A 144,179-nucleotide genomic window follows, 5' to 3' on the forward strand; every position below is an offset into this window, starting at 1 on the left:
TTTCCCTAGGTGCCGGCAGGGCTAGGGTTCAAAAACTACAGCTAGTCACTTTGCCAAAAAAGGGTCATTTTTCACTGCAAAATTGAGGTGTGACCACGTTGCGTTTTGCGCCGTTTCCTGTCGCGGGCACTAGGCCGACCCGCACAAGTGAGGTACCATTTTTCTCGTAGGACTTTGGGGAACGCGGGGTGGGTGGAAATTTGTGGATCCACGCAGATTCCAGAACTTTCCATCCCAGAAATATGGGGAAAATGGGTTTTTTTTGTCATTTTTTTACGTTTGCAAGGGATTCTGGGTAACAAACCATGGTGGGAGGCAGTCAAGTCTCCCCATCCTGGATTCCCCTGGGTGTCTAGTTTTCAAAAATGTATAGGTTTGCTAGGTTTCTCTAGGTGCCGGCAGGGCTAGGGGTAAAAAACTACAGCTAGTCACTTTGCCAAAAAAGGGTCATTTTTCACTGCAAAATTGAGGTGTGACCACGTTGCGTTTTGCGCCGTTTCCTGTCGCGGGCACTAGGCCGACCTGCACAAGTGAGGTACTATTTTTCACGTAGGACTTTGGGGAACGCGGGGTGGGTGGAAATTTGTGGATCCACGCAGATTCCAGAACTTTCCACCACAGAAATGTGGGGAAAATGTGTTTTTTTTGTCATTTTTTTAAGTTTGCAAGGGATTCTGGGTAACAAACCATGGTGGGAGGCAGTCAAGTCTCCCCATCCTGGATTCCCCTGGGTGTCTAGTTTTCAAAAATGTATAGGTTTGCTAGGTTTCCCTAGGTGCCGGCAGGGCTAGGGTTCAAAAACTACAGCTAGTCACTTTGCCAAAAAAGGGTCATTTTTCACTGCAAAATTGAGGTGTGACCACGTTGCGTTTTGCGCCGTTTCCTGTCGCGGGCACTAGGCCGACCCGCACAAGTGAGGTACCATTTTTCTCGTAGGACTTTGGGGAACGCGGGGTGGGTGGAAATTTGTGGATCCACGCAGATTCCAGAACTTTCCATCCCAGAAATGTGGGGAAAATGTGTTTTTTTTGTCATTTTTTTACGTTTGCAAGGGATTCTGGGTAACAGACCATGGTGGGAGGCAGTCAAGTCACCCCATCCTGGATTCCCCTGGGTGTCTAGTTTTCAAAAATGTATAGGTTTGCTAGGTTTCCCTAGGTGCCGGCAGGGCTAGGGTTCAAAAACTACAGCTAGACTCTTCGCAAAAAAAGTGTACATTTTCAGTGTGAAAATGTGGTGCGTTCACCTTAGGTTTTGAGCCACTTCCTGTGGTGGGCACTATGCCTACCCACACAAGTGAGGTACAATTTTTATCGGGAGACTTAAGGTAGTTCAGATTTGTAAAGCAACTGTTATTACCTATTGATTTTTGATGCATTTCTCCCTTCCAAATGAAAGACATTGTGTAAAAAAAAAGTCATTTCGAAAAATGATCAATAATTGTCATGCAAGTATGAGTATTCCCAATTCGAAAATGTGCAAATATGCACTGTTTCTAAACTCTGTAATTTGTTCCCATTTCAGAAATACATAGGTGTCTTTCATACCGATTTTTCCATGTATTCATTTTCCCACAATAATTGCTATATACCCGGAACAAATAAAAAAACCATTACAAAATGCTGCTCAGTTTTTTACTCTGGGTTCGTTGGGCTCTTGGTGAACCTACAAGTCCTATATATCCCCACAACCAGGAAGGTCCACCGGATGTAACGGTACATTGCTTCCAAAGAGATGTCATAATTCGAAGAAGTTACAGGTGAAAACGTTGACTCAAAAGGCTGCTTTTTTCAACAAATTTTTAATTTTTCCTATATTTACCTGTTAGTTTCTATAAAGAAACCTTGATGGATCTACACAAATGACCCCTTGCTGAATTCAGAATTTTGTCTACTTTTCAAAAATGTATAGCTTTCCAGGATCCATTATTGCTTTTCTACCCATTTTTACTATTATCTGGAAGGAGGTTCAAAGCACAAAAAATAGCAAAAATAGGGTGTGTCCCAGAAAAATGTCAAAACAGTTTTGTTTAACCAGATTCTTCGGGAAGGATTGTCTCCTCCTACTTCATGGAATAGTGCTTCCATAACCCTAATATTGAAACCAGGAAAACCAGCTACCTGTTGCGGTTCATATAGACCGATTTCCATCCTGAACTCTGATTACAAAGTCTTTGCGTCAGTTCTGGCAAATAGACTGGGAGCAGTAGCAACGGGGATTTTGCATTCAGATCAGAAGGGTTTTGTGAGGGGCCGTCAGCTGTATGAGTTGACATATGATCTTATAGCAGCCATTGATATGGCAACTATGGAGTCTCTCCCATTGGCTGTACTTACATTGGACGCCACCAAGGCCTTCGATAGGGTGAACTGGGTGGTACCTGTCGAGGGTCTTGGGTAGGTTTAACATCGGGGAGAGATTTCAGCGAGCTGTGAGACTCCTATATCAGAATCCTTCAGCTTCTCTGTTAGTAAATGGAGAACTGTCAAATCCATTTAACATCACGCGTGGTACGCGTCAGGGCTGCCCTCTTTCCCCCCCTCCTATTTGATTTATATATTGAGCCTTTCGCTCAACGGCTGAGGGATGATCGTAACATCAAGCCCTTCACTTATGGGGGGTGGGGAAAGAAAGTAGCCCTATTTGCTGATGATATTCTCGTCTTCTCCTCAGAACTACGTAGGCTTTCCCCTCAGTAATTGCTTTGGCTCATGATTTTGGTAAAGTATCTGGTTACGAGATCAAGGCCTCTAAAACTGATATCATGGTCTGGAACGATCCTGAACCTGTGGCAGGGGCTCAGTTGAGCTCTATTTTGTGCTATCAAGGCCTTAATATTGTCAAGGATATAAATAAAATTGTACCATCAAAGTTCTCTAATGTTGCCAAAGAATGACGAAGACTTATGCAATCTTGGTCTTCGCTCCCCCTATCAATTTTGGGCAGAGTAAACTTAATAAAAATGTCTATTTTGCCAAAAATTTCTTTTTTGTTTAACACCATTCCCCTATTTTTTTTAACCTTCTCTGATAACTAAACTTCAGAGTGATATTAGTTCTTTCATATGGAATGACCACACACCCAGGATTGCCTGGAAAAAACTTAGGCGGCGTAGAGAGAAGGGGGGTTTGGCGGCGCCTGATTTGCAACTATATGCGTGGGCATTTCAATTCTCCCATGCTAGGATGCTGCTAAAAATGCCCACAAATTCTGGAATTGGATGCATGTTTGCAGCATTACTTAGAGGAGAAGGTGTGGCCCAGCAAGGTTTTTTGTTTAAATTTGGTGATCCGAAATTTTAAAAAAAAGTGAAACTGAAGGTGTTGCGAGATATGGCAAAAACATGGGTGAAACTTAGGTGCTCTATAAAGATTGGTTATTTTGCAAGTAGGTCACCATTGTGGAACTCACCGGGTAGCCCGGATTGGCTTTTTCATAGTCTTGAAATACCATTGAGAGAGGCAGGTTTTGAGGCTTGGGGGGACTTATTTGTGGAGGGTTGTTTGCTCCCATGGGAGGCTTTGCTATCTAAAATTGGGCCGGGCTTCTCTAGGTTTAAGTTCCTTCAGATTGCAAGTTGGGCACACTCACAGATCTCTGCTAGGGGCAGATTCGTGTTAGGAGGAGACAGTAATCTAGTGACGCACTTAGTGGATAAGCCACCAGCCAGAAAGGAGGTTTCACTATGGTATAAGCTACTACTGGAAGAAGTTGATGGCGAATTCCAACTGCCAGAGTTGTTGTGGGCTTCCTCCATTACTGACCAGAACATTGTGAATCTGTGGTTTACATCTTTTAAGATCATGTGGGATATAGTGAAACTTGCTTGGCTTCGTAGGAATCATCTTTTTACCCTACATAGGGCGTACTATTCGCCACAGAGACTTTCAAAATTTTCAAAAGACTCCTCAGTGGCATGTCCTAAATGTGGGCTGATAGCTGCCTCAGATATGCACATGTTCTTTGAGTGCCCCCTTCTGCTCCCTTATTGGAATGCGATAAGTCTCTCACTTTCAACTGCTTTCGGCTTTGAAGTCTCGATAAGTTCTCCTCTCGTAATATTTGGAGTTTCACCTGAGATTCGGGGTCCAGCGAAAAATCTTCTCTTCTACTGCATATTGCTGGCTAGAAGAGAAATTTGTAGAAAATGGAAGGACTCGTTACCACCTACCTTGCTGGACTGGCGCACTTCAGTTCTACAAACCTCTAAAGTTGATTTAACAAGAGCTGGTAATCCTGACAAGAGAAGTTTTTGGCTTCTGTTGAATTGGGCGTAATCGGTACATCGGTCTGTGGGGTAATTTATTTATTTATTTTATTATTATTTTTTTCCCCCATGGTCCAATGATTATGCTGTTTGGAAATTCCATGTGTTGGTATACCCATCAGGGCGCTCTCGACATCAGTAATGGGTATTTGACTGCAGCAATATCACTCTCTCTTTTCTTTTTTTTGGTTGTCTTAAGGGGGTGCTATTGGAGTACCGAGACAATACTGGGAGGTGATACCTTATAAACAGGTTTGCACCTCCACCAGTTCTTCTGTGACAGTATGTCTATTTGGTAACCAAGGGCGAAAAATGAGGACCAAAAAAAAAAAGACCACACCCAAACTCGGTATCATTGCTCCAAAGATATCTCCAATCACTATCCCTGCACTCACAGCTCTTTTTGCCCTAGAATGCTGTCCAGTTTCCAAAAGTTCCAAATCTTCAGCATGGTAGATTTTTGGAAAAATAATTCCCAAATAGTATGTACCGTAACAATTCGCAGGCAACCTAACATAAGCATTCCTTCCACACACATAATAAACAGTTGGAATCACTTGCACTGAGCCTTGCAAAACGTTCTTAGCAGAATCCTCCATAGTGAAGACATGATCACACGTACTCTGTCCTACAGAAACCTTCTCATAGTAGGTCTGATAACGTCTCACACACAACTTTCCTCTCTGTTCCTTATCCAATGCTATGGGACCATAACTCTCCTTAGATCTGTGTAATCTTTCTTCATCAGTCCAATCTACTGGACTGTCTCCTGTATCTCGTGTTTGTGTTAGTTTTCTATATCTATCTTCTACCTGATCTACAAATTTCTTCTCTATGTCTGACAATGAACAGGTCAAATTATGTCGGAGAGCATAAGCCGTATCTAGTTCCAAAGACGGTATGAAATACTTCCGGAGTCTGTCCTCTGACTTGTAATAATCATACTTATTCAAATGCTTGTAAGCTGGAACTTCAGGAAGTACTGCATCGTAATTGGAAAAGAAATACTCAAACTAACCTCTTTCATAAAAGATACTAAGCAACAAACTACAAGAAATTCCATACGTCAGTGGAAGATGATGATATCTGATACCCTCGTCCACTGAGGAAGGTAACTGCATGCACACATAACAGTCCTTTGCATCCATCGCATTCACATATTCTTATAGCAGCTTCGCATATACATTAAGCTTAAAATCACTTCTAGACAAATCTATGTGAAATCTATGACTCTCTTCGATTACTAAAGCTTTTTTAGCTCCTATAGTGACCTCCTTTTGGCTAGAAGTGGTAGCCGTAGGTGTTCCCTGTACCTTCTCTTCTTGCTCATGTGAAACGATATATGAGGCTACAACTATTACGATTATAGAAACTAACACTAACCCTATAAGTGTACCTATTACTAATTTAGATCTACGATGAGCATTTCCAGTATCCATGATTTGGCAAAGTTCTCAAAGTTCTAGGTTTCAGCAACAACAATTAAAAGTCTATTTCTCCCCCAGATGTTGTTTGCTAACCAGTTCGAACGATACTTCAAGAGCTGGAAATCCCCCTTGCGATTTTAGTCCCTTATTTACACAGTCCACAAAAAGACTTCCCTAGCCCTCTTTCGTTGTCTTGACGGGAAGCCTCTAAATTTCTTCTTCTTCCACTCGGGTCTAGGTTATCTTCTTCTTAGACTTTTATTTACAACAAAGTTCACCTTCAGTCCAAAATAAGATCAGCTCCCAGAATCTCTAAAACATGCTGCAAAAGTTCAAGATGAAGCAACACTAATTCCTGATGCGGTGGTGCATAACCAAAAGTTAGAAAAACCAGTGTCTCCAGAATTAGTTCACGGACTCCGCTTAGCAGTGGTGGATTCGGAATAGTGACAGTCAGTATTCCTTCGATCGCCACTCCCGGAACCAACAATAGCACATCCACTTTCAGATTCAGAAAATCGTTGACCAGCGTCAAAGACTTCAGCCTCCCCGAACTCAGCACTCCTGGCATCAGTCACAGCGAACGTCCACTCTGGTGAGGCGTATCTTTGACACAGCACTCTTGTTCTCCTGGATCTTCTCAGACCACCTCGAGCTTGCTCTTCGTCACTCTGTTCCGATTCAGATGTTTCAGAGACTGGGGCAAGATCTCTTCCAGGTGCCAACCTCAAGTTCAGCCGCCTCTGGCTCACGGGCCAAACCTCTTCTGCTTCAGCGGCACTTCTGCTCTCCCTCGGTTACCCTGTGCACTACTTCCTTCTTCGGCTGAATTGGACTCTACTCCACCCACAGCAATACTTTCTCCGTCCGAGTCAAATTTGGGGCTTTGATTGACACAACCCCTTTCAGCTCGATCCAGTGCACAACCAACTGCATCAGCAACCCTCACAGCTTGACTTGCCCTGTCAGATGGCCCTGTCACCTCAGCTGGATTTTCATATACGAGAGGGGCTGTTTCTTCCAAGGGTGCTGGAACTCTGCGGGTATGGGAGGCATGCGCCCAGTTCGGCAACCCTCCACACTTCACTGCCGTGTTCGTGTACAGTATTGCCTGGTACGGGCCACGCCAATGAACATCCAGGCAACTCTTCCTCACGTGTTTGCGAACAAGCACCCAATCTCCCGGGCACAGGTCATGGCACAGGTTACTTGAGGCTGAAACAGTTGCTGCTTGTACCTGCTGGGACACAGAATGGACTACGTCAGCCAGTCCCTTACAGTAGTCGAGGATTAAGTCATCAGTGATGCTAATTAGAGCAGTAGCAGGTATCGCTGGTAATCGCATTGCCCTCCCCATCAGGATCTTGTGAGGTGACAACCCCGTTCTCCTATCGGGAACACTACGAAGGCTCATGTGGATCAAGGGCAGTGCATCAGGCCATTTCAGAGATGTCGAAGTGCACACTTTTGCCATCTGTGCTTTCAAAGTTCCATTAACCTGACCCACAATCCCAGAAGCCTCTGGTCGGTAGCTGCAATGTAACCTCTGATCCACATTCAAGGCAGCACAGAGTAATTTCATGATCTCACTGTGGAAGTGCGTCCCTCTGTCCGACTCCAAAGAGGTTGGAAAACTGGACCTAGGGATAAGCTCTCTCAACAACAGCTTAGCTACAGTGAGTGTATCACACCTACGTGTTGGGTAAGCCTCCACCCACCTTGAAAAGACATACACCACAACTAAGATGTACCTCGGCCCATTACACTTCGACATTTCAATGAAATCCAACTGCATTCTATTGAAAGGCCCTCCTGACCTCCCAATGTGACTCAAAGTTACAGCAGTTTTCTTTCCTGCATTCATCTGTTGACACGTGACACACCTCTGACATATAGCTTCAGCAACCACACGAAACTTCGGATTATACCACGTTTGTCTAAACACTTGCACCATTGCATCTCTGCCAAGATGTACTGCACCATGTATCAACCTTGCCATTGGGCTCAACAGACTTTCCGGCAGCACAGCTCGACCCTCACTCGAAACCCACACATCAACATCTCCCTTTTCACATCCTGCCCTCATCCAACCATCTCGTTCCTGGTCGGTAACCTCATCCTGCAATCGTTTTAATTCCTCCCAAGTGTCTGCCATGGCTAACATCATGCTGAGCTCGGTTCTTTCTTGGCTTTCTCCAGTGTATCCTCCTGTAAATATGCATCCTTGTTCTGCACAAAAACGGGCAACCTCATCTGCATAGTTATTTCCCAGTGAAACAAAGTCATTCCCTCTACTGTGAGCAGAACATTTGACAACCGCAATTTCCTTGGGGCATTGTAATGCTTCCAACAATTGTCTCACATATTCCCCATTTCTAATGGGCGAACCTGAAGATGTCATGAATCCTCTCTGTGAACATAACTGTCCGAAGTCATGAACCACACCAAACCTGTACTGACTGTCAGTGTGGATTGTTATCCGAACCTGATCAGCAGCCAAACAGGCACGGGTCAAAGCAATGATTTCAGCTACCTGTGCGGAGTGTACTCCCTCTAAACAAGCAGCTTCAACTGATGGAGCAGGGTTTTTACTCCAAAATGGAATACCTGTTTCATTTTCGCATGTTATAATTAAAAGTATCAATGATTAATTATTAATGATTAAAAGGTCTCTCGAATGATGACTAATCAATCTTATTAACAAGAGAATTACACGTGGGAATGCTATTGCATGGCTAAATAACAAGTGAACTAAGTTGGTGAGCAAACTGACAGAAAACGATGTTGCTTATGTGATGTTATGGTGTTTGCGCTTATAATTAATATGCATTTAATAGCTTCTGATGTCGCAAATGGCTAGATAAATACACACACATAAGGGTATTAGCTGGGGAATAACACTGTTTAATCATTTCTATGCAGTAATTATGTTTTGTGTTTCTTTACTCTTAAGTTGACAATTGTGGCCTACTGAAAGATGGCCACCTCCTGCAGCCTGCAGTCGAGTAGATGACTTAATGGAAAATTTTGCAAGAAGGCTTCGCGTTGCCTGTGACCTTGCCCTCTTGTCGAACTAAAAGAGCCATGAACATGACGACAAATCTAGGCTGACAGCCAAAAACCCCTGGATGAGAAAATTGTAGCAACTGAATAAATCTGACTACATGAACTTTCGGTGGTCTCATAAGATGATACATTTATCTGGGAAATACATCCGTAAAAGTAACGGATAAAATTATGGACATTACATTTTCTATTCATCGTTGAAGACAGACAATATTGGGAACTTTTGCTCATGTTGCGAGATGACATTATTTCCGCCATTCATCCGTTCTGAATAAAGAAATGATACTTTTTAGAATGTAATTTACAGTATAAAAGAACATGGACTAGAGAGGTCTAGCGCCACTTCTTCCCGAGCTGATGATGCGAGGTCCCTATGCTGACGGAGAGGACGCTGACTCTACATGACAGCAGGAAACTCTAATTTTTCTCCAGAGGACCGATTTCTGACTTAGGATCTGACATTTAGACAGAATAGGTAAATATGAGAGAAATGAAATTGCATTTAATTGGCTTTTCTTGAAATATTAGATAAATGAACAATCTGTTTAAATTCCTGTCTCTGGTGATTATTTCTGGTCATGTTTATTTGATTTATTGTGTATTCTTTGAAATGTATTCCTCTAGATCCTCTGCAACTAGCAGGTCGCATTGACCTCAAAGTATAGGCAGATCAGATAGAGCACATGTGTAAGGTGGTTTCTCCTCTACAGGGCACGGATAGTGTGATTTAGGGTGAATGTTGGTGTAATGGCCCCCACCAGCGTGTGATGTGTGTATGCGTGTGTGACTGTGAAATCATTCTGTCCGTGGAAGTAGAGGGGATTTGGAAGCTCTGATCTGCACCAGTTTCTTGGTAGCAGATTGATGGTTTGCTATTGTCATGATCTAGTGGAATTGCGTGTATATAGGCTTGTTGATTATTGATTGATATTTGTACTAACACTATATGTTGAAGTCGTGTTGAGTTCTATGTATTGTGAACGGCTTCTGGGATGTAGGAAGTCGGTGACAGTTCCGTAGTAGAGCAGAGGGAGTGTTGCTCTCGGAAAAAGGCGGGATTGTTGGCCCTGTATGCAGACAGGGGAAAACGTGTGACAATTGAAGTTGCGCGTCACATTGTCTGGGTTCGACAAGGTAGCATCGCCGTGTGTTACCATTAGAAACGTTTTCTGTGTGAGAGAAGTGTATATGATAGCGAAGGTTATCTGTGAAACTCTGGTATTAAGTCCCAGGGATCCGTAAGGTTTGCCGTTAAAGCTTACCGCTGGAGAAGTAATAGGTATCCTCGGAGCTTGTTAGAAGGACAGGGCAGAGGTAAGCGCTGCTTTGTTAAAGTATGATATAATTCTGTTCGCTGTTCTAGGGAAAGACAGAAATCTGTGTGAATGTACTACATTTTCTAGTGTGTAAGTGCGTGAATGAGAAGGCATTCTGGTTAGTTGTGAAACTCTTAGGAGCATTCCGGAGGGAAACAGTTAATTGATGCTTGTTAGAAGGGTAAAGTAGAGGGATGTGCTACTTTATCAACGGAAGTAACGATTCTGTAGTAGGGCAGAGGTAAGTGCTGCTCTCGGGAAAGGCAGAATTCTCGTGGGAAAGGTCTTTTGCTGTTCTGTAGCTAGCGAAGCAGACAATGGAGATGTTTGTATGTTGTAACTAACAGACTCGTAGAAGTTGAAACAAAGTCTACCGAGTAGTCTTGTAAAGGAGGGGTAGACGAGAAGAACAGGAGACAGTAGCAGAAGCGACTGCAGCGGCTGCTGACGTCAGGAAGACCGCGCTGTGATTGGACAGTGGGTTAGAACAGAGGAAGCGCCGAGATTGGTGCGTTAGTGTGAGTCGCGCTGGGATTCGCGGACTGAGACAGTGACGTAGACGCTCCAGGATTGGTGCGTTAGTGTGAGTCGCGCTGGGATTCGCGGACTGAGTCAGTGACGTAGACGCTCCAGGATTGGTGCGTTGGTGTGAGTCGCACTGCAATTGGATAAAAGATCGTACAGCTGTAGTAAGAGTAAACAGCTAGTGGAAAATAAGAAAGATGTATTATCATGCTGAGGAAAAGAAGAAAAAGTCCTTGTTCAGTAAGGTTAAAACCTGGTTTGACAAGGATAAAGACATAATAACAAGGGAGGGAGAGTTACTTCCTCCGACCAGAACCCCTGCATCCTTTATGGTTGCAAAATATGGGTATCATACCTGTATTTGGTTAGACAACTGGGCGAAGTATACTAGAGAGGATGGGGTTCTGGCTTTCCCGGAACATGGCTCATTTAATTTGGCTGTGTTAAGAAATTTACGAGAGAAAATGATGAATCTAGAGCCTCGGCCTAGGCCGACGCAATTCGAGGCATTGGTGGAATGGGAAGATGAAGTATATGAACGAGAAAAGCAGAGGAGTGGAGGTAACTACCGATATATGTTCGGTAGAAAATATGATCGCGAAACCCATGATAACAGAATGAGAAGGTGGCGAGATGCCAGTATGACTGAGGGATTATATCCTGTAAGAACAGCAGAGGAATCAGGAGGGAGAAAATGTACAGAGAAAGCCCATAATGTAGAGATCAGAAGATATGGGGCAAATGAGTCTGACGATGATATCTTAGAGGACATGCTCTATAAAAGACCACCCCCGTATAGAAGAGAACCAGAGGTAGGAACAGCAGTTAGCCCAATGAGAAACACCCTGCGGATTATAAAGACGGAGGCTACAGCCCCTGAGCTGAAAAGCTGTTGTTCTCTGGCAGACAGAGAAAGAGAGAGAGAAAGAGAGAGAGAAAGAGAAAGAGAGATAGAGAGAGAAATAGAGAAAGAGAGAGAGAGAGAGATAGGAAAAGAGAGAGAGAAAGAGAGAGAGAAAGAGAGAAAGAGTTATAGAGAGAAAGAGAGTTAGAGAGAGAGAGAGAAAAAGAGATAGAGAGAGAGAATGAGCTTGAAAATGAAAAGACCAGAGAACTAGCAAGAACTACATCGGAACTAACAGAGAAAATCAGGGAGCTGACTAAGAATCCTGAAGCTGTTACAGTGCCTGTGACAATAGGCCCAGTTATGCCGATTTTTGACAAGCAAAGGACGGGTGAAAATGGTTTGACGGTGCCATATGTGGGCAATAGGTTGATTGTACATCCGGAACAGGCAGAAATGAGAGCGGGAGAAACACAATGGAGAACAGGAGAAAATCAGTGGAGACATACTGTATGTGGAGGGGAAATGAGTGTGCAGACTAACTCAAGTTTGAATTCTGGATGTATGGAAGGGAACAGAGGATCAATGCTGGAACCGCAGAGGGTGGCAGAACCAGGGGGTGCGGAAAAATCTGTGATAACTGCCGAAGATCTGAATGATTGGCTGAAAAACATTACAGAAAAAGGAGAAAGAGTCACAGGGGATGGATGTAGCTAGGCTACGTATGGAAATGGAGGAGTTGATAGTAGGAACCATACCTACAGAAACACTGAAGAATTATGAGGAAGGGGAGATTCTCTTTTTGTGTAAGAGCATCACATGGAGAGCAAAGAACATACATGACAGGTTGAAAGGAATAGCCAGTGAGGTGGGAATTGACATGGATAAGGTGAAAGCTTTACAGAAAACATACCAAGTGGATTTTTCAGACAAGGATATCGAGAATCTGAATAATGCAGGCCGAACAGGACAGATTAAGGAAATGATTGCCTTGCTAAGGAAATGGGGAGATGTAGAAAGATGGAAAGACAGGTGGTATCGAAAGCGAGAGGATGGAGTGGATAGAACCTACTCAGCATTTCCCCTAACAGAAAAAGAGAAGGCAGTGACAGCTTACCCCATGAGAGAGATTCCAGGAGGAGGGTACGTACATGTCCCATGGACCAGACCGGATATTTTATCATTTACGAATTATTTCCCTCGACTAAGGGAAAAGCCAGTGGAGTGGTACAGACAAGTCGACAGATTTGTAAAGCTGTCAAAAGTACTATGGATTGACCTGAATAGTCTGTTTGATATAATTGTACCAGCAGACTTGTGGGCTGAATGTAAAATAGTCATAGATTGGCCTACAAAGGAATACCCGAGAGATCCAAAAACAGGAGCTCCAGACCCGGAGGTCATGAAAAAGTATGAGCAGGTTATGGCCTTCTTGAAAAATAAAGTCCCCCTAAGGAGACAGACTGGGTTAAAATAGACCGAACACATCAGGAATCGAAAGAATCAGTTCATGCTTACTATGAAAGACTGATACTAGCCTTTAAGCAGTTCAGTGGGGATGAACACCTGGGTGACAAAGATCTGAGTCACTTTGTGTACAGATTTGTGTATGGTTTGCGGCCTGAAATCAGTGAAATGATATGGCAGCACACCGTGGATTGGCAGAGTAAGAAGATTGATGAGATTTTGAGACATGCAAAATACTTCAGTGATGAGATTGAGGCAAAGCAGAGAAAGCTGAAAGAAAAGGCAATGTGGGCACAAGTGAAGGTTGCAGAAAGACAGGAAGCTCAGCTGGTTGAACAGGCAAATAACCCAGGAAATAAACCTAGGTTTGGGCCAGGAAACGGAAAGGGGAATATAGAGGAAGCAAAGAAGAAGTTCCCCTGCCACAACTGTGGAAAATTGGGGCACTGGAAATCCGAGTGTAAGAATCCACCGTCCACTAATGAGGATAATTCATCATTGAATTCGCAGGTGCAGAACGAGGAGTGTGGTCAGCATCGGCAACAGCAGAAGGCTGATAAGCAGCAGAATCAGGTGCCAAAACCACCCTTGCCACAGAGAAAAGGATCCCAGAAGTACAGCCAAGAATCGGGGTTCTACGATGAAGAACAGGTAATCAGACCAAAACGCGCAAGTGCTGTATCTCAGTATTGGCTGAAAAATGAGGGAAGTGACTCTGAGGGAGACTTCTGACGGTGCCGAAGAGAGGAGGAGGAGTGCGTACTTGGCGCTACTCTGGAAATAGACCAGGCAGGACCTTTTGTAGACGGGAAAATTAATGGTGAAAGCATCACCTTCCTAGTTGATACTGGGGCTACGAGATCAACTGTCAGGTCAGCTGATATAAAGAATCTTCCTCTCTCGGACGAAGCGATCCAAGTAGTTGGTGTATCCAACACACAGATCAAAACACTACTTACTGAACCAGTAAAGGTTAGAATAGGGAAATTTTCAGACATGCACCGATTTGTGGTGTGTGACACCAGTCTAGTAAACCTGTTAGGCAGGGATCTACTGTGCAAAATGAATTGCACTATTTTCTGTACTCCAGATGGAATAACCTTTGAGACACCTGATGAGGATGTGCTATACAGAATGACCATGGATAACAGAGAATGTGAGGCTTTGGGGACATATGCGATATTTAATCCTGATGCATTACCCACAGAGTTGAAACAGACAGTGAAAGCAGCAGTTTGGGATTTTACCGGAGAAGATGTGGGCCTGATGAGAAATGTAGATCCAGTAAAGATTACTGTAAAAGAGGGAGTGGTTTACCCAAACATACCGCAATACAGATTGACACCTGAAATAATTGAAGGGATAACACCCTTAATTGAGAAAATGATTCAGCAAGGGGTGTTAAGAGAAATATTGAGCAGCCCATGTAATTCACCAATAATGGGACTGAAGAAACCTAATGGGAAGTTCAGAATAGTACAAGATTTGAGAAAGATTAACAAAATTGTTGTGCCATGTTGTCCAATTGTGCCAAATCCATCAGTGATTTTGTATCAGATTCCTCATGATGCAGAATGGTATACGGTAATTGATTTGTGTCATGCTTTCTTTTCAATCCCGTTGCATCATGACAGCCAGCCGATATTTTCATTTAGATTTGGAGAGCGGATTTCGGCATGGTGCCGAATCCCACAGGGGTATACAGAGAGCCCCTCAATATTTAATCAGTTGCTAAAGAAATCTCTGGAAAGTCTGACAATGCCTGAAAATTCAGTCTTGGTCCAATATATTGATGACCTGCTTGTGGCATCAAAAACACGTGAAGCTTGTGAAGTAGATACCATTGCATTGCTGAATCACCTGGCAGATGGAGGATTAAAGGTATCTCCAGCCAAATTGCAGTTCTGTAAGAAAGAAGTCCAGTATCTGGGACACAACATTGAGAAAGGCCTGAGAAAAGTGACTATTGACAGAATCAAAATCATTAGGGGAATGAGAGCCCCAATGACACAAAGAGAAGTGAGAATGTTCCTGGGAATGGTAGGTTACTGTCGTCAGTGGATAAGTAATTTTTCCCTGATTGCCAAACCATTGATTAAATTGACCAAAAGTGAGGTGAAAGACCCATTAGAACTAAACCCAGAAGAAATGGCTGCATTCAGAGAGCTGAAAGACAGACTGTGTGAAGCTCCCGCCCTAGGGATGCCTGATTATGAAAAGGAATTTGAATTGTACTGCAGTGAGAGAAATGGATGTGCACTTTCAGTGTTAATCCAGAAACATGGACGTCTGAGAAGGCCAATTGCCTATTTCTCAGCAACAATTGACCCAGTAGCTGTGGGTTTGCCAGGTTGCCTGAAAGCAGTAGCTGCTACCTGCAAAAGTTTGGAACAAAGTGAAGGAATCATAATGGGATACCCTGTACGGGTATTTGTACCTCATGATGTGGCAATCCTTTTAACAAGGAGCCGGACATAGTTCATGTCTCATAGTCGGCTGACTAAATATGAGAAAGTCATTCTTGGTGCAACCAATGTAAGTCTGGAGAGATGTGTGAATGTGAATCCAGCGACACTGTTACCTGATGCTGAATGTGTGGGAGTGAGAAATGATGTTGATCATGACTGCCTGGATTTACTTGATTACTGCACAAAACCAAGGCCAGACACAAGAGATCTGCCACTACCTGAAAGTGATCATGTGTTGTTTGTGGATGGGTCTTGTCTGAGAACAGATGAACGGGTGTTGAGTGCTGCATATGCTGTGTGCAAAGTCTCAGAAGTTGTGGAAGCATCACCCCTGAAAGGAGTTAAATCTGCTCAGGTGGCAGAACTAGTGGCACTGACAAAGGCATGCAAGATTGGGAGAAGTGTGAGAGTGACTGTAATGACTGACAGCCAGTATGGCTTTGGAGTTGTCCATGATTTCGGCCAACTATGGCTACAGAGAGGTTTCCTGACCTCAAGTGGAACTCCCATAAAGAATGCTGAAGTGGTGGGAAAACTGCTAGAGGCGATACAGCTGCCTAAAGAACTAGCAGTTGTGAAATGTGCTGCTCATGGTAATGGTGACGATTTTGTAACTGTTGGTAATAAGTTTGCTAATGACATTGCACAATATTGTGCAAGAAACAATCACTCAATTAACAGGAGTAAAGAACGGGAAATGTCTTTTTGTTCATTAATGTTTACTAATGAAGTGGGGACATGGGAGGAAGTAAAACAGCTGCAGGATGAGGCAGAGGATGATGAAATGAGAGATTGGGTAAAGGCAGGTTGTGCACCCAGAGAAAAGGATCATGTGTGGGTCTACAGGGATGGAAGACCAGTCATGCCAAACAGCATGCTATCAACAATGGCAAGGATGTATCATGGCCAGGGACACCTGGGGAGGGACGCTATGATAAGAGCCTTTAAACAAACCTGGTACAGTCCAAAATTCAGATTGATAGCAGAAAGTCTCTGTCAGAGATGTCTGATATGTCAGCAATTCAATCCTGGAAAGAAAACAGTGGTGAGCCTAGGAACAATAGGCAGAGAGGGAGGACCCTTCACAAGAATGCAAATAGATTTCATTGAAATGCCCCCAGTAAATAGGTTGAGATATGTCCTGGTGGTGGTCTGTTTGTTCTCAAGGTGGGTGGAGGCGTACCCGACAAGAAGAAATGATGGGATAACAGTGGCCAAATTACTGTTAAGAGAGTTCATCCCAAGGTACGGGTTCCCAGTAACCATTGAATCAGACAGAGGAGGACATTTTTATAATGAAATCATGAGTCTAATTTGTGAAGCATTAAGTGTACAGCAGAAGTTGCATTGTGCTTACAGACCAGAGGCTTCTGGAGTTGTTGAGCAGATGAATGGCACTATTAAAAACAGAATTGGCAAAATATGCTTAGCCACAGGAATGAAATGGCCTGATGTCTTGCCTCTAGTCCTGATGACCATTAGGTCTACTCCAGACAGAACCACAGGTTTGAGTCCACATGAAATTATCATGGGACGTGCTATGAGGCATGCATATGTACCAGTGAACAAGCTGATGACTATAACTGATGACATGATTTTGGATTACTGCAAAGGCCTGGCTGACGCAGTTCATTCTGTGTTTCACCAGGTTGGAGAAGACGCCACCACACTTGAAAAGAAACCAGCCCATGATCTGAGCCCAGGGGACTGGGTAAGGATAAAAGTCCACAGAAGAAGGAATTGCCTGGTTCCAAGGTGGGGAAGGCCAAGACAAGTCATCTTGACCACAATGACTGCTGTGAAGTGCGCTGGTGTAAAGAATTGGATACATGCAAGCCACACACTGAGAGTTCCAAATCCAAGAGATGGTACTGGAAAAGAATACTTTGAAGAATCAGACTCCAGTGATGATGCAGACAGTGAGGCAGTAAGAAGGAAGAAGAATCCTGAAAGTGGGGAAAGTGAGTCAAGAGAAGCTTTCATCTCACCTGAAGAGGTTTTGAAGAGAACAGTGCAAACTGCAGAAGCAAGCTCAGACTCAGAAGAATTGCCTGAGGTTCCAATTGACAGTAACCAACACAAAAAGAAAGAAAGAAAAGAACATTCCAACCGAAGAGACACCTGAGTCACAAGAAGGAATTGGACAAGTTCCACCTGAGATAAATATTGAAGAAAAAGGGACAGACAAAGACAGAGAGGGACAGCTTGCGGAAAAACCCCGAGGAGGTGTAGGGAACATCCACAACAAGCTAGGTGAAGGGACAAGTAGACAGCAAGAAGATTGCGCGTCGGAGACCCGAGGAGGGACAGAAGTAGGGAAATTTCAAGTGGTGGATACAGAGACTGTTGGAGAAAAGAAAGTTGTTGGAGAAAAGAAAGCTGTTAATGAACCAGTAGCAACTGAAACAGAGTCTGATGAAAGTGACAATGAGACACATGGAGGACGAGTTCTGAGAAAGAGAACTTGGCTTGGAGAAAGAAACAATAAAGAAGGGAAGCAAAAGAGAAATGCTAAAGGAGATCTTTGGCCGAACAAGATAAAGAGACTGAGGTACAGACTGACACGAGTTAACTCTTCAAGAGCTGAGCAGGTGAACGAAGTGTCAAGTCAAAACCCAACCAAAGAAGAAGAAACAAAGATACCTGAAAGAGAAAAAAGAATAAGAAAACCAAACCAGAGGTACAAGTCACCGGAATGGACGTATGTGGCACTGCCTGAAGAAGGAGAAGAGGCGGACAGCCAAGGAAGTCCAGAGGAGGCTTTACTGAAGGAGGTTGCTGAAGAAGAAGCTGTGGGAATCCTGAGAGTTATCTTGTCCGACATTGGAGAAGAGACGGATGTTCAGGACCTGATACAGTTTGATGATGATGAAGAGACAGTGAAAAGTGATGAAAATCCAAATTGAGTGAATCCAAGAAAAACACTTGGAGAAGAGAAGAAGAAGTAGTACTAAAATTAGTAGAGTTTTAATAATCTGGAGGGTACTTGCTGCCCTTTAAAAAAGTTTGATAAAGGAGTAGAAGAGGCTAAGTCAAAAGACACGGTCAAATTAACAAAATGGCTAACACTGAGAATAAAAGTAGCTGTACCTTTCTGAAAAGATGGTGCAAAATGTGCTGCTGCTGTACAGGTTTATTAATGCTGCTTTGGAGCATGCTTGCTCTACTGATTTCATTTAGAGTCACTATAGACACTTTAGAATGTCATACTGAGAACAAGACTAATATAGGGAAGAATCCGTTAAAAGTAGTTCCAACTAGAACTAGTAATGTACATATACATAAAGATAGGTCAATTAACGATTTTTCTAGCAATGTTTTTTTTAAATTGCTGTATGAGTACGTAAAGACAATGGAAGTAAGGGATTGCTACGTTTGCATGCAATTACCTGCCTCTGTTTCGGAAGGAGTGACTTATCATCATCTTCCGGCTACGTATGGAATTTCTTGTAGTGTGTTGATTAGTATTTTTTATCAATTAGGGAAATTAGATTACAATATGTCTAATGTAAATAATATTCTTGGGCAGTTGCCTATGAATAAAGAACTGAATCCTGCAAAGGATGCTAACACTTTAGGTGAGATTTTTCTAGAAACCAAAGAATTAACCTTAGACTATGTATTTAGAAACAATTTAACTTGCAAATTGAAAGGAGAAGAGAAGAATTTTCTAGATATGGTTGAGAGAAGAAGGTTGAACATGCAAAAGAAAGCAGAAGGGCATAAAATGAGTGACACAATGTGGGATATTGAGAAAGAAAAGGAGTTGAAAAATGGAGCCAGTCCAACCATGGCTATAGATGCCCCACAGAAAGGGAAACTGTGCATTACCAGGAAGAGATTCCAATATGATTATTACTTCATAGGGACTAGTGAGTGCCATGATACATACTTTATTGCAACCGGATGGGGATTTAGAGGAGGAGAAGATCCAGTTTTCCCGGGAGTGTATTATATTTGTGGGAACAAGGCTTATTACCGTTTGCCTGACCATTGGTTTGGTACATGTTATGTTGGCCTGGTCTTTCCAAAGATTTTTCACATGGATAGAGTAGATGATGCTGAACGTTCTAACACATTACCACGCTATAGAAGAGAAACATGGACGGAAATTGTAGGAGATATTTTTGGAGCTTTGATTCCAGCAGTGGGAAGCTGTCAACAGTGGTAGATCGCTTGTCAACAGGCACCGCTGGAGGCTTTCTTTTGGTTAATACAGAAATGGTTGCTATGCGTGCTATGGCAATGCAAAATCGACTTGCCCTTGACATTCTTTTGGCAAAAGAGGGTGGAGTCTGTGGAATGCTGAAAGTTCAACATTGTTGCACTTACATTCCTGACGAAAGTAAAGATCTAAAAGTTTACATCAAAAATATTACTGATTTGCATGAAGAATTAGTACCACTGGAAGCTGAAAGTATCTGGACTAAAATGGCTAATAAGATGATTGCTATTAAGAACTTTGTAGCTAAAATAGGTAGTACCATATTTGGTAAGATACTATTTCCATTAACTTGTGTAATAGTTGCACTATTGATTCTTAGATTAGGATGTATGTGTTGTAGATATAGAAGAAATAAAAAGAAAATCGTAAAAGAAAATGTTAAAAAGAGACAAAAGAAATCAGAAAGAGATCCACGAGAAATAGAACTTGAAGAGCTAAGAGAAAGCATGTATATAGAAACTAAGAAGGAAGACGAGATGGAAACTAGGGTCTAAAAACAAGAACAAGAAGACATTTCAAATTCTTCTAAAAGGGGAAACTAAATTGATTTTTGTGGTTTTTGATTTTTGTGGTGATTATATATCACCAAAGGGGGGATTGATGGAGCAGGGTTTTTACTCCAAAATGGAATGTTTCATTTTCGCATATTATAATTAAAAGTATTAATGATTAATTATTAATGATTAAAAGGTCTGTTGAATGATGACTAATCAATCTTATTAACAAGAGAATTACAAGTGGGAATGCTATTGCATGGCTAAACCACAAGTGAACTAAGTTGGTGAGCAAACTGACAGAAAACGATGTTGCTTATGTGATGTTATGGTGTTTGCGCTTATAATTAATATGCATTTAATAGCTTCTGATGTCGCAAATGGCTAGATAAATACACACACATAAGGGTATTAGCTGGGGAATAACACTGTTTAATCATTTCTATGCAGTAATTATGTTTTGTGTTTCTTTACTCTTAAGTTGACAATTGTGGCCTACTGAAAGATGGCCACCTCCTGCAGCCTGCAGTCGAGTAGATGACTTAATGGAAAATTTAGCAAGAAGGCTTCGCGTTGCCTGTGACCTTGCCCTCTTGTCGAACTAAAAGAGCCATGAACATGACGACAAATCCAGGCTGACAGCCAAAAACCCCTGGATGAGAAAATTGTAGCAACTGAATAAATCTGACTACATGAACTTTCGGTGGTCTCATAAGATGATACATTTATCTGGGAAATACATCCGTAAAAGTAACGGATACAATTACGGACATTACATTTTCTATTCATCGTTGAAGACAGACAATATTGGGAACTTTTGCTCATGTTGCGAGATGACATTATTTCCGCCATTCATCCGTTCTGAATAAAGAAATGATACTTTTTAGAATGTAATTTACAGTATAAAAGAACGTGGACTAGAGAGGTCTAGCGCCACTTCTTCCCGAGCTGATGATGCGAGGTCCCTATGCTGACGGAGAGGACGCTGACTCTACATGACAGCAGGAAACTCTAATTTTTCTCCAGAGGACCGATTTCTGACTTAGGATCTGACATTTAGACAGAATAGGTAAATATGAGAGAAATGAAATTGCATTTAATTGGCTTTTCTTGAAATATTAGATAAATGAACAATCTGTTTGAATTCCTGTCTCGGGTGATTATTTCTGGTCATGTTTATTTGATTTATTGTGTATTCTTTGAAATGTATTCCACTAGATCCTCTGCAACTAGCAGGTCGCATTGACCTCAAAGTATAGGCAGATCAGATAGAGCACATGTGTAAGGTGGTTTCTCCTCTACAGGGCACGGATAGTGTGATTTAGGGTGAATGTTGGTGTAATGGGCCCCACCAGCGTGTGATGTGTGTATGCGTGTGTGACTGTGAAATCATTCCGTCCATGGAAGTAGAGGGGATTTGGAAGCTCTGATCTGCACCACAACAACTCCAGAGATGGTACATACAGCAAACGCTGCTCTTAATCGACCAACATTGTCTCTTAAGCATGAACCGTCCACATAGAAAGTTTCATCAGGGTCAGGGAGCGGTTCATCAACAATGTCTGGTCTTGGTTTGGTGCATAGTTCAGTCACATCGAGACAATCGTGATCCTCACAATCTTCACCATCTGCATTTGCAATGGGCATCAATATTGCGGGATTCAAAACAGAACACCTCTTCAACGTGATATTTTCTGCGGAAAGAAGAACTTGCTCATAGCGTGTTAATCGGTTATTTGTGAGGTGCTGTGTTTTGGTCCTTGTCATCAACAGTTCAACAGAATATGGTACGTAAACTGTAAGTGGATGTCCCATGACAATACTCTCACACCTTTCAATGCTGACACCTGTTGCAGAAGCGGATTTAAGACATTCGGGCAATGCAGAAGCTACTGGATCTAGAGTAGCTGAAAAGTAAGCAACTGGTCTACGGACACCTCCATGATTCTGAGTCAGAACTGACAATGCACAACCTTCTGTCTCAGAACAGAACAACGCAAAAGCCTTGTTGTAATCCGGCATTCCCGAAGCTGGAGCGCGACAAATGGCTTCTCTCAGCCTCAAAAATGACATCAAACAGTCATTGTCCCATGGTACCGGATCACCCACATCTTTGTGTGTCAGCCGCTGTAAAGGCTTCGCTTCAAAGGAGAAGTTGGGAATCCATTGGCGGCAGTAGCCAACCATCCCCAAGAACATTCTGACTTATTTCTGTGTGGTAGGCACAGGCATGTTCATAATGGCCTCAATGCGATCCGGTGACACCTTCCTCTTGCCCTTCTCAATTCTGTGACCCAAATACTGCACTTCACTCAGACAGTTCTGCAATTTATTTGGGGACACCTTGTGTCCATTCTCTGCCAAATGATTCAGTAAAGCAATGGTATCAATTCTGCAAGCGTCTTCTGTTTCTGAGGCAATGAGCAAGTCATCGATGTATTGCACCAGAACTGAGTTCTGTGGCAACACAAGACTCTCAAGATTCTTCTTCAAGATCTGATTAAAGATCGAAGGACTCTCTGTGTACCCCTGAGGGATACGACACCACGTTAACACACGGTTTTCCAGCCGGAAAGCAAAAAGAAATTGGCTTTCCTCATGGAGTGGGATCGAGAAGAATGCTTGACACATATCAATCACTGTAAACCACTCAGCTTCGCACGGAATCTAAAACAGTATCACAGATGGATTTGGTACCACCAGACAGCATGGAACAACTATTGTGTTCACCTTTCGCAGGTCTTGCACGATCCTGAATTTCCCACTCGGTTTCTGTAGTCCCATGATAGGTGAATTACATGGGCTACCCATAATCTCCTTCAGAATTCCCTGCTTGATCATAGACTCAATTACAGGTTTGATCCCTGCAATAGTCTCGGGTGACAAATTGTACTGGGGCGTCCTAGGGAATTCTACGTTCTGTTTGACCTGAATCTTTACTGGCTCTACATCTTTAATCAACCCAATCTCTTCTCTGGTGAAGTCCCACACCTCGAGTGACACAGAATCCCTCAAGGCAAGTGGAAGTTCCTCCACTGTCAGCGCTGGGTACATTTCTATACACAAGTGCTGATTTGCAACTTTAAAGGTCGTATCATCATACTTTGTCTGTACTTCAACTCCCTTCAGTGTACAATAGATGGTGCAATTTAGTTTGCACAACAGATCTCTTCCTAACAGGCAAACTGGACTTGAGTCACACACCACGAACTGATGTCGATCTTGGAAAGTTCCTATTCTCACAGGAATTGGCTCTGTCAGTGGACTGGCCATTTTCTTGTTTGCTACTCCAATGACTTGGATCGATTGTCCCGAGAGGGGTAGGTTAGGGACTACTGCAGATCTCACAGTAGACCGGGTTGCACCAGTGTCAACCAAAAAGGTGGTAGGGTGATCATCAACATCTGCTTCTACAAATGGTCCCCTCTGGTCTACCTCCAAGACTGCTCCAAGTGTGCAGTCTTCCTCCCCTCTCAGGCACCGTCATGCTAACGGGTCTGGCCTGATGTCCTCATGCCCTTCGAACAAGGGCATCTGTTGATAAGTCCGAGCTCCCTGCTGAACATATTGAACTCTAGGTGGCTGGGGAACTTGTCCCTGGTGACTAAAAGTCCGCCCTTTCACCGACCTTGGTCTAGTCACTGTAGTAACTGCTTCAGGTACAGGTACCTGAGCTATCTCCACCTCTTGCTGTGCTTGATTTATTGGGTTCAAGGGACACTGGTGTTTCCAATGCCCAATCTGGTGACAAAGATGACACGCAGTGGTCTTCTTCAATGTCGCCACATCCATTACTGTCTTAAGATCAACTGGTTTTGGTCTTCCCTGACCTTGGACATTCTGATTTCCTCCTTGGTTATTTCCCAGCCTCCTTTCTAACGTCCCTCCACTAGGCTGAACTTGAGCCGTGTGCATCTGGACAAGCATCAATTTGTCCTTCAACTTCCTGTGCTTTGATTCTATCTCATCACTGCAGTATCTGGCATAACGCAAGATCTCATCCACCGGCTTATTCTGCCAGCAAATCAGATGTTACTGTATCATGAGACTAACCTCTGGTCTCAATCCCAACACAAACTTTGAAACAAACTGCTCCCATGTCTTTTGTATCTAAGGCATCTAATCCGCTGTACTGCTTGAAGGCCTGCAAGAGTCTTTCATAGTACTCATGCACCGTTTCCTTTGGTTCTTGGACTGTCCGATCGATCTTAACCCAATCAATGTCCTGAGGGGAAACGTTTGACTTTAGCCATGTAATCACTTGCTCAAACTTCTTCATAACTATGGGCGACGGACCATTCGAGATAGGATCTCTTTCGGGCTCTGAAGTCGGCCATTCAACCGCAATTTTACATGCAGACCATAAATCGCCTGGAACCACGATGTCAAACAACGTGTTCAAATCAATCCACAACACTTTTGAGAGCTTGTAAAACGATCAACCTTCTTGTACCACTCAACTGGCTTCTCCCTCAACCGAGGGAAATCGTTCATGAATGCAGCCAAATCACCCCTACTCCAAGGCACATGCACGTACCCTCCATTCTGTACCTCTCGTAAAGGGAAAATTCCTATATCTGCCGTCCCTCCACCTGGAGGTGGCGTCTCTCCTACCATCTTTTTGGAACTCTTTTTCTTGGACCACCTTTCCTCCCATTTACCAAGCATGATCCATGCACACATTGCTATAATCAAGTCTTTGATATGGATAATCAAGTCTTTGATATGGGTTCTCAACCCCATGACCCTTTTCTCTTCCAATTCTTGATCGCTATACTGCAATCTATGGCTTCCCTGTAATGACTTCATTTTAGACAAATCCACCTCATACTTTTTAGCCAACTCCGTCAGTTTCTCATGTGCCGTTCTTGCCTTGTGAGTCACATCCTTGGCTACAAAAAGTAAATCATCTTGTTCATACATGTATGTCCATTCAAGAGGCAGATTTCCATTTATTATTTCGTCTACTTCTGCTTTCAATCTTACTACATCTAACATCCTCCCTTTCAGGGCACCCTTCAATATTTCTCGACAGGCCGCCCCATTCCGTTCATCATACTCGCAGTTCTGTTCTCGAGGTCTATATTATCTTCTGTCAGAGACTGGTCGGTTTCCTGAGTTACCTTGCTCTTCACTTTCTGCTGTTCTTTCACACTGATTCCTCGCAGGCGGTACCCACATTATCAAATCTGATCTTGACTCGGCCAAAGACCTTGGCCTTGTCGGTCTCACATCCACCTGTCCCCTAGAGGAGTCTGCGGTGGCTGGCAATGGCGTACTCCATTCTATAGGTCTCGGAGTCTGCTCCATCCCGCACACTGATCCATTTCCCTCGACCACACTCCTTGATCCTACAGCTGACTGTGCTAAACTACCAACTCTCTCTTGGTCTAGATCGTAAACTGAAGTAATGGGTCCAATGGTAACCGGTACCTTTAAAGTGTCCGGTAACCTCCGGTAACCTCACACCTCTACCAACCTCTGTACTCACTACAGACTGATTTTTCATGTCCTCAGTTCCTGTCGAGATTTTCCCTACTACTCTCACCTCTGACTGAGTCTGTAATCGACTCATCCCTTCTGCTGGAGCCGACTTCCCTTCATAGGAATCTGGATTAAATGGAGGCGGTCTCTCGGACAACAACCTCTCTACTAAGCTGTCATCTGTATCACTGTCATCCTCATCTACACTCTTTGTTTTAGCACTGTCTGTTTTCTCTAGTAGTGGGTACCATCTGTCTCCCTCTATCGTTTCTACTCTCCACCTCTTCTCTAGCGCATCCCACCTCGCATCCTGGAATGCCCTAATTGACTTCTTCACCCTTTCTTGACTTTGATCTCTTTTCCTGTCATACGCTGCTCTGATCCATGCATGCAATGCCTCAAACTGAGTTGGTCTCAGCAGAGGTCGCAACAAAGACATTACAGATTTCAGCTGATACAACACCTCCAACCTGAAGGTACCATATCGTGGAAAAGTCAGTTCTCCCTTGATATGAGTCATTTTATGCCAATTTTCAAGCCAAATTATAGTATGCAATCCCACATTCCTTGCCATATAATGTGCCGGAGTATCCTCGGGAGGAGCTTCTTCTCCCCCTCGAGTAACCACATGTTAGTCACCTCTACATAATTCTCGGAAAACCTTAAAACATTTCATGATGAACAAGTTTTTGATCGTGCACAATGTTTTCATTCACTTCCTGATGTCAATCCACCAATAGCAGCGCGACTCACACCAACTGACCTATCGCAGCACGACACCTTCTGACGTCACACTTCCTTTGCTCGCAGCAGTTCCCCTCCTTTACAATTCATGTCTCACCTTTGCATTAGTCCCATTCACACTCTGAAGTAATTATCTCTCCACAAAACGACCGGACAATCACTTCTCTGACTGCCTCCGACAGTCTCTCGAACTTGTTGACTTCAAACCTGGCAACTGTCTGTCCGCGACACGACCGGACAATCGCCTCAGCTGATAGGCTTCAAATACTCAACGTTCCACATACAACAACCCATGACCAGCGTCGGTTACTCACGCACTCACACATTTGCTCCACCTATCTCGGTCTGGGTAATCGATGACGTCTCACGATTCCCTTTCAATGGTCAACAAAATCTACCTTGGGTGTCTTCTACACCACAACTTCTCAGACTACTCGTCGAGTCTAAGAATCCCCAGGCTGCGTGCGCTCACAGCCTGATCTCACAATCACTCAACATTCACTCCAACTCCGCAAGACATCACACAATCAAATCAACACCGCAATCTACAAACATCTCACCCTATGCATACTCACTCCTCCACAAACTGCTGCTTTCCGCCACACCGCTACTCTCCATCGAGTGTAGAGGGGAGGAAATTCAATTCTTAGTACATAATCAACAGAATCAAATCTCAGTTCCAAAGGACCGCTGACTCAGAATCTTAAATGTTAAGATTTTATTGCAACCAAGAATAACTGCACATACAAACACCTCAATACAAGGTGAAGAAAATAAATGGGCACTAATACAAAAGATAACCTACGCAGGGGTCTTATTCGACTCAAAATAAGAAGAATAATCAGTCCCAATAAAATAAAAAATGCGATAATTAGTCCAGTCTCTACATTAGAAGTCAATAGCCTAAAAGAAAAATCAGTTAGTCTATCCCTACACTATCTCTAAGGTGACATCCCTACTTAGCATTTTCCCTCCCAGGCAAGAGAGTAAAAAGGTGTCAGAAGTGAAGACTTCCTTAGAAGTGCACTCACTTAGTCAGAGCTCGCTCTAAGATGCTCCTTCTACCTTCCCATCTAAACCTCAACTGCTCAACCCTCGGGGCACTGTCCCTAATACAAAATCCCCAAAACATAGAACACGCCTTTCGGCACTCCTCTTCAGCCAGGTCTTCTTCCAGTACTTTTCCAGTGAAACTTGTATCCCATCCAACGACGGTTAGCTTGACCTTGGGTCCCAGACACCAACTTCTGCTGAAAGTATCATCCCTAAATTCCGGTGTACTCCCATATTGACTTCTCATACCATCCTAACTCCTAAAACAAAGACCTAGTCTCTCTAACGAGCTAAGTGTCCTTGCACCTGCAACAGAAACATGAGAATGAGAAACTTTTCACTTCTCTAAGATTTTCTAACATCCTGAAACCCAAAGCCTTTACCAAGGGAAATCATTTTCGGTCTACAACATTAAGCTAACATAAGAAATGAACAGGCCTTTCTCTTTAAACATTTATGCGATCAGGCCTTTACACTGTCTAATCACACAATTCTATAATCGTTCTATAAGCATTAACTTCATTACACTTTATACGTGAGTAAGCAGACTACACGTGCAAACTTTAGTATGGTGCACGTTAAACCTAATACATTGCATTACAAGAAAACCAATCATTATGCACTGACTAAAATACATTTGCAATGAACTACGACATTACTCCTCATGAAAAACATGGTTACATTTCTAATCACACTTATGCTAAGCAGATTCTAGTGATACATTTCTAAGTCACACCTTAACGCTACTTTGGTTAATATGTGGGTGCGGACTAACAGTGAATATGATGCGCCCCTACAATTTTCAGAATAACGTGGCGCTCTATCACCCCTGCTCCATCCTTTTTTTCCACCATGTTCACGGACCTACCACTCCTATCTACTCTGAGTGTTCTGTTGAGCTGCCCTCCCCTCCCACCTGCCTAGCATTGTCAGATGACTGAAACCTGTCCCTGCCACCTCCACCCTGCCTGTCCACATTCCATGCCCCTATCCCCTTACTCCTGTCCTCCATGGTCCATTTTACTGTCACACCCTTCTGCCCTCCCTGGTCTGTTGTACTGCAACTGCTTCTCCTGCTTGCCCCGCGTGGTCTGTTGTGAGGCCCCTTGCCCTGAACTCTCTTGTCTGTGTCCAGTTCCTGACCCTCCCTTCTATCCTCCATGGTCCTTTGTGAATGCCCCTGTACCCTTCTTCTTGCCCATCATAGCCATTGTGCTGCCACTAACCCTCACGCTTGCCATGCATGGTCTTCTGTGCTGCCACGGCCCCTCCCACCTTCCCTGTGTGGTCAGCTAGCTGCCCCTGACCCCCTCCCACCTTCCCTCCATGGTCTGTGTGTATGCCATCATAGTCTCACTGTTGCTCTCCATGGTGTGTCTTGCTTCTAGTGCCCATCCTGCCTGACCTTCATGGTCATCTTGCTGCTCATGCCCTGCCCCCTTGCCCCCAGCCCTGTGTTTCCATGTGCAGACCCCTATTCCCTCCCTCCTGGCTTGTCTGTTCCATTGTAATGCCCCTGATCCGTCCCTCCTGCCCTTTATGGTCTGTTATGCTTCAGCTTTCTCTCCTGTCTGTCCATTATGGTCAGCTAGCTACCATTGCCTCTTTCCCCTCTGTTCTCTGTTGTCCATGTGCATAGTTCTGTCCCCTCCCTATTGCTTTCTATGGATTGTTGTGCTTCACTCCTGTCCCGCATGCCCTGTGTGGTGTATTGTGCTGCTGTAAACCCTGATGCCTGCCCTGTAGGGTCAGTTTGGTGCACCTCTCCATGTCCCTCCTGTCCTCTGTTATCCGAGTCCATGTCCCTACCCCAATTCCTCCTGCCTACCATGATCCAATGTACCATACTTGCGAACATTTTGAACTTGGTAAGAGGGAGATTTTGAAAAAAAACTGGGGTATTGATATTCCCCTTTGAGTTACATTGAAAAAGAGGAGATTGTAGACAGGAGACAGATCAAATAAAGCCCATTTGAGCTTAAAAACATTGGACGTTTTCTGGCTGTATCGGGTCTGTTGGCATGCATGGTTGTACTACCAGTGCTTCTTCCTTCTGCCCACAATGGTCTATTATATTGCCACAGCCTCTCTTGCCAGTCCTGTATTGTTGGTTTGTTGCCCCTGCCCCCCTTTCCACTGCCCTCCATAGTCTGCTGTGCTGCCACTGCCCTTCCTGCCTGGCCAGTATGGTCAAATTGTTGCCTCTGCACCCTCCTACCTGCCTTCAATTTTCAGAGTCCGTGCCCCTGGCCTCTGCCTCTCAACAGTATCCTAATGAACAACTAGATTGCTAACATTCTATATTTATTACAAAAGTGTGCAACGCCTGACGTCATCTTGATGTAATCAAAACTGTAATACCTAGAGCATTTCCTTTAGAAATTACATATATGAGAGGGTCTTATTTGCATCAAAATAATGGTTAGTGCTCTAAAAAACTAAAATGAGGACATATTTTCTGAGTTTTCAAATAGCGACAAAGCACTTTTAAATGATTTGTTATCTTTGTTTTTTTATCCAGTTGACCACTTGATTAAATGTTGCACTTAGGGAAGATGATGTGGTGTTACTTCCAGAGCTTCAGTTTTTGCAACTGGGGAACCAGGTTGGAGTTTCTGCTTCAGCTCAACATTCTGTGATTCTGGTCAAATCACTTAATCTCCCCATGTCTACAACCAAAATGAATTTGTTCTTGTGTGATGTAACCAATGCTCATGTAAAGCACTCCAATACCTGACAAGTCTGCACTATATAAAACTGTAAAAACACAAAAAATAAAAAGTGTTTTGCACATTTCTGTCATTGCGCTACATCTGGGTGATATTTGTGCTGCATTTGGGCTCTTTTGTCTCTGGAGGCCATCTTGGGAGATTTATTTGTTATGAAGTTTCCTAATTTCCTTATTTACTGCAGTCTCCTCAGTAGGAAATGCTTTCAGTTTTTTACTTTGATTCCATCAAGAAGGTATTCAGATATGTCACACATTTGCCATAAATTCTGAATGTTAGCACTCTAGTTGCTCATTAGATCACTGTAGTAAAGCTACTGCTCACCACGGAAGTCTGCTGCTGGTATTAAAAGTGCATGGTTCAGTCTGCATTTCAGAATTTTTTAATGAAATAGAAGAGGATTTGAGAAGTCAAAATGTGCCCTAATTTTTTTTTCTGAAGCACTAATCATAATTTCTACGGCAAAATGAACCCCTCATTTTGTTCCTTTGCAAATTAAATGTTTTAAGTGTTACCACTTTATTCCAATCAAGATGGCTTCAGGTGTGCCATACTTTTGTCATAAGTAAGACTGTTAGCGCTCTAGTTGTTCTTCAGAACACTCTGGGACATTCTGTCATTGGGCTATTCTTGGGCTACATCTGGGTGATATTTGTGCTACATTTGGGCTCTTTTGTCTCTGGTGGCCATCTTGGGAGACTTATCTGTTATGAAGTTTCCTAATTTCCTCATTTACTACAGTCTCCTCAGTAGGAAATACTTTCAGTTTTTTACTTTGATTCCATCAAGCAGGCATTCAGATGTGTCACACATTTGCCATAAATTCAGAATGTTAGCACTCTAGTTGCTCATTAGATCACTGTAGTAAAGCTACTGCTCACCAGGGAAGTCTGCTGCTGGTATTGAAAGAGCATGTTTCAATCTGCATGTCAGAATTTTTTAATGAAATAGAAGAGGATTTGAGAAGTCACTCAAAATGTGCCCTAATTTTTCTTTCTGCAGCACTAATCATACTTTCTATGGCAAAATGAACCCCCTCATTTTGTTCCTTTTTAAATTAAATGTTTTAAGAGTTACCACTTTATTCCAATCAAGATGGCTTCAGGTGTGCAATACGTTTGTCATACGTAGGACTGTTAGCGCTCTAGTTGTTCTTTAGAACACTCTGGAAAGCTGCAGTAGAGCACAAAGGAATCAACTGACCGTTTCTGACCTTGTTGGATGTACATGTTTTACTGAGAATGTCAGACTTCATTCTCACATGACTGAGAAAGATAATGTGAATTTACAGAAAATATGCTCTCAGTTTAGCTTATAGATCACCTTCCAAACCTCTGTGGGAAAAGCATGAGAAAATAGTTTTCTCTCAAACATGATTCATGATATCCCAGCAGAAGGCTTTTTCACATGGTAAAATCACCTTAGAACACACCACAATTCCTAAAATGAGTATGGTACCATCAACAGATGATTTATAATGTAAATAAAGTCTTAAAACCTTCTATTAACTGCAATGCTTTTTAACGAGGTGCTATCATGTATATTGGTCCCAAGATGGCTGCCAACACTTCTTGGTTGAAGTGCTGACAGCCAATCAGATCTCACGATGAGATGTGTGGTTAGGCTCCACCCAGATATATATGTGATTTTACTTTTGATTTTCTCAGGAACTACTGAACGGATTTACACCATTTAACCAAAAGGCACAACTCTGACCCAAGGGCTACCTCTTTGCCAAATTTGGTGTAATTACGTTCAGCAGTTCAGGCTGTAGCTGCGATTAAAGATTCCTATGGAAAATTGCATGGGAAAACACGTTTTGGGACCCACCTTTTTTCTCGGCCCCCGCTTGACTAATCACCCCGAGACTTTCAGGATAGGAGCGGACCGGAGCGCCCCACTAGTTTAGAAAATTGCACGAAGATTCGTCAACCGGCGCCAAAGTTATTCCCAAATAGAATGTTGCGGATTCCTTATGGATAATAGGTCCTAACTATAACTACCTACTGGCGACCGCCAGTAGGTAATATAAATATATATATTTCCACAGTCTCCTCACTTCCCAAGAGGAAGACAAGCCACGGCTCCATTTCTCAGCATGTTCAATGTCTGTGAACGAGACATTAGCTTTGCATTTCAGTCAATTAGGATTCAGCTAATTATTTTCAAGTTCAATCATGCCGATGAACACAAACAATAATACCTAATCTGCATCTTTAAAACTATATCACGTACTTTGAACATAATTAAACCGTATTCTTGTCCAAATTCTAACACATTGCAGCTGTGTTGTAGTTTTGAATGCATGCTGGCCTTAACATTATTTAACCTGTTGTAGAGGTGTTTTTCGAAATAGAAAAATCACTTAGCTGTCAAGGCTTTCAATTGAAGAGCAAAATGCATTTAATGCATGTAGCAATTATCTTGTTTATTTTATGTTCGTTTTTGAAGGTTTGTTGGAAATATTTTCTCTTAGCAACTTCCAGTTTCACATTGTGAAGACATTTTTGCCCATTTTTTGCCTTTAAACTCAAGAGTGTTGTTATGTAGAAATCCTTTCTTTTACACCCACAACTGACAAGGATGTTGATTTGTTACATGGTATTATTAAATATTTTGACAGTTTTTTTTCTTATTTTGGAAGTTTTCTATTTTTCACGCTCTACTTCCAATTTATCTACATGATTGAAAGCTGTATCTCTGCTATTAACATTTTACACAATTAGGTAAGATGTGCCCTCCTCTCTCACTGTTATTTACTGTACTAATATTTCCGGTTATTCTGAGCGTTTCTATTTCCCCTCTTGTTTCCTCTTCAGTTTGCCGTGCTTTGAGTATTTACATTCTCCTTTCTTCTTTTGGCCTCAATACAAGTGACCCTGTAGTAACTCCTGGGAAAATACTAATATCCTAGGGTGTGATTTTTTTTTTTAGTGTTTACTAACCGAATTATTGCATGTTTTGCCTCTTCCAAAGCGACCTTTGACCCTGCCTGCAGGTAGGTCGCCCCCCCAGCCGCCACACGGTCCTCCTGTGCCCTGCTGCTTCCAAGTGAGTCCCTGCGCCTGCTGACACCCCGCTCACGGTGCTCTGCTCAGCGACCCGTTTTCTCTCTGTACCCCGCTTCTTGTGGCTTCGACTGTGCCCCAGTGACCCGTTTCTTCATTTTGTACCCCGCTTCATGTTGCCTTGATTGTGCCCCAGTGACCCGTTTTTTTATTCTGTACCCCGCTTCCTTGCTCTGACTGTGACCCGTCTCTCCACTTTGTACCCCGCTTCTTGTTGCCTTGATTGTGCCCCAGTGACCCGTTTTTTATTCTGTACCCTGCTTCCTTGCTCTGACTGTGACCCGTTTCTCCATTTTGTACCCCGCTTCCCTGTTGCTCCCCCCGCTTGTTGTGCCCTGCTCTGTGCCCCTCTGTAACCCGTTTTTCTTTTTGTACCCCGCCCCCTATTCCCACGCTCCTGCCCGTGTCCCCCTCCCCCCGCGCCCTCTGGTCCACCTTCCCGCCGCTGCACCCTGCGGCCACGCCCCCCGCTGCCCCATTCGCCACCCCGCTCCCGCCACCCAGCTTCTCCTCCCCCCCACTCCCACTTATATGGAGGCCGCGCAGCGCTGAAGGGAGCGACCTTTGACCCTGCCTGCAGGTAGGTCGCCCCCCCAGCCGCCACACGGTCCTCCTGTGCCCTGCTGCTGCCAAGTGAGTCCCTGCACCTGCTGACACCCCGCTCACGGTGCTCTGCTCAGCGACCCGTTTTCTCTCTGTACCCCGCTTCTTGTGGCTTCGACTGTGCCCCAGTGACCCGTTTCTTCATTTTGTACCCCGCTTCGTGTTGCCTTGATTGTGCCTCAGTGACCCGTTTTTTTATTCTGTACCCCGCTTCCTTGCTCTGACTGTGACCCGTCTCTCCACTTTGTACCCCGCTTCTTGTTGCCTTGATTGTGCCCCAGTGACCCGTTTTTTTATTCTGTACCCCGCTTCCTTGCTCTGACTGTGACCCGTTTCTCCATTTTGTACCCCGCTTCCCTGTTGCTCCCCCGCTTGTTGTACCCTGCTCTGTGCCCCTCTGTAACCCGTTTTTCTTTTTGTACCCCGCCCCCTATTCCCATGCTCCTGCCCGTGCCCCCCCCCGCGCCCTCTGGTCTACCTTCCCGCCGCTGCACCCTGCGGCCACGCCCCCCGCTGCCCCATTCGCCACCCCGCTCCCGCCACCCAGCTTCTCCTCCCCCCCACTCCCACTTATATGGAGGCCGCGCAGCGCTGAAGGGAGCGACCTTTGACCCTGCCTGCAGGTAGGTCGCCCCCCCAGCCGCCACACGGTCCTCCTGTGCCCTGCTGCTGCCAAGTGAGTCCCTGCACCTGCTGACACCCCGCTCACGGTGCTCTGCTCAGCGACCCGTTTTCTCTCTGTACCCCGCTTCTTGTGGCTTCGACTGTGCCCCAGTGACCCGTTTCTTCATTTTGTACCCCGCTTCGTGTTGCCTTGATTGTGCCTCAGTGACCCGTTTTTTTATTCTGTACCCCGCTTCCTTGCTCTGACTGTGACCCGTCTCTCCACTTTGTACCCCGCTTCTTGTTGCCTTGATTGTGCCCCAGTGACCCGTTTTTTTATTCTGTACCCCGCTTCCTTGCTCTGACTGTGACCCGTTTCTCCATTTTGTACCCCGCTTCCCTGTTGCTCCCCCGCTTGTTGTACCCTGCTCTGTGCCCCTCTGTAACCCGTTTTTCTTTTTGTACCCCGCCCCCTATTCCCATGCTCCTGCCCGTGCCCCCCCCCGCGCCCTCTGGTCTACCTTCCCGCCGCTGCACCCTGCGGCCACGCCCCCCGCTGCCCCATTTGCCACCCCGAAGGCGCGCCTAAGGCAAGCCTGTCTGCGCCCGTCCGCGGCCGGACCGCGCCCAGCACCAGGACCCCTGGCCCCCGTCGACGCCAGCCCACACGACGGACCTACGACGTCGCAACCCTCAACGCTCTCAAACCCGGCCGTAACCCCGCCTGCTACCAAGCCACCCCGAAACGCACCCACGGACCCTTCATCTGCCAATCCTGCAACTTCACCTGCCTCCGGACCCGCACCGCACCCGCCAAGCTGAACACCAGCAACAACCACCTCAAGTGCATCCTGCTCAACACCCGCTCAATCCACAGACACGCCGTCGAACTCTGGAACCTCCTCGACACAACATCGCCAGATGTCGCCTTCCTCACAGAAACCTGGATGAACGCCTCCTCAGCGCCCGACATCGCCACAGCCATCCCGGACGGATACAAGATCTCCTGGAGGGACCGCGTCAACCAGACTGGAGGAGGCATCGCCATCGTACACAAGAACACCATCAGCATCACGACCAACTCCGACGACACCTTCACCGCCGCCGAACACCTCCACTTCCAGATACACTCTGACCCCAAGACGACCCTCAGAGGCACCCTCATCTACAGACCCCCGGGACCTCGCGCACAATTCAGCGAAGACATCGCAGACTTCATCAGCCCGCACGCACTTACCTCCGCCGACTACATCCTCCTAGGGGACCTCAACTTCCACTTTGAGAATAACAAGGACTGCAACACCACCACCCTGCTGGACAACCTCGCCAACCTCGGACTCAAGCAGCTGGTGAACACCCCCACCCACTACGCTGGCCACACGCTTGACCCCGTCTTCTCATCCAGCAAACACATCTCCTTCAGCCACTCTACCGGACTTCATTGGACTGACCACAGCTGCGTCCACTTCAGCTTCAGAAAAACCACGACCCACCACCACCCACAACAGGTCTCTCGCCGGAGCTGGGGCAAGATCACCGCCGAGCAGCTCACCACTTCCCTCAGCCTGAACCCTCCCGCCAGCACAACAGACCCTAACGAAGCAGCCAGCAACCTCACACAGTGGCTGACCGCCTGCGCCGACGACCTCGCACCACTAAAGAACCCTACCAGCGGACCTGGCAGCAAGAAAACCCCCTGGTTCACTGACTAACTCAAGGACTCCAAGAAGAACTGCCGCACCCTCGAGAAAGCCTGGCGCCACGACCAGACCACAGACAACATGACCGCCCTCAAACACGCCACCCGCAGGCACCACCAGCTGATCCGCACCACCAAGAAGACAGCATACAAAGAAAGACTGGACAGTAAAGCCCACAACAGCAAGGAACTATTCAGCATCGTCAAAGAGCTCTCCACCCCCAGCGCCGGAAACAACGACATCACTCCTTCACAAAACCTCTGCGACTCACTCGCCTCGGTTATTCCACCGCAAGATCGCCGACATACACAACAGCTTCTGCGCACCAACCACGCCCCCAACCGCCGAACCAACGCCCCCCACCACCACCCTCTGCGCCTGGACCCCGGTCATCACCGAAGACACCACCCGCACGATGAACACCATCCACTCCGGATCACCTGCCGACCCCTGCCCCCACCACGCCTTCAACAAGGCCGACTCCATCATCGCACCCCAACTGCGGGACATCATCAACACCTCCTTCCACACCGCCACCTTCCCGGAGAGCTGGAAGCACGCCGAGCTCAGCGCCCTCCTGAAGAAACCAACAGCCGACCCCACGGACCTCAAGAACTTTCGCCCCATCTCGCTCCTCCCTTTTCCTGCCAAAGTCATCGAGAAGACCGTCAACAGACAGCTCGCCGCCTTCCTCGAGACGAACGGATCCCTCGACCCCTCGCAGTCCGGTTTTCGAGCCAACCACAGCACCAAGACCGCACTGATCGCAGCCACCGATGACATCAGATCACTGCTCGACAATGGGGAAACAGCGGCCCTCATCCTCCTGGACCTCTCTGCAGCGTTCGACACTGTCTGCCACCGCACCCTAGTACAGCGCCTCAGCGACATCGGGATCCAAGAGAAGGCACTGAAGTGGATCATCTCGTTCCTCGCCGGAAGAACTCAGAGAGTCCGCCTCCCCCCATTCAGATCCGAGGCCACCGAAGTCATCTGCGGCGTACCACAGGGATCATCCCTCAGCCCGACCCTCTTCAACATCTACATGAGCCCCCTCGCAGCCATTGCACACCAACACAACCTCAACATCATCTCCTACGCCGACGACACCCAGCTGATCCTCTCCCTCACCCACGACCCCGCCACCGCCAGAACCAGCCTCCAGGAGGGGATGAAAGACGTCGCCGAATGGATGAAGAACAGCCGCCTGAAACTGAACTCAGACAAGATGGAAGTCCTCATCCTGGGATCATCGCCCTCTGCCTGGGACGACTCCTGGTGGCCCCCTGCCCTGGGCGCCACTCCCAAGCCAACGGACCACGCACGCAACCTGGGCTTCATCCTGGACTCCTCCCTCTCGATGACCAGGCAATTCAACGCCGTCTCATCATCATACTTCAACACCCTACGCATGCTCCGTAAGATCTTCCGATGGGTCCCCACTGAAACCAGGAAGACGGTCACCCAGGCACTCGTCCCAGCCGACTGGACTACGGGAACGCCCTCTACGCCAGAACCACAGCCAAACTTCAGAAAAGACTCCAACGCATCCAGAACGCCTCCGCACGACTCGTCCTGGACATCCCCCGACACAGCCACATCTCCGGTCACCTGAGAGACCGGCACTGGCTCCCCGTCAGCAAGAGGATCACGTTCAGACTCCTCACCCACGCACACAAGGATCTCCACGACCTGGGCCCCAAGTACCTCAACAACCGCCTGACCTTCTACACGCCCACCCGCCAGCTACGATCGACCAGCCTCGCCCTCGCCGCCGTACCACGCATCCGCAGAGCAACCACCGGGTCCTGGAACTCCCTCCCCATCCACCTTCGGCTGACCAAGGACCATCTCTCCTTCAGGAAGCAACTCAAGACCTGGTTTTTCGAGCAGTAACGGACCCCTCTCCCCCAGCGCCTGGAGACCCTCCGGGTGAGTAGCGCGCTCTACAAATGCTATGATTGATTGATTGATTGATTCCTGACTTTGTTTCCCTTTGCTCATTTTGCAGGTTTGTAAAGGTTTTTCAATACAAATGTCAAACGTAAGCTAGTTTGGGAATGTAGTAAATCATATTACTTGTAATACCGGTGCTTATGCATCTGAATATGATTTTCACTGGCACTTGAAATGAGGTGTTGTTCTGTTTTGGTCTGGCTTGAAGCGCAGATGTCTCTGACCTATTGTTAACATTTTCTTAAATCTACATTGATTGGCCTTTTGCACAGTCCAGAGCAATATTTTTCTCTCGCTTCAAGCTATTGTGTGTTTGATGTACCATTCCTGCTCTTATGAAGTGTTTGCACTGCCGTGCATGAGGAGCTATTTTACATCACATAATAATCACATTTTTGGGGGGAGAGTTTTAAATAGCGCAAACTAGACCCGAAGATAACAGAGCGCTTTACATGAGCACCATTGTGTTACAGACTGACACACTCATTTTTTTGTTAGGCACAGAGAAATTAAGTAATTTGCCCAGAATCACAGGATGTTGAGCGTCCAGCCAAGACTCAAACCCGGTTCCCCAGCTCCAAGGTCGACCACTCTAGCCGTTAGGCCACATCCTCTTTTTTTCATCGCTGCACTGTATACTGGTAGCATTGTGTCTGTCCTGTTATACCATATCTCTGAGTATATACATGTAAGGGCATGTAAGGGCAAAATGCTGATGACATCAGAATATTGCGCCTTTGTTTCTGTTTAGCCTTCTTAATCATCTCTTGAACTAGGAACAGCTGCTGAGGATCACATGCCTGCCGTATATCATGTCATATGTACCTTGCATGACCTCCCTCAATTAATTCTGCCATTGTTTTACAGCATTTTAAATTCATAGTCTAAACATCAGCTTTCTAATAGCTTTATTGAATGTCCCTAGTGACCAAGGTGGCACCAGTGGGGCATATGGGCCACCCAAACTGGTTAGTTGCACACCTTCTCCGAATAGATATACCACCTGCTCATCTTCTCCTCACACCCTGACCTCTAGGATTCAGTTAGCTTCACTGGGTGTACAATTGAGGAAGCACAGGTCATGTAGTGACTTTGACCTTGCTAAACCTCTTCTGAAATTGTCAGTTGTGCTGACATAGAGTGTGACTGGGAATCTGGCACCCCCAACCCCCAGTTCTTGGTTTGTAGTGCTATGAAATTGGTAAGTGGCACTGTAAAAAACAACAGCCATTTATTATTAAACTAAAGGGGGAGCAGTTTCCAATAATGCTTGATGGTCATATGAGTTGAAGAATGTATGCACACTGCATATTTGCTCATAGCTCTTACCCTATTCCTTAACCAGAGTAAACACATGGTTAAGGCTCTTCCTTTATTCAACTATTTATAATAAATGGAGATTGTTCTACTGTGAGTTTGGAAATTAATATAGTGTTATACCATGCACATGGGTGCAATTAAGGCCCTGTTCCCTCCATCCCTGTCAATATCCTATCCTGCTTATTTCATAGGTGATCTGACTGTGATTGTTGAGGTACCGGATATTCACTAGCGTTGGTGGGGCCTGAGCTCCTGCCGATGCTCGTGAATCAGACGAGGCACTTTATCATGAAAAGTGTAGGTCCATTTATAGATTCACATGACACAGTTGTTTAGTTTTCCTTTAATGGCTAAAATGTATCATGCTTTTGTTTCATTATTCCAATTAAATACCATATGCATAATTTACGGCTGTATGAAATTGTTAATTTGTCACCATTGATGATGATCGAAATTGAGTTTTTCTCAAGAGTTACCTTTTATTTAGAGTAGAGGGTGTAACATGGCCTCTTCAACAAATTGATATGTTTTATTCTATTGTGTTGAGTTACTGTCCTCATTGTGTTATATGAGTTAAAATGAGAGAATCTACCCTTTTCTGCACTGTGAGTATCTAAGTGCCTCCCCGTGATGTCTTGGGAGGCTTTAGACATCTTCGCATGTGGCGAATTGGAACTTAAAGGAATAAATCAGAAGATAAAATCTTTTGCCCTGGACGAACCTGGTTGGTGAATCGATCCGTCTCCATCTTGATCAGTGTGAAATTGCACCTCATCCTATTATACCACGAGCAATGACTCTCATTTGAACTTTGTGCTTTTTGGTGCAATTTTTACTTAGCAATTTAAAAAGTTATATCTTCGGTTCCTCTTATTGGATTTTTGTAATTTTGGTGTAATTGTGTTTCTTAAATTTGACTCTATATTTCAAATTTAATTTGGAATTTTTATAGTTTTGCATTTTGACTTTAACACTTTTTTTTAGTAATGTATAACTATTTTACACATTTCCTCTATGTTAAGAGTGTCTACTCGGCGCCATAGCTACCAGGGTTTGTGCACAGATTCCTTGGTGACTTTAAGGGCTCACCCTGACAAGGATTTTGGTTATTACTTGAGGTGAGTATTCCCCATCCCCCCCAAATACAATTCCAATTTCTTAGAATGGCCAGCCTCTGATGTACTTTGCATTCGTCATGCCATTTGTGTTAAAGTATTTGTGGATTTTTTGTCTTTTATGGTTAATTTTGGTTTTTAAAAAGTGCCTTTTTAGCTTTTTTGGCTTAATTTCTGAGCCTTAAGTCTTTTAGGTTTTTTTTGGTTCAGAAATTGAACTTTTTTATAGCTTTATAATTGTTTCCAACTCATATATAGAACTTTATATGTTTTAACTGTCCTATCATTTTTTCATTATAGGATATACACACTGTTTTACAATTTTGTTGTAGTGGACTTGTTTTAACTTCAAGTAAAACCTTAAATGTATTTCTTCGAACTGATGAAGATTTTGTGGTGTTTCTTCAGATACTGGTTCATGAAGAGAGAGATAACGCATCTGTTTATTTCACCTGACAGTATAATTTTGTTGTAGTAGATCAAAAACATCTGCAATCTTGGTACATCTTCTACCGCAGCAGCTTGTAGCACTTTTGTTGGATTCCTTTCCATATCTTCCTGCTTCTTCTCCATTTCTGCTATGGAACAATCATTCAGGTGTGTGGCATGAAGGTTTTTGATCAACCTTGTTGATTTAAACAAGTACGTTAGGGAGTCACCTCATTGCAGGCCCTGCTCAGACAAGGTGCAGTGTTCCTTAAAAGGAACTGGTGGTGCTTAAAAATAAAAAAAGTTAACTTCGGGTGAGCAGGCAGTAGTCATCTGCCCCTTGGCAAATCAGTTACCACCTCATTGGAGGTGCCGGTAACGGTCAATGGATTGCGACTGCAATTGCAGTTGCAAAACATTGATACATGCCACGCTGAATCTGCTGAAACGCAGGTATGAGGCTCGCCCTTTCACACCCCTTCCTAACTGCAATTCAGAATGGCTCGATAAGCTTAGGTCGTGAGTCAGAAAGGATTCTACAACTCACAGAATTAATTAAATACCTACCAAAAACCCATATTGTGTCAGCAAACACTGTGATTTTGTGACTCACAGGAAAAAAAAGAAAAATACAAGAAATAATTAACTATAATATCGTTTAAAACACAAAAAGTGGTTTATCTTCAGTCCCAATATAATGGTCAAAAGAAAGCCAAAAATATATGTAGCTTGTTTTGTATTTAATTGTCCATTTATGTCTGCATGTAGCTGTGTATTCCCTGTAGCTTAGCAAGGTTCACGTGTGGCAAACACCCGGATGAGCACTTCCTCTGGCCATGTGCATAGGTGTATAGATGGTTGACCACAATGCCCATATTGCGGCGCCTTACCTCATGTTTCTCTTGGGAGAGATTGGAATCTTGCTAGTCGAACTGGTGGCTGGCTAGCAATAGACATTTATGAGCATTGGAGATTTCTATTTCTTCGCACGGTTGTGATTGCTAGGGAGAAGATCCATAAAAGTTAGATTTTGAAGCCCCCACCTACTTCAGCAAGCAGACCTATTTGTGTATTGGAATAGCACAGCACATGGTATACCAGGCTCTTTTATCTCAGTTCAAGAAGTGTGTCAATGAGTTACTTTCAAAGTAGTCCAGTGACATTACTCAACCAGTTACCGAACTCAGCGGTTAAGGTGGCCGAAGAAATATTCCTTATTGTGGTGCCGGATAGGGATATAGAGCTAGAAAGGTGGAATTGACCAGTATCACTGAGGACTTCAGCAAAAAACTTCAAGGAGATGACAAGTAGAAATTGATTGAGTCAACCCTAGAGCAACATAAGCAATAATCTCATTATTGTCATAATATCCTCTTCATTCATAAATGCATTTTCATGTTTGACTAATTGAGAGAATCATGTGCTATGCTGACTTGGAGAAACCCAGAAAAGAAAAAAGATACAGTCCTCATCTCAAGACATGGGTACTGGGTACTGATCTAGGCTTGAACATTTGGATAAATATTTGTGAGATTCTTGGCATTGTTTCTTTTCCTGAAATTGTAAAGATGTGCAATGCAAATATGTGAAAAGAAACTGCTGTTCAGTGTACTGTCTCACATATCTGGCATCCTTGCCCATTCGCTGGTTTCTGTAACAGGTTATCTATTACTGTTCCTTGTGGAACTCTTACTGAATTTAAAAAATATGTTTTTTTTCTTATGTGTCAAATATGTCTTTTGGGGAAGATTACATGCATGCCCAGAGAATGTAATACACCTCATTCTGAAACCACGGACCTCTCATACATTTTCAGGAAATACTCGTATCCAGATAACTCACTATCAGAAAAAAGCAGAGAGAAGTCATGAGGTTACCAGGTCGGTTCAGATCAATTATATCACAGTAGGGAATGCCAATATATTTTCCTGCCAATCGTACGACTTAGAATGCGGCATTAACTAGTGGTGTTGAGCTCATCGAAAGCGTGAAGTAGGGATATCAAGCAAGTTGGGAATATTTGAGTATTTGAGTTTGTACAAATAACTTTTCTTTAGTCCTTCATAGCACACGGCTGCAGTTCCAAGGCACTGTAAATAACAGAAGTTACAACTAGGGAATTTTGTGGTATTCAATTCTCCGATTTCAGAAAGAAGGAAGGATTCAAATTCATGACCTCAGATCACTGCAGCTGTCTGCTGCAAGCCTCAGCTCACAGCCACATCTTGCTGGGAGGAAAGCGTGTGCTATAAACCTTTGTGTTGATGGAGCAAGGACTCATATAAAAGGAGGGAAGCAATTCCCTCAAATAACTCATAACTCCATAATAATTGTGTTTGTAAGTAATAATCTGAACCAAAATTCGTACATTTGAATCTAGGGGAAGCTTGCCTATGTGTTTTACTAACAAGTAACCAGAGTGTCTCTAAAATGGCTGCTAAATGCGGGATTCTGCATCGTGCAGCCGTCTACTGCATCTACGTAGTATGAAGTACTATTGCTTGGAGGGAAATCTTTGCAGCTGCACAGTTGCTCTTAAAATGGCCGCTTGAAATCCACATGATAATACGCATGCTTTGCTGAAAATAAACCATGTAAGTTTACTAAAATGCTAATGCGAAAGATTGTTATAAGTAAATGGGAGTAGAGTAGAGATAGGTGGTATACAGTGAAACCATTTATTTTTTATTTTAATATTCTTTTCTTTGACCTCTCTTTTAGTTCGTATTTGGGCCTCCAAGAGGGACTGAAGGACGTGTATCATGTGATTAGTTCACATGCGCAGTAACGACAAACCAGGAACTGCGATGCAAAGCCTTGAATGCAATCCAAAAGAAAACAGCAACATGTCCTGGGAACAAGCATGATGTCCTGTGAACAGGAACCAAATTCCTTACAATGTATTGATTAAGATGTGAATACGGGTGGGAAATAAAGCTTGGGAAAGTGAATTAAGGGGTGGGAACATTAAACAATAAGCTTTAGAAAAATATTAAAACTTAGCAGGGTGTGATGATCATTTCCCCTTGCTTGTCCAATCAGAATTAAGAGTTTCATGAACTTGAAACATTTAGGTGTGGTGGTTACCATTAGAAGAGTATGATTGAGGTTGTTCAGTTAGTTAGATACCCGCTCATGCTGCAGAGATGCTGAGAGACCGAGATGCTGTCCGAGAATTGAGCAGATCCTAAAGAAGAACTGAACTACAGAACTTAGAACCAAAGCTAAATTAGAAGAACATTGCGGAAGAATCGAGGAGAGAAGTAGGTAAAGGGCTAGAAGAAGAACGCGGAAGAATTGAAGAGGAAGAGAGTATCAGAGAGGGGTGCGACGCAAGCGTCAGATCTAGAAGAGGTCACCTATCCTGTCCTGAAGCCTGTCCGGAATCCTTTGGTCTCCTGACCTGTCCCAGGGGACCCAGTCCTGCTCCTAGGCCAAGGGGTTGGTTTCCACACCATTCTAGGTAAATATAATTCTGTGTAGCATGTCATTGTACTGCTCTCTCTGTTTTCTCCTTTTCAGGTACTGTCATTATTATAACATAGTCTGAAATCTCTGACTTAATTTGATTTTCCTTCCTTAAAGAAAACGGTGTTCGAGCTGTACTTTGTATTCTTTGGTTCACATGGAACTTACTATATAAACATTTAAAACTCTCCTGAGTCAGTGGTTATTTAAAGTATATAGTTGGATGGTATTACACCTATACTGCTTACAACTAGATCCAATGATCAGAGGAAATTATATATGGACGAAGGGTTGGTAAGAATTGGTAAGGTAAAGTTACCTCGCAGATATCATCACACTAAATTGATCCGTGCGGAGCTTACTAGCATTTGTATGAATGTTTATGGGCCCAGGTGAGTATGTGAATTGTGTGTATCTCTAGCTGGTAACCGCTCCGCTCCATCAGTGTGCACTTGCTATAAATATTAAAGGTTGTTATTTGTCACCTTCAGCTCTATCTCATATTGGTGGGTAAATAGCTAATATTAAGTCCATCAGCAAAAGGCATTAACAATGAAATATAAATCAAAATCAACTAAGATGTACTAAATGGAGGCACTGCAAAACATGCATTACTAAAGGCAATTTACTCTACTTCAGGGAAAGGCTTGAGAAACCCCTGAGTTTTGTGAAATGCTATTGTGAATATTCAAAAAGATGGGATTTATAAGTGTAAACTATGGCACACCCATGCATTATCTTCACTTTACAGCTTTTTTGAGTACTCATGTATATTTCTATTCTAGGGATTTGTAAATATTGATATGTACCGTGAATGGGTATGTGCATATTGGTATTTCGGCATGTGTTATTATGATGATACTTTAAACTGTTAGAGGGTTTGTATGTCAAGGTTGTATATGGAATGTGTGTAAATGCTTCCCGATGTTAAGGGTGGGTTGTATTACATTTATAAGAAGGTGTCAATTTTAGTTCTGACCTTTTGCTGTCTTTCACATATTTGGAAACAAAATCAGCTGCAAACCAATTTTTCTGAACGAACCCATTTGAATTATTTCCACCCCTCTGACCAAAACTGAAGCCTGTCACGATGATCCACCTGACCAGCATGATCTGTTTCTGCAACAACCAGCTTTCCCGTACCCTACTATTTCTCTATACTGTGTTAGGCACAATATCAAGTGCCTACATTCAGCAATAAGCTGTGATGACGAGTTATGTTTCTAAAGTAAAATGTGCATTACTAATCCACTCCCAAATGTACATAGAGCTCATGCAGTCAAAACACATCTGCTATGACATTTTTAAAGCGTATTTTCCTTGCTTATACTAACTAGCTCTCAATTAGGCCTCGAAGCCATCTTATCTAAAATGGATGTCACAACACTGTGTTTATTCTCCGTTTATTTCTGCTGCACGGAGTCCAGCATGATGTGATTTTGTTTTGTTCCGAAGCGCACGGTTTTCAAAGAAGGCTCTCGCCTTCTGTAACATTTTCTCATGGATCTTTCACTTTCACCTGGCATTGTATTAATTCACAATGGTTCATTGTTGTTTATGTAACTAGTTTGTTAAAACACCAAAGTGGTTGCCTACGCCGATGATACGCAACTTTGTTCACCTGGAAGAAACACGAGGCCGCCACATCTCATGTCAAGGCTTGACTGTCTGCGGTATTTAGCTGGCTTGTGTTTGCTCAGTTAAAATGTAACTGTCATGATCCGACAGGCCGACGGCGCGGGGCCGCGACTAGGAACTACTAGTCCCAGCAGCCCCCGCGGCCGCCCGTCGGAAGTAACATCACGGCACCCCGGTCGCGCTTAAAAGGCGCGGCAACATGGTAGGCGGGGCCAATGATTCCCGTCCAAGCTGCAAATCACAACGGCCCCGAGCAGACACCCGCAGCACCCGCCATCCGGATTCCGCGATCAGCCTGAGACCCGGCGAGGAATCCAAGAAAGCTGACTGCCCGACGACCCTTCGGAGGTAAGCGTGCCGCACTTTCTCCCTTCGCGCCGCCGGAACCGGCAGAGCTCTCCCTGGCCCTTACTATTCCCTGAGGCCAGGAGCAGACTCGGTCCCGGTTCTCCCAGCGCTCTGCGGCAGCCTCCTCAAGTGACACCTGAACCTCCTGCCCTCCCGGCGCTCCTCCGCCCAAAGGATTTCCCGGGCGTGAGTGGCAGCGCCACCCGCACCACCAGACCTCTTGGCGCTCCTCCGCCCAAAGGATTTCCCGGGCGTGAGTGGCAGCGCCACCCGCACCACCAGACCTCTCGGCGCTCCTCCGCCCACAGGATTTCCGGGCGTGAGTGGCAGCGCCACCAGCACCTCCTGCTCCATCCATAACAGCGGCGACTCCGGCACTCCTCCGCCCCAGGATTCCCGGGCGTGAGCGGCAGCGCCTGAGACCCCGGACAGGTCCAAGCCATTCCCTTCGCCTCCCCGTGAAGGAACGAGGAGAGCGAGTGAGAGTAGAGCCTGGCCCCTACCCGCATCCGTGACATTCCCGGTTGGACTCATCAGGCCCCCGAGAACCTCCCAGCATCCCCGAGAGGACCCTAGCCCGATCTTCCGCAGTAGGAAGGAAGGAACACCAGGTAGGGGAAGAACTAGCTTGGGTGGTGGTGGGGAGGCAAAGAGGAGCCAGTGGCTAAATCCGTCTTCTTGTCTCTTTCAGGTCTCTCTCCCCGCTGTCCCTTCCCTTCCTTCCCTCACCCACCGATCTTCTCGTCCGAGGGTATTACACGTACACCGGACAGGGGACGGATGGGCGGGGGACCCACACATAGCATCGACGTTATCCTGAGGAGAAGAATCATTGGGACCGTGACAGAATCATTGGCCCACGAATATATCTCCTCCTGATCTCGTCGGTGCGGAAACATGGCCTCACTAGACGATGTAATGACAGCGTTGACACAAGTCCAGCTAGAACTGGCTGCGTCCAGAGCTGACTCAGTAGCCCTGCATGCTCGTCTAGACCGCATGCAGCGTAATCCCTTTGATGCAGGAATGCCACCCCAGTCGACCTCGCCGCAGGTCGTAGTGGAAATGCCGGCTCACATCCCCTTGGCTCCTCCGGAGAGGTTCCACGGGGACATCCAGAAAGTGCAGGTTTTCCTAACACAGGTACAACTACATTTCCACTGCAAGCCAAAGCTTTTTCTCACGAACCAGGCCCGAGTAGCGTTTCTCATATCCTACTTAACCGGAGAAGCAGCACAATGGACGGTCCCCATAGTGCGGCGAGATGACGCCCTCCTATACGACTGGGACTCGTTTCGGCTGGAATTTGAGAAAACATTCGACCGTAGAGCAGACACCTTCTCCGCCGACCGCGATCTTCTGGACCTGCGGCAAACCCCCTCCGATTTCCTGGGGTATGTCAACAGCTTTCGCCGCTTAGTAGCAGAAACCGATTGGCCGGAGACGAAACAGTCCGCGATCTTCTACAGAGGGCTCACGGAAGAGCTTAAAGACGTTATCGCCCAGATCGACCCGCAGCCTCTCACTTGCACGGCCATGATCGAATTGGCTTCCCGGCTCGAGTATCGTCTCCGGGAGCGAAAAGGCGAACATAAACGAAAGGACAAGGCTTCCTCGCCATACGAGCAACCCCGCTTGTCGGAAGCAACGTCGTCCAGGCCCGACCCCATGGAGATAGGAACGGTGAGAGCATCCCTGACCCTTTCGGAGCGGGACCACCGACGAAAACAGGGCCTCTGCTTACACTGCGGGAAGAAGGGCCATTTCTTACGCGAATGCCTGGTGCGCCCGAAGACCGGTAGGCCCTGAACGGGTCAAATAACGGCCAGCCTCATTGAAAGGCCGGCGGAAAACCCCCGAGCTTGAAGGAATGGGAAGGGAAGCCTTCAAGCTGTCAGTACATCCCTTCACTGGAAGCCGACATCTCCCAGGAACCGGACCATGTGTTTGTCACCGCCCAAGTGACGGTCGACTACAGCCCTCTGGACGTCAGAGTCATGATCGACTCAGGAGCCACGGGTTGCTTCATGGATATCGAGGAAGCGGAGAGACTGCATATCCCCCTCCGTCTCAAAGAAGTTCCCGAATTGGTGTATGCCGTTGATGGTAAGGAGTTGGAATCCGGTCCCATTCGGCAGGTCACTCCGTCCCTGTGGATAACGATAGGGAAGGAACACGGAGAGTGGCTTACCCTGAATATTATACAAGCCCCTCGTTGCAGGATCATCCTGGGGTTACCGTGGTTACGGCGGCATGAACCTCATATTCAGTGGGCGACGAACACGGTTACGTTCGATTCCCCTTTCTGCCAGACTCACTGCCGTTACCGAGAAGACCCACTGGGGAAAAAGGACGAGACCGCGCACCATGTGGCCACAGCAACAGAGAAGGAGGTGGTTCTCCCTGACTGTTATGCATTATATACCGGGGTCTTCGATAAGCAAAAGGCCGAAGAGCTGCCACCCCATCGGGTCTTCGATTGCCGCATTGATCTGGTCCCTGGAGCCATCGTTCCGTGCAGCAGGGTGTATGCTCTTACCGGTCCTGAAACCTGCCACCTAAAAGAGTACTTAGAGAAGTACTTGAAATAGGGTTTATACGCCCCTCCAGCTCTCCGGCGGCATCCCCCCTTTTTTTTATCCCTAAGGCCAACGGCGAGCTACGCTGCTGCATCGACTACCGCTCTCTCAATGCGATGACCATCAGGAACCAATACCCGTTGCCGCTCATTCCCGTCCTCTTGGAACAGGTCCGGGGAGCGCGGCTCTACACGAAGCTGGATCTCCGCGGGGCGTACCATCTGGTTCGTGTACACGCGGGGGATGAATGGAAGACTGCCTTTAAGACCCGATTCGGCTTGTTCGAGTACCTAGTGATGCCGTTTGGGCTGTGCAACGCCCCGGCCGCTTTTCAATACTTCCTCAACGAAGTATTGAGGGACTATTTGGACAAATACGTCGTGGTCTATATCGACGATATTTTGATCTTTTCGTCTGATCCCAAGGAACACATTGGGCACGTACGATCAGTGCTGGGAGCCCTGGAACAAAACCGACTGTTCTGTAAGCTCACAAAATGTGAGTTCCACGTTACCACTGTTGAGTTCCTTGGCGTCCTGCTCACCCCTGAAGGACAGATCATGACCGATCGGAAGGTACAGGCCGTGGCCACTTGGCCACAACCGACCACCGTGAAGGAGATACAGAGCTTCCTCGGCTTTGCGAACTTTTACCAGAGATTTATTCACCACTTCTCCCAAATGGTAACACCGCTCACCAAGTTAACCCGCAAAGGAACCTCCTTCCTTTGGTCTCCAGAAGCCCAGTTTGCATTCGAGCAGCTCAAGAAAGCGTTTACATCCGCTCCCATCCTACGCCATGCCCAGCCGGAGCTACCGTTCCTTGTGGAAGCAGATGCGTCCGACGAAGCGGTGGGGGCGATCCTATCTCAGCGACAGCCGGATACTGGGCTGCTCCATCCGGTGGCCTTTATGTCCAGAAAACTGAGCCCGGCTGAACTCAACTATACCATCTCGGAGAAGGAACTGCTCGCCATACGTGAAGCCTTCTTGGAATGGCGGCACTGGTTGATGGGGGCTCGTCATCAGGTGACCGTCTTCACGGACCATCGCAACCTCCAATTCCTACGGTCCGCCCGCCACCTGTCACCAAGGCAAAAAAGATGGATGCTCTTCTTCGCGGAGTACCATTTCGTGGTGACATATCAACCCGGGACCCTGAACAGAAAAGCCGACGCCCTCTCGCGCCAAAGTCCTCCGTGTCTCCCTGCGGTGACGCCCGAGCAATCCATTCTCGCTCCGGAACAGGTCATCGGCAGCCTGAAGACCGAATCCTTTCCACAGGGGGTGAAGAAAGGAATCCAAACCTTCGCCTGGTCGTCATGGTTACGAAGCCACAAGGAATGGCGGCTGCACCAGGGCCTTCCTGTGTGGGGGTCCCGGGTATTGGTTCCCACACTCCGGCTACGCAAGCTTGTCTTCTCATGGTGCCATGACATACCCAGCGCGGGGCACATGGGAGGGACAAAAACCCTGGAAAAGGTGTTGAGACAGTTCTGGTGGCCTTCCGTTCGACCTGATGTGTTGCTATGGGTGAAACGATGTGCGGTATGCGCACAAATGAAGACTGACCATCGACGACAACAAGGACTGCTGATGCCACTTCCTACCCCGATGACTCCCTGGGAACGGATCTCCATAGACTTCGTGGTAGGGCTGCCGAAGGACCAGGGATGTACCGCCATCATTGTCATCGTTGACTACCTCACGAAGATGGGACATTTCATCGCCTGCAAGCAAGTCCCCTCAGCAGGGGTGTTGGCATCTCTCCTGTTGAGACACGTGGTGCGTCTCCATGGACTCCCGGTGGGGATCGTCTCGGACAGGGGGTCGCAGTTCACCGCCCGGTTCTGGACAGTGTGGTGTGAACAGCTGGGCATCCATTCCTCCCTTTCCACGAGCTTCCACCCCCAGACAGATGGGCAGACAGAGCGCCTCAACCAAACCCTTAAACAGTATTTACGTTGTTACGCCGATAAGGCGGCGGACTCTTGGGTTGATTTGCTCTGGGTGGCTGAGGTGGCCTATAACAACTCGCAACACGCCTCTACACACCACACTCCCTTCTTTCTCGCATCAGGGTTCCACCCCCGGTTTGTTCCCTTTCTTCTCCCCCGGGAGGTGGTGTCCCTTCCTGAGCTACAGACGAGGCTCAGCACCATACGCTCCACTCTCAAAGAGGCCAGGGCTAGCTTACAGATCGCAAAGACACGTTATAAAGTTCAAGCAGACAAACGGCGGAGACCCGCACCGGTGTACCGCAAGGGGGAGAGAGTGTGGTTGTCCACCAGAAACATCCGCTTCCGCTACCCCAGCGTTTTCCACCCGAAGTACATAGGGCCATACCCGGTGGTACGACATGTGAACCCGGTGGCGGTGCTACTGCGGTTGCCCCCGCATCTACGCATCCATCCGGTGTTCCACGTGTCGTTGCTGAAACCCTCTCTGTGCCCGGTGAAGAAGGCCCCGGCACCTGTCTGGGTGCGCCACGAACAAGAGTACGTTGTTCGCCGTGTCCTGGATTCCAAGCTGGTGAGGGGCAAGCTCTGGTACCTCTTGGCCTGGAAGGGTTACGGACCCGAGGAGAACTCGTGGGAGCCGGCGGCAGCGGTGCACGCCGCCAGACTGGTGGCGGCCTTCCACCGTCGTTCGCCCTCCAAGCCCGGGGGCTCCGGCGGTCCGGTAGCCGGGGTGAAGAGGGGTGTGCTGTCATGATCCGACAGGCCGACGGCGCGGGGCCGCGACTAGGAACTACTAGTCCCAGCAGCCCCCGCGGCCGCCCGTCGGAAGTAACATCACGGCACCCCGGTCGCGCTTAAAAGGCGCGGCAACATGGTAGGCGGGGCCAATGATTCCCGTCCAAGCTGCAAATCACAACGGCCCCGAGCAGACTCCCGCAGCACCCGCCATCCGGATTCCGCGATCAGCCTGAGACCCGGCGAGGAATCCAAGAAAGCTGACTGCCCGACGACCCTTTGGAGGTAAGCGTGCCGCACTTTCTCCCTTCGCGCCGCCGGAACCGGCAGAGCTCTCCCTGGCCCTTACTATTCCCTGAGGCCAGGAGCAGACTCGGTCCCGGTTCTCCCAGCGCTCTGCGGCAGCCTCCTCAAGTGACACCTGAACCTCCTGCCCTCCCGGCGCTCCTCCGCCCAAAGGATTTCCCGGGCGTGAGTGGCAGCGCCACCCGCACCACCAGACCTCTTGGCGCTCCTCCGCCCAAAGGATTTCCCGGGCGTGAGTGGCAGCGCCTGAGACCCCGGACAGGTCCAAGCCATTCCCTTCGCCTCCCCGTGAAGGAACAAGGAGAGCGAGTGAGAGGAGAGCCTGGCCCCTACCCGCATCCGTGACATTCCCGGTTGGACTCATCAGGCCCCCGAGAACCCCCCAGCGTCCCGGAGAGGACCCTAGCCCGATCTTCCGCAGTAGGAAGGAAGGAACACCAGGTAGGGGAAGAACTAGCTTGGGTGGTGGTGGGGAGGCAAAGAGGAGCCAGTGGCTAAATCCGTCTTCTTGTCTCTTTCAGGTCTCTCTCCCCGCTGTCCCTTCCCTTCCTTCCCTCACCCACCTATCTTCTCGTCCGAGGGTATTACACGTACACCGGACAGGGGACGGATGGGCGGGGGACCCACACATAGCATCGACGTTATCCTGAGGAGAAGAATCATTGGGACCGTGACAGTAACGCAGACAAAATGGAAATTCTTTTCTTTGGGGAGTTTCCCCCATTGTTCTGGCATCATTTCTGGCTGACGGAATCCCCCTGTCCCTCTCCTTCTGGCCATCCTGTGAAAAATCTTGGCATCTGGTTTGATGAGAAACTCAGTTTTGGTAACCAGATTGGCAAACTCACTGGCACCTGCTTTGGTATTTTAAAACTCCTCCGCAGATTCTTGCCATCATTACCTCTTTCTGCTAAAGAAGCGGTTATCCGTGCTTTGGTTACCTCTCGCATACACTATGCGAATGCACTCTACATCGGTCTACCGTGTTACCTTTTGGACAAATTACAGGTTGTTCAGAATGCTGCCGCTCGTCTTCTACTGGATCTTCCTAAGCGCTACAGTGTTAGGCAGCACTTGCATAACTTACACTGGCTGCCAGTTAAAGCTATAATAATATTCAAGGCTCTGATCATTGCTCATGCTGCCCTTTACGAGTATGGCCCTGCCTATCTTAGGAAACGTTTTCAGTTCTATACCCCCGGCAGGTGTCTCAGTTCCTCGAATATGCTTCTAGCATCTGTCCCCAGGTTTCGTTTGAAACGTAAGGGGGGCAGCTCTCTGTCCTACCTTGCAGCAACTTACTGGAATTCCCTGCCTCTGGTTCTGCGTAATCTTAAGAATCCTTCTCAGTTTAGAAAAAAGCTCAAAACGTTCTTGTTCAATTAGCCTATTTCTAGTTCTTATACGCTTTGGTGCCGTTTTGACTCTTGGGCTTGCGCCGGGACGCTCTATTGAGTAGCTGTGTGCACTACAAATCCCTAACATAACATAACACATCTGAATGGTATTATTTTAGTGCCTCTTATTCAATATTCATATAGTGGCATAGTGCTAAGGTGTTAAGCTTATGTGACGTTTTATATTTCTGTATTTTGATTTGTTGGAAATGCAGTTCTTTGCCCACACCATAATGAGTTTGCAGTTCTAATGTTCCTCTATGGAATAACTGTCTATATAAACCCTTGAATTTGGGGGTGAGCCATGAGACTTTTCCTATGCTATTAAGGATGCTGTCCGATTTCTTACTGATTTTGCTGGACATTCAGATATCCGCATTTCTCTGACATTTGCCACTATTTTGTATTATTCTGAATTGGTTTGTCTTTAGGGCAATTGACTTCTATGTAACCCAGCATCATTGTTTCTGTATTGCTCCTTTGAATTTTGTAATGAACCTTTTTTGTTTTTCTAAATTCCACTCTAGTACTCACTTTTTGAGTCAGTCTCTTCTTATTTGACTGTTTTTTGAAATGCTGTTTTGTACCTTGTCTCCGGAACACATTTTCTCATGAAACTGAGGTTATCACCATCCAGACCCACCCAACTCTTGAGCGTGCAAATGAGATGCAGATTAATTGCTAGGGTCCCTGTACACCCACAGCTGTTTACCATTACGTAGGAAGAAAATATGAGCATCTGATGGCTCATTGGTCACTATGGACATCAAGGGCAGTGTGTCTCACCTCTTTCACCCACAGTGTTTCCCACAACATTGGCAGCCATTTTGAAAACTTGGAAGCTTAGCCAGAGTAGAATACATTGTCTTGCACTGATTGACAGGCATATTGCATCAGTAATGGAATCACAATTGCCAGTATCTACAGTGATTTTGATAATCCACATTGGGAAACTGTTGATTCTGTTGTTGCTGATATACATACTATAAACGTGAGATGCAATGATGATACGCATATCTGTATTTTTCAGATCACAATTTAATGTGTTTGAAGCAGAACATAAAGGGAAAATTATTTTCCCTATGGTGATAAACACACCACCTGACACACAAGGCAGCCAATTATATACATCTCAGCAGTTGTGTGCAGTGCTGATGTGCAGTTCAATAGTCAACGATGCCGCTCACGTAACATAGCAATTGTGTGATATTTTCAGTTGTTATTTCAGATTTCAGTTCAGTCCTACAGAGTGTGGCTTTTCCACCACCTTTTCTTCAATCATTTGGTGAAGCACTGACCAGGTGGAAAGTTTGAATCCGCACATTTCCAACTTAGTTGGAGGCATGAGATATATAAGATATAGAGTAGGGGTGGGCGGAATTTGCGGAATTAACCTTCGCAAATTATCGCGAGAATGTTTAAAATTATCGCAAACAAGCAGAAATATCGCGAAGATGCGGAAGTTTTTTTCCGGCATGTTCGCGAGATTTTCTGCATGGTTGCGGGTCGCCAACTTACCCATGTGGTTGCTTGCGGGCGCGGCCATCTTGTTTTTAGTTGTTCTCGCGGTGCATGATCGCGAGAAGAAAGACGTGATCGCGCGACGCATGACGTCACTGCGGGCGCGAACTGTCGCGAGACAGCGCAAATGGCTAAAAACAATACAACATTTCATGGAGAACGCGACCGGATCAAGAAAACTTGTCGGCGAACGCAGGGATTCAGGTAAGGCGATCGCGCGCGCGCGAGAATGTATTATTTTACAGCGCGAGCAAGAAACAAATTATCGCCAAGCTGCGGAAACCGGAATTTTTGACATTTTCGCGCTCTCCGCGGAACGCAAAAATGTCAAATTATCGCAATTTCCGCGAACGGAACGAAATTTTTGCCCAGGCCTAATATAGAGCAAACATACCGAGCATGTTTGAATCATAGGAAGGAGGGGGGATTAGATGAACAGCATGAGAGTGTTAAAAGATTGGAAAGGCACTTTAATGTACAACTGGGTCTAGCTGTGGTGAGACATTAAGTGCAAAAGCGTGAAAAGATAATACACTCATTTGCCACACCTTAACACATTTTGGATGGATGCTGATTGTCAATTTGAATATTTACTATGCAATTGATAAGGGACCAAATAGTTGTTAAATCTAGTGACAAAAATGCCAATCAGAGACTACTTTTGAGAAACAAATCCCTTACTCATTCGATGAGAAATTTTTAACGGAAAAGGTGTACTGAAAGATTATAAACAGAAACCAAAGAGTTTGAGGTTAATGGGGATATAAATGTTTGCGTTGCGCAGAGGGTAGATCGAAACACATTTTTAAACAGATAGGTATATGTTTTGTTGTAGCTATTCCAATCACAATTCCATGAGAAGATGATGTAGTAGAAATATTGTATTTGTAAAACATGTGCTGAGGGGAGCTTTGCAAACGTATGGCAAAGGTTTAAGCAAAGAAAAGTTAATGTGGTGAAGAAGAGTTTGGAGGGGTTGAATACTTCTGTACAAGATGTGCTTTAGATAGTGAGTGATGGTTTTGTAAATTGTGAAAATTCAAATCTGATCGTCATTATGGATGACATGAAGCTAACTTGTTAGATGAGTCTGGGGAAAGAATAACAATAATTGGTAACAGAAGGGTCTTTTTTTACATGGGGTGAAACATCTTCTGTTCTTTAGTAGCACGCAGGGGAGGTTGCGGGGTGGTGGGTGTTGGTGCCAGAAGATTGTTCTTCTAGGATATTTTGAAACTGTCTTAGTATTCATGGCACATGTTATTCAGGGTAAAGGCTATGGGACCAAGAATGGCATAATCATTATGTAGTGATACACCAAAGAATGTTTAATATTTTGCTTAAAGGTGGCTCAAAAGAGTACATTATGCTCCGTATGGAGATAATAGGTTGAGGGTTCTAACGAGTCATTTGACCTGGGGTGCTAGGGGTGGGTTGCATTAAATGACTTCTCGCCACTCACTTGTTTCACATGAATGCCCAAAGGCATATGGTATATGTAAGACCTACACATACAATGATCTATTTAGCCATCTTTTTTAAACCAATGTGTGTACTGTATGCATTATACGCAATAATGAAACACTGAGTTAGGAAATAGTTGAATTTTGAATCAATGTTTTATTTTATTCATACAGAACCTGCTGTCTGCGCTATTACTCTCCCTCCACATCTCCTTTAAGCAGGAGTAAAAAAGCAGTAGACAGCAGATGGTGATAGGACACAGGGAATGTTGTCCTTGCTTCCTGCAGACAGTAGTTCTGCCGACACCGGCTTGAGTGTGATGGGTGCAATTAACAGAATGAATGTGATAATTGTAACAGCATGAATCATTGTGAACCACTGATAATTACTCAGAGTGCATCGCATTCCCTCATTATTTTGCCCTACCACAATTTGATAGACTTGATTACAGAAAACACACAACATTTGAATCTCAGACCATGTCCATGGCCGACTCCAAACCACCCAGAACCTGCCGCTAAACTCATCCTGCAAAATCTTTTCACTCCTCAACACTCTCCTCTGGCTCCCAGTCCAGGAAGGATGTAAGTTCAAGCTACTTACCCACGCCTACAAAGCTCTTCACAACACCAGCCCAACTTAACACAACCACTGCATCAACTTCTTCCAACCAACCATACACCTGCGATCTGCGTGCCAAGCAAGAGCTCACGACCTCCCTCGAATCAAGAAGACCAGAAGCAGAGGACGCTCCTTCTCATACCTCGCAGCCAGGACCTGCCACAATCTCCTGATACACCTCAGAACCTCTCCCTCCCGCATGGACTTCTGAAAGAACCTCAAGACATGGCCCTTGCAGACAAAACAGGCATGATCTGCTCCTTCCCCCTCAGCTACTCAGTACCTAGATACCCTCACGGGTGATTAGCAATGCTCTACAAATTCACAACACATAACATACCACAATAAAGGACAGTCTAACCTGTTAGGCCACACCCATGTGAATGACAACAGAACCCCGGACGTATTTCGGTCACATTTAGCCTCATCTGTGATTTGTTGTTCTAGTTTCTATTGAGCAGCTTTTTTAATATGCAAAATTTGGCATATCCGGGGCATTTTAATCTGACTCACTGAATGCCTAGTGAAGAGCGTGTTCATGGACCTCATCTCAGGATACCCGTACTACCTAGGTGAACCCATGTAGATAAAACAAAAGTGATTGATGAGGGTGCTTGAATCAATCTGAAGCATTGGTAATTACTGTGAGTACATTCCATTGCTTTTTTGCTTGTCTATGCCACCAGCAAGGCATTTGTCTGACGTTATCAGAGAAACTCAACACCCAATAATTATCATTGTTAGCCAGGGCTTGATTAGTGAAAACATGACTAGGATTTCAGGTTAAAAAAAATCTCAACTATAATTTGAAACTGAAAGTTTTCCAAACTTTTGCAAACATCAGAGAACGTATGTGCATTCACGAAGCTCAGCAGACTGAGCATGTGAAATCTTACTGTTTCACCATGAATTCATTTCAGAATGCCATGAATTCATTTCAGAACGCAACCAAATCTGAGTCATCATTTTAAGATTTTGCAGGTAGAGGAGCACACATGAGGGTTCAGTCCAGGTCCAATTGCCTCTGGTCACCTTGACAGTTACAGGAAAAGGCCTTCTGTAGCTTGCTGTGTCCCTGCAGCTTTAACAGGAGGTCAGCCTTATAACCCTTGGAGTCCACTTCTTTGTCTTGGCGTGACACCCACCTGAATCCGCATGTAGAACCGCAATATGCTGTCGATTCCACAAAGAAAGGGCAGTTCTGACTTCCCGTCGCGAATAGGCAACTACTACTCCCAGCAGCCTCGAGACGGGAAGACGGCGATTGAAGCAGCAGTGATGACGCAGTGAACCAGAGGTCAAAAGATCCGTTCTGGTGTCCATCACCCACTGCGTATTCTGTGCGTGTATCGAGGAGCTCACACTGGGTAATCCTTCATTACAGTGACAACGGGAGGGCAGTAAGGGTGACGCTGCCACCATGTTTCACGTTACCTTGGGTGCATGGGCATTGCGTTACTTCTTCTGGTTATTCCCTAGCATTCTTGACTCGGCTTCATTCATTCGGAAGCAGGAGTTGGATAAATACGAGCAGGAGGTGGGGGGCTGACCCAGATTAACCCCTAAATAACTGAACTGATAAAAACTTCTAAAAAAGGGACTCTACGACTAGAGGATTACGAATTCTAATCATCCATGCTATATTTACTGTCTACAGTTTATGAAAGGCATTGTGTGTTATTGGGAATCTTGCATTTAGAATGATTCCCAGTTTATGTGGAAATTATATTTGTTTTGTACATTTAGTATTGGAGCATACATCCAGCAAGAAACATACGGTTATGAATTTTAACAGCAGTATCTTGTTATTCACGGATAAACGCTACAGGGCATGTGTCTTAATGCCTTATTCAAGATAGATAATCTTACAGTGGTGATCCACGTAAAACTTATAATTTTGGTTTTCCTAGTGGGGGAATGTGGTGTGTATAATTCAACCCCCCCTGTGAGGCAAGGTTGTTTTATTTCACTGGTGGGTAAAAATCTTGAGTGATTACGTGTGAATGAGTGTCTGTGGTGTGAGTCATGGTAGTAACTGTGTCTCTCCTTTATAGAGATAAGTTTGAACTAAGAGAGAGCTTTCTGCTGGTAGAAGGTACTCTCATAATGAAATGATATACAGCTCAGCATTAATTTCTTTTACAGGTAATAAGAGACCTATAAAAAGTTATATAAAAGTCATGTCTATCCATAGTATAATAATATTGATTGCTTCTTTCTTATGTTTGTTTCCTTTATAGGTCTCCCTCCTCACTGTCCCCATCCTTTCCTTCCCTCGCTTAATCCCTTCTACCATCTGTGCTATTATAGCTTCAGAGGGTGAGGAGATAGAGAGGTGGACTCACTTGAGCATCGAACCGATCCTGGGAGTTTTGAAGAAAACCTTGACACTTGGATACACTGAGCAGGTCCAGTCTCCTAGGTTCTTTTCAGATCCCAGGCAGCAGGTTCAGCCCTCTTCTAATCTTCCACAGGTCCAGCAGTATTCTGAAGTGTGTGTCTGGAGATGCCACATTTATGCCTGGCACAAGCTAGTGGGTGGAATATAAAATGAATTTAGTGAGGTGAACTAGTACATCACAGCCACCAACTAGACTAAAAGAAAACAGAACAAGTGGCAAATCCAAGACTGAGACCACCATGATAAAAAACACTTTGCAACAGAGTGTTGAATTACTTACTAAAGTAAGCATAATTAACCCCTCATGTCTCAGGAGGCATCAGGAAGACTCAGTAGAAGGTTACTTCAGTAGAATACATGGGACATAGATTATGTTAAAAAGTGTACACTACCTATTCTTGGACACACATTGTTGTAATTAAGTCCCTGCACTATGATGTGTGTGACTCATGCCTAGGTAGGAGGGATGATGTGGGAAAATGTCACTTTTGGTAACCACCTCCTTTAATAGTTGGTGTCACTTTAACCACACCCACCCCAAAAAAATGGGCTGTTATTGGAAATTGACACACAACTCAACTAATTACACAATCTGGGTGAGGAGGATTAGGGTTTTTTATGAACAGAGGGGTAGGGAGAATTAGGGAGATGTGACACATAGACAACCACAGCATTAATCAAGTCAATGAACCCGTCCCATCTGTTGTGGAAGGAAGATGACAGTTCAGTTACCAAAAGCAAACAGTACTCCAGCCCCTAGACTCCCAAGTTATCTAATCGATTTGTAACCCAGGCTTGAAAAATGTAAAATAGAGAGGACCCACACAGTTCACAAAATAATTATAGGTATGAAAAGAAAAACTATACTGTATACAAATGGACGGTGCATCTGCATTCTGCTGGCATTGTCCGTCTTGGGGGCAGTGCTGAACCGCAAAGCTGGAGCACTATGGAGCTTTCTTCTTATTACAGATGAAATGGCCTGTAGAGTGCAAAAATATCATGTCAATACTGGAAAGTCAAGGTAAGCATGATGGTGCCTTTGGAGCAAGAGGGCATATGCTGGTGCAGTGGTGTGCCATTAACTAAGTATGAAAAAACAATCTTGTACCACTAATCACCGACCACTAGTTTCATGTACCCCACTGACCACTTTAAGGATACGAACATTTTGCTGCATCCAGTAAAGCAGACCATAAATAGAATTTGCCATTTGAGTCACTACTATACATTTTCCTAATCATTGCACCTTTCGCATCCACAGGGGTCGGCCTCCTTGAGCCCTCGTGTTTTCCATTAAAGCAGACTCTGGGAAATGCTCCTTCTTCTGGTCATTGTCAACAGTACTTTAAGATGTATTTCAGCTGAAAAAGATAGACCTGTACTATTGACAAGAAAATGGAAATAATTTGAGGATTAGTTTTGTCTTTGTAAATAAACTGACTGGTCTCAGAAGAGCCTAGAGATGATGGACTTAAGTTAATGGAAGGAAAATGAAAGTATATATCCCATTATGTGAAAGGCAAGCATTGATGCTGAATGATCCCCCCAAACATTACATTGTCAAGTGTAGTCTACCAGACCATCCCAGCCACTAAAACATGATAAATCAATTATTTGTTAATACTCAGTAGTGCAAGTAAGATAACTCTTCTAAGTGTGTGGTGCCCTTATTTCTCTGTCTTTTACATGGAAGTGATTCACAATATAAGGCAGTCTTAGTTTTAAATCTTCCGTGGCAGCCCAGCAAGGAATAAAAGAAAGGATAGGGATGGGAGACGTCTTCCTGTTCTTTAACTTCTTCTTAGGATGCTGAGGTTTTCTATTACAGACTGTCAAGGTTTGCTCATTTCAAAGTCAAAGGTCGAATTAGTCTTTCATTGCTCTCATCACTCATCCACCCAGGACAAAACCTTGCTGTGTCCTCTATGATTGACTATCTGTGCCATGCACATAGGGTCCTTTGGATTGACGTGTTTGTTCATTTGAATCATCACCAGCCTCTCCGCATGTTGAGAATATACACTAGTCCTTCTGACTGTGATAACTGTGCCAGTTGAACTGAAAACACTCTCTGAAGAAGCATTGGCTTCCGGACATACAAGATACTTTATTGCAAGGCTGCTGAGCTCTGACTACTTATCAACTGATCACAGAGACTAATAGATCAATGGGTCTTGATCAAAGTACACACCTATTAGGTCATCCAGATAGGATTGGACCATTTTCTGATTTGTCATTAGTGCCACTTGTTGTTCCTGCGCCTGTGCACTTGACTTAAGTAATTCTGAATCAAACCAACCCATAGCAGAAGTTAGCTGTAAACTTGAAGAGGTTTTTGCTGTGGGCTTTGGAGTAGCTGGTGATGGTGCTGGCTGCTGCTGCAGAGACTGCGAGTCAACAGTACCACTCGGTGTGGAGGTTGAAGGCTGCTCTTCAAGTTACCAGCGTTTTTCCCCTTTTCCCATTGCCCGCGGAGGTATGGAATTACTGGGAATAGAACCTGCTGCAGAGTGCACCAGCATGTGCCCTGGAAAGTCAATTCTATGATGATGGATAAGGATTTCAAATAAACATTTGCAAAGCCAATTGATTGTGCATTTGAAAGGTGTTCCTCAAAACGTAGGCTTTTGCCAATGCTTACTGCCAGTGCAGAACAACATACGCAAACAAAAAAAGTCAAAATTGCTGGCTCAGTATAAAGACTTTTACATGTTAAAGCATCACTGTGTATGCAAATGTATGTATAATGACTCTGTGATGGACACCTTATTTGTTTTTTCATGTTTTTGTTTACCATTTCAAGAAGCTCATCTTTGAGCAGTAATTTAAAAAATATAATAATAATTGGGCAAAAGTTCAATATAGGGCCCAACGTGGTGATATATTCCTGTGCATGCATAACTACATGTGATCAAGATACAATGGTCTTTTTCTACTTTTAATTTACATTCCTAGATGGTGGAGCCCCATCTTGAAGAGATAGATGTAAAAGCAATGAGTATAAAAAGTGCCTTAAAGCAATTTCACAGGAGCTACAGAGGAGCTATGGGTGGGCGAATAAAATTAATGTTGAGCTGAACAGGGAGGGTGAAAAACAGCTTAAAAAGTGTGAGACGGCATTGGTGAGGAGCAATGGAGCAACAGAGGGACAGAGTGGAACAATAGAGGATATTGGAGATAAAAAAAAGCCTGAACCTATAGGGTGGGGCGGAGAGGCAATGGATGGGAATTGCACGGAAAAACAGAACAGTAAGAAAACACATACACTTCCATTGACTGCTTAAAGAAAATGAAAAAGTAGTTCTTTGATTTCAGTTGTAGCAGGATACATGTCCACCAATTAAAAAAAAGTAAACAAACTATGCTGAAGGAGAAGGACATAGACAAGAAGAAAGCCCATCAAATAAGAATCAAGCATATGAAGTAGACAACATGGTCGATCAAACATGATAAAAGTGCTGACCCAAAGTCCACTCTAAGTATTGGTATTGTATACAATATATCTTTTGAAGACAGACACCTAGGAGACCTAAAAAGTGAGAGAATGAGATTAGTTAGTAATTTCTAGGGGTGGGCAGTAAACTCCACTCCGCCAGCAGAGTTTGCAAAGTTTTGTCCACCATTCAGTCCGCCTTGAGCACGGCAAAATCTCCATCAACAGCCGTGTAACGGAGGTTTTCTGGCATGTGGCGCGTTTCTCATTGCGAGCGTTCACGGCAGGTAGCAACCGCTCGTGTTGAGAAAGTTGCTGCTTGCGTTGCAAAATCTGCTGCTTGAGTAGGAAATTTACTCGAGCAGCAGAAAGAAGCAGCGCCCTCTGGTGTGCTGCATGGTGCAGTTCATGCTGATTTTAAGGCGCAGGACAAGCTCCCAGTGCTAACAATCAGCACAACAGACCAGAATTCCGCAGCTCGTGGAATCTTGCAAACTTTTTAGGTAACTCCATGGAATTCCCTGAAGGAAGAAAACTCTGCAAGTTCCGCCCACCCCTAGCCATTTCTTCAAAGTGTGGCTACTGGTGCCAGAACGCTTCCTAAACTGACAGTTTTACTCACGCACGGGTTTTGAGTTTCCTGCTTGAGGTGACCTCAAGCAACAGGAAATCTTAGTTGTTCCATATCTCAGCCACGGAAGTAGTTGCTTCAGTCTGAAGCCGAGGTCTATCAGGTCCATCTGCTCTTTTCCGCTGGACAAAGCGGAAGTGACGCAGAGTAATCACTACCTCCAAGCACAGAGAAGACTCTGGCTTTTCAAGAACAATTTCTGATTCTGATGCAATGTTGCTGCCAATCTGCTGCTCCAGCAGGAACGCTCAACCGATGAAGTTTCCCGCGGCCCATCTTCCCTCTGCCGTTCCTCCAGAATGGCCACATCAAAGAGAGATTCGCCAATTAATCATATGTACGTTGTTCCGGCAGGATACCGCCAATTGCGCTTTGACAGCATCTCACCCCGGCCAAACCTTTATCTTGCCGAGTTGCATTTTGAAAGTTGTAGAATTGAATAAACACCCTTGTGTTCTACCTATTCTCGGTGATTTGTTTACCTTCAGGCTCCAGTTGTCAACGCATTACAAATATTCTAATTCTCATGATGTTGACTTTCAAGACGTGACATCGTCCAGATTGTATCTCGCCTTTTATTTCTGAGCTCTTGCCTTTTTGGTCGTGGAGGAGAAGCAGACGTTTGGCAGTCCTCTGCTGCTCTCTAGTGGCGAAATATTTAGAAAGCAGCGGGTCAGTTTCTGCTTCTTGCTAGATGGTGAGGCTCACAAACGTTTATGACGATGTGCGCTTCCTGCTGACCAACTACATTAATACTCACACTTTTTCACCATTTCTACATCCTTTTATTGCTGCCTATCTTTATTTTTCCTTTTTAAAATATCTTTTTATCCACTAAAGCCCACCTCTTTTTTGGCTACATGACAGATTCTTCCTGTGCCTTTGCCTTTCCATAGATATCAATGTGTCATGGAGGCTGTTTTCCACTTTCTGGCCTTTTAAAAACTAACTCTATGACAAACTATTAATTGCACATAAACCTCTCAGCAGTATTTTGATTCTCACAAACATAGTCACAAGTTTTGAGAACCAAGGCAGGCAAACCCTCATCGCCTGCCGACTGTACTACCAAAATGCACTCTACTACGCCAGTACCACCACCCAACTCCTCAAGAAACTCCAGACCATACAGAATGCAGCAGCCAGACTCATCCTCGACCTCCCCAAAGGGGCCCGCATCACCCCCCACCTCAGGAACCCCCATTGGCACCTACGCCTATAGAGTCCTCCACAACCAGGGCCCAGTTTACATCAACCACCGGTTGAACTTCCACCAGCCAGCCAGACAACTACACATTCCCCGCATTCACCAAAGGGACAGTATCCGAGGTCATTCCTTCTCCTACCTCGCCGCCAAATCCTGGAATGACCCCCATCTGCATCCATCACCCTCACTCGCGGACTTCGGAATGGGACTCGAGACCTGGCTCTTCGACTAGAGTCTTGCGAGACCTCAGCACCTGAATACCTCAAGGGGTGAATAGCTGCACTATATAAATATTGCCTCATTGATTAATTGACTGATTAAGGGTAAGAATAATTTGAATCCCTCGGGAACATACCAAACCTCTGGTTGCTGCAATACACCCTTTACATAATTTCTGCTTTTTTATGTATTAATGTATTGATGACACTCCTACATCCCAGCATACAGAAGTTTATGACCTGATGAGACCAGAATGTGGGTAGGAGGTGAGGCATAACTTGCTAGAAGCACAGAGAGGAGTTTGGTGTGTGTGCAAATACTGCTGAGAAGAGAGGGGAGGGGAGAATGCTCAGCTCTTGGGCCAAAGAGAACAACATTAGACAGAGCATAGCAGATGAGACCACGACTGTTGATTCACCAAAATGTCAGATGTAGGAAAAGTGACCTCACTCACCCTTTGAACCCAGTGATATGAAAGGGTTTACTCCTTGACTCAGTCAGTTACTTCTGCGGGATTATGGCAAGGGCCAAGAGTGGAATCCACAGCAAGGAAACAGGGCTTCTAGAATCATATGTTTCTTTCTTTGCTGCTAATATAATATCTGAGTTTGTGGACATTGTTTAATCACTTCAAGAAGACAAGAGAAGCACATAGGTATCTTAGGGAGTAAAGAGAACTGACATGTTGGTTCAAGGAGATCCTGGCTTGACAGATCAGGCTGGATGGGAGACATCCATTACAACGCTGTCTTTACACCTCGATACGTTTACAACGTGGCCATTACAACGCAAGTTGTTACAACGACTTGTGCAAGATGGTGCGATACACTAAGGAATAGTATGATTTACCATTCCAACACCTTCCCTACTGTTACGTAGGCTGGAGTTGGAATAGTAAATCATACTATTCCTAAGTCCAGCGCCTCTAGCGCAAGTCATTGTAACACTGTACACTGCGTTGTAAACGTAACGCAGTGTAAAGACCGCGTTGTAACGTCACACATTTGGCTGGACTGTTCCCATTGGAGCTGGGCCAAGACTGATTTGCATATAGTTGGGTCCAAACAAAAGTGTCATGGTGTGAAAATAACGATGGACTCGGATAAACATTTTACATTACCATTCACTGCTTTCATAAATGTAAGAAAAATCCCGGATAGCTGACACGATTTTTTTAAAGCAGGTTAAGACAGCTGCCCAACATGTACTCACATTAAGAGTTTGAAATGTTGGCTGAAGCCACTTTAGAGGTTTTAGAACTTCACAGATGCAGATCACATGTATTATGGACTCATCTGTTTGTGCGCACCATCTGCATCGTGTATCACCTTCACCATCCTTGTGACCATTCCAATAGCACCTTAGGGGAATAAGGTCAAAACGCATTCACAGAAGTGCATATTTTGCATGGTTTGGGAGGGAAAGATTCAGATATTCGGGTAGGGTGCCTCAAGTGTAGAGATTCACAGCTCAGTTGCGGTGAAATTTGGCTCTCAGCTCGCGGAGGTCTAGATCCCCTGAAATTATCTTTGCTGCTTTCATTAATAGCTTAGCTGTCATTCTAAGTGGTAAGGTATTATCTATCAAATCTTCCGCGATCAAGGCCTTAATACAGAGCAGGCCCCAGGCAGAGTGGGGCTCCTGGAATTTCTCCCATAGAAAGTGTTTCATTGAGCCAAAAGGTGCCATTTTCACAGTATGAAAAAATGTGTCCTGCAAAACCCAATCCTGCTCTGTAAATTTAAATCCAAGTCTTATTTGTGGTTGGCTAGTGCAGGCTGGGAGTGCAAATAGTCAGCGATAGCAGATACATTATTTTTTATCTAGCCACTCATAGAGTTGATCCTTTAACACCATTGCACCATAAGTTATTGTGGGCATCTTCTTAGTTGGCACCACCATCAGTAGTGCATTGGTGTTTTGGCATGCAAGAGTACTTTTGTGTGGGCCCATCCGGCATATCAGGTGTTTTGCCATTGAATTTATGGAGCCTAACTGAGCTTTCCTGCCCACACTTTCATTGAGCGTCATGCTGAGATATTTAAAGCGTATTACTCATTATTTCTAATCTTGAGCTTTCAATGATCCAATCGCCCTTTTTTCTCAGGTTTCTGCTAAAGATCACTGTTTTCGTCTTCTTTAGATTGATAATGTAATTAGCCGCGCAGTATTATACAAGCACATCCAGCGAGCTCTGGAGGCCACTTTGGGAGTTATCAAGTACCACCATGTCATCTGCGTATTGCAGGATTTGCTTCCTTGACTTCATCAAATGGGCCGGGCAAATCCTTGGGACCACTAGATAACTTTCCATGTCTGCCATATTCAAGTTAAAAAGTATGGGGGCAAGGGTACATCAAACAACTCTGCATTAAGAGGTCGGGACTTGGGGAGCTTAGCTTCATCAATTCGGCAGGTAAAAATCAGGACATTATGCTCGGTGTTACTATGCCTTTGAAAACCAGTCTGAAACCATGGGATCAGTTTCTTCTCCTTTTCCCAGGTTTCCAGCCCTCCATACAGTAACCTTGTGTAGCACTTTTCTTCCACATCCAATAGTGCCATCAATCTATAGTTAGAGGGTGAGGCTCTGCCTCTCTTTTTAAGTATAGGTACCAAGGTTGAATCCCTCCAGCTATCGGGGACTTTGGCCATTGTGTAACATTCAGAGAAAAGGAAGGTTAAAATGGACGATCAAAGACTCAAATCTGACTTTAGTAGGGCCTCTTATATTGGCTCATGGGATCACCCAATATTGACAAGGGGACATTAACATTTCTAATTTAAGCTGGCATCTACTCCAAAATATCCTGAGAGACATGTAGCATTATTTAAATGCCTCAATGAAATCAAAACGACCCACTTGAAAATAAGGGATATGACGTGACTACATTATCGCAACGAGTTTCAAAGGACTGGGCCAATCAATGTTCTAGAAAGAGGCTGACCTGGATTTATGGCTCCATAGATGGTGTGATGTTGATGCACCAAATCATCACTAATATCTGGTCCTGTGTGTGCCCTCTTCTGTTCCAACCCAACCAAAGGGCAGTTGGTGACAGTCCAACAACAACACTCTGCCCACCGGTCCATGTTTGCCTCACATCATGGACAGTTGCAATAGAAAGGGAAGCAAAGAGAAATATGAACACTCTGGATATAGGGATCCTTTAGTACAGTGGCCATATTATAGACAGTGCCCCGGCGGGCACAATGGGCATGTGTGTTCGCTTTGCGTACCCCGAGGCACTTTGGTATTACAGAAAGGGCCACAGATGCTTCGGCATCCCTCTCTGTAATCCAGATAGTGATGGTGCACATATAGCGCCAGGGCTATCGCCATAGGGCGTTACCTCATTTGCATGGGAGTGTGGCCCCATGCAAATGAGGGAATCCTTTTGCCGCTGCTCCTGTTCTGTATTATAGACGTGTGCGCGCAGAGGCAATGAATCTGTCAGGGGGTGCACCTAAAAGGTGGCGCAGTCTCAGTGCACCCCTGATAGCAGCCCTCTTGAAGGGGAAAGGGGGTCCTGTGGATCCCCCAGACGTCCCCTTGCAGGCGGATGCAGTCACTAACTGCACCCATCTGTATGAGGATTTATAATCGAACTTAAAAGTGCAGGTGGGTTGCCGCAAGCACACTGAAACAAACACTGAGCAGCTTTGAAGCAGCCCTCTCCGAATTTCACTTGAATGTGCTGCCCCCAGGGGTTCGCGGCTGTCCTAGGGGCAGCGTATTCAATGTAATACGGCACACTCTACTTGTTAGCGCCGAGTGCACCTTTTGAAGGGTAAATGCGCTGCATTGCATTGTATGACCCCAGGCGGGCAAAGGGCAACGCAGGCGTCACAAAAAAAGGAAAAGCGAGGAGTAATAGGAATTGGCTTGTACACCAGTTACACAAACAAGGGCAGTGGATGTTGAACTACCTAGAACAGGGTCTCAACTAGAGAGGCAGTGGCTGTCACACTACTTAGTATATGGTATCAAATAGAGAAATGGTTTCAGGACAGGTTCAGGATATCATAGAAATGCAAAGGGATAGGGTGATGAACAGAGAATTTGATGTCGGTCAGGCTCCACCAAGGGGCGGTGGCAAAGAAGTTGGAGAAAGAACTGCAGGAAGGAAGTATACTAGGACATTTTCGATGGTACCAGTTGAGATGCAGTGATTTCATGAATGTCACTCAGTGAGACTCAGTGATTGTCAAATTTTGCATAAGTGCCATTTGTCCTGGCCACATTGGAATTCAGTGAATTATTGTGCATATCAGACAGAGTGCTTTGTGACATATTTTTATGTCAGAAAGCACTACTTGGCCAAGATAATTATAAAATGTTTTCAAGGCAGTGGAGTGGTGAGTGGGAGCGACTGGGAGCCTAACTATATATGTGCAACCACAACTCCTAATTTCACCTTCTCGCAAACCACCAGATTGTTTTGTGTATACTATCCCCCAAGTATGAGGGATGGATGTATGTTTATAGGCATATTATGTTACTTGCTCCCAAGTTTAGACAGAAACCCTACAACATCACCAACTCTCTGAATCTGCTCACCTCAAAGTCTGGAGTCCAGCTTTAGCACACAATGGGCTGCCATGCGCCAACGCAGGCACCCTGGCACCATGGTGCAAGGGTGCCTGCTTTGCGGGGCTGATTGATTTTGTGCAGGAAGGGACACCTTCCTGCACAAAATCAATCAATCCAGCCAATTTCCTCTTTCTATGTATGCTTCAGAATGCAGCACACATAGAAAAAGGAAGAAAACGAGGAGAAATGAAAAAATGTCTCTTCGTTCCTCCTTCCCAACGCCACCCCTGGGGTGGCATTACATCCTGACGCATTCCCAGGTTTACGATGCCTTGTAAATCTGGGAATGCTCCAGGTTCCATGTGTGTTGCGTGGGAACACTCACAGCAACACCCATGGAACTGCGTGAAAGGGGCCGATATTTACAAGGCCATGAAAAGCAACGTAAAGTGGCTTTACATGGCCTTGTAAATGTGCTGCAGCACATTGCGTCACCGGAACGTCAAAAAAGTGACATTTTCGTGGTGCAAACAGTACCAAAAGGGGCCTCATGAATGAGGCCCCAAATGTGTGAGTGAGTGCATGAGTGTCTCAGTGGGTGTATGAGAGTCTGAGTACGTTTGTAAGTGAGTGTGAGAGAGTATGAGTGGGGCTGTAAGTCGGTATATGAGTGTCTCAGTGGGTCTGTGAATGGGTGTGTGTCTCTCTGATAGGGGTGGGGGTAAACTCCGCTATGCCGGTGGAGTTTGCGGAGTTTTGCCACTCCACGCTCCTCTTCGACGCGGAGTTCAGCAAAAACTCAGCCATCCACCGGCCGAGCAGAGATTACCAGCGTGCTCACCCCTAGACTTCATCCCCCAACCAGTAGTGCGCAAGGATGCCACTTTGCAGAGTGGTTGAGAAAGGGGGAAAGGGGGCAAGACCTCTGATGAGGTCTGAGCAATCCCACTGTGGGGGACTTACTTATGGCAACAATAGGGGTTCTTGGCCCCTATCAACCTTCAGCAGCCAAGGGGACTTCGAAACGCAACCAGCAGTGCTCCAGGAGGCTCCTTTGCTGAGTAGTTGAGGAAGGGGGTGGGGCTCCGTCAAGGTCTGAGCAATCCTGCTGTGGGGGACTTACTTGTGGGAACAATAGGGGTTCTTGTCCCCCACCAACCTTCAGCAGCCAAGGGGACCTCATCCCCCAACCATGAGTGTGCCAGGAGGGCCTTTTGCAGAGCAGTTGAGAAAGGAGGCGGGCCTCCGACGAGGTCTAAGAAATCCTGCTGTGGTGGACTTACTTGTGACAAAAATAGGGGTTCAACCAGTAGTGCACCAGGAGGCCCCTTTGCAGAGTGGTGGAGAAAGGGGGTCAGGCCACAGATGAGGTCTCAATATTAAATTGGCCCCAGGGGGGTCTGTGAGGCACCCCATTATGATCAATTTATCCCTGGGAGGTGGCAATCCCAGAGGGCAAAAGTGGGGGTCTGCGAGCCCCCCTAATTTCTTGGTAGTTAGTCCCAGGGAGGTGGCGTTCTCCGGGGCCCTTTGGCGTCCACGATGCCCCCCCAATACAAACATTAGCTCTGGGAGGTACTGGTCCCCGGGGCATAAAAATGCCCAAAGAGTGGGGCCCTGTGCGCCCCCCCTCCTTTAATGTGTATATATATATATATATATGCACACGCCCCTGGGACCTTGGCTATTTCCAAAGTAAGTGCTGGAGTTAGGTTTTGTAAAAAAAAAAAAAAAAAAAGATTTGGTGATCTGGGTATTCCTGTCCTGCCCCCTATTCGTTTGTTCACGTTATCCGAGTCCCAAGATAGTTGACACAATTTCTTGGTTGAAGTGTTGGTAGCCAATCAGAGCTCTACGTTTCCCTGCACAAGCAATTATTCGCAAAGGGATCGCGGCCCTAGATATCACTAACTTTATTCTCTTAAATTTCTCAACAACTACTCAATGGATTTACACCAAAAAACAAAAAGCACAATAGCGGAACCAAATCTACCCTTCTGCCAAATTTTATGTAATTCCATTCAGCAGTTCAGGCTGTAGACTTGTTTAAAGGTTCTGTGGAAATTAACATGGGAAAATGCATTTTTTTTTGCACACGTTTTTCTCTGCCCCCACTTGATGGCTCAACCCGAATCTTTCCATGCACAACAAGAATCACTGGCCCACTTTGTTGGGAAACGTTCGTGAAGATTCGTGAAACTGTGCTACAGATATAGGCAAGTCAAAAAAAACCTTTCCTAAGGAAACATGTTTCTAAATACAACTACCTAGGGACAACCGCCAGTAGGTAATATATATATATATATATATATATATATATATATATATATATATATATATATATATATATATATATATATATATATACATATATATATATATATATACATATATATATACATATATATATATATATATATATATATATATATATATATATATATATATATATATATATATATATATATATATATATATATATCCACAAAACAGAAAAGCTCCTTCCGGATCTGCTGGGACCCTTGAGAGGTGGCGCACACGCCAGCGGAGCACGCCGGCAAAATTAATGTCCACACAAAAGTTCTTCGTGCGCTCTCAGTAATAAACAGGTGAAACAACGATATCGAAATCCAAGAGTTTAATTCACACTACGCGTTTCGGCGACAAGCCTTGATCACGTGTGAAAATGTGTTACCCAACAGTCCTAATAAAGCATTGAAATTGCGTTGTCATCACGTTAGAAAGAGCCAGGGCAGCGGCCATCTTAGAGTGGTACAAACATTATTGGTACACAGGAAAACATTGCAATTCAAAAAAAAATATTAAAAATTAAATTGATAAATCAATGCTGCAATGTGACGTGTCTACACAGGTGCGGATAAAGCATTGAAATTACGCTGTCATCACACCAGAATGAGTTGGAGCCAAGGCAGCGGCCATCTTAGAGTGGTAAAAACAGTATTGGTACATAGCAGAACATTGCATACTCAAAATCGATGTTCAAAGTTGAAAGAATTAATACATGATGCAATGTGAAATGTCTCCACAAGTGCGGAACATCTCTATGGCTGCACTGCTGGACCGAAGAAATATTAGGGTAATACTAATATTAACGGAAACGGTGGTTGCCATGGCAATGGTGACCCCAACAATTGACACGAAAAATGCGTGAGCTAAAGACAGGGGTCAGGTGAATGGCAGTCTACGGGCAAGTGCCCAGGCAACTACCTAGTAATGTTATGACTAGCGCTAAATACCGGGGACAGAAACATTATACTGCAATAGTAGTAGCTCTACAGACATAAAATGTGTACGTGATGACTATAACCATAGCACTTATCTTAGCCAATGAGCGTGCCCATAAGTTCTATCAAGAAACCGTCAGTGGAAAAGTTTGAGGTGATGAGCAAGTGAAGAGTGAACTCGTGGAGTGAAAGGGTAGGATGCCCGTGCCGGTGAGTCAAAGTGAAGGGCTCCTTCCTTCTCTCCTGTAAATAATACAAAAAATGAACATGTCAGTGCAACGAATAACATAGCTCATAGGGTTAACACAATACAGAAGTATTAAGTAGCATAGCATACACATCGAAAAGGAGACTATTAAAAGACAAAACAGCTAGATTTGGTTGTACATGGGTGAGCATAAAAACACATGGTATGCTGGACGGGTAAGGGAGCAATTAAGACATAAAATATTAGCTTGCTATGATTATAATTGTATGGTTCCTCATTATTTAAGGTGGATTGACATTTCCTCATCCATGTTCAATCCCCCTGGGCTCTTTGTTTGAAAATCAATAATATATCTAGATTCACGTTGTCTGAGGTGAAGAGTTCTATCACCACCTCTGGGATTCCTAGGTATATGTTCCAAAATGCAGTAACTCATGTCGTTAATGTTGGAACCATGTTTGGAGAAAAAGTGACGAGCAACCGGGTATTTGGGGTCATTATTTGTAATGGCCCTTAGATGCTCCATCACTCTCTTTTTGGCAGGACATGTGGTACTCCCTATGTACCAAAGTCCGCATGTGCATTCAATGGCATAAATCACGAAACAGGTACTACATGTGAGAAATTGCGTGATTTTCTTGGACACCCCACCATATGTCAGATTGTCCTTAAATGTGCTGTTTCTGCAAGCTTTACAATGGCCACATGGAAAAAATCCCATGAGGCCATGGCCAGTATTGGTGGTGCGGTCAGTGATATCATTTCTGACTACTATGTCCCTGATGTTCTTATTCCTCCTGTAGGTGATACTGGGCCTGTCAGGAACCAGATTGCCAACCACCCCATCTGATTTAAGAATGTCCCAATGTTTAGCGAAAATGCGTTGGATTTTATGTGCATCAGAATTGTATGTGAGGATCACCCGGACCACATCTGAGGTATCATCGGTGGTACTTTCTACTCTGTCTTTCAGGGTGTCTACCCTATCAATCCCTTCCGCGCGTTCTTTCGCTTTTCTGAGAACCCAATTGGGATAGCCTCTAGCTTGGAACCGGCTGACACTGGCGGAAGCATGGGTTTGGTGACATGGGAAAACTACTGATTTACTCCTGTTCCACCAATTTTCAATGACCCACTTAATTCATGCCAGTCATTGTGGGGCGATGTCTTTGCAGGAAATATTTTTTAAGGCGATTAATAACTCAAACGAAAGTGGTGATAGGGAGCCTGCATAATGGAGGTAAAAGCTGGGCTGGTGCGCAGTGTATTGTACAGAGCATCTGACTGTCTTTGGAGAAAATCTCTGCATGCAGCAGCAATAATGTATCTTGATTTTTTGGGCATCTACGATGAAGAGTGCAGAAAGATACACAATGTCTGAAAATCTACATCTTCATCAGAGGATTGCTACCATATCTAAGTATTTGCAGAAAAACATCACAGAGCAAATGCTCACTCATTAGCGTGGCATCAAATTTAAGGAACCGCCTTAGTCTTCTACATTTGAGATGATCATGTTCCACCAATAACACTCGCATCACATCTTTAGACGGTATGCCCCATCTGACATGACAGCATCGATAAGAGAATTGAGGCCTCATTCGAGAGATTGAGATACATTTCTTATGATATATGCAGCCTATTCTGCCCAATTGTTCCTTCAGGATTTTTAGGGACAATTGTCAGTTGTGGAGGATGGATTGATTATGTAGCACTGCTTCAAGTAATAGAGCAGCAGCTCCAGATGATGTCAGATATTGCAGTCGACAGGTTAAGTTTTGTACCCTAGCATCAATGTTCTTGGTTGCCGTGAGAAGATACTGATGGTTGAGTTTCAGTAAGACAGAGCTAGGTCATAGGGGGTTTCTTTGTGAGAAATGTTCTTTTGAAAAAATTCTTGGGCTCGAGTTAGAACAGATCATCAAAAAGCCAACGAGGATCAGATATGGTCTCTTCCAATTTACTGAAGTCTCCAATGTCAACTTGGTACCTGCCTTCCGCCTGTTGCACTGTAAATTGTTTGCCACTAATCAGGTGGAAGACTTCAGTCCAGCAAGGCAACACATTGATAGGTTCTGTATATACACATACATCCCACAATAGCATTCCTACCTACTCTTTCTGTGCCCTTTGTCACAAGTGTCCTCTTGTCCTCAAGTCCGATGAAGGCTAGAGCTGAGCTTCTCCAGTGTTTTAACAAAATATGATTTAGGCCACTAGAGCCCACATGTATTATTCTTTGGTGCAATATATTACAGCAATCAAAGTTGCTGGGCTGAACTGCCCGTGAGTCATATTAATTTTAAATGGTCTGCTGCTGCCAACCTCTGCACTGAAGTGCTAAAAAGGCTGCTATGTATGATTGTAAGATGCTGGCTCTGAATGTACTATACCAAAGCGAGGTATAGTGTGGACAGTGTCCAGTGGAACCCCAGAGGTATAGCAGAGGCTAAAGTAGATAATGCCAACATCTCTATTTGTGGTAGTGTGGTCGAGCAGTTAGGCTTATCCGAGGGTGGTGTTATGCATTATTGTACACACTCAGGCAAGAAATGTTATCACACACTCGAAGACTGAATCCAGACCAATTAGTAAGCTTAAAAAGTTATACTTTGTATTTTATTTAAGAATCAAAGGTTACTTAATGCAGGTAAGTTGTAATACTTTCAAGGTATGAAAGTTTTACAAGTAGAAAGGGTTGTAGAGTTTCAAGCAATACTTTTCAGTCAGAAAGAAAACACTTGGTATTCAGGATATACAGTGAGTGCAATACAGAAAGAATGCTATGCAATCCTGTGAAGGGAAAGACAGGTGAGGGACGTACACATAAGTACCCGGCTTACAGTTCCAGAATTTAGGTGGTCCAGGCTAACACTGTGGGCAATGTCAGTCATGGGGGATTGGGGGCACCCAGAGGTGGTCAATATTGGCAATGAGATTTACCATTACAGTCTGTGGAGAGTAATGTAGTGGGTTGGTTTTCAGCAATCCGCCAACACAGTTACCATCGTGATCACTGGGAGCTGGGTGGCGAAGTTCAGCTGGAGGAGTTCAGCCATCGTCGGACCATCATGAGGAGATCGTGGTCAGGCAGCAGAGTCAGGGGGTGCTGGAAGAAGCTGACAGGGCCGATTGCGGGAGGGTACGGCCTCTCGGGCACCAGCTGGGCACAGTTGGGGGTCGTGGGGCTAAGAGGATCCCTCGAGGTCATGGAGGCCGTCCGGCTGGGGTGCTTTTTTTTCTGGCAGTGCAGAGTTGCATCAACAAAAGTGTCAGTCCTCTGCCACTGCGGTCAGGGAGTTCCTTTGTAACAGTGAGTCGCATAGACACCAGGGTCGGTCCTCACTGAGGCAGTTCTCGTAACCGCGGACGCCGGGGACTAGAGCCTCTAGTCTGGAGGGAGGTTCTTGGCACTTTGGCAAAGGTTGCAGGGCCTCCAGGGTTTCCTGTAGGTCAGGCAGGTTTTCTGGAAGGACAGCAGGTCCAGAGGTTGAACCAGGTGCAGTTGGCGGGGTTCTTGCTGAGTTTTGTCTGCAGCGGTTCAGTTCCTGGTCCAGCAGCAGTCGTCTTCCGTCTTCTTCTTTGATCCGTCGAATCTGGCTTCTGGTTTCAAGGCTGCCTCCTAAATACTGTATTTAGGGGGCATTTTAGGTCTCTCTAGGTCAGAAGCCAATGGGCTACTGACCTTAGGGTGAATACACAGGGTGGGCACAATCCCTAACCCTGATTGGAAGGTGCCTGCAATCTACAAAATGGCACACTCTGAAGAGTGTGCTTCACCTCACCTCCCCCACTTGAGGGCTGGGGTTGGCAGAGGCGGGCACACCTTCTGGGCTGTTCAAATGATTCCTGCCTGTCTTCCCACCGAAAAAGGGGGGGGCCGGTAAGGGGCCTGCTCCTGATAACAGGAGAGGCTGTAAGTCGCATTGCAAAGGTGGCAAGGCCTTTGAAGCTCCCCTGCCACAGATGGCCCTTCCTGACCAGAGGAAGGTGTGAACACGTCCACCCAGAAAAGGCTTTGTTTCTGGGCTCAGGGAGCGAAGGCTCCCACCCCAGGGGTCCAGAAACTTATCTTGTGGTGAGAGGCTGGTGTTCACCAGTCAGGAACCCACCAGGGGTTGGTTTGGTTCAGGGGTCCCTTGTAGAATGGACCCCTGAGTGCATGGAATAATAAATCATACACTGAAATCAGTGCAGGTTTATTATTCTGAGATGTTTGATATTAACCATCCCAGGATTCAGAAAAGCCAATATGGTGTTAGGAAGCTCGTAATGACCGATTTTTACACCATAAAATCTGTATGGCTTTACTGGGCACTTATAATATCTAAGAATGACCTTAGATATTATAGAGGCCTGTCTCTCAGGCAGATAGGCCCTCACATGAGGTATAGTGCACTCTGTCTTAAGGGTGACTTACCTATGACTCATGCAGTGCTGGGTAAACATGGCACACAGGGATGTACTTTTTTAATACTTTTTTAATTTCAGAAATGCAGTCTCCCTACTTTTTGTCAAAAGACACCCGTCCCGGGACGGTTAAAATGCTTCAGTTGACGTGTCCAGTTGCTATGAAACCGAGGGAGGAGCAGACAGCTAAACAAGCCTTCCTGCCACAGTGCCTGCTTGCCTGAATGAAATGTAAATGTGCGCAACTGGTCAATCTGGAAATGTGAAAGGCTCCTGGAAGCCAGTATTGCCTTTAATTGATGGATTCACTGAAGCTTCCTAATGACACACACATTTATTCTTTTTGAGAGCTATTATAATGGAGCTACCAGCTAAGATGTGAAGTGTGTGCTTTAAGGAGACAGTTACAAAAAAATTGCTTCCTTGTGACACTCATTCATTCTTTTGAGTGGTATTGTAAGGGAACTTCTAGCTAAGCTGTGAAGTGTACGCTTTTAAAAAACAGTTATATAAAAAAAATGCACAAGGTACAGTCTGCAAAATAAACCTATATTTTGGAAACACTTTTTATCTTAAATAACTTTGCGCATTCTGTAGCAGCCTATCACATTCTATGTGTAATGCAAGTTTAAAATAATGACTTACATGTTCACAGTGCTTCCTTTCACAGTCTATGACTTGTTAGAACTAAACATACACAGGTCACTATTCTCCACTGCACCAACCAGGATTCATTTTTTTTTGTTGCAGTTTTATATAGCAGGAACTCAACTCGTTACATGTGCACCAGTTACCTTACACAAGGACACATTCATTTTTGATAGCCACAAAGAGATGAAGTTATTTGCTCAGAATCACAGGATGTGGAGCCGACGCCAGGCTCGAATCTAGTTCCCCAGCTCCAAAGTCGGCAGCTTTGGCCCTTACACCACATTTAATTCTGTGGCTCTTTGGTGCAGTGCATTAACTAATAGAGGTTCCATAATGTATGATAGTGCATTTCCCACTGATTAACAAAACTTGTAGTTACCAGATGGTGAAATACTGAAAAACGTTACAGAATACTTTGTTTTTAGCCACACCCACAAGCTCACTCACCCCACACCCGGTGCCACCTTGCGCACAGCATCACAGTTCCCATACTTTTTTAATGCACTTCGACCACTGCGTATAACCAAGGAGTTCTGTCAAGGTCTGTGTTGGCAGCGCACTAAATCAACATTTATTGTTCGAGTACAGCCGATGACATCATCATCTGCTCCTAACTTTGTAGATTTGGAACTGTGCATGTTTAACTCTTTCGCACAAGACAGCGCTACATTTAGTAGTGTTACATTCAGGGGGGGGGGCCTCCCTCCCGACAACAGGGATCGCGCGCGGCCTATTTAGCTCGCTGCTGGAATAATGAGGCACACTCGGCAATCACCGCATTGCGCGGACTGCCCGCCGGCTCCACCCATCTTTATTTTATATGCGCGCTCACGCCGGCCGGAGAGTGCGCACTGGCGGTCACGGTGTAGCGTGCCAGCGGTAAACGCTGGTGGGCTAACCGTCACATCCCATCTCAACTCAGTCCTTGACTGGATCTCAAAAGTCTCATGGTCCACTTACTTGGCAGGCGAAGTTTCTCAGGCGAGTGCTCGGTGGAGGATTTCCCCTTAGGGCGTACCTGGCAGGACCCCGACCAGTGGTGGAGGCAGGGACTGGTGTGCTGGGTCCCAGAGGTAGGCTAGAGGTTTCACCGGGGGCTCCCGGACTTGTCAGCATTGGGATCACTTCAGGACGGTGGTCTTCAGCTGCTTGGGGTTCACCTTGCCTGGCCTCAAGCTCCTCGGGAGGGGTCTGCGACAGTGGGGATGGGGTGAGGCCTGTCCACCCATTTGAACCAGGAGACATTGCGAGTCACTGTTTCTCCGGCCTTCTCGACCGTCACCATGGTCCGTTGTGTGTTGGTCACTGTCCAGTACCCCTGTTCATACCTGGTCCAGAACTTCCCTCCTGTCTTTCATGATGACTGTGTCCCCTTGCTGTAATTGACAAAATGCAGCTCTTCGAGCTTGGCTAGCGGTGGTGTTGCACTGTTCTCTCCTCCCGAAAGCGCTCCCTTCGTCAAATGGGGTGGAGACCACCCGGGCGCGGTGGGGAGGCCACCTCGGCGGGTGCCGTGAAACATTAGCGCCCAGGGAGCTTGGTGTGTTGAGCAGTGCAGGGTGCTTCGGTACTCCGCAGGAACCTTTGTAGTTCTTGTTCTGGGTTGTTTTGCTCTGTCAGTGCAATGCGGAGGGTTTTGTTTATTGTCCTCATGAGGCATTCAACCTCCCCATTGGCTTGGGGCCATTGTGGGGTGATGCGCCGGTGCCGGATACCGTGGTGGTGCATAAATTCACGAAACTCGTGTCCTTGGAATGGGGGCCCATTGTCACTGCGGAGTTCATCTGGACATCCAAATAGGCCAAATGTCTTCTCCAGAGCTGGGCCGACATGCAGGAAGGCGGTTGACTGTACAACGTCTACTACTGGGTACTTCGAGTAGCTGTCAAAAGGAGCTAATGTGACGCGCCCGTCAGGGAAGCTCCCAAAATCCACACTTACTTTTCCAGGGTCGCCGGCCGTGCTCCTCGGTGAGTATGGGTGCTGGTCGTTCTGGTCCGCTCGTTAGTTGGCAGGATGGGCACCTCCGGACTGTCTCTTCTACTTGAGTGTCAATTCCTGGGAACCAGACCCTCTCTCTCATTCGAGCTTTCATTTTCTCCACTCCTTGATGTCCCCCGTGGGCGAGTTGCGGCGCGCGTACCTGTAGGGATGACGATGCAAGGTCCTCTTATGAGAATACCCCCTTGGGTGAGGCTTATTTTGTTTCGGACTCTCCGCATATTCATCAGTCTCTCTTTTTCTGGGCTTGACCAATTGTTTGCAGCTTGCAGAAATTGGCGCCACATCCCTCCTTGTATGGTTTCTCAGACTTTTACTATAACGGGGTCTTGTTCCGCGGCGGTAGCCACTTCTTCGAGCGTCAGTGCCCGGGGACCAGTCAGTGTCGCGATCATGTCTAGGTGTGCCTCTGTGTCATTGTTGCTGGGTTCTTCGTCACTTTCTCCTGTTGTGTCTGGACAGGAAATCAGCTGGGTTCTTGGCGCTGGGCCGGTATACAACGTCCATGTCGTAGTGCTGTAGCCCGATGGCCCATCGGGTGGGGCGCTGAGCCTTTGAAGAGCGGTACTAGCGGTTGGTGATCCGTGACCACAGTGAAAGGGTGTCCGCATATGTAGAGGTGGAAATGTCTGCATCCCCATCGGCTTGCCAGAGCCTCTCTCTTGATTTGGGAGTATCGCTTTTCAGTTGGGGACAGCGCTTTGCTGGCATACGCTAAGGCAGCCCATCATCCTGGCTCTTGTTCCTGGGTGAGGGCGGCCCCTAGGCCTACGGGGCTGGCGTCTACCAATATTTCCGTCTTCTTTGCTGGGTCAAAGTATACCAGGGTGGTGTGCTGCTTGGAACGCTGTCTCTTCAGCCGGACCCCACTGCCACATGGCGTCTGTCCTGGTGAGGTTTCGGAGAGGCTCTGCAAGAGTTGCTAGGTCCGGAATGAAGCGTCCACAGTACGTGGCCATTCCCAGGAAACTGCGGACTTCCGCCACAGAGAGTGGGCAGCTGCGGTCTTGATCGCTTGAGATTTCCGTGGGTCGACTTGTATACCTTCTTGGGTGAAGGTGTATCCGAAGAATTCGATCTCTTGTTGGAACAGCAGGCACTTCTCTCTGTGGAGAGTGACACCATGGTCCAGGAGTCTCTTTAGGGTGGCTCTCACGTGCCAGTAGTATTCTTCTTCTGTCTTGGAGTGGATGAGTATGTCATCACTTACGTTGAGGACACCCGGTAGCCCTACCAGAATCTCTTTGACAGCGTTCTGGAAATTTCCGCAGCATAAGATATTCCGAAGTTCAGTCGCTTGTACCTCCGGAGACCTAGGTGCGTGCTGAATGTGGTGATGTACCGGCTGTCTTTGGCAAGAGCTAGTTGGTGGTAGCCCGTGTGTAGATCCAGCTTCGAAAACCATCGGGATCCGTTTAGGTCCGCTACGACGTCGTCCATGGTTGATGTTATGTGGCTCTCACGCCGAATGGCCTTGTTGGGAAGGCGCATGTCAATGCAGAGCCTGATCTTCCCTGGTTGGCGAAGTTTTTCTACAATCACCATGGGTGATACCCACGGAGTGGGCCCGGATACCTTCTCTATGACCCCTTGATCTTCGAGTTTCTGCAATTCTTCCTCTACTAGAGGCCGTAGGTGGAACGGGATCCTCCGGTGTCGTAGGGCTGTTGGCGGGACGGTTGGGTCTATGTGCAGGCGGATGGGGGCTCTCTTTATCTTCCCTAGTCCTTTGAACAGGTCTTCGAACTGGCTCAGTAGTTCTTCCGTCTGGTCTGCCTGTATCCTTTTAGCAAACATCACCAGACCCAGGTCTTCAGCCGCATGGCTACTGAGCAGCGTGTCTACTTCTTGGTTGATGACGTGAATCTCAATGGTGATCTCAACGTCTTCCGACTGCACTAGCACGTTCATTTTACCCCGGAGGGGTAGTGGTGAGTCACTTCCGTAGGCAAATATGTGTGCTTTCGACAGTCTCAGCTCTGGTCTGGGTCCTAATTTGTTGTACTGCTGGATTCCCATTACCGTCACTGAGGCACCGGTGTCGATTACCGCGTTGACGTCTGTCCCTGCAACCTGTACTGTGCAGCGGGGTTGGGGTCGCCACCGACTCTTCAGGGCTCGGGTAAACGAGATCAAGTACGTTTCTCCTTCGTCCTCTGATGTGTACTCGTCTTGTTAGTAGGTTGTTGGTTCTCTCTTCGTCCCTCCGGGGTGTGATGCAAGCGAAACTTGTGATAGTTGCCTGACCATCTTCCTCATGTGTTTTGGTCTGTTCCCTTCTCTGCGCTGCGTTTTCTTGCTGCATACTGACACGAAGTGGTTCGCGATGCTGCAGTTGGTACAGGTCTTTCCTTGCGCCAGGCATGCCTGTGCGAGGTGGTCTTCGTACCCACAGTACCCACATTGATTCTTTGGGGGTTGTGGCTGACGCTCACTAGGTCTGTAGGTCCTGTCTCGTGTCCTGACTGCATCGGCTTTGTCCGTTTTGACTGCGACGCCTTTTTCCGCCCCTCGCCCTAGCGCCATGTCCATTTCCTCTGCTCGCGCCGCCGACAGATCGTGCGATCGCGCCAGTACAAGGATGTCATTCATCAGGATGTTCGGTTGCCTGAGTATGAGGCCACGTAGAACTTTGCTGCGAATTCCAAGGATCAGTTGGGCTCTGATTTCCTCTGCGGCCCTGTCTCCCGCGAGGTGGGTGGCGGCTAGTTCCCGGAGTCGTGCGTGAAAAGCGTCTACTGACTCGCCCGCTCTCTGCTTGGCTTGCCGGAGCTTAAAGTGTTCGAAGCCCGGGTTCATTTGTGGGTCAAAGTGGGCATTTAGGGCTGTGACCGCCGCCGCGTAGTCGTCAGGGGGTCCTGTGTTCAGTAGGTGCTTGAATAAAAGGTAGATTTCCTCCCCTGCATAGTGGAGTAGCAACAAGTGTTTTACTGTGCCATCCTTTTCCCTCGTGGTGATGAAGTAAGTTTCTAGGCGACCTAGCCAGGTCGGCCACCGCGGCGCAGTCGTGTAGGGGTCCGCCGACTCACTGAATGGAGGCAGGACTCCTGAGGGCGGGTGGTGGGGAGCTGCTGGCGCAGGGACCTGGACGGCATTATCTTGATCTCCCATTGCATTACACATAGGTAGGTGCAGAGAGGTAGCTTGCAGAGGATGCTGGTGTCTTGTGGTGAGCCTAGGCGTGTAGGTGCCGGTGCAGGATTCTGAGATCATGAGGGCTTGTATGCTTCAGTGGTGTGCCACTCACCGGGCTGGCGTGGGTCAGTGCTGTGCTCTTTGGCTCCTTCTGGACGTCCGTAGCTCACCCCCTCTTGGTGTGGGGACGGAGACTTCCGGACGCTTCTGTCCCGGGTGAGGGAGCAGCTGTGTCTGAAAGCTGTGACCCGGGAGAGCTGCTTGCAAAAGGCTGGGTCAAGCAGGGTGTAGGCTGTTACCCTCTGAAGCAGGGCAGAAACAGTGTGTGCTGCCCCCTGGAGCAAGGCAGGAGCAGCGTGTGTTGATCCCTTCCTCAGTCGCCAATGTTACATTCGGGGGTGCCTCCCTCCCGACACCAGGGATCGCGCGCGGCCTATTTAGTGCGCTGCTGGAATAATGAGGTATGGCGCGGACTGCCCGCTGGCTCAGCCCATCTTTATTTTATATGCGCGCTCACGCCGACCGGCGTGAGTGCAGGGGCGGTCACAGTGTAGCACGCCAGCAGTAAACGCTGGTGCGCTAACCGTCACAAGTAGCACAGCACTCGATTGCGTGAATATACTGGTAGATCAAGACACTGGTAACGTTTGCTGGGCTGTTATGTCCACTCCATTCCTGTGCTTCTTCCTTGAGGTTCAGTTCACATGGTATTGCTTTCGATCATTGCCACGTGGGGGCAGCACATCATTGGTAAACGTGCCTGCTGAGTTCTTTTTCTCTCTCGAAAACTGACCAAGCGCAGGATTCCATTATACGGCAGTGGGATTTGGAAGATTACGACAGTAGAAAGACAGGTAGAGACAGTAATGTATAGATAACTGGCATCAGCGCTAGAGGGTCTCCGTTGCACTCCAAGTCGCAGGTCAGATATCTCTTAAAGCGACTGGAGCAGATTCACGTCAATACAGTCTGAACACGCGCTGCAATAGCAATTATTTTTAGATGTTGCGTAATGGATGGATTCTTTTTTTTAACGGCATACACACAGATAGACAGCCACACACACACACACACTCTCTTTCTACAAGACAGGCGCCATCAGTGCATGCTTCCTCTCTAACACAAAACCATTTCAGCACAGGCAGCAGTACCACATCTGGAGATATTGTCCAATATTCACGGTGTGCGCGTGCCTGCGCACACGTGCGTTTGTGTATGTTTGTGCCGGTGATTAATTTGTAGACAAATACGTGCAAGGGCCCTTGACAGGAGGCCATTGCAGTTTGCACCGCCCACTGCCCCTGCCAGCGCTGCCAGCGACAGTACCTACACAACTAATACCCTTCACACTCCTACAAGTGTGACTATTCATTCTATTTCAGGCCCTAAAACGTATAAGAATGGCTTGGGCGGCAGGCATTAGTCATTTTTAATGTATATTGAATTTAGAAACACCTGTTGTGCTGCTAGTTTCTAAAGTACACAAACAACGCCACCATGTGGCAGACCAGTATAAGTGCCTGTGTTGTCAATTAAGTGCTGTGTAAACCACTGGCTTAAATTTAAGCACCGATTTGTACCTCTGTGGAGCTGAAGCGTGTTTTGTAGACGATGGAGCTCAGTGCTGCCCATAAAATCCCAGGTAGCACCAAGATGAGATGAATTTGTGCTTGTACCCTGGACCAGAAGAAACAAATATTCCTCAAATGCTGAATGATTGTAACCTTGTACGGAGAACAGAACCATCACTCATTGCAGGGTGGTTCCAGTAGGGGTATCGTGAATGCCCCCCCCTGCTTTAGCAGCTTAAGTGGGGGTGGAGTTCTTAATGGACCTTTTCTATCTGCAGCTCGGCAGACAAATGCTCTTAAATAAAGTCAAAGAAAGGTGGTTGGTTGAGAGAGTGAAAGGACTGATAGGTGTGTGAGAGAAAGGGTGGATGGGTGACTGGTTGAGTGGATGAATGAATGAGTGAAGAGATGGACGTAACAATGGATGAGTGCAAGAATGAATGGATAGGTGAAAGAGAGGGTGGATGAATGGATACAGGTGCGTATAGATGGATAAGTGAAAGAATGGATGGATGAATAAAAAAGGGTGGATCGACGGATGAAAGGGTGAATGGATTGATGAGTGAAAGGGTGGATGGATTAGTGAGAAGGTGGATGGATGAGTGGAGTGAAAGGGTGGATAGATGGATGAACAAAAGGATAGATAGATGAGAAAAAAGATGAATGCTGGGACGCCGTAATCCCCACATATTTAGAAGCTACAGCAGGGTGAAGTTCTTGATGGGCCTCTTCTGTCCACAACTTGGCAGACAAAGAGAAGTTAGTGAGTAAAAGGATAGATAGATGGATGTTTGAGTGAAAGGGTAGATGGATGGATGAGTGAACGAATGGATGGATGAGTGAAAGGGAGGGTGGATAGATTGATAGATGAGATGAGTGAAATCGAGGATGGACAGATGGATGGAGTGAAAGGGAAGATTGATGCATGGAGTGAATGGGTGGATGAATGTTCAAAAGTATGGATGGATGAGTGAAAGGATGGATGAGAGAAAGGGAGGTTCGGGATGGATTCATTCTTTTTTCAACCCAGAAAGTATGGCCCGAGTACCAAGGGTAAAGCTCAAAGAAATGTATTGGGAATTGATACTTGTAAAGGACTTGGCAAAACCTGTGACCAGTCTGACTAATACATGTTTGAAAGCAGGGGACGCCTACATAACCTAATGGTTTGCTATACGCAGGGACTATAACAATATTTAGGAAATAATCAATAGCAAACTCTAATACAAATATGCCAATGAAATCCAGGTGTATACATAAGTACAATCTGTAATTTAGTTAAACAACCAAGTCAAGAATAACAGTCTAATACTTGAAGTGATATATAGATTCTTTATTTAATTTTTATTTTTGTTTACTATTTATCAGTATAAATATATATCTCTTCAAATTCATTTATTAAGAACATTGATTTATTTTTAGTGCAAGAATAAAGGGTAGAATCAGTATACAAGGACAATGATTATTTACAGATGATAGTTCACAAATATCAAAGGAAATCACAAAATCGAGAATAATTCGAAATAGGATATACTGATCTAATCTGATCACAATATTAGCATGGTCGATGTATTGTTGATAGTAGCAATGCGGTAGATGGAGACTGACTAATGACTTTCTGAATTTTAAATCTGTACCCTGTTTCGAGACTAGTATTGATGAAAATGTTCCCCCTCTGGCACCTAAACTGTTCCTACAATTCCGCTATAAGACTTTACCCACCAAACTGTTTTGCTCCAAGTGGTCCCGTAATGTTCCCATTGATGATCTGTGCCCTGTGTGTAAAGCCTACCCGGAATCTATTGCCCATTTACTCTTCTTTTGCCCATACTATTTATCCTTGAGGAAAAAATGGATACTCCCATTGTGTAGATTGGCAGGCCCGGGCCATTATCTTGAGGTGCTGAGAATCTTGTGTACTGACACACGTAGAGTAATGGTTTACGGCCTCTCAAGATTTTGGTATGCACTGTGGATCAGGCGTGGGAAATCATTTGCATGAAGCATTTTATTCTTTTTTTTATTTGTTGTACCATACGTTTGTAAAACTATTTTATGGTAATGGTCTTTTTTAGCATATTTATCTGACAATGCTTTTATATCTCTGTTTTAGTTACTTGTGCTGCGTCCTTTTTATGATCTACGTGATCGAAATAAAGTTGATGATGATGATAATGATGGATGATAGAAAGAATGCATGGATGAGTGAAGGGGAGGGTGGATGGGTGAAGGATGAAAGGGGGGATGGATAGATGAGTGCAGGGGAGGGTGGATGAATGAATGAAAGGATGGATGGATAAGTGAAGGAATGGATGGATGAGTGAAAAGGAGAAGTGAAGGGATGGATAAGTGAAAGCATAGATGGATGAGTGAATGGGTGGATGGATGAGTGAAAGGGTAAATGGACAGATGAGTGTTTAGGTGGAAGGATAGGTAATAGGATGGATGATTGGATGGCCGAGTGAAAGGTTGGAGGGATGGATGAATGAGTGAAAGGGAGGATGGATGGAGTGCAAGGATTGATGGATGGAGTGAAAGGGTGGATGGGTAGGGTGAAAGGGTGGATGGATGGGTAGATGGATGGATATGTTTGGATATACATGCATAGGTTTGAATATTGATGGATGGACAAATGGAATGATGCAAGACTAAATGATAGATGAAAGAATGAATGGATGACAGAATGTAATGGTGAAATTGTGGATATCAGCAGGTGGATGGAAGGATGAATGGATAGATGCTTGGATGGAAGAGGCAAGAGAGTTTGTCTGGGAAGGGTCGTGACGACTTGCTTCGCTTGCTTGTTACCATAAAAGCTTTGGTTTGAAGTGGGGGATATTTTAATTTTGTGGCTACTCCCTTGGGTTCAAGCCTCATTCCTGGACCAAATGTTTATCAAATGGTGTCGAATAAGGTAGGCCAAAACCACACAGTCAAGGTTATCTCGATAAAAGGGAAATGTATTGCTTTTATTCCGCCAGAACAGCCATATTGTTTCAGTTGCATCAGAACAGCATACACATGTTTCGTCCCTCCATTGGTATTTTTCAACGCAATAAGGAAGCCTTCGGACTCTTGATCTGGGATGGAAAGAGTCAGTCATCAAGGGGCAGAGTAGCAAAGGTGTTGTTTGTAAATTCGTAGTAATGTGCTAAATGTGTAGAAGTTACACAGCAGGTTTCCTGGCCGGGCTTGTACAGAAAGTAAAAATAGCTCCAATTAGCAGAGTGGGTAACTTTATGTGAGTACATTACTATGAGCTAACAGGAAGTCCCTTTGTCTGTGATAGAAGCAGCAAGAGTCGCCAATATGCTATTCCTGGCATCTGTGCGTGTCACTCCATGCTGATATAAGTACAAAACACCTACTGGTTCATAAGATACAGGTCTATTTTATCCCAGTGTACAACCAAATCATTTATTGCAACCTAAGCAAAGCTATGACACATGGGTCGGAGTCAGACAACTTAAGCTTCAATCACCATAAGTCAAAAGATATCCAGAAACTCTTTATTTCAATAACTTTGATTTATTTTCCAAACCCTATCTGGAATCATAGCATCCACGTAGACTTCAGGTGGCCTGTGGTTGTGCCAGTACCCCCCTGAGGGAGGCGTCTTGTGAGTGCTTTGCATAGAGTGCAAACCTTTGTGTTTGTGATGCTTTGCTAAGCCCGCCATATAGGCAGGCGTGCAACACCCATTGGGCTCACCGGGCTTCAGCCCCCCCCCCCCCGTCATGTGTGTCAGCCCGGCTGAGACAGCCTCGCGGGCTGGCGTCCATCTAATTGCAGCCGCACCCGTGTACTTCACAGGTCTTTAAAAGACCATTTACTCGTTAATGAGGCTTTTGTTGTGGTTTCACCCCTTCTTACAGCCACTCTGCCTATGGCTCGAAGACTTAGCCCCCCCAAAAATCTTTTTCAGCCCCCCCCCCGAAATTTGGCTCTAGTTGCCCGCCTGCATATAGGTGAACTGCCAACTGTATATAAGGGTCACTCAGGGACCTCTTCCCAGATATCCTGACCAGCCTTTGCCAGTGTAATATTGTAAAAAGTGACCTTGAGCTATGCCAAAAACACGTGGGTCTATTCGAACATTAAAAAAGAAGCATCTGCATAGCAACCCTCCCCGCGGCAACTCACCCTAAATCCTTCCAGTTAGATACACCCAGATCTGTTGCTCCTTCCTAGAAGCAAGGCAGATTCCACACTGCAGCTCACTGAGCAGTGGCCTCTGCCTCAAAATATATGTGGGTGTCCCATTTTTATAGCCTCTTTTCCAAAAAGGCCAAATGTGGAATGCTGTGGCCTTGTGCACTAACCTTCAACAGTCCATGACCCAGGGATCATGATCTTATGCAGATCACTAAGAGGAGCCATAATGCTAAGAACTGGTGTGGCCAACAGGCTCAAAGTGTTTAAAATAATGCAGTCTCAATTCCACTGATCCATAGAGAAATTAGAGAATTTTTCGGGAGTTTCACCAACCAGAAGTCACACAACTTTACTATTCCCTCAAATTTTCTACCTATTTTCCTTTTTCAAAAACCTTCTTACTTGTGGTGCATAAACTTCCCTATGTAGTTAAGGCATTCAATATCCCATGTCAAAACAAGTGAGATGAGTTTCCTCCTCCATTTTTCCTATCAGGGCCCCCACTGGAAACGGAATGGATTTGCCCCCTTTTATTTGTAGTCTTGACACCAATCTCAAGCTCTCTCGTGCTTTGAGACAGAGTTTAGCAGTTCCTTCAGAAAGACTAATAGAGCTTCGGCATATATCGAGCCCACATGAGTCCTGCCTCCCTAAGCCAACACCCGAAGCTTCATTCTTCCGAAGGATTCCAACCAAAGGTTCCACTAACAAGGCTGGCAATAATGGGGTGAAAAGACATCCCAGTTGGATTTCCCTTGTAGTTTCTGTCTCTCTGACACTATTCTGCCTGAATTAATTCTTTCTTGTGGCCATGTATATAGTTACTGGACCTATATGACGAACTCTGGCCCAAAATGGATTGCATGGAACATAAATACCCATCCTGCAGTGTCTAATGGCTCTTTGTGTACTACAAAAAGTTTGAGCTCACTACCTACATAACACAGGTTATTGTGGGATCTCTTACTCAAAAAGGGGAAAGGGGAACCCTAGGTTTTTTTTTAAAGAACCCTCAAACGCCAACCTATTTGGTGACATGCTTCATCATTCGGTTCCCACCTTGACTGCTGAATGCCTCCAGGGTGTGCTTCGACGCCTGATTACAGCGGCACTGGTCTGTTTATGAAGTGAACGTATACTTGATTTATGATTGATTCAAGGCCACCTACCTGAGGAGGTATTTTAATAGTGAGACCCTTGGGTAAGTTTTAAAAACAACAGTGGTGGGTACCTCTGAGACATTAGTAGTCTCCTATATCCGGAATCATGGTCAGAATGTTTCAGGCATCCCTACGGATCAGTATGGCTTTAGTCAGGACCAAAGAAAATGCCGCATGCACGCTAAGACATGTCGAGTAAGCTTGCATTCAAACTTATTATTATTATTATTTTTTTTGCAGTCAAGATTCTGGTTTATTCATAAAACATATTGGACGTTATCGAGATTACATAACATTGGCTTGAGTACAAATGATGTTTGCTAGAGATGTGGGGGGGGTGGGGGAACTTAAAGCATATGCTTTTTACATGTAAGATGGCCCGACCACTTTGGGCTAAGATAGTCTTTTTTTTTATTTTTATTTAAATCTTTTTAATAACATATTGTACATTATTAATAAAACATATAGTCAGAGCAGCGCTCATGCATCAAGTGGAAGAAGAAAGAAAAGTGATTGCCAGTAGCATGATGCACAATACCCAGTAGCAACAGAAAAAACAGAGATATAAATGATGGCGAGTACTTCAAGCCATGAGTCAATATCCCAGGGAGGGCGGAGCAGTGCAGGTGAGTCATGGCACCGGGTAGCATGTAAACGATTCAGGTATAGTGCAGGTCGAACCCAACTGGGAACATAGGGCACAACAAAATGAGGCCAACATAAGTCAAGGAAGGGAAAGGGGAGTCGCTTAAGATCTGTTGCTGCATCTAGTGTAGGTGGGGGGGGCAAAACTGCCAGGACCTGGAGACAACAAGGCTCTGAGACAGAAGGGCTAAGTCAGCTCGGGCGTCAGTCCTACTCTACACTCCCGCTGGCAGGGGATGTACCCTGAGTAACGGCCCCAGGTAATGTATTCGGGTCCCCTGTGTCAGTAACCATTCCCTGGAGCTTGGAAACCATTGTGTCCCACTGAGGTGCTAGGGGGAATGTACAAACGCCAAGCAGGTCCTCTCTACGTAGCGCCACACCCTCTGCCTTAGGCCAGTTAAGCAGGGATCGGCGCCTGGCAAGTAGGTGGGGCAACAGAGGGGATTTCCATTGCTTGCTGATCAAGCATTTGGCCGTTATTAGACCCAGGTCTAGAAATCGTATGGCAGCCCTATATTTTTTGTTTCTGCTAAAGAGGTGCAGCACATATTCTACCTAATTAGGGGGAATGGTGCGGGAGGTGCAAGTCGTGAGGCTGACCGTCACATTGTTCTAATAGTCAATCAAGACCGGACAACACCAAAGCATATGGAGAATGTTGGCATCTAACTGCCGGCAGCGGAGACAAGCCGCATCTGTGCGGCGGAAGTACCTATTGATTTGAGCTAGAGTAAGGTAAGCCCGATGTAGTACAAATAATTGAATTTGTTTGAATCGTTGGTTACAGGGGACGTAGTTTGGGCTGCCCCGGACGACCGCACACTCTCTATCTGTAAACGCCCTCCCCAGGGCCCCCTCCCAGTGAAGTCGAAGGCGAGTGAGGTCCAACACCGTGTGTTGCCGGAGAGAAGATGTGAACCAGCGCATGAGGTGTCCTCCTATCCCCATCACGTGAAGGTATTGCAAAGTGTGGTGCGTTGGAGGTTCCTGAGTGAGTGTACCCCATTTAGACACTAACGAGGCTATGATTGTTCTATGCAGTAGAAATTGCCCAGGATGCAGGTTCTCTTCCACTATGAGTTCCTGGCACGGGATAAGAGTGCCGTCTTGAAAAAGGTCTCCCACGTCCTGTATCCCCTGGAGGCCCAGTGATGCAACTCAGTCATCGTCGTGTAGGTGTCACCTCATGGAGTTCCCAGCAGTGGGATAGCGGGAGCATACGGAATGGTGGTTCTAGTGAGAAAAAGACACCTATGGAAGCACTTGTACGCTACATTGAGTAGAAGAGTATCGGGGGGTCTGGACTTGGAGCAAGGATGGAAAATTTGTAAAAGGCTCCTCTGCATCAGCGTAGGTTGTAAAGAAGCTGTGTCTGGCAAGTAACGGGAGGATATCCACCTGGCGATCGATTGCAGTTGGGAGGCCAGGTAGTAATGCTCGAAGTTGGGTACCGCTAGGCTACCCAGCTCGGTAGGCAGATAAAGCTTTCCCATGGACACTCTGTGGTGTGATGTCCGCCATATGAAGTCCCGCACAACCTTTTCCCACTGTTTGAAGAAAGGGGGAGAGATGTTAAGGGGTAGAGTGGCAAAATAGTAGAGAAGGCGGGGAAGAACCACCATTTTGACAAGGGCAATTCTCCCAGAAATTGCCAATGGGAGAGTCCTCCAGAAACCCATCTGCGACTGAATTGCCGTGGCAGCCTGGAGCACGTTCCCATCGAAAAGATCGACTTTGGTACGATAAACTCGGACCCCTAATATGGAAAAGGGTAAATGCACCAGGCCACAGGTGTCATCCGCCAAGAACGGAGAAAGTATGAATTTTGCTGGATTAACTCGCAATCCCGAGACACGCGCAAAATGGCTAAGGGCTCGATCAAGTGAGGGGGGGATAATATGGAGGTCCCGAGCATATAACAGCAGGTCATTTGTGTATAGCGAAATGGTGTGAGCACCATCTCCCAGCGCAATCCCCATGTCAACATGAGTGCGGCTATGGGCCGCCAGCGGCTCCACTGCCAATTTGAACAAAAGCGCGGACAACGGGCATCCCTGTCGGATTCCACGCCGCACCCGAATCGGGTCTGAGACATAGGGCTCCATCCGAATCCGGACCGATGGATTACGATACAGCAGTTGCACCAAACTAAGGAAATAGGGACCAACCACAAAACGAACCAGAACGGCAAAGAGGAAATTCCAAACCAGCGAATCAAAGGCCTTCTCAAGGTCCAACACCATGCTGCCTGAGCGTTAGCCAGCCGATCAGGGCATATTCCGCCACCCGAAAGTAGCGATAAATGTTCAAGGCAGTATTACCTGCGGAACGAAGCCATTCTGGTCAGAATGGACTAGATCAGGGAATAGCGGGGCCAGTTGATTGGCTAGGACTTTTGCCAGGATCTTATAATCCGTGTTCAATTTTGCAATCGGCCGATAGGAGCCGGGGGACGTGGGGTCTTTACCAGGTTTCAACAAAGATACCACATTAGCGGTGCGCATGGTTGGGGGCAGAGTCCTATCTGAGATTGCCTGTGAGTACATTGAATGGAGATGTGGCACTAAATATTCCACATAGGTTTTGAAAAACAAGTCCTGAAGGTCATCCGGTCCCGGCGTTTTACTGGAGGACAAGGACCACATTGCATCTCGTATTTCGTTTTCTTCTAGGGGGGAGTCCAGCTCCAGGGACTGTTCCACTGTAAGAGTGGGAACTCCGCAGTGTCCGAAAAGGACCCCACGTCCTGGGCGTTGCCCGTCAGATGGGTCTCATATAGGCGAGTGTAGTGTTCAGTCATCAGTGTGTGAATGTCGCTCTGGGTGCTTCGCTTCCAGCCTAGATCATCGAGTAGCAACTGCTTGCATTCAAACTTATAGTGAAGGAATCACTACTTGCGACAAATTAGTGAAGGAATCACTACTTACGACAAATTCTGTAATACAATATAAATGAGAGAGACAGTATAGTATTGTAGGTAGCATTTTAAAACACATGGAATATTGGCATAGCCCAAGGTCATGCACTATCTCCCACACATGCTGGAACATCCAGCACACAACAACAATAAACTACCACATTCAAGATCATGCCATGGGTATGTGGTAGGCAATGCCTCTAAGTGATAGGGATGGCAGGTAGTTACTAGGCATGTGTCACACACATATATAATTATTAAAAAGGTAACCTGAGTCAGGAACTACTTGTTGTGTAGGAATTCTTCGCAACACGGGTTGCTCCGAGGGGGTGGACCCTGTCGTCACACTCTAAAAGTTTGTCGTTCCCAGAATATGGGTTAACCAAATACGTCCAAAGCATCTTGGATGTAATTTCCAGCCGTCCCCCACTACCCCCGGCTTACTTCATCAAGGTATCTCACACTTCGATTCACCTCATACTCCTCCCAGTGAGTCCTGTAACTTGCTGGAGAAGCTGTATCAGCCCAATTAAGTGCTGCAGTCAACTGATCGGCAGCGCTTCTGGGGAAGCGCAAGCTGTGCATAGGATTGGGCACAGAGTCTGCAGGATTCTAAGCTGTACGTGCCCCACGTGGCATTGGGCTCTGCATTCCGAGTCGCCATGACGACGTGCCTGGAAGAGGTCTTTAAGCCTGATTTGTTCTCTGCCACTAGAACTCCTCCCCTCTAGGGAGTGGTTAGAGGACCCAATATAAAGAACTAATAGTAAACATCCATGTATGTGAATTCCTCAAAGTTATTAAAAGATTGCCATATTTCAACTTATGGGCTCTTTATCGCAGTAGGGGCTGCGCGCATAAGAGGAGCATGAGGTTGTCATGTGGCCTTATAGTGCACCGTGGACTATGATTGATTCTCCGTACTTCAAACTCCTTCCCTCTAAGGAGTGGTTATGCTTTCGGGAGGAGCCCCAATACAAAGACTACATGTAAAAATGTATGTTTGGTGAAATTCTAAATGAGATTGAAAGACCGCCGAAAGCCAGCTCCATGGATGGATCCTGTGACTGGCGTGCGGTCAGATAGTTCACCGTACATGCCATATGAGGTCTACAGCTTCGCAGACGCGTTGGCATGACCAGGCTTGGCAGTAAAGACGGTTTGTATTGGTGGTTCTGCCATCTGAGGTATCATGAGATGGGGGTATTTACAACTTTGCTCGTGACCCAGGTGCGCTGATTATTATTACAAGCCCATCCACCAAATATGTATGTACAAATTATGTATGTATTAAATATGTTGCAAGTCGCAACACAGGAAGTGGGATTTTAGACAAGCCCATATTTCTGAGGTGACCTTGCGCCGACAACTGAGAGTAGGCTACTTATTTTTGGGTCCCCACATAAGCGTTTTCAGGGGGTGGAACAAAGTGAACACTGCTTTCACCATTTAGTTGTGTCGGTGCTTGGTCATAACGGGACAACATTTCACCCTTGTGACAACCTTAAAGACCAGACGTGGTCTATATAATTGTTTGTGTTACTATTGTAGAACATGGCGGCTAGTCATGATCTAAAATGAGGGGAAAAGGAACATTATGTCTATGTACAGCATTATCCTGTAATGTTGCATGGGTAGTACAAGCTATCCATGTGCAATGGCGTAGCATATCATAATGAAGTGTTGCAGGTGAGTGTATCATATGTCTAGGTGTCATGGACACAGTTCTTTATCGCTGTTGCAGTACAGTGTACCACGGGATATTGTCATTTAGCCCTGTCTTATGTGTTGACATCTGGTATATCCACTGTTGTTCTATTTCCAAGAGTAGTCCTTCGGTGTTCACAGTGGCTTGTTCAGTTTGTTCTGTGACCACCCACCCCATGTCATTAGTTGTGTGTCCGGGTCTCAAGAAGTGGTCTGTCATTTTTGTGATGTTTTGCCTGGACGGCATATTACTGCGGTGTTCACAGATCCGTGTTTCAACCCTTCTGGTAGTCATTCCACATATTGGAGGTTGCACTGGACGGTTATTAGGTACACCACATTGGTGGAATTGCAATTGGTGTGTTTCCTTAGCGTCCATGTCTTGCCTGGTTCTAAGTTCAAAGACTTTGTGGTGCTCGTGAGGTGGCAAACACTGCAATTACCACAGGCATAATGTCCAGTTATCTCCAATAGGACCCAACTGTTGAGTACTGTGGTCCTTGACTGGGTATTCGTCTACCGTGGGCGGGTTGATACAAGGCTGTCTTACATGCTTTTAGCCTTTTTAAATGAAAATAGGGGTCTCTCCCAATCCATGTTTCCTGTATGTAAGATCTTCCAGTGTTTGTTTACTACTTTCTTCACTTCGGTAGAGATAGTGTTTTATATCATCACACATGTCAGGGGTATGAATGTGTTATTGCCGGTGGTGTTTTTCAGCAGTGCCTCCCTGTTTTGGTTGCGCGCCCATTTGAATGTTGTCCTTCTGATTGTTTCTGGGTAGTTGTGGGCTCATCAGCCGGGTACAGCTTTGTTGCAGCTACACAGTGTGCACGAGACCCATGTCTGGGCATACCCGTCCCACATAGGGGACCTAGACGTGGGTACTGTGTACACTGTATGACTGGAACCAAGGTGTACCCAGCTGATGAGCACATAACTAGGGCGAAACAGGTCTTGGGTTGCTTGTGTTCCAGTTCAATGAGGACCTGCCTTGGCAGTTCTGTCTGGACTGTTCCTATTGGAGCAGGGTCAAGACTGATTTTCATATAGCTGGGCCCAAAATGAGGTGGCATGATGTGCAATATAAAGATGGATTGTGACATGGCCCAAGTGATTGCCAGTGGCTGGGATTAATTCAAGCATTCCATATGTCACTGTTTTGTATACTTACTGTGTTGCCCTAAGTGGGACGGGTATGCCCAGAATTGGGTTCCTGTGCACATTGCATCACTGGAACCAAGCTGAAACTGGCTGATTAGCCTATAGCTAGGGTGAACCCAGTCCTGGTTTGCTTGTGTTCCGGTTCAATGAGGACCTGACTGGGCTGTTTGGGCTGAACTGTTCCTATTGGAGTAGGGTCAAGACTGATTTGCATATAACTGGGTCCAAACTGAGGTGGCACTGTGTACAAAAGAACAATGGATTCCGATACGACATGAGGGATTACCAGTGGCTGGGATTAATTCAAGCCTTTCAACCATCACTGTTTTGTAAATATAATAATAAAAGGGACAGCACTGATCAATTTTCAGCCTATTGCCCTGATAGGTATGTTTGGGAAGATTGAATTACCAGAGGCAGTGTTCCTGAAAAAACATGGGCTCCATGTATGCTCAAAGACCGATATTCTCAGATCTAAAATTTCTATTTCATTGGAGTTGAATGTGACAGTACATTTCAAACCCCAGTAATTACTATAAAGTTTACTCACATGTTCATTGAATTTCCCCTCAACCCAGCCTTAAATAATGAAGAGATCATATATACAGCAGTATACATTTCTAGGGTTATCCAAGTCTAAGATTTGCATAAGAAGATGAGAACACAGATCTCATAGCTGTTATGCCACACTAAACGTAAATTGATTAATAATTGAAAATAATTATGTTCCAGAATGAAACCTTTCCTAATTTTCTGAATATGTTTAGTGCAATTCTGGATGCTATTGTTATTATATATTATTTTCCCATTTATTTATTTAATGATTTTATATAGCGCTGAATCACCCCGAGGGGTATCTCTGCGCTTGAAACAGATGACTATCCTAGCACTATAATTAGAAAAGATAAGTTTTCATCAGCTTTCTAAACTGAAAGAGGGACATTTCAGCGCGAAGGTGTTGAGGAAGACTATTCCAAAAACTCAGAGCCAGATAAGAGAAGGCTTTGCCTCCCGTGCGGGCCTTGTTAATTCTCGGAATCGAGAGAAGTCTTTTAGCACCCGATCTGAGTGAGCATCCAGGAGTATAGATATTCAGTTTCCTGACAAGATAGGAGGGACTGAGGTTATTCAAAGCCTTAAATATCATACAGCCCATTTTGAATTCCACTCTTTTTTTAACTGGTAACCAGCGCAGTTTAGATAACAAAGGCAAGGAAGGAGTCCTAGATGGTGAGCCAGTTACCAAGCGGGCTGCCGTGTTTTGTATGACCTGCAATTTACCCAGTGAGGCTGCATGCGTGGAAAGTAGCAGGGCATTACAATAGTCAATCCTGCTCATAATCAGTGCCTGAATCAGAGTCTTCCTGGTGGAAATGGGGAGCAGAGGAAAAATTCTCCTAAGCAGACTCAGAATGTGGTAGCAGGTGCCAACAGTATTATTAATGTGGGTCTCAAGAGTGAGTTTAAGATCGAGTTTGACACCCAGATTTTTAACCTCCTCCTTAGGAGTAGGAGCTTTACCCAACTCCTCAGGCCACCAACTAGGCGACCAGCTGATAGCCACACCCCCAAACAACATAATCTCAGATTTTTCAGAGTTTAGCTGGAGATAGTTTATTTTCATCCAGGAGGCAATTGCCATCATACCCTGGGAGAAAATGTGTTGTATATCAGATCTTTTTTTGTCGAAGGTGAGGAGGAGTTGGGTATCATCTACATAAGAGATAGGGTTAAACCCCAGATCCCTCATAAATTTGGCCAGGGGGGTCACATAGATGTTAAACAAAGTAGGGCTCAAGCATGAGCCCTGGGGGACACCCCTGGTAACTTGTGAGGGAGCAGAAGAAGAAGAACCTAGTGTCACTGCCTGAGTTCTGTTAGTCAGAAAATCTGACAGCCACTTCAGTGCAAGTCCTTTAATCCCAAGCCCCTGTAATCTGGACAGCAGAACTCGATGAGAAATAGTATTGAATGCTGCTGAAAGGTCAAGTAGCACCAAAAGTGCCGCTTGACCTTGATCCAGAACCATCCTGATGTTGTCCGTTACTTCCATTAAAGCAGTCTCTGTGCTATGTTTAGCACGAAAACCTGATTGGGAAATATCGAGTGCGCAAGTGGACTCAATAAATGCAGATAGATGCTTATTAATGTGCTTTTCAGTAATCTTACTCTGTAGAGGAAGCAAAGAAATCGGACGATAGTTGGTCAATTCATCAGGGGAAATTTTTAGATTTTTACGGATGGGAATAATTTGAGCATGTTTCCAACTTTGTGGGAGACTGCCAGATTTCAAAGAACTATTAATAATAGAACATAAGGGAGAAGCAAGCTGAACCGCAAATTTAGAAGCAATTTTGGCTGGAATTATATCAAGGGGGGATCCAGATCTGGTGCATTCCAGAAGTAATTGTACTTCGATGATGGTAATATTGGGAAAAGTAAGCAATTGAGAATTTACACTTGCGAGATCAGATGGAGCTGCAACAGAGACAGGGATGGAGGTATTAGAAAGAGTGATTTTTTGATAAATCTTTTCAACCTTTTGTATAAAAAAGGAGGAGATACTATCACATAATAATTGAGAAGAGATATCCCTAGTTTCGCAGGATTTAGGATTAGTAAAATCACATACAATTTGGAAAAGCATTCTAGAGTTATTACCTGCATGCTCCAGTATAGATGCAATATGCATTTTACGAGCCGTTTTAACATTATTGTGATAGATAGCTATAGCCGCCTTATAGATAGATTTAGCTTGCTCATTATGCGAGCGTCGCCAAACACGCTCTAGCTTCTTGCAAGAGCTTTTCTCCTCACGGAGGACAGACGAGTTTTTAGGTGGGTGAGTGAGAGGTTTCAAAGGAACTATTTTGTCAAGTAATTTGATCACACTAGAATCAAAAAGATCGAGTAGCTGATTGACATCACAATGCATACTATCCCAGTCCCACCTCGAGAAGAGCAAGGAAAGATGATTGGTCGTCAGTTTATGCCAAGGTCTATACTGTCGAGTGGCTGGGTTATTAGTTGCAGCAGGGACATGGTCGATAGGACCAGAAAATAGAAAATGTATTAGAGAGTGATCGGACCATATAAGCGGATAAGTCTCACCACATTTAAAGTCCTGTGAATTAGCGAAGATAAGATCCAAGGTATGACCTGCAATATGGGTAGGAGCAAAGTTAATTTTAACCAAACCACAAGCCGCTAGATCTTGCAGGCATAGTCTTGCATCTTGATTGGAAACATCTTCGCTATGGATATTAAAATCTCCAAGCAAAAGAAATGTACGTGAGGCAATTATATAAGGAGAAATAAAATCTAGCAGCTGATTGGTGAAGTCTAATACAGAACCAGGCGGTCTATAGACCAAGGCGCCTTTCCAGCTACAGCGTGCAGAGAGATCCAGTCTAAAGACAAGGCATTCGAATGCTTCTGTCCCTGTCCGATCCAGTATGGTAGCTGTTAACTCCTCTTTATAAATTAAGGCTATACCCCCTCCCATTTTGCCTATTCTGTCCCGTCTCAGTATCCGATAACCCTCCGGGATAGCTAAAGCGATGGCAGGAGTGGAGGCAGGTTTAAGCCAGGTCTCAGTAACGAAACCTATATCGGGCTTCAAGTCAGTCAAAACATCCCATATGTCAGTGGCATGTTTTGACAGCGATCTAACATTAGCCAGAAAACAGCTCCACTCACGAATATTCCCTATGGGAGATGAAAGATTAGGAGGCTTAGACTTTAGGTATTCAGATAAAGTTTTACAATCAAACTGTGGCACAGTAAGCAAGGAGGGGCAAGGGCAATTAATACTCTGAAATTTACAAATCCGACATAAGAAAGGACCCTCCAATATTCGATAGGAATGAGGCAGAGCTTTACAGCAAACAGGTTTGAGGTCCATCAAGTACTCACGCGAGTAACTGCACAATGAGTTATTGATAGATGTTATAGGTAGTAATGAACTACCAGAAAGCTTGGCTGCTGGCGACAGACTGGCACGGACGGGCGCAGACGGGCTTGCCTCTGGCGCGCTTCTGGCGCGCCATCGGCGCGCCCGCTGCGCGCGTGCGCTGCGCGCTCGCATGAGCCTGCCTAAGAAGCCCCAACTGTCAGCGCTAGAGCGCTAACCAAGATGGCGGCCAAAAGTGGCACAATCCCCAAAGCGAGCCCAAGAAACTCGCTAAATAGCGAGGTATGTAGCCAGTTTTATGTGCAGGTAAGCGGAAGATAGGTTCGTTTTAGTTTTAAAAGCAGTTTTAAAAGCAGTTGCAGAACATAGAAAAAATACAATGGTGTACAAACAGATACTGCCAGCAAATACCTTTCCTCGTATTAGGAGAGGGGAGGGGCCGGAGTATTGCTAAGGGCACACAAACAAGCAGCTACAGTGTACAGCCTTCAACAAACATCAATCACGCCAAATGTGTCATCTGTTGCGCTGCGCGCTTGCATGAGCCTGCCTAAGAAGCCCCAACTGTCAGAGCGCTAGAGCGCTAACCAAGATGGCGGCCAAAAGTGGCACAATCCCCAAAGCGAGCCCAGGAAACTCGCTAAATAGCGAGGTATGTAGCCAGTTTTATGTGCAGGTAAGCGGAAGATAGGTTCGTTTCAGTTTTAAAAGCAGTTTTAAAAGCAGTTGCAGAACATATAAAAAATACAATGGTGCACAAACAGATACTGCGAGCACATACCTTTCCTCGTATTAGGAGAGGGGAGGGGCCGGAGTATTGCTAAGGGCACACAAACGAGCAGCTACAGTGTACAGCCTTCAACAAACATCAATCACGCCAAAGGTGTCATCTGTTGCGCTGCGCGCTTGTATGAGCCTGCCTAAGAAGCCCCAACTGTCAGAGCGCTAGAGCGCTAACCAAGATGGCGGCCAAAAGTGGCACAATCCCCAAAGCGAGCCCAGGAAACTCGCTAAATAGCGAGGTATGTGGCCAGTTTTATGTGCAGGTAAGCGGAAGATAGGTTCGTTTTAGTTTTTAAAGCAGTTTTAAAAGCAGTCCCATCTATCTATCTCCAGTAATATTGCTTTTCTGTCTCTTTAGTTCAACAGGCAATCATCCAGCTATATATTCCTGATCTCAGCTCCCTGCAGGGCACACTTCTACTCTGCACCACCAGAAAACCAAACTGGACCGTGTGGGTCAGCCCATGCCTATGTAGCATGCTATGCCACCACTTTAAAAGGGACCGGCGTGAGCTATTAAGTCCATCTCCTCTCTCAGCTGCCCAGCCTCAACAAAGCCCAACCACTCTGTACTGCACGAGGTTGTCACCATCAGTGATTCCTTCTCTCCAGTCTGGACTCGGCACATCTTTCCAGCAGCATAGCGTGGGTTGCCAGCGCCCGGGGCAGGGCAAGTATCCTTCCCCTTTTCTTTGAAAAATGTGCGTCCCTACTAAAATTGTGCGCCTCTAAGAATGCCCCTAAGAATTTTGCACCTTGGGCTAACGCATCTTTCCACATTGCCCAGCCCTCCCTCAACCTCCTGGCCAGGATGTCTTCACTTGTCTTCAATGCTTCAAGTGGGGCATGGCCCTGTGACAGACCCAATACTACTTTAGCAAAAGGATCCAGTCCACCATTGCCCAGCTGTGCTTCACTCGATTACTGGCTTACTGTGCACTGCACTGCAGGTAAAAAAAATGCAGTGTAGACTAGTCCTCCCAGGTCATATGCAAAAGAAACAATAGTCCTCCCGGGTCATATGCAAAAGAAACAATAGTCCTCCCGGGTCAGCGCATGCCTCCATACGGCTCTGGCGGTTTCTTTTTTAACCCTGTTGTTCATCCATTTTTACATTTTACGTTTTTTCTGGATCCAGATTCTTTATTTCTTTTTTCATTATAGTCTTTTTAGTATGCCATAAGATGAGGCCGTCTTTCTATCCAGAGAATACAGAAATTCAATAATAGTTTTCCTATTTTACAATGTATTAGCAGTATCTATTTGTAATAATTTGAGAACAGAATTTGTTAATGACTCAGCTAGAGCTTTTGTAAATCATACTGGGATCTGACATAATGGCCATAAACGTTATACATAATTCCTGTCTTCCCAGCTTGTAAACTCATTAACCTGTATCTGAAGATGTTGTCGCTGTGACAACCGCTTGCAGGACTTGGGAAGAAAGACGCATCACAGAGTAAGAGGCAATACTGGCAACATTTCCCTTATTGAATTCACACAATCACACAGTGGAGGTTGAGGAGGATAGACTAGACCGCTAACCAGTTTTGAGATACTCAGTTCTTGGTTAGGTGTCACTTTAAGGTTGACATAGAAAGCACACATATTTAAACCCCTTAGCCCAGTGGGAAGCATCCTAGCAATGTTTGTTGTATTGCTAATAAACTTGCCATTTACTTCATCACCTGGCTCCCCATCCCACCTCTTTGCTGCTTTGCTTCCCTTCACGTTCCTTCGGTTCTATAGCTTAGAAAATGATGGTTCTCTCTGTTTGTGTGTTTTTTCATTGTTTCTTGTGATTAAATCTTGCTGCTGCTAACTTACCGCTCCTAGGCATCCTATGTTTCTCCACCGGTTCCTAGTTGGTACGAGAGCTCACCAAGGCTATGTGATGCCCTGGAGTTTAATAAGTTATGAGACTTGTCTTTTCCATAACACAAATATAACACTTACATATCCAAACTTATCATTGTGCTACCTCTTTCTTAAGTACTAACCAGGATCCTGAAGGCCCTCTTCTGAACCTGTTCCCACAGATAGCCAGATCATGTTTTCTCCTTTTCTTCTAAACCACTGCGCCTTCCATGGAGGACATAGGCATAGTGGAGAATGTTGAAGTTTCGGCTTCATATATTTAGCCATTGCTTACCCATCATGCCTGTAAGGAAGCCAACATTCTATTTGCCACATGGCACATCTTTAGCCATTTGCTTTCTGTATGATCTGACCAGGTTATGGCAGTCTGAAAATATAGTCCCAAATAGCAATCAAAAGAGAGATTTTCTAGGCAATTACCACCAAAAAAGATAAGGAAGGGTAACATTTGAATATTATAAAGCTGAAGTTTTAAGAGAATTTAAAAAAAGATATCTAATCCAAATATAAGAGATTGAGTAAACTAAAGGCAAATGTTCTTGGTAACATTGGTACATGAAATGGACGGAGGCAGCTACTGATAGGATATGGAATACAAGGAAGGACAAAAGATCTGTGTTTTAGAGAAGCTTTAGATGAAGGTAAATGGCATCTGTCCAGGACTACAACAATGATAAACAAGTCTATACTCAGACCTGAACAGAACTATTAAAATGCATAACTACTTAGGAGCCTATTTACAGGCTACATTTGTAGTATTTAAAGTAGTACTACAGTTGTAACACTCGTGTACTAAGGAATTCTATTCGCAAACCTATGGGTGGAGACTTCAGCCTCTCCTATGTTTTCTGTGAGGAGATCTCAGCCATGGTAATAGAGATCATCACACCCATACGTTTCAGTGGTAAATTTGGGAGGACAAGGGGGAGTGATTGGAAAATGGGGAGCACTTCCTACTAAATGGGAAGGGGGGAGGAGTTTAAAGAGGGTCCTGTTAGTATAAACACACCCACACAAAAGAATAAACCATCTCTATTCACAAACTACATTTTTAAGGTTACTACAGCCCTAAAATTGTAAAAACATGAGAAAACGTACTCCAGCCCAGGACAACGGTGGGCCTATTTACAAGGAAAGTGGCAAAGCATGTCGTTAAGTCAAGAAGGCCAACGGCACGCTCTGTCACTTTAGAAACGCAGGGTTGCACCATCTTTACAAGAATATGGTGCAGCCCTGTATTTTTTTACCCCTGTGTTGGCGCTAAATGTAGCTGCCTAGCTCCAACGCAGGCACCCATGCACCATAGTGCAAGGGTGCCTGCGTTGAGGGGAGTGATTGTTTATGTGCAGGAAGTCTCCCTTCCTATACATTAACAATCTTTAAATGGTTTGTTACAAAGGATCAATGCGGCTGACCATGGTTCAGCACCTCAATTTCAAAGTAAAAAAGTAAGTCCTTTGTCTGTGCACACCCGTCCGGAGCTTGCCGCACTTTCACTCCACTGAGGATCAGACAGATTCATGAAGATAAGGACGGTGCACCAGAAACGAAGTCAAAGAAAGCTTCAAATGTATCCAAATATTTACTTTATTCTTTAAAAAAATTAAAAATTCAACCACAGCCAACGCGTTTCGTTCCATTGGAACTTCGTCAGAGCTGAAAGAGCACAAAGATAAAAACACTAAATACATTGAACGCAACACACAAACTAATACAAACAACATACATATTACATATATATAAAGACAATATATATATGTAATATGTATGTTGTTTGTATTAGTTTGTATGTTGCGTTCAATGTATTTAGTGTTTTTATCTTTGTTTTTATCTTTGTGCTCTTTCAGCCCTGACGAAGTTCCAATGGAACGAAACGCGTTGGCTGTGGTTGAATTTTAAAGAATAGAGGACATATTTGGATACATTTGAAGCTTTTTTTGACTCCGTTTTTGGTGCACCGTCCTTATCTTCATGAATCTTTAAATGGTGTTTTGTAACTTCTATGTGTGCTGCTTAATGCAGCACACATAGAAGTTGCCAAACTTCATTTTTTTAAATGATTGTTTATGTGGAGGAAGGGACACCTTCCTGCACACGATCAATTACAACACACATAGAAACAGCAAAAATGAGGAGAAATTAAACATTCTTAATTTTGACGCTGCCACATATTTACGCCACCCTTGTAAATATGCGGCAGTGTCAAAATCAATGGGTGTTGCGGTGGAGCGCCCACAGCAACACCCATTGCCCTCCCCTTTCACACTAAGGGGGCCGTTACAATGTCAGGTGGAATAACTCCGCCCGACACCGCCTCGGTTATGGGACAGACCGACACCCGTTCAACGGTCTAAACTGCCCCATTAGGATGCAACCGAATACTGTTTGGTCGCATTCCTATATTTCACTATGGGAGCATGCATTCCGGCCGTAATGTATGCTCCCATGATGAAAAGGGAGGTGCGGTTCATCCCTGCACACCGTGGCAGGCACCGCAGATGGGGCCCCCTCGGACTCCAACCGGAGGCCGTGAACCTAAGGGGGCCCTGCTGGGGCAACCATGTCGGAAACCGGCATCATGTAATCCCAAGGGCAGAAAGGCCTGCCCTTGAGATTACTGACTGCATTCCGACTGGCGGACGGGCTCGAAGCCAACTGGAATGATCGCTCGGTTTCCTTCCGGACCGCCTACCTTGTGATGAGGCGGTCGGAAAGGAAACGGATCAGCCCATTACAATCCATCTGTAAAGGGGACCACATCGTAATCGGCCCCTATGTATAGCATGGGAGGGTGCCTTATTCACGAGGCAGCATTAAGCCACGTTAAGTGGCTTAACACTGCCATGTAAATAAGGCGAAGCCCCTATCACCACCACAACGTCCTGAAAAGTGAGGTTGTGGTGGCAATAGGGGCTTGCAAATATGCCCCCAGGAGTGCCCTCTGCTGAAGTTTGACATTTGATTTTGGGTGCATGCACACTGACTTTACCCGCTCAGAGAGAGAGGACAGCTAATCCGTAGGGCACGGGTACTCATAGTACGGCCCGCGGGCCGCCAGCGGCCCGGCAAGCCTTCCGTGGCGGCCCGCGGACCTTACAGACATCATACCGGTGTGTTTTTTACATCGCCGGTTGCAGCAGCGTGGAGCTTCTGGGGCCCGGGCGATTTCTTTTAAAGACCATTAACTTGTAAATGAGGCTTTGTTGAATTTCACCTCTTCTTAGCGCCCCTGATGCAGGGGCGCTAAGAAGAGGTGAAATACAATAAAGCCTCATTAACAAGTGAATGGTTTTTAAAACACCTGTTAAGTACTTGGGTTGCGGCGGCGGCTGTGTGTGTTCTCGGAAGCTGTCTCAGCGCGGGTGAGGTGTCAAAGGGTGAGGAGGACAGCAGGGTGAGGTGACGGAGGGCAGCAGGGAGTGAGAGCAGCAGGTGAGGCGACAGGGGGAGGAAGACAGAGTGCGCAGAGGGAGGAAGACAGAGGGAGAGGGAGAGGGGGAAGACAGAGGGAGACAGGGAGACAGACAGGGAGACAGAGGGAGAGGGAGGGAGACAGAGGGGGAGGGAGGGAGAGCGAAAGGGAGACAAACAGTGATTCAGAGAGAGAGAGAGAGGGAGGGAGACGGAGAGAGAGAGGGAGACAGAGGGAGGGAGACAGAGGGAGGGAGACAGAGAGAGGGAGGGAGACAGAGAGGGAGAGGGAGGGAGACAGAGGGAGGGAGACAGACGGAGGGAGAAAGATGGAGAGAGGGAGGGAGACAGACGGAGAGAGAGAGAGAGAGAGAGAGAGAGAGAGAAGGAGACAGGGAGACAGAGAGGGAGACAGAGAAAGGGAGACAAACAGAGTGAGTGAGACAGAGGGGGAGAGAGAGAGTGATAGAGAGAGGGAGGGAGACGGAGAGAGAGTGGGAGGGAGACAGAGATAGAGAGTGAGGAAGACAGAGAGAAAGGGAGACAGAGTGAGTGAGACGGAGTGAGACAGATGGAGGGAGACGGAGAGAGGGAGACAGAGGGAGGGAGTGAGACAGAGGGAGACAGAGGGAGGGAGATGGAGAGAGGGAGTGAGACAGACGGTGAGAGAGATAGAGAAGGAGACAAGGACACATAGGGAGGGAGACATAGGGAGACGAAGACAGAGGGAGACAGGGAGGGATAGGGAGGGAGGGAGGCAGAGAGAGAGGGAGGGAGAGAGAGAGAGAGAGGGAGAGAGAGAGAGAGAGAGAGAGAGGGAGAGAGAGAGGGAGGGAGGGAGACAGACAGAGAGAGAGAGGGAGGGAGGGAGACAGAGAAAGGGAGACAAACACAGAGAGGGAGACAGAGGGAGAGAGAGAGAGAGATAGAGGGAGGGAGGGAGAGAGGGAGGGGGGAGGGAGAGGTAGGGAGACAGACTGAGACAGACAAGAGGGAGACAGAGGGAGGGAGACAGACAGAGGGAGGGAGAGGGAGGGAGACAGAGAGAGGGAGAGGGAGGGAGAGGGAGGGAGACAGAGAGAAGGAAGGTGACAGGGAGGGAGACGGAGAGAGGGAGGGAGACAGAGAGAGGGAGACACAGTGAGGGAGACAGAGGGAGAGAGAGAGAGGGAGGGAGACGGAGTGAGAGATAGATAGATAGATAGATAAATAGATAGATAGATAGATAGATAGATAGATAGATAGATAGATAGATAGATAGATAGATAGATAGATAGATAGATAGATAGATAGATAGATAGATAGATAGATAGATAGATAGATAGATAGATAGATAGATAGATAGATAGATAAAGATGTGTGAATGCCGGGTCTGGTGGCTCAGTGGACGAAGGCGTCCTCTGAAGGGGCCTGTGTTCAACCTCATGGTCATAGGTTTTTTTTGCTCTAGCCCCGCCTCCTCCCCCACTGCCCCCGCCCCCACCGGTGCGGCCCTCAGCCACAAACCACACTGTAAATTTGGCCCCCAAGAGAAAGTTTGTGAGTACCCATGCCGTAGGGAGACAAGGAAACCGGAAGGAGTGAAGCAAATGGCAACCAATGCTCCCGCACAGGTGGTTAAAGGACTTGGGCTGAGACCTGATTCTCTGCATTGGACTCTTTCCCATCCAGGCTTGTTGGCAAGAGCTTAGTTTGCTAAATTGCCTCCTCTTTTAAGTTGTTTGATTTATTTTTTCCACTCGAGGCCCCTGTTGAGCGGGTAGGAGTTTATAAAGTGGCTATTTTGGGACTGTTCACTTCCTGCGCCTTGGCTGCTGCTTTATAGACTATGAGGGAGGTGTAGGAATACCGAATATATGCCTGTGTGTGCAAGGGCCCCGAACGGAAGGACGTGGCAGCACGCGCGCTGGAGGCTGAGCAGATGGGTTTCCAGTCACATCTGCGCACGAGGCATGGAATCCTGGCGCGCAGATGCCCTTGGAGTCCGTCCCGCGCCGGACGACCTGGGGCAGGGTTCGGCTGAGAGCCAATCAAACGCGTTATATTACAATAAGAAAGTCTATCTGCCCAGATGGCGGCATTTCCCTTTTTGTCACTTTTACTTAACGTGAGGAGAAACGAAAACACGGAAAAAGCTTAAATTCTCGGTTTACCCACCTTTGCGTCCCGTTCACGTGCCCCTGGCCTGCGTTCTACAAACTCTGCAGCTGGAATTAAACAACGGTCTTGGAGTGCAGCGTGTAAAAGGTTATTGACAGACATGTAGGGCAGAGAAGAATATACAGTTTTATTGCATATTGTGACTCCTGCTTTTTATTTGGACAGAAGTTAAAAATGAAAGATGGAAAGATAGAGGACCACAAAAGCGTCTTCACATTTTGGACCCCACACCCGGAAGTGTGGAGAGGTATTACCGTATGTTTTTCAGCAGTAAAACCGGGTGCAGCATGTTATTCCCTATTCCAGGCCTCATAATTTAGATGGGCAGGGAAGGGGGAGGTAATCCCACCCGGTAGCATAAATACTTGGCCCTGAATTACCGCCCCACTTCAGCAGCCAGACTGTAACGAGACCCCTAGAACACCATTTACACCCAAGAGGCATCAGTACGAGTTGACCGCCATATAATACCACACCGGGTATCGGAGGCGCAACTAGAGTCAAATTTCGGGGGGGCTAAGAAAAAATGTCGGGGGGGCTGATTCTTCAAGCAAAAGGCAGAGTGGAGCTGCAGGGGCTCTAAGCAGGGGTGAAAAACATCAAAGCCTTATTAACAAGCAAAAGGTCTTTGAAAGACCTGTGAAGTACTCGGGTGCAGCTGTGTGTGTGCCCGGGAAGCTGTCTCATCCCGGGCAGCCAAACACGATGGGGGGGGGAAGGGGCTGAAGCCCCTGCCGGGTATCATTTGTAATCGCGAGGAGTGCTATTACCACTGAAAACCATCTAGGGATACCGCTCCACATTCCTTGAAATGCAGCCAGCATTGGCTACCTGGCCCTGGCATCTAAGAGTAGGAACAGCCATGATGCACGCTTGGCTGCTGTTTAGAAAGATAGTGTTCAGCCTTTCAAAAGAGCTGAGTGCTTCCTGAGGAAATTATAGTATTATTTTTAGGGGTGGACGGAATTTGCGTAGTCGCACTACGCAAAGCTACGCGAAACGGTAAAAAATCTCCGCAAGCACACAAAAGTTCCGCGAACATGCAAAATTACTTGCTCCACCCGTTCGTGATGCTTTATTCCTGTTCACGACCGCTGTTTGCGTGCTCGGGGAGAAATATCTCGCGAACACGCATTTTAAAAGCGCGAACAAGCAAAAAATTCCGCAAAGCCGTGGATCGCGGAATTTTGGGCAATTCTGCGTTCTCTGCGGAACGCGAAATTACCCAAATTCCGCAAATTCCGCGAGCGGAACGGAATTTACCGCCCAGGCCTAATTATTTTTACTGCTACTATTTTTATTATTACTATTATTATTAATAGTATAATGATTATTATGATGATTGCTGCAGCTATTGTAAATGACAAAATCATAATAATAATATGAACGCGAGGAAGAATAAAAACAATAAGAATAAATGATAAGAATAGTTATTATGATGAAAATTATTTTGTAACGTTGTTTAAATGGTACAACTCTAGCTGCAAGGGTGATGGAAGGCTGCCCCTTTCCACTGCAGGAGCACATATGGGTATGGTCGGTGCCAGAATGCAGCAGGCGGCACCAGCTGAATCTAGGCAACTTTTAGCAGGCAAAGATTTTGCCTGCTGTCCACTCCATAGAGATGCAACAGGCCAAGGGTATCAAGTACGTCACTTGCTCTCAAGGACCGAGGCTGTCCACCTAGACGAGGCCTAGCATGGTGATGCTCCGTGCCCAGTGGTTAATTTGTTAAAAATATAAGTGCCTGGGCTCTCGTCATGAGGCAACTTGAACCAGCCCATTTCTCCTCTTAGCGCGGCCTAAAACAGAATCAACTACTAACCATGAAAGTGGGGAGAGGATGAGGTGTTATGGCCAGAGCTACCGACTTCGGAGCTGGGGAACAACGATCAAGTCTCGGGTCGGCTCAACATCCAAATCACTTAATCTCCCCAAAAATGAATGTGTCTTTGACTAGTGCTGATGAAAAGTGCTGATGTTGATGATTAAGTGCCGGTGAAACCACCAGCTGAAATTAAGCACTGCCAATGCCTCTGCTGAACTGGCAGCCTACACATGACAGGGTGAGAGACCTGGCGCTGTTGATAGCTCTAGAGCATTAATTTAGATTCGAAAAACCCTTGTTGCTTCTTATATAAATATAGTGGTATTCAAGTCCGGGCTGGGACCCAGAAGCAGCTCTGGCAAAAAAGCCGAAACCAGCCCTGCTCCCTTCCTCTCCTCACTCTAGTTTTCTCTTTCAATCCACCCATTCTCACTTTCCCCTACAACTCTTCTCAATCTTCTGCTCTCTCCCCCTCTCTTTTTCTCTGATCTTCTCTCCCTTTCGCGCTCTCCTTAGGGCCACTCTGCCTGCCGAAATTAACCTCTCGGAACTGGGGAACGCAACAGACGCATCAAGACAGACCTGGGATGTCAAAACCTCCGGCCCACTGGGGAATTGCCCAGTGGAATGAAAGGCCGGTCGGCTGGTGGTTTTCGCCTGTATTATTTAAGAGCCCCCTTGACATTTTCACTTAGATTTTGTCAGGAAGAAGAAAACATCAAGTGATTTAACAGTTGAACAGCATTCTTGAGACAGTAGACGTACTCTGCTTGGGGGCTCTGACCAGGAGGGATCAGTGCGGCATGGACTGAATGAAAGAAAGAGTGAGGTTTGCTTCACAGTGGTTGGTGTCCAATGGAGGCAATGGGCCACCACTCTCACCTCAACATCCACATAGGGGCTTCTTGCTGCTTTGTGGCAGAACTCCACATTGTGTAGACAAGCTAACCACGGTTGTTAGGCCTGAGCGGGGTCAAAACAGATCTATCTTTTGTGTAGAAGGATGTGTAATTCCTGCACCAAGGATCACTTGGTGTTGGCGGGGTTCTCGATGGTCACATGTACAGACTGAGGTGGGGTTGTGGTCTACTCATCTGTTGTGTACATAGATGGATGCGGGGCTGGGAAGTGTTTTGAGTGGAGGAGGGAGAGAAAGATATTACTTGATCCATCCAAATCCCTGCCTAGTAGAGCCAACATTCTGGAGTGAAAGCCTTGTCCAGCGGTGAGGACCCCATGGTTGTCTCCTTAAAATTCAGTGACTTCTCTTTACTGCACAATAATCGCTTTATCAAACTGAAATGTACAGATTGAAATGAACATAATACCCCCCCACACATTTTCTATGCATATGCAGCACGTGTTTTTACCTGCTATTCACTGAGTGGCGTGCATCTCAGTTGTGTCACACACACAGTCAGTGTTATTTGTACATGAACACAATCAGGGGCAGAATGACTAATGCAATTTCAGTGTCGCCTCAAAAAAGAGGCTGGTTGAGTTCTCACCCACGCAATTCTTTATTTTTGGTCCCATGGGATAGTGCCTGCCCGCTTGTCCACAAAACATTGTGTTGGCGCTGACTGGGTCAGCCATGACTCACTCACAACAAGTGAATCCCCTCTATTCTGAAGTCACCAGTCACAACAGAGGAGTCACTAGAGGACCTATGATAACATCATGCACAAGGGAAGAGATGGTCTGCTGACCGGATGGGTCAGTGGCGAGGGACACAAACATGGCATCCGGGCTTTGCATGCATTGACGCTTTGTGTGTTATGAACTGGATGTTCTTTATGCACAGCCTGTGGGCTCGGCTCACGCTAGCAAGGCAGGGGCTGGGGCATGGACTTGTTTGTGATAGTTGGTGAGTCACTGACCTTCCGCCTTTACCCTTCCCACAAAGAAATTCCCTCCACCCTCACTCACAGAATCTCAGTTCCTAACTTAATTTGCCTCTCATGATGTAAAAAGCTGCTCCTCTCAACAAGTAAATGAATGGATGTCCTGTTTAGGTCTGGCTTAGAGACAGCTTTAGCTCATGCAATCAAGGAAATCATGAATAAAATATACATACATAGAGTGGCCTTGGTTATTCATATTTTGCTGCCGGTGGCCAGATCATGCAGCGTGGCACAATGCACAGTGGCGTAACGAAACTTGAGGGGGTCCCCCTGCAAAGTGCATCGAGGGGCCCCCTTTGGACTTACTCCGGAGCTCTCAGTAGATGGTACTGTGCTGAGGGGTCCCCCTGGAGCTCGAGGCCCCCACGCACTGCGGGGCCCTTTGTTACGCCCCTGACAGTGCATCAGTCCCCTCCAGCCATTGGCTCTTTTGCAGTATGAGCAATAGTATTTTGCCTGATCACATGTGCACATCCACTGCGATAAGAGGTGCTCTTCATTGCAGGGCTATTGGGCCAATACTTAATTGCCAATGTGTTTTTTCCTTTTCTTTCCCTATCCTTTTTTAAGCATCCTTGTGTGTAAACTATGCCTTCCTTCGGGTTAAAGTAATTCAAGGTCAATAGTACCTTTTCGTTGTACCAGTATGTATCATACTTTTCTGTGATGTGCATCACAACTAAAAAGGGGTTTCTATACTTGTCTTACACCTGTCTGCTATCAGACACCCATTCCGTTCTAAGAAACATTTGAATGATGGGTATTGTTTTACAATTTAAAATGTTTATTGCAAGCAACTGGCTGCCATGCTGAGGCGACAGCATGTTTTCTTTTTTCTTCTCATTTTTTTTGTGGCACGTGCTTGCAGTAAACATATTACATAATAACCCTTGCACCAGCTTAAGGCCAGACCTACTGGCTTTGTGATCCACATTCCTACCCCAATAAGCCACTGGAGGGAGACAAGAGACTATTTCATCAGAATGATATAAGCTGCAAGTATTGGAAATACTGCAGCCCCTCCCTCTATCAGTAACTAAGACAAGGTAATGCTGACCATTACAGACATGCCATACACTAGTCAAGCTCACAGCATGATTGACATTAGTTCAGTTCTGCTTGTACATAGAACAGTACGAGGCTTTTTAACCACATCAAGAATTTGGAGGGACCACCCAACAGTATCAAAGATTAAATTGATTGCGATCAATTCAAAGAGTACTCCTGTAATATTCTTTTATGTTCTCTTGCATGCCTTTGTAAATCAGCCCTAGAACATCTATAATGGCGATGTACAGTATTGTCATTCATCATATTCATAAACAATGGGCATAAACCAAAAGGGCAATGCCCTATTTGCTCTTTTACTGGTAGGGATTCGAACATTTCAGCATATGTACTCTTACATACATACACAAAGGCATGTAAGAGTGCGTAGAAGACAACTCAACTAGTACTTGGGAAGGTAATAAAGAGATAAGTGTAAAACAAAACATTCTCTCTCTCTCTCTCTCTCTCTCTCTCTCTCTCTCTCTCTCTCTCTCTCTCTCTCTCTCTATATATATATATATATATATATATATATATATATATATATATATATGCTCAACTGGCAGTCGCCGATAACTAGTTATTGTTCGGACCATGTTTCCATGGGAATAGCAGTTTTAAACTTGCCTATATCTTTGGCGCCGATTGACGAATCCTAACTACATTTTCCCTCAAAAAAGTGCCCCGGTGATTCTTGTTGTGCATGAAAAGGTTCGAGGCAATCTGTCATGCAGGGTCAGACAAAAAGCGGATGGATTGAAAAATGTGTGTTTCCCATAAGAATTTTAGAAACGAGAAACGACTACAGCCCAAACCGCAGAACGGAATGACACCAAATTTGGCAGAAAGGTGGCTGTTGGTCCAGAAAGCGATCTTTTTGTGAACTGGTGTAAATCCATTCAGTAGGTCTGGAGATATTAAAGGAAATTTAAATTTGTATATATAGGGACGTGAAGGCTCCGCAAACCTTCCTAATCTCATGCTGAGATCTGATTTGCTGCCAACACTTCAACCAGGAAGTGATGGCAGCCACCATGGGACTCGGCTGAAGCCGAGTCACACAAAAAACTTTCAAATAAAATTAAATAAAAGAAAAGGGGGCAGTGTAGGAATACCCTTACCCCTTAGCTCTGGTCATAGGCTCCCAGAGGGACCCTGACAGAGCCAAAAAGCACTTCAAAAAACTATTTGCAGTGAAAATGCGACAGAGTCATGAATCCGTGCCATTTATTTTTAAAGAAACATGGACAGGCTCCCGCACTTGTTTTAAATAGAGCCCTTTGTGGGCCAGGTAAAGGGGCATTTTTTAAAAAAAGGAGGGGGCCCTATTTGGTGGTTGAACTCTGAGCCACCACCTCCCCAGGGCTAAAGAAAAATTGATGGGAGGGAGCACAGAACCCCTGAGCCCCTGGGGCCACCACATTCCCGGGACTAAATAACACCCACAAGTATGTCCACCACAGCGGGATTGCCCAGACTTCATTGGAGGCCCACCCACTTTCTCAACCACTCTGCAAAAGGGCCTCCTGGTGCGCTACTGGTTGAGGGATGAAGTTCCCTTGGCTGCTGAGGATCATTGGGGACCAAGAACTCCTATTGTTGCCACAAGTAAGTCCCTCACAGCGGGATTGCTCAGACCTCATCGGAGGCCCCACCCCCATTCTCTACCACTCTGCAAAGGGACCTCCTGGTGCACTATTGGTTGGGGTATGAAGTCCCCTTGGCTGCTGACAGTTGTTGCGAGCCAAGAACCCCTATTGTTTGCACAAGTAAGTCCCTCACAGCAGTATTGCTCAGACCACGTCGAAGGTCCTGCCCCCTTTCACGACACTCTGTAAAGGGGCCTCCAGATGCACTACTGGTTGGGAAATGAAGTCCCCTACACTGCTGAGGGTCGTTGGGAGTCAAGAACCCTTATTGGTGCTGCAAGTAAGTCTCCCACAGCGGGATTGCTCAGACCTCATCAAAGGCCCGCCCCCTTTATCACCCACTCTTGAAAGGGGCCACCTGGCACACTACTGTTTGGGGGATGAAGTCTAGTGGTGAGCGTGCCGGTAAACTCCGCCCCACCGGTGGTAGGCAGAGTTTTTGCCAAACTCTGCATTCGAAGCAGAGCACAGAGTGACAAAACTCCAGAAACTCCGTCGGCGGAGCGAAGTTTACCACCCACCCCTATCAGAGACCCACACACCCACTCACAGACTCACTCAGACACTCATATACCCACTTAAGCCCCACTCATACTCTCTCATATTTACTTACAAACCTACTCAGACACGCATACACCCACTGAGACACTCATGCACTTACTCACACATTTAGGGGCTTATTACGATGTCACATTGTCTCGGAACTGGTCCCAACATCCTAATTAGGATGCGGCCAGACACTGTTCAGTGGCATTCTGACATTTACCTATGGTAGCATGTATTACAGATGTAAACCGTCCGTAGTACTTGCTCCCATAGAGAAACGGGAGGTGGTGTTAATCCCTGCACCCCTAAAACCGCGGCCCTCATCCTCCTGGACCTCTCAGCCGCCTTCAACACTGTCTGCCACCACACCCTCTGCACACGCCTCCACAACACAGGAATCCGTGACAAAGCAGTGGACTGGACCACCTCCTTCCTCACCGGCAGAACCTAGAGTGTCCGCCTCCCCCCATTCCCCTCTAAAGACACCAAGATCATCTGCGGTGTACCCCCAGGATCGTCCCTCAGCCTGACACTCTTCAACATCTACATGGCACCACTCGCCAACATCGCCAGATCGCACAACCTCAACTTTGTCTCATCAGCCGACGACACCCAGCTGATCCTCTCCCTCACCAAGGCCCCCACCACCGCCAAATCCAACCTCCACGAAGAAATGAAGGCCATCGCCGAATGGATGACGATCAGCGGTCCTCATCATCGGATCCACCCCCTCCGCCTGGAGCGACTCATGGTGGGCGGCCGCACTGGGAGCTGCACCGATGCCCACTAACCACGCACGAAAACTGGGAGTCATCCTGGACTCCGCATTGTCAATGAACCAGCAAGTGAACGCCGTCTCCTCCTCCTGCTTCAACACCCTCCGCATGTTCCGCAAGATCTACAGATGGATCCCCACCAGTACCAGAAGGACAGTCACCCAGGTCCTCTTCAGCAGCAGACTGGACTACGGCAATGCTCTCTACGCAGGAACATCAGCCAAACTCCAACAACAACTACAACGCATACAGAACGCCTCTGCAAGCCTCATCCTCGACATCCCCCGCCACAGCCACATCACAGCTCACCTGAAAGACCTACACTGGCTCCCCGTCAACAAGAGGATCACCTTCAAGCTCCTCACCCACGCTCACAAAGCTCTCCACAACACCGGACAAGCGTACCTCAACGAACGACTCACCTTCTACACCCCAAACCACCAGCTTTGCTCCGCTGACCTCGCCACTGTCCCCCGCATCCATCGAGCGACCATCGGCAGCAGATTGTTCTCTCACCTCGCTGCAAAAACCTGGAACACCCTCCCCATCCGCCTGCAACAGACTCCTCAAGACCTGGCTGTTCGAGCAGTAGCAGCATCCCCGCCCCCCCCCGCGCTTTGAGACCCTCACAGGTGAGTTGTGCGCGCTACAAATGTACTGATTGATTGATTGATTGCACCCAGTGGCAGGCACCTCAAGCTGCCTGCCATGGGGTGCAAGGATTAACAGGGGGCACCATTGGTGCCCCCTCAGCCCCCACCGGAGGCTGCACACATAAGGGGACCCTGCTAGGGGCCCCCAAACATGCTTTCCAACAGGGTTTCCATGTTGGAAAGGCCGGCATGAAAACCCTGCCAGAAACCGTTCATCGTACTCCCAAGAGCAGAAAGACTGCCCTTTGGGATTATGGGCCGGCCTCCGACTGGCCGACGGGCTCCTTGAGCCCGTCAGAAGCCAGTCGGAATGACCGGCTGGTTTAGTTTGCGACCGCCAGCATTGTAATGCAGTGGTTGGAAAGTAAACTGAGATGCGGCCCTGGAAGGCTTCGACCATCGGTCGGAGCCTTTCCAGGCTGCATTGCAATCGGACCCCTAGTGTCAAAAGCTAGTGGTTAAAGTTTGAAAATTACATTTTTTAAAAATTACTTATTCACTTTAAAAAACCCAAAAGGTTACAGGGACATTATAGTTAGAAAATAATATTTTAAAAAACATAGAAATTCACTGAAGAAACCAAAAGTTACAGGGAATAGAATAAAAAACCTTAGCAATTCACTGATAAAAATCAAAGGTTACAGGGATGTTATATTTAGGCTCAGATTTCACTCTTGCAAAACCAGTGAAATTCAGCAGTTGTAGTTACCTGAACTAACTATAACTGACAACCCTGCAATGCACTGCTTATTACCTCACATATTACTTCACTCATGACATGGTTAGCGACATCACTGATGACAACATCCACAGAACCAATCACGCACCCATTCACACCCCAATACAACCTCTCATATGCCCACTCACACACCCACACAACCACTCACATACCCATCCCAACCAGTCATTCACCCACTCACCCATACAGCCACTAATACAGCCACCCACTCACTCCATACAGCTACTGACACATTCAGTTATTAACCTAGACAGCCACTCTGACACCCACTCACTCACCCATGCAGCCTCTCAACAGAGCTACTCACTCACCCATACAAACACTCACATGCCCACAGACCCATACATCCACTTACATACCCATTTACACATCCATACAAGCACACACACAACCACTTACTCACCTATACAGCCAATCCCACAGACTCTCCCTCTTCCATACAGTCACTCACACATCAACTCACTTAACCAAATGCTCACTCAAAAAGCCACTCACTCACCCACATAGCCGCTTACACACCCAATCACTCACTCCTACAGCCATTAAAACACCCACTCACCCATACAATCACTGGCACACCCACTCTCCCATCAATACAGCCACTCACATAACCACTCACACAGCCACTTACTCATCCACCCATACAACCATTGACACACCCACTCACTCACCAGTACTGCCACTCACACAGCCACTAAGCCACCCACACAGCTACTCAGACACCTACTTATACACCCATTCAGCCATTCACACACCCACTCACACACCTGTACAGACACCGACTCACACAGAGACTCACATAAACTATTTTAAAAAAGGAATCTATACAAGGTATAGTAGTTTAACTGTTATGGTACCCTAATATATGTGTTTAACACACAAAAAAACACTCACTGGATGATGTCATCAGTGGCGTCATCAGTGATGTCCCTGACCACGCCATGAGTGATGTAACATGTGAGGTCATAAGCAGTGCATTGCCGGGGTGTAGGCTGTAGTTAGCTCAGGTAACTATAACTGCTGAATTTGACTGGTTTTGTACGAGTGAAATCTGAGCCTATTTATAGCATCCTGGTAACCTTTGGTAGGGTAGATTGGGATAGATTGAGTGAAGTGGGGTAGATTGGGGTAGATTGAGTGGAGTACAGTAGATTGTGGTAGATTGAGTGGAGTGGGGGTCGATTGTGGTAGATTGGGTAGACTGAGTGGAGTGGAGTAGATTGATTGGAGTGGGGTAGATTGGGTTGGGGTGTGGTGGAGTAGATTGGGGTGTTGTTGTAGCGGGTTGGGATTGATTGGGGTGGAGGTTCGAGGTTTGTTTTAGTAGGACATCTGTCATAGGAAACAGTGGCCAATGTTATGTGAGAGTTTACTACCATGGAGAGCTCCAGAGATGTCCAGCATGGCAATTGTTTAATATTCCATGGAGGTGCTCCAGGGGTTTGTTAGTTCAGCATTGCAGATAGAAAATTCAATAGTACTCTTGCAGCATCCAATGCTAAGCTTGTGGCGAAATCTAACCTCTTGAACTATATTCTGAAATAGACCAAAGTCACGTAAACACCTAGTAGGATATATGTCCAAATATTTCAATACCTACTACACTTGATTAAAATATTTTAATCCTCTATGGGTGCTATGGTTATTGTCAGCTACTCAGACCAATTTAGACATTTCTATCAGTCACAGACGACAAATTCCAGCACCCCACAGGGTGCTGGAGTACTAGGCAAACCTACAATTCAAAGGCGGTGATCTCACAACTACAAAATAGTGATATTTTAGGAACTGCTTTGTGATCTTTGGTCACACCCACATGATTCTAACCAATGCATACTAAATGGGGAAATGCCGGTCTCATTGTTAAACTTAGGGGATTCTTGGTCATTTGTATTGTCTGATTCCAGCCCTCTAGGCACACACCAAACTGGGCCACCAGTACTGAGACCTGGTGGGAGTCCCACTGGAAGATGGAGAGGATTATGATTGGCTCCAATCCCAAAAATGAGGTATGCATCCTCGATTGTTAAAAGTCACCAATGGAACTTGTGGTCCAGGTGACATACGTACTAGATCTGGGGCATGAAGCCTGCTTGTTGCTCGATTCTGACCCAGCCTGACTGAGTCAGGGGTCTCCTTGTATGGCTCTAAGTGAACTCTTGTATCACACAGGCCCAAGGATGGTGCACTCGACACACGCCAGTGTATGGCACAGTAAGACAAGGAGCATCAACGTCTTGAACAGAGGAGAGTAAAGTGAGTCACTGCTCCTGTTGGTATCAACTAAGTGACGACTGAGTGATCACTTGCACTTAGTCGTCATTATGAACATCTCTTCTTCAGTCCTGGGCTTCTTGGCAATAGGAACAGTGTTCATTGTGTCTCATGCAGGATAGGGTTCTTCTTGGACAGTGAATCGGATTGGCTGGCAGGTTGGCAGAGGTCGCTACAATACCAGGACAGATCTTCACGCTCCATATTTACCTGGTGAGACAGGCATCTTACAGCACTGGATGCCCAGATAAAAAGAGCAGTCCATGAAGGTGTAGTCCGTGGCGGCCCTTTGAATTGCTAGAGTGCAGATTCAGCCGTATGCTCAGTTTGGTACAGTTAGACAGAAGTTTTATGCTCTGGGTAGGCTATAGGGCATTTTCATAGGTTCTCGCTGACTCATGGAGAATTAAGATACACCAGATTTTGGATCTGATGTTTATTCCGGGCCACACAAGAGAAAAAACAATTCCTTATATGGAATTATCCTTCTAGCACCTGCTGGCCAGTTCTGTGGGTTTGTTCCTGAGCTCCTACAGGGAGGTTGCCTGAGCAGGAAGGTTTGTGGATCAACAGGGAGAATTAATGGGATATAGCCATGATGTGAAGGCAGACACAAATCAGCAGTTTCATATACAAAACCCTAATCCACATGGACAAGCCCATACAACAGACAGTACCCCCATACATCCCGGATGTGGAGGAAGGGTCCCCGCAAGGACAACTTTCAGGGGGACACGTTTGCTGTCCCATTTCTTCCAACATCAGCTTGGGGCTGTTCTTGGGAACACTGTACTACTTTTCCTTGAATTTAGCAAGGCTGATCAGTCTAGAGGACAGAGTTTTATATTTGAACTTTTGACCAATGAATGCAAGTGGAGTTCTTGCAGAGACAGAGGGCTAGAGTCTGCCCATATCAGATGAAAGCATAATCTGGCAACCTGGTATAGAACCTCATCAGCTTCTGGATCTCCTTTTTTTAATGATCCAGGGTGGATTGTATTGAAGGAGGGTGTTCTACCACTATATCATGGGCTACAAATATGTTGCATCCACAGTAAGGAATGTACCACTGCAATGGGTGGTAAGTGTAGTTAAGTGGATGTGGAGTTATGAATAGTAAATATATACTTACTTTGATGATGTAGTGATAGGTGATATAGCTACAGCAATATTTTCGAAGGTCGATATTTTGACCAAGATATTGACATAAAATCTGCAGTAATCTAATTACCGCAGTATGAGATCCTCCTAGAGCCTCATTTGCAACAGTGCCTCAACCCTTCTAAGCATCATGAGGTGGAATAGCAAGTCCAAGTTGAACAGTGTGCCTAGATATTCACTTTTTCCACAGTTGTCAGGGTCAGCCCCAGTTCTTGAGACCACTTAAATGGTGGGCCTTGTTAAGAGTTGTACTGTGTCACAAGGCCTTCAGTCGGGGGGCCGTTGAAGCACAGATAACTGTCCCTCATCTAGAAGTAATCTCTTATTGCCCTATTTCAGGTGTGAGTAACTCACCTAGACCTTTTTTTTCCTTTGCGTTCAGGTATTTGATAGTACCCCAAATTGAATGCATGGAAACAAAACGAAGTCAGACGAGGTGACCCACTCACACCTGATACAATCCAACCATAGATCACTAAATATGCATTCACTGTGCAGTAGCAACTTTCTAGATGTGCTGATCTCTGACGTGATTCTCCTTTCTAAAGAAAGATATCTGTTCAACACCTTCCCACTTCCAATTAGCTTATTTTTACCCTTGGGAATTCCCAAGAAGCCAGAAATCTCCTTTAAACCTATAAAAAGTATATTGTCAACTCTTTACAGCAGGAGATTATGATTTGAGGCTTAACAGCCCACTACTCTTGTATTAGATTTCCAATTTTTTTGCTAATGACAACGTGTTTTCCCCAGGCATAGGTCCTAGGCATTAACCCTAATTGCACATTTACAGGAGTATGCATCGAACCCCTTATGTGCCATTTTGGAATTTCTGCCATGAGAATGTGGCGCTTTACAGTTTTTGTAAAAGTGCAGTTTGTTTTTCTGCAGTTTTTCCACATAAACAGTTTTTTTCCTGTAAAGGTGTATTTTCCAGTAGTACCTTGAAATAAGACTGTACAGGAGTGACCATTCTCACGGAAGTATGGAATTCCCTTTTCAAGGTCAACCTGACAGGGAGGGACTGGCCCATTGGGCAATCAGACAGTGCCCGATGGGCTGGGCTGGCAGGTCAGTGTGTAGGCCGTTTTTAGGTCTCGCTGAGCCAGCGCATGCGCTGCTCTGTGAGACATTTAGTGTGTGGCTCCAGAAAATGCTATCACACGCTTTTGCTTGTGGCGGCCTAGAGCTTGTGGTTATGCGCACAAGTGCGCGCGCCTCGCTCTGCCTCTCCAATGCCCGCTATGCCTCTCCTCCTTCAGCTCGTGCGCCTCACTCCCCCCTCTCTCATTATGCCTCATTAATCGCGCGCTCACCATTTGCGTGTTGTTCCTGTTTCTTTCACTTTTAGCGCGAGGCGTGCGCACGCATGCACCTCTCGCTGCTTTGCAAACATCACACAAAGCAACTCCAAGAGGTTGTGAATATTTAACACGAGCACACAATTCGCCTGTTTGGCTTAGGGCGCGAGGGACAGCATCGGCCACAAGCTAATGCACCTGTTGTCCATGCGACGTGAATCCGCGCCTGACACGCACTTCGCCCTGTGGGGGTGCCAGGGGAACGAAAGGCTGATCAAAGGAGACGCAATTCGTATGACCCTTCTTCTACTGCCTGAGCAGCCTCCCCAAACACCCCCACCTCCCCCCCACCCACCGAACCTCAGCCCCCGACCCCGCCCACGGGTGTCACGGATCACCGGCACTTCATTATGTTTTATTCAGCAAGAGAACTGATCTGACTTCCTATTATTCTGTCACGGCGTCTGGCGAGGGAGGGGGGCTTCCTCCCCAGGAGTTTATGGAGGGGCAGTCGGGCGGGCAAACAAAGGCTGATGGCGATGTTTATTAATGCATAAAATCATTAGACTCGATGTAAAGTAAGCCCTGCGAATTCGTTGACGTTGCGCACTGCGTACCCGGTCTGTACTCACACTCACTGGCTGGTCTCTAGATTTACTCCAGTATATTTTTTTTACTTGGTCCTGCCCCAAGCTTATATACATATACTGGCCACATGCACATCGCCCCTTTGGCAGGCTGCTCCTTGCATGTATATTGCTTCATTAGCCCCAGCCCTTATATCCATTCTTTTTCATACTGACTAAAATGCCCTCTCCCTAATAGAAAGCTCCAGAATATCCAGAGGTCATGCACAGGTTACCGTACCCATGTGTTGTACAAAGTGGGTATATTCCTACCAGTATCTTCCTGTGTTCTGTAAAGAATGTTGTCATCACTTACCAGTAATAGTCATTTCTCCTAAACTTACGCGCCAACACCCCAGCATCACTCAGCACCACAACAGCATCACTCAGGAACACCACAGCATCACTCAGTACCACCATAGCATCACTATGCGCTACCACAGCATCACTCTGCAGCGCCACAGCATCAATCAGCATCACCACAGTGCTTCTTACACTTTTTAATTACAACTTCTTAGTATGCTGCACAGCAGCCACACTTCTCTACAGCACAGCTTAGAAATATTGGCAAAGTCAATAGCTCTACCTAAACACTTAAAAGGCGCCCCAATGCATAGCCAATAGGTCTCGCCTTTGGGACATTGTAAGTGTTTAGTTATCCAGCACAATATCCTTCATTAAACAACATCAAGTGTTGCATGGCTAAACACTCATAAGATCCCAAAAGCAAGACCTATTGGCTATGCCAATGCTTGTTTTTGCTGTCTGTGGTCTTGTTTTATGGTCTGCTGGGTTGGGTTTTACTGCTGAAATATCTGATCCATACTGTCTTATATACCTTGCAAGACCCTCATAAAGCGTGTCTTTGCATGTTCAGAACTGCCCTAATTATCCAACATTTCCACTTTATAGCTTTAAAATCCACCAATGGCAATCACTTTTATTTTCTGTCCCAGTGTGACCATGCACCCCACTGATACATAACATTAAAAATAAAAGAATAGAAACACATTGAGATAAATTGTGAAACCCTTTTGGTGGTTCCTAAACGCATTTCTGACTGGTAAAAGGTTTAGAAACTAGTAAAAATAAATGTTGCAGTTATTTTGTGAATAACAATGTTTGCTACCACAAAAGGGCCACACCAGGCCTTACTTTTTTGCATTTAGGTGCACAAAGACGTTTGTGAATTGTTTCCAATGACAGTAGAATCCCCGCACAGACTTCAAATACAAGAATGACTTTAATATCATGCCCAGTACAACCCTGTATTTAAAACATGTGCCAATGAAATGTAGACACACTCCCAATTCTGTTCAACAACACTGATTACAGTCTCTATGCAAACACACCCATTACGCTGTATGAGGAAACCACTTCAGTAACCATGCAGATCATAACAAACCAATTAAAACCAACAGAAACACAACCATAGCACTAACTGAAACTTTGATGGCACAGAGATTCTATGCTTACTTATATCAAACTCTGTCTGTGGTACCCTAACCTACAGAAAGTACGCATTACATAATATGGTCCACAATGTTTTGCTTTACTGATGTAGGACTTAACACTACCCCTAGACCACTTGAAAGCACAGGCGGGATCAGCAGAGGGAATGATGAGCATGAAATGTGACAAGGGGATAGGAATTTAAAAAAAATTGGTCTCTATAGAACTTTACACAGCCAGACAAGAGGAATTTCAGCATTCTCCTACCATTGTCCTGCTATGTTCTTCTGTGCAGACAGACCTGTCAAATTTCCCAGGTCCTTTCGTGAGGTGCTGCTCAAGTCCAGGTTATGTCTTTGAATTATGGGACTTGTAGTCTTGTTTATTCCATAATACAACAGAACTCTATCCCAGAATTCAAAGAAAAGAAACAGGACTAGGGCAGCACATTTCACATGTACCAGGGAATCTTGACAGCTATGTGCGGATCTCAGATTGGATTTTGACTCAAGCAGCGTGAGTTACCTTAATGTGCACATGCAAGAGTCCAACTTGCACTCGGGTGGAGTACAGGGGTTGGGCGGTGTGCATGGCTTTAGCAATGCTTAAGAGAGGGTGGTGAGATTAATGAGACTGCTGGTGCCCTCACAGCTCCAATGCCCAAGAACGGTCAAATTCTAGGGACAGTTTAGCTAGGTGCGACTACAAGACTGTGAAATAATGCCGGAATCAATACATTTCACCGATTGAACAGCTATGATCCCATACAACCACCTGCTCTAGATCTTGCGTCATGGCTTTAGAGAGTGTGTCCACCTCAACCCGCTGTTGGAATTTATCATCTAGCTCAGTCCTTTCCACTCTACCTTCCTGAACTTCAGTTGCCAGGTTCAGCCAGAAGGGGCCAACAAGATGAAACCATGATTCATAAGGGCATTACGACAACATCCTAGAAGTCACAGGGTTCTTATAGAGTTTGGCAGAGCAGGCGCTCATGCCGTAAATATGTGGTACTTCCACTCCGCCAACTCACGGTTCACAAGGCCCATTTAAGGAAGGTGGAACCTCAGGATTCCCGATGGTGGCACCTCAACTGGATTTGCCCCTGCAAACCTCTGACTTGATAGCCCGTCCACCGTAAGGCCACCAGCACATAGTGGCGGTCCCCCGTCCAAATTTCCTAGGACCGGAGCAAAGTTCAGTACCTTCGCTAAAGAGACAGATATCGCTGCCTGACAGGGTCAAAATGACCTCAACACTCATTTCTCTGGTAAGTGCTGAGCTGTGAGTGGATTAATGAGTGAATTAATGCCTTGTGTGCCGTGCAGACGGGAGGTTACATCCTGCTTCAGGGAAAAGGGAAGTTATGTTTCCAAAATATTATCAAGGCTGGATTTGATTATTGAAGGAAGACTCAATCTCTTCACTTCCATCTGATGCTTGTATGAAACATTCAACAGCATCCTTTCAGATCCAGGACTATGAATATGTGTGAAATGTGGGTGTCTCAGGGGCCTCTCAACAGATTCTGCAGGGCGGCCCCATCTTTTTGCATTACACCACAGGTGCTTACCTCTTGCACTGTGCAGTAGCGGAAATACACGCTGTGGTGCAAGATACAGGGACTCACTGAAAGGTGCACATGGAAGCCATGCAGCTGCACCATAAAGAAAACACCCATCCATGCTACCACACACAATATGTGGTAGATCATTATCCCCTTTGACTTGTTAATTTCTTATTTCATACACGTTCTGACGACAGAAAATGCCTGTGATTAGCTCATTTTATCACATCTTTTAGGAGCAAATTATCAAGAAACGGCGTTAAAATTATCGCCGCTTTAGCGGCAGAAAACTGCAGCTAAAGCAGCGATAATGGGCTTGATAATATGCCCTCCAGAATTCCCATGGAAGCCCACGTTCTGGTGTCAACATGGGCTTCTATTGGAATTCTCTACGGCATATTATCAAGCCCATTATCGCCGCTTTAGCGGCAGGTTTCTGCTGCTAAAGCGCCGATAATTTTAACGCCGTGCTTGATAATACGCCCCCACGTTTATTAGAAATGACTAATGTGGAAAAACTTTGAACTCATCCTGCCTGTAATGAGTAGCGCAGTGCAACTTTTTTCAGGCATCTTTTCTTCCTTGGGCAAATATGGTCCAAAGGAAGATGCCCATGTCTGATGTTGGCGCTCTTTGCATTTTGGCTCTTGTGGTGAGAATTAGTTGAATAGCTTTCTCAACTGAAAACGGTTTACATTTTTGCTGCTAGTGAAAGTTGTTCTGCCATTCGCAAATGCTCGACTCTGGTTCGGCTCAAGGTCCTCTTGAGCCCAAGATGAGCTGAGCTTTCTGGTGACTTCTTCCTGCTACCCACCACTCTACCCTAATGCACCATGAATGAAAGACAAACCATTAAACTTTGATGTCAAACAGTAGCGAGAAAGGGATACCAATCTAGTGGCTGAATTACCCAAGGTAAAACTAGAAAACCTGGGATTAATCCTGACTGGCTTGGGAGCTTGATCAAACTGTGTGATCCTAGGCAATTATTTTATTTTATAATGTCTCCTATTTTTTTTATTACTTTAAGAAAACCTTGAAATACATGAGGATGTGTACTTTACAAAATTCTCTCTTGTATTTGACTTGACTTAAACTATAATGTTGCTCAGTGTAAAATAAGAATATAGTCTACATTAAGGGTGCACATGGCAAATATTTTGCCACTTGGTTCACTAATAGTATTGTCAACAGAGTGGGGTGGGGTCATGAATGTTTTGTTCATCTTTAAAAGCTTTTACTTTTAGTGAACGCCTCTCAAAGCAGTGTTATGATATGATGTACTAAGGTGAAAATCTTGTCAAAAAAGTATCTTTTTTGGAATTTTGAAGACACTATCATATTTTTACATGATATCTATTGCAAAACCAATACCAAAACTGGGTTTAGACTAAAAACAGTAAAGCCAAGCCTCTACAAATAATTAACAACAATATCGCCAATACTGCAACTACTCTTTGTGCTCATGTTCAATTATGAGGGAACATCTTGAAGACAACAAAATGGACCTTGGACCTTTCTTTTCGTCGAATTAATCGATAAATTCTCATAATTGAACATGAGCACAAACAGTAGTTGCAGTATTGGCGATATTGTTGTTAATTATTTATCTATTGCAAAACAGCAATTTGTCAGAAGACTAGACTGACATTTTATCTCAGTCTTTGAACACACAGCAAATGTGACAGGATAAAAACAAAATTCTAAGTAATCTTTAATGCTTGTCATCTTAAAAATTACAGCATGGTTATTTAGGTACCCTCCTTAGGGCTCAAGGGACTTCTGTAGTTGGAAGCTGCGCACTGGAGTGCATATCCAACCTTTTTTACCAAGTGAGCTTGTGGGTGTTTCCAAACTTTTATGGCCTTTCTAGAAGGCCTACTCCCCAACTATGTGAGGACATTTACTGAAATGAACACAAATGCTACTTAATTTTTTTCCAAATATAAAACAATTTTTTGTGAATTATAAACATATACCCGCACACACAAAGCCATTTCAACCTGCCTCTTATATATATCTAGGAATGGATGAAAGTAAGACGGTCAGCCTAAATGGCAAAAAAACTGAAAAGATGATGTTCGGCAGCAGATGTCCTAATGAATTACGGTTCGAATGACCAGCACCATCAATCCAAAAATATCTTAGGGGCATATTATCAAGCGGCAGAGATAATTATCGCTGGCCGCTCTTAGCGAGATTTTTTTTAACGCCGGGTATCGCTGGCAATTATCGCCATGCTATCGCTGTATTAACAACGCATAGCGTAATGGCGATAATTTCCCTGCAATAGCGGTGTTTTCCATGGAACATCAGTGGTTTTTCAGCGATGTTCCATGGAAAACGGCGATAACCTTGCTGATACGACTCTGTGGTCGTATCCGCATAATCCACCCCCATTGTTAGGTATAGTTACATCTGCATTTTTGCAGATGTTAGTTTTTGGCGACAACCACGGTTTTCGCCAAAAACTAACATTTTCAAAAATGCGTGGGCATCCTTGTAAATATTGCGATCTACATTTCGCTATATTTTACAAGGTAGTCCGTCAGGGGTACGCCCAGTAACGCCCACTTTGCATCTCATTAGAGATGCGAAGTTAGGCGTGCTGGAAACGGGCGCTAAGTCAAGGAAACATGCGCTAGCGTGGCCTTGATGATAATGCGATAAAATTATCGCCGCTTTTCACCCAAAAACGGACGCTAAAGCGGCGATAATGTTATCTCCAGCCCTTGTTAATATTCCCCTCAGTCCTTTTCAAGATCATTCACATGCAGGTTTACATGCTCAGATTAACTACTCCGAAAACGACAGGGCAACCCCTCTGAGTTAGGCCTAAAATGACTTGACGCTTTCTTGCAATCCTTGCACTTGCTCCCCATGGGCTACAGAGTTACATTCAAGATGCCGTGTCAAGCTTTTTCCCAGATGGTGTAGCTAAAGCCCCACCAGTATCAAGTTTGAAACTACGCATGTCCGCTACGTGCCGAGATATTGAACATCTCATTGCGTGGTCTATGATGGAGAAACTGGTATTCAAACCCTCCATGGCTCTCCTTGGTAGCTAGGCTTTGCAGTCGAACCTAGCCCTTTGATGGTGTGTACTTTGAGTCAGAAATAAAAGATAATTGTTACACACATAATAAATGTGATAGTCAAGTTAGGGTTATTATTTGAAAAAAATAGACTACTAAACACCTTCAACATGTGGTTTAGTACACAAAAGAAACATGTTTATAGTCTCAAGTCTCTGACACAATCCTTTCAAGAGATATTCAGTAAATGAGCTACTGGTGTAATGTCCTGTTCCAAGGTTTGTGGACTATTTTATTCATGGGGTCAAACTTTTTTAACACCTTGCATTGTACAAAATGAGCCAATGGCATCCTATGATAGTGTTGCACATTGGATAGCTCCAGAGTTATTAACGTTATTAAAAGTCTTTAACATTGAAGTCCATGGAGTTGTCCTGGAAGGACAATGTACCTTAGACCACCTGGGGCAGCATTATACAACGTGCTCTGGGGGCGCAATGAGCGTTTGCTCCTGCTTTGTGCACCTCCGGCCACTTTGGTATTACAGAAGGGGGCGCAGATGTGTGTGTGGTCCCCTTCCGTAATACAGATAACGATGGCGCATATATAGTGTCAGCGCTGTCACCAGAGGGTGCTTACTCAGTTGCATGGCGGTATGGCCCCATGCAAATGAGGGAATCTCTTTCCCTCTGCACCTGCGCCGTATTATAGACGCAGGCGCAAGGATAAAGAATCTGTCAGGAGACACGCTGACTGTGCACCACTCAAAAGTTGGCGCACTGTTAGTGCGCCCCCTGATGGCAGGCTTCTGGAGGGGGTGAAAGGGGTTCTATGGACCCCTATGACATCCCCTTGCAGGCGGGTGCAGTCACTCATTGCATCTGCCTGCAAGGGGATCTCTCTCCCTTATTTAAAGTGCAGGCAGGTTGCCTCCTGCACACTGAAACATGGGGAGGCTGCTTCAAAGCTGCTCCGTATTTCCCTGTCCCTAGGGCAGTACAAGTTTCCGGTTGCCCTGGGGGCGGGGCATTCAATCTAATATGGCGCTATCCTCCATTAGTCCCGCACACACCTTTTGAAAGGTGCACCCAACGCTAATAAGGAAAATGCACTGTATTGTATAATACACCCCCTGGCCTTTTGGCTCCAAAGTTTTGGACATACTTTTTTCCTGTTCAGGACCACCAGGGGCCATGGAATCTTCACAGCAAAATTACAGTGCTTTCAGAGGAGCTGCAGTGGCACCGGCTCCTCTGCAGGCATAGAGATCTCTGCCAAGTAGGTGGAGACCTCTAAATATGTAGGCTGTAGTGTGCCAGGGCAGTGGAGTATATGGGTTCCTAGCACAAATGGAATGGAATACAGCTTGGCAAATCCCTAAATATCCCTCTTAGACCTTAGCTGCCACCTTGTCTAAGGTACCTGTTAAGGAGATTGGCCAATAACCTCTTTATTATGAGGCCTATTCACAAACTGCATTTTGCAGTATGTCAAATGCTATTCACATACCTGTGTGTGGAGGTCTACCCCTTCACATCTCCTTACCTTTAGTAGTGTGATCTACACACAAGTAAGTATATGTTTAAGTAGTAAATGGGGGAGTGACAGAGGGGAGTGGCAAAAAAATGGGGAATACTTACTTCTAATGGAGAGGAGTTATGAGAGTAGTAAGGAGGGGCTATGGAAGGGTTGGGGAGGGGTTTAGGGAGAGAGACATGCGCCCATCTGCAAAAGAGTAAACCCATCACAAACCGCAATACTATAGTTATTATAGCCAAAAAAAAGACCAATAGTCATAAAGATGATCCAGCACAGAGCAGGAGTAAGTCCAGCCCCACCCATGGTCCCTCACAGGTAGGGCAACAACTTTCCATAGAAAGTAATGGATGAAGGACTTAAAAAATAAAACCTCATAGAAGCTACTGTTAAAAATAAAGAAATTATTTAGACTGTTTAAAAATATAATTATAATATAATGTGAAAAAAATCTAAAGATAAAGCATAATTATTCATTTCTTTTTTAATATATCAACTTTAAAAATTTTTTTTATATAACATTAAAATTTATTAAAAATACATTACTGTTAATTCCATTCATCACTTTGAATATTTTAAATATATATATTCTTTTATGTTAGGTGGAATTTATTTTATTAAACTTCAGAAATAAAAATAGTTTCATTTTAATATAGTTGAAATAATATTTTTTTTGTTTAAAGTTAGCAAGGCTGTAACTTTGTATTTTTTTAAATTTACATTCAAAATAAATATGTACATTTAATTAACACTAATACTTAAATGAAAAATATGTTATCAGTGTTTTAAAAGTTTAATACATTTTTACATTTTATCCTTCACTTTACCACAAGGAAATCTCTGGCAAGTATGCGCAACATGAAATACGGTCGTATTAGCAGTAACTTTACAGTTGTATATGGTGTTTTTACTGACTCCAACCCATATTTCAGGGAGTGGGGAGATGTGAGTCTACACTTTTGAGTAATTTTACAATTGGAATGGTGATTTGCTCAAAGGAGTAAAGTTACTCAAAAGTGTAAGAGTGCACATACACGTGTAGATTTACTCATGAGTCAGTTTACCTTCACGAATAGGCCCCTATGTTTATAAACGTCCCTAGGCACTCTGTGCAGGTCTGTATCATTATTACTTTGGCTGAAATTTATTGCATTTATCACTACAGATGGAGGAAATCAGAGGGTTATCACAAAACATAAAAACCAAGAGGTGTTCAGTAGGGCAGGCTACAATAAAGGGTAAAATGAATTACCCGCTCTTCAGCAGGGATGTTCACAACTTCTTCTGCTATCATTTAAGAGTAGAGCAGAATTATTCACCAGCTTCCAAACCTTTCACAGGTCTTTTGAAGAAGAGGTTTCAAACAGGTTTTACCACGATTCATTTTTAGGGCATCTTCCTGGAGATAATGGATGCTAAACATTCTCTCCTGCAATGAGCAAATGCGAATTGATCTCCAGGATTTTGCCTAAGGAAAGCTTGTCTGCATTTATGGTCAAACCATTTATTTCCCATTGGCAGTGAATTGACAACCTTCAAAGTTTCATGTTGGCATTTGCTGCCAAAATGACAGAGTGCTTAGCAAACTCATTCAAACAAGCTTCAAGACAATCTAAAGAAGCAGCCACCACCTTTTCCATGACAGCAATAGAGTTTACCATTTGCCACTTCTGAGTTAACCCTTGCAAACTGACATATTCTCTTCAGGGAAAAACACCGCAAGTGCTTTGATTGACAGGGAAAATTAAATAGAAGGGGGATGGGAGCACACTGCTTCACCTCCCAGCACAGTTCACCCCTTAGCATCATGGTTAATGCAGTTCAGTTTAAATGCTTACTTGAGTTTTTGCTGAAGTGTTTCACCAAAGTTGGTGCAGGTTAGTGCTGTCAATCTCTAAACATGTGTTTCTGGATATTATCCTTCATCAGTAGAGATAAAAAACAAAAAACATCGGGTTGCTGAGAAAGCTGCAACAATCCTCTCAGGTCTCTGTACCTCTCCCTGAAGCACAGGTGCATCTCCAAGAGCTCGTCAGCTCAGTGGGTCAAGGGAGCCTTTTTAAACAGACAGAAGATGGGAGCACACTGATTCACCTACCAGCATAGTTCACCCCTTAGCATCCTGGTAAATGCAGTTCAGTTTAAATGCTTACTTGAGTTTTTGCTGAAGTGTTTCTCCAAAGTTGGTGCCGGTTAGTGCTGTCAATCTCTAGACACATGTATTTCTGGACATTATCCTTCATCAGTAGAGATAAAAAACGAAATTCTGGGGTTGCTGAGAAAGTTGACACAATCCTCTCAGGTCTCTGTACCTCTCGCTGATGCAAAGGTGCATCTCCAAGAGCTTGTCAGCTCAGTGGGTCAAGGGAGCCTTTTTAAACAGAAGGGGGATGAGAGCACACTGCTTCACCTGCCAGCATAGTTCACCCCTTAGCATTATGGTAAATGCAGTTCATTTTAAATGCTTACTTGAGTTTTTGCTGAAGTGTTTCACCAACGTTGGTGCGGGTTAGTGCTTTCAATCTCTAGACACATATGTTTCTGGATATTATCCTTCATCAGTAGAGATAAAAAACGAAATTCTGGGGTTGCTGAGAAAGTTGCCACAATCCCCTCAGGTCTCTGTACCTCTCCCTGACGCACAGGTGCATCTCCAAGAGCTCGTCAGCTCAGTGGCTCAAGGGAGCCTTTTTGAACAGAAGGGGGATAGGAGCACACTGCTTCACCTTCCAGCACAGTTCACCCTTTAGCATCCTGGTAAATGTAGTTCAGTTTAAATGCTTACTTGAGTTTTTGCTGAAGTGTTTCACCAAAGTTGGTGCAGGTTATTGCTGTCAATCTCTAGACACATGTGTTTCTGGATATTATCCTTCATCAGTAGAGATAAAAAAACGAAATTCTGGGGTTGCTGAGAAAGCTGCCACAATCCTCTCATGTGTCTGTACCTCTTCCTGACATACATTTTGGGCCATTTCCTGTCGTGGGCACTAGACAAACCCACACAAGTGAGGTACCATTTTTAGCGGAAGTCTTTGAGAAATGCGGGGTACGTGGAATTTTGTGGATCCACGCAGATTCCAGAACTTTCCATCACAGAGATGTGAGGAAAATGTGTTTTTTTTTAAACAAACTTTAAGGTTTGCAAGGGATTCAGGGTCAGGGAACCTGATGAGAGCAACTCAAGTCACCCCATCCTGGATTACTCTGTGTGTCTTGTTTTAAAAAATGTATAGGTTTGCTAGGTTTCCCTAGGTACCGGCTGTGCTAGGGTTCAAAATCCACAGCTAGGCATTTTGCAAAAAAAGGGTCTGTTTTCACTGTAAAAATGTGGTGTGTCCACGTTGCGTTTTGAGCCGTTTCCTGCCGCGGGCACTAGGTCTACCCACACAAGTGAGGTACCATTTTTATCGGGGGACCTAAGGGAACACAGAATTGTAGAGCAACTGTTATTACCTATTGACTTTCGATGCATTTCTGCCCTTTCGAACTGTAAGACAATATGTAAAAAAGAAGTCATTTTGAAAAATGTCCCATAATTCACACGCTAGTATGGGTACTCACAATTTTGGAGACGTGAAAATAGCTACTGTTCCAAACTCTACATTGTGTTTGCTTTTTGAAAATAAATTGGTGTCTTTCAGACTGATTTTTCACTGTTTTTATTTTCCCAAATGAATTGCTATATACCTGGTACACAATAAAAAACCATTGTAAGACGCTGCTCAGTTATTGGCTCTGGGTTCCTCTGGTTATTGGTGAACATACAAGTCCTATATATACCCACAACCAGAAGAGTCCAGCAGATGTAACAGTATATTGCTTTTAAACATCTGTCATACTTTAAAGAAGTGAAAACTTTGGCACTTCAATTTTATCTATTTTCAGTTGTTAGTTTCTATTTAAAAAACCTTGAGGGATCTACACAAATGACCCCCCTGCTGAATTCAGAATTTTGTCTTCTTTTCAGAAATGTATAGCTGTTCTGGATCCATTATTGCTTTCATACCCATCTCTACCACTAACTGGAAGGAGATTGAAAGCAAAAAAAGTAGCACAATTGTGTAACAAAATGTTGGTTTCCTGACAAAAGTCTGCCTATCTTTGAAAGCTGGGAAGATGGTGATTTCAGCACCACAAACCCTTTGTTGATACCATGTGCATGGAAAAAAACAGACGCTTTCTTCTGCAGCACATTTTCTCCATTTAAAAAACAAACTAAATTTAGCTGTATTTTGGCAAATTTCTGGGTCCCCTCCAGAGGAATCAACAAATCCTGGATACCTTTAAAATCCCCATGATGTTGGAAGAAAAGGACGCAAATTTGGCGTGTATACCTTATGTGGATGAAAGGTTACAGGAGCCTAAGCGCGAAGTACCCCAAATAGCCAAACAAAAGGCTGAGCACGAGGGGTGGACGGAGGGGCCTAGCAGCGAAAGGGTAAAGGATATCCAAAAGACTGAGGATGCCTTGTCAGAGGTACACTTCTCCTGAGTGGACATACCTAGCCACAAATGCTGATGAGGGCGAACAATGGAACTTCAGTGCTGATAATAGATATTTTGCTGAAGATTCAGGGCACTGATTTGAACGTTCTTCTTTCATTTGAGGTTACCTACCCATAAGTAGAATAAACAGAACCATTGAGTCAGGTTATTTAGGAGTATGGGTTTCAGCTTTCCCATGGGTATTGACAACCACCTTAAGACTTCAAGGTATCTATGTGGAAATAGTTCATTCAAACTCAGAGGCTCACACCCCACAGAGGCTCACAATAGATATGTGTTCAAATGGAGGATTTGTTAAAAGTTCACTTCTTCAATTACAGCAGCATTTCAATATTTATTTGTCTGCCTGCAAACACATATGTTTCAGGCCTAAACCAGACCTTACTCAGGGTCTTAAGCAAACGGTCAAAACGTAATGCTTTCCTTCTAGAATCATTCATGACCGCCAATGTTATTTTAATGATATGTTGAGAAGCGCAACTATCACCAAAAAGGCATTATGGTGCTATAGATTATTAAAGAATCCTAGAATCCAATAGGAGCACACCACTACTGGGCAGATAGCCACGTTTTCAAGGCTGATGCTAATGCATCTAGTCTATAGGCCAAGCTTGTCTAAGAGCGACCGGCAATCTGATTTTGATTGGGTCTGGGCATGTTGAATCTCACAGTCACTGTGTCCAGGATATATCAAGCAGGGAAGAATTGGTGACAATAAACTCCCCAGTACAGATCAGGAATGATTGGCCTTTGTTCAGATGCTAAGATGAACTTGCATCACTGGAATAGAAGGTGTGTGGTGTGGGGGTTAGTAGCTATCCTATAGAAAGAGAAGGCCCAAAGCTTGTCCGGTTATCAATGTGAGTTCATGATGGAGAAGGCACTGGTGTTGACATTTGTTCCTCCTTGCCTGTTTTTAATGGCGTTGAATAAAAAGTAGTTAGAAGAAAAAAACATGCTATGATTTAATCGAAATAATTTGCACTCTCGATATATAGCTCCTCTTTAAAATATTATTTTTACAGAAATGTGGGCATTTTAAATTATTGTTCTGTGATTTTTTATACTTGGACTCTGTGGATGGAATACACAGGCATTACATTAAGAGATGCATGATTGGGCCTCTACTTCCCGTGCCAAGGCTGAAACAAACCACACGCACAAGCGTGTGGTGAGCTTTCCAAAGCCCTTTTACTGTTTACATAAAGTCTCGCCAGAGCAGCGCATGTGCGCTGCTACAGGATCGACCTAAAAATGAAAGAGTTCACTCCTGGCAACTTCATAAACCATTTCATGATATGAGAAAAGGAAGGGCTTTGGAGGGGCCGGGGTAGAGCTTCATAAACAGAACAGCCTGATAGCCACATCTAGCCATTCCCCCTGCCAGCCTCCCCCACACTTCACCTAAACAAAATAAGCTCTTGCTTCAGCTTCTACTGATGTGCTCGAGTTCTTTACATATTCCTACCGGATATTCAAGTGGCTGCTCCAGCGAATCGGTAGTGGGGCAGGGGGATGGCGCGGGAGAAAATACAACAACAAAAAACCTTACCTGCTGACCGGCTCTCTTCCCTCCTCTTCCTGGCTTCTGCTGGAGCAGGAAGCATGATAGGCTCCCCAAGCCAATCACAACACTGCAATGCAGTGTTGTTATTGGTCTGAGCGCCGTGTTTCGGTGCTCAAATGGAGAATGGAAGCCTGGGCATGTTCTTCACCCAGGATGTAATGCAGCCTGGGTGGAGAAGATGCAAACAGCGCATGAATGTTTGGCCGGCCCCAGAGGGTCGCCCAAACATTCATGCGCACTTAGGAGGGTGCCACCACTCCTTCCCCCTGTGCAGCCTAGCCCTGCACCACAACGCTGCCCCAGCACAGAAAAACAAAATCATAATAACGTCTCATTATTATCATTTTATTTTTCCTTTTTTGCCGTGCTTTAAGGCAGTGGGGTGACGCTCCTCCCCCTTAGCCGAGGAGCCGCTCCTGCGGATATTGGTTGCGTAGAGCTTCAAAGATGAACTGGTAACCTACACAGTGCAGGGGGTTCCAGGTTGTCTTCCTCTGCGTGATTTCAGCTCATTAGTGTGGTGACTGTGTAAAGTGAGCCAACATTGTGTAACACATGGTGGCACCAAGTGAGCAGGCAGGGCTAAGAGCCAGTTCTGAAGACATGCACAGTATTTCCACCCCTTTTTACACAGGAAGAGGAAAGCAAATGAAACAAGCATTGGCATAGGCAATAGGTCTCGCCTTTGGACCTTATAAGTGTTTAGCCATGCAACAGTTGCATAACGAAATACTTATAAGGTCCCAAAAGCGAGACCTATTGGCTATGCCAAGCGGCCGCGAAAGTGATTCCGATCAAACATCAAAGTGGCCGTGCGGCCGTGAAAGTGAAAGTAATCGCGGTCAAGCGCGGCGCGCGCGCCCGCGCACATGCACTGTAGCTCTAGGCTGGCCTGGTAGCACTTTTTGGAGCCCTCTCAAAAAGTCTTGCCAGACCAGCGCATGCGCTGGGTCAGGCGAGACCTAAAAAAGCAAAATGAGGTTAAGGTCCTACGATGCATCCCCCTTCTACCTTCTCAAGCCTCTGGGGCACTGTCACAGCAAACTGTTTTGGCCAAAGCTGCAGTACACCCTCCCACACACCTTTCAGTTCCTGTTCCCACTGCCGCCACCACACAGGAATGCTTTGAGAGGACAGATGTATTTTACAGTCCGGTGTCCTGGATGGAGATGGGGTGAAAACTGTTCCTGGTGGCACATTGTTTTATTAGAGGTGTTTAAAAATAGTTGCACATGCTTGAGCAAAATAAATTAAGCAGAGAATGGAGGAAATTGGAAACACTCTGCTACTATCAATCTATATTTTCTGTACTTCTTCACTGATATCAAAACAGCTTGGTGTCGACTAAGGGTAGCTAGGGATAGCAGCTGCTAACTCTTGTTTGCCATTTGATACCAGGGACATTGCCCTTGCTGCCCCAAGTTTCAGGACTAATGAAGTTAGCACCAGTAGAGAAAGTAAAGAGGACTTTTAGAGCAGGTCAGCTCAGGCTGTGCCACCGTTTTTGTCACAATATCAACACTCTTCACACAGTCTCCCAGTGAAGTGCCAATATTACTTGGAAGGGTTAATCTCTAAATCCAGGGTTTTAAACCTGCCCGGACATAGGAGGCCACAATTTTGGGAGAGAAAGGGTAGAAGTGGTTGCCTTGACCGGTGGGGTGCACATCCCACCCACTTTCCATTCTGTCATTCTCCTCTAAAGCCAACCCCCAATGTTTTATATAATTCCTCAGGTTTCTATGGACTTTATACATGCCCCCTATCCAAGCCCAGCTCTCACGCTAAGACCCTACTTCATCTCTCACATGGTGAAAGTTTGTTCAAGGTTGGCAGATGTGTAGCTACCATTGGTGCAGCAGGTGCAGTGCACCGGGGCCCTGAAGCACCCAGAGCACTGAGGAGTCGATTAAACCCTGATATTTGCCGTATTTTACTACATCAATTACTCACAAAGGTGCCATATTCCTTGCTTGGACAAGGGCCCGTTGCACCCGTGCTACGCTACAACCTTCTGTAGATTCCACACCTTGCCATTCCCCTAGCTCAACAGCAGCAAATATGAGGCTGGTGAGGGGTTAAGGTAGGGACATGTAGCCAACCCATGCAGTGTCATAATGCGGTCAAAGATTTCAATTCCACTGCCCCTGGCAGCTTTATGATCTGGCTTGACAGCGCGGTTGTTGCCAGACAATTATGTGAGAACAGAAGGAGAGGGACTTTGGCTCCGCCCACATGTTGGGAGCCGAAGTACATATTTTGATTGGGCAGAATTTGTATAAATCCACAAAAAAGTGCTTGCCCTCCACACAGCTGTGATCATTTTGTTCACTTTTCTAACTGCCTAAAGTTGAACTTTCAAGGGCACACACATGCTATTAAATTGTCTCAGATAACTAGATAAGTTATGGTGTTTTTCCCTGGCAGAAGAACAAATGGGAGGAGAGCAGTCATTAAGCTATATGGATTTTTAGGTTTGGCTTGAAAGGTCTCTGCTTCTACACAAATACATATCCATTCCCATTCTATATACTTATGATACTTCACATTACCGTACAACATTCTTTTAAAGCCAGACCTATTGGCATTGCCAATGCTTGTTCTGAATTGATGCTCCTGTACCACATAACCAACTCATCAAGTGCAGAGGACAGATCCGACATAAAACGTGTGGAGATGTATGTAATTACATACAGTATAAAATAACAGTCCCTTGACTGAACCAACACATAAACGATTATATACCACAATATTTAATTATACGTTTGCACATTACAATCTTTCTACATTTATTACTTCAAAAGCAAACCTGATGTTACATTAAAAACATATCACATTGAAATCCCTCAATTGGGCTCTTAAAAATGAATCCACAAAATCAGAAAAAAAGTAAATTATTACACAAATGATAATAATACGCCGTTATGGCCAGCATAACAGAGAAAACGACATACAAGACAATACACTTTGTCATAAATTGCACATCAAATTAGACCCCACATCAGAAAACACAGATTGTGATATATCTAGCACACTTCTATCTCCAAATTTGTGACGGTCCCTTTGATTGTGCTCTCAAATGCGTAATTACATACAGCCAATAGCCTGCCTTTAAGAGATGTTATAAGCATTTATACTACTACTGATTTTTCCAAAATGTTTGAAAGGTGCAGTTAAAATGGTCCCAGAGCACAAGCTATAGGTTTTTATGTACATTTCATATATATATTTTCATTTAAATACAGTCAAAGGCTTAAATTCCTTCGTGTTGGCATGCAGTTTATGTTAGCCAAAACTATGAGGCAGTGTTCACCTGGGAATAAACTTTCTACTTTACATGAATGTGGTTTAAGAGCATAGAAGAGGTGTCAATCTAAGGACCAAGGGCCATATTATAAAATGGGTGAGTCGCTTTTGCACCATGCAGAGATTTGCATGCATGAAACAACCCTTAAGTGAGATTTATTAATCCACGCAAGGCCATCTTGCATGGGCCTGAGTACCTTGATAAATCCAAAGTAAGGCAGCGCAGCGCAAATGGCAGCATTGTGCTACTGTCCAATGGAGGCATTCCATGGGTGGTGCATGGGTGTTCCCCAGCAACACCCATGGATTTTGATACATTCCAACATTTACCATTACTGGTAGACCTGGAAAAGCACCAAAACTGCTACGCCTTCCCAGTAGAGGCAAAATGAGACAAACTATATGTATTTCTTCTCCTTTTTAGGTCTCGCCTGACCCAGCGCATGCGCTGGCCTGGCGAGACTTATTGAGAGGGCTCCAAAAAGTGCTACCAGGCCAGCCTAGAGCTACATTGCATGTGCGTGGGCGCGCGCGCAGCTCTTTACCGCGATTACTTTCACGGCCGCACGGCCGCTTTGATGTTTGATCGTGATCGCGATCACTTTCACTTTCGCGGCCGCACGGCCGCTTGGCATAGACAATAGGTCTCGCTTTTGGGACCTTATAAGTATTTAGTTATGCAACTGTTGCGTGGCTAAACACTTATAAGGTCCCAAAGGCGAGACCTATTGGCTATGCCAATGCTTGTTTCCTCTTTCTATGTGTGCTGCATTTTGCAGCACATTTTCTCAGGGGATTGTTTTTGTGCAGAAAGGTGACCCTTCCTGCACAAAAACAATCCTGCTTGCAACACAGGCACCCTTGTACTGTGGTGCAAGGGAGCCTGCGTCGGTGCTAGGCAGCACATTGTGCTCCAGCATTAGGAAAAGGCAGGACTGTGCCGTATTATGCTGAATAAAGCGCATTCCGGCCCTTTCACTGTCACTGTCACGCAGCGCAGCAAGGTGGCTTGCTGCGCTGCACAGCGCTGCATCACATAATGATAAATATGCTCCAGATTACTTAGCAATATACCAAAATGGTGCAATTCTGCACCGATGTCTGCACCAACCAATCAGTACCAAAGAACTAGTTATATTGACCAACTGCTGCAAAAATTACAATTTTGTCCCTTTCATTTCATATGCATATGGCTGGGTTCAAACTGGAATGGCATGGTGAGCAAAAAAACGATGGATTTAGGCCCATACTGGGGTGAATGTATGTCATTGTTCTGCATTCTGTCCATCAACTGTTGTTTTTACCTTTGTCACCCCGAGTGGGACGGGTATGCTCAGACGTGAGTCCCGTGCTCTCCATGCCACTGGAATCAAGCTATCCTGGCTGAAGAGGGGTGAGACCCCGAAACCGGTCCTAGGATGCTTGTTTCCAGTCCAGGGAGGACCTGGCTTGGCAGTTCGGGCTGGACTGTTCCCATGAGGCACAGGGTCAAGACTCATTTGCATATGGCTGGGTTCAAACTGGAATGGCATGGTGAGGAAAAAAACGATGGATTTAGGCCTAGATCTCTGTACTGGGGTGAATGTATGACATTGTTCTGCATTCTGTCCATCAACTGTTGTTTTTGCATATGTATTTTTACACCACCCAGTACACAAACTACAAAGTAGTCCATGAATATTAACGTCAGACTTACCTATGACCCTTACATTCATGGTTAAAGCAACACAATACGTATGTACCAGGAATTAGTTGTGATGGAAGGTCTATAATCTTGTTTTGTCTGCAAAACTTGTCTATGTCCTTTAGACACGGGCACTAGCTCAACAAGCATTTGCAATGCAATAGGTCTTGCGTTTGCGAGAATTTGAGCTATTGGCATTGTAAATGACAATGCCTTTTATTTATGTTTTAAAATCCAACACATAAATAAAAGGCATTGTCATTTACAATGCCAACATCTCAAACTCTATCAAATGCCAGACCTATTGCATTGCACATGCTTGTTTTAATTGCAAATGTGTTAGATGTAGTGTGTAATGGTGCACTAACATCCTAGGACAGGTGATACCATTTCCCCCACACACGTATAAAAGAAATGAATCTATTATGTTTAGGCAACTAGGTTGCTGTCAAACTTACCTATAAAGAAAAATCCATTATGGACAGTGAAACGACAGAGTGTGTCACACTGCAATTACACACAGAGATGTATTGTAAACTAAAAATATATTTTATTCCAGTTGGCGAAGTATAAAGAGTGTTTTATGTTGCACTAAGAGCCAGGCTCTGAACAACAGTTTACATTAACACAATAGAAAATGCCTTAGAGTCTGAAAAGCGGAGGAGCCTACCATGGTGCATTTAGACTCCAGTGCCGGTGAAAACATAACACATAGACCAAATTAAAAAGCAGAACTGTAGGGTAATTTGAATGAAGGTATTAATGGAAGCGCTAGCGCGTGTGAAAACTTTCCGCACAAACAATAGTTAAAAATAGGTTGCTGTAACACTCACTTTAAAGCAAAGTAAATTTATGTGTAATTGAATATCAATTCTGCATGTGTACAATATTTTATTTTGCCAAATTACCCGCTTACTTTAACGTTTGACGTATATAAATGCTGCAAGCCCTGCGACAATGAATGTAGGGGAGCGCTAGGATCTGCATGAAAGGACGAGAACAGTGTGCCCAAAACCAGCCAAATGGTTGCCCAATCGTAAGCCACTAGCGATACTCCAGGGAAGGAGCTCGAGGGCTGGTGATCTCATATCCAAAAAGTGCTACAGTCGGGCAGCGCGTGTGTACATGGTACAATATTGTATGACGCGTACTCCCCTTGACCCCTTGTCCCATGTGCTGCTGGCCACTATTGCTGTTAATTAGGAGCGACGTTGCCACGTGTCACCCATTGTTAAGGTTTAAAGGCGGCATGCGGTGCTTTTTTAAAAAAAAATCAAATATTGGAAAAAATTGAATTGGGCGATCCACCCAAAAGAAACAAGGCATGCATGGAGTCACTGAAAACACAGGCACGTGTATGAAGTGCTGTTTCCAATTTACAACAAGAAGATATGGAGCTTGTAAAAGTGAAAGCGCACATGGCGCGCTAAAAATGAAACTGAAAGTGCGCATGGCCGCGTAAAAAATAACCAAAACAAAAACATGAGTGTTGCATGCATAGCATTCACCGTTACAGGAAAGCATGTTGTGCCTGCAGTAAGAGAAACCCATTAAAGAAAATAGTGCTCACAGACTGTAGATAAAACAGACATGTAACAACACAAGTAAAAAGTCCAGTCCTCATGGGAGGTTACAAATGCAGACCAGACGGTACTAAGGAGGGAGTACTAAGCCTATTCATGAATCAAAAGCTATTATTTCGAAAGGACAGTAACAGACAGGAGCCAATTGAAAAGATGGGAGGGGAAATGTGCGAAGCTTCAAGTCCATACCTGAAACAGCATGCCTCGCAATTTATTCTTGGAACCATTGACAAATGTTCTGAACAACCTGTGAACATTCTTTTTCATAAGCATGCGGATGACACACTACTATAGCTGAAAATCACCTCCTCAGAAGACTTCATTTCACTCAAATCTACCCTGATGAACACTCAAAAATGGTTCACTGAGAACCACCTTATGCTCAACATCTCCAAAACTGAATTCCTCTTCATTGCTCCCCTTAATCACACTCCCAAGAGCGCCCTCTGGATGAAACATCTTACAGCCTTCAACTGGTCTCCCCACATTATTGAGTCAGCTAAATCCCTCAGAATTACACTAGACATTCACTTGAACATGCAGAATCAGATCAGCAATGCAACCAAGGGAGATAAACACCAGATGAGTATACTAAGGAATCGCAAACTATTCCTCCCACAGGAAGACTTTAGGCTGGCAGTGCAAGCTCTTGTACTGCCAAGGCTAGACTACGGTAGCTCCATGCTCTGTGGTCTTCCCAAACATAACTTTGCCCAACTAAGGGCTTACATTAATGCCGCAGCCAGATTGATTACTGGCACAAAAAGAAACAATCACAAATCCCCAGCTCTAAAAACCCTAAACTGGCTGCCATACGAAGCTGGACTACAGATAAAGATTGCCTGCATGACTCACAAAGCCCTACATTTCAAGACCCCCATTTATCTGGCTCAAAAGCTAGAATTATCAGGGGGTTGCAGACCATCACGAAGTGCAAGTTCACTGCTCCTG

This window comes from Triturus cristatus, chromosome 9, assembly GCF_964204655.1.
Source record: "Triturus cristatus chromosome 9, aTriCri1.1, whole genome shotgun sequence".
Lineage (NCBI taxonomy): Eukaryota > Metazoa > Chordata > Amphibia > Caudata > Salamandridae > Triturus > Triturus cristatus.